The sequence below is a fragment of the Rhinoderma darwinii genome, unplaced genomic scaffold (assembly GCF_050947455.1).
Source record: "Rhinoderma darwinii isolate aRhiDar2 unplaced genomic scaffold, aRhiDar2.hap1 Scaffold_529, whole genome shotgun sequence".
In the NCBI taxonomy this organism is placed as follows: Eukaryota; Metazoa; Chordata; class Amphibia; order Anura; family Rhinodermatidae; genus Rhinoderma; species Rhinoderma darwinii.
Window position 1 is genome coordinate 176,273 of NW_027464078.1, and position 144,179 is coordinate 320,451.

Sequence of the window (144,179 nt, forward strand, 5' to 3'; positions counted from 1 at the left end):
AACAGCCTGGACATGCTGGGAGTTGTAGTTCTCTCCTCTTATACCTCCTCCTGTAATGTCCTCTGATATCCCATAATAACAGCCTGGACATGCTGGGAGTTGTAGTCCTCTCCTCTTATACCTCCTCCCGTAATATCTTCTGATATCCCATAATAACAGCCTGGACATGCTGGCAGTTGTAGTTCTCTCCCCTTATACCTCCCCCTGTAATGTCCTCTGATATCCCATAATAACAGTCTGGACATGCTGAGAGTTGTAGTTCTCTCCTATTGTACCTCCTCATGTACTGTCCTCTGATATCCCATAATAACAGCCTGGACATGCTGAGAGTTGTAGTTCTCTCCTATTGTGCCTCCCCCTGTAATGTCCTCTGATATCCTATAATAACAGCCTGGACATGCTGAGAGTTGTAGTTCTCTCCTCTTATTCCTCCTCATATAATGTCCTCTGATATCCCATAATAACAGCCTGGACATGCTGGGAGTTGTAGTTCTCTCCTCTTATACCTCCTCCTGTAATGTCCTCTGATATCCCAAAGTAACAGACTGGACATGCTGGGAGTTGTAGTTCTCTCCTCTTATACCTTCTCCTGTAATCTCTAATATCCCATAATAACACCCTGGACATGCTAGGAGTTGTAGTTCTCTCCTCTTATACCTCCTCCTGTAATGTCCTCTGATATCCCATAACAACAGCCTGGACATGCTGGGGGTTGTAGTTCTCTCCTCTTATACATTCTCCTGTAATGTCCTCTTATACCCCATAATAACAGCCTGGACATGCTGGGAGTTGTAGTTCTTTCCTCTTATACCTCCTCCTGTAATGTCCTCTGATATCCTATAATAACAGCCTGGACATGCTGAGAGTTGTAGTTCTCTCCTCTTATACCTCCTCCTGTAATGTCCTCTGATATCTCATAATAACAGCCTGGACATGAAGGGAGTTGTAGTTCTTTCCTCTTATACCCCCTCCTGTAATGTCCTCTGATATCCCATAATAACACCCTGGACATGCTGGGAGTTGTAGTTCTCTCCTCATACCCCCTCCTGTAATGCCGTCTGATATCCCATAATAACAGCCTCGACATGCTGAGAGTTGTAGTTCTCTCCTCTTGTACCTCCTCCTGTAATGTCCTCTGATATCCCATAACATCAGCCTGGACATGCTGGGAGTTGTAGTTCTCTCCTCTTATGCCTTCTCCTGTAATCTCTAATATCCCATAAAAACACCCTGGACATGCTGGGAGTTGTAGTTCTCTCCTCTTATACCTCCTCCTGTAATGTCTTCTGATATCCCATAATAACAGCCTGGACATGCTGGGAGTTGTAGTTCTCTCCTCTTATACCTCCTCCTGTAATGTCCTCTGATATCCCAAAGTAACGGACTGGACATGCTGGGAGTTGTAGTTCTCTTCTCTTATACCTTCTCCTGTAATCTCTAATATCCCATAATAACACCCTGGACATGCTGGGAGTTGTAGTTCTCTCCTCTTATACCTCCTCCTGTAATGTCCTCTGATATCCCATAACAACAGCCTGGACATGCTGGGAGTTGTAGTTCTCTCCTCTTATACCCCCTCCTGTAATGCCGTCTGTTATCCTATAATAACAGCCTCGACACGCTGAGAGTTGTAGTTCTCTCCTCTTGTACCTCCTCCTGTAATGTCCTCTGATATCCCATAATAACAGCCTCGACATGCTGAGAGTTGTAGTTCTCTCCTCTTATACCTCCTCCTGTAATGTCCTCTGATATCCCATAATAACAGACTGGACATGCTGGGAGTTGTAGTTATTTTCTCTTATACATTCTCCTGTAATCTCTAATATCCCATAATAACACCCTGGACATGCTGGGAGTTGTAGTTCTCTCCTCTTATACCTCCTCCTGTAATGTCCTCTGATATCCCATAACAACCGCCTGGACATGCTGGGAGTTGTAGTTCTCTCCTCTTGTAACTCCTCCTGTAATGTCCTCTGATATCCCATAATAACACCCTGGACATGCTGGGAGTTGTAGTTCTCTCCTCTTATACCTCCTCCTGTAATGTCCTGTGATATCCCATAATAACAGTCTGGACATGCTGGGAGTTGTAGTTCTCTCCTCTTATACCTCCTCCTGTAATGTCCTCTGATATCCCATAATAACAGCCTGGACATGCTGGGGGTTGTAGTTCTCTCCTCTTATACCTCCTCCTGTAATGTCCTCTGATATCCTATAATAACAGCCTGGACATGCTGGGAGTTGTAGTTCTCTTCTCTATTCCTCCTCCTGTAATGTCCTCTGATATCCCATAATAACAGCCTGGACATGCTGGGAGTTGTAGTTCTCTCCTCTTATACCTCCTCCTGTAATGTCCTCTGATATCCCATAATAACCGGCTGGACATGCTGGGAGTTGTAGTTCTCTCCTCTTATACCTCCTCCTGTAATGTCCGCTGATATCCCATAATAACAGACTGGACATGCTGGGAGTTGTAGTTCTCTCCTCTTATACCTCCTCCTGTAATGTCCTCTGATATCCCATAATAACAGCCTGGACATGCTGGGGGTTGTAATTCTCTCCTCTTATACCTCCTCCTGTAATGTCCGCTGATATCCCATAATAACAGACTGGACATGCTGGGAGTTGTAGTTCTCTCCTCTTATACCTCCTCCTGTAATGTCCTCTGATATCCCATAATAATAACCTGGACATGTTGGGAGTTGTAGTTCTCTCCTCTTATACCTCCTCCTGTAATGTCCTCTGATATCCCATAATAACAGTCTGGACATGCTAAGAGTTGTAGTTCTCTCCTATTGTACCTCCTCCTGTACTGTCCTCTAATATCCCATAATAACAGCATGGACATGCTGAGAGTTGTAGTTCTCTCCTCTTATAACGCCTCCTGTAATGTCCTCTGATATCCCATAATAATAACCTGGACACGCTGAGAGTTGTAGTTCTCTCCTATTGTACCTCCCCCTGTAATGACCTCTGATATCCTATAATAACAGCCTGGACATGCTGAGAGTTGTAGTTCTCTCCTCTTATGCCTCCTCATATAATGTCCTCTGATATCCCATAATAACAGCCTGGACATGCTGGGAGTTGTAGTTCTCTCCTCTTATACCTCCTCCTGTAATGTCTTCTGATATCCCATAACAACAGCCTGGACATGCTGGGAGTTGTAGTTCTCTCCTCTTATACCTCCTCCTGTAATGTCCTCTGATATCCCAAAGTAACAGACTGGACATGCTGGGAGTTGTAGTTCTCTCCTCTTATACCTTCTCCTGTAATCTCTAATATCCCATAATAACACCCTGGACATGCTAGGAGTTGTAGTTCTCTCCTCTTATACCTCCTCCTGTAATGTCCTCTGATATCCCATAACAACAGCCTGGACATGCTGGGAGTTGTAGTTCTCTCCTCTTATACATTCTCCTGTAATGTCCTCTTATATCCCATAATAACAGCCTGGACATGCTGGGAGTTGTAGTTCTTTCCTCTTATACCTCCTCCTGTAATGTCCTCTGATATCCCATAATAACAGCCTGGACATGCTGAGAGTTGTAGTTCTCTCCTCTTATACCTCCTCCTGTAATGTCCTCTGATATCTCATAATAACAGCCTGGACATGAAGGGAGTTGTAGTTCTTTCCTCTTATACCCCCTCCTGTAATGTCCTCTGATATCCCATAATAACACCCTGGACATGCTGGGAGTTGTAGTTCTCTCCTCATACCCCCTCCTGTAATGCCGTCTGATATCCCATAATAACAGCCTCGACATGCTGAGAGTTGTAGTTCTCTCCTCTTGTACCTCCTCCTGTAATGTCCTCTGATATCCCATAACATCAGCCTGGACATGCTGGGAGTTGTAGTTCTCTCCTCTTATACCTCCTCCTGTAATGTCCTCTGATATCCCATAATAACAGACTGGACATGCTGGGAGTTGTAGTTCTCTCCTCTTATGCCTTCTCCTGTAATCTCTAATATCCCATAAAAACACCCTGGACATGCTGGGAGTTGTAGTTCTCTCCTCTTATACCTCCTCCTGTAATGTCCTCTGATATCCCAAAGTAACGGACTGGACATGCTGGGAGTTGTAGTTCTCTTCTCTTATACCTTCTCCTGTAATCTCTAATATCCCATAATAACACCCTGGACATGCTGGGAGTTGTAGTTCTCTCCTCTTATACCTCCTCCTGTAATGTCCTCTGATATCCCATAACAACAGCCTGGACATGCTGGGAGTTGTAGTTCTCTCCTCTTATACCCCCTCCTGTAATGCCGTCTGATATCCCATAATAACAGCCTGGACATGCTGGGAGTTGTAGTTCTCTCCTCTTATACCTCCTCCTGTAATGTCCTCTGATATCCCAAAGAAACGGACTGGACATGCTGGGAGTTGTAGTTCTCTTCTCTTATACCTTCTCCTGTAATCTCTAATATCCCATAATAACACCCTGGACATGCTGGGAGTTGTAGTTCTCTCCTCTTATACCTCCTCCTGTAATGTCCTCTGATATCCCATAACAACAGCCTGGACATGCTGGGAGTTGTAGTTCTCTCCTCTTATACCCCCTCCTGTAATGCCGTCTGATATCCCATAATAACAGCCTTGACACGCTGAGAGTTGTAGTTCTCTCCTCTTGTACCTCCTCCTGTAATGTCCTCTGATATCCCATAATAACAGCCTCGACATGCTGAGAGTTGTAGTTCTCTCCTCTTATACCTCCTCCTGTAATGTCCTCTGATATCCCATAATAACAGACTGGACATGCTGGGAGTTGTAGTTCTTTTCTCTTATACATTCTCCTGTAATCTCTAATATCCCATAATAACACCCTGGACATGCTGGGAGTTGTAGTTCTCTCCTCTTATACCTCCTCCTGTAATGTCCTCTGATATCCCATAACAACCGCCTGGACATGCTGGGAGTTGTAGTTCTCTCCTCTTGTACCTCCTCCTGTAATGTCCTCTGATATCCCATAATAACACCCTGGACATGCTGTGAGTTGTAGTTCTCTCCTCTTATACCTCCTCCTGTAATGTCCTGTGATATCCCATAATAACAGTCTGGACATGCTGGGAGTTGAGGTTCTCTCCTCTTATACCTCCTCCTGTAATGTCCTCTGATATCTCATAATAACAGCCTGGACATTCTGGGGGTTGTAGTTCTCTCCTCTTATACCTCCTCCTGTAATGTCCTCTGATATCCCATAATAACAGCCTGGACATGCTGGGAGTTGTAGTTCTCTTCTCTTATTCCTCCTCCTGTAATGTCCTCTGATATCCCATAATAACAGCCTGGACATGCTGGGAGTTGTAGTTCTCTCCTCTTATTCCTCCTCCTGTAATGTCCTCTGATATCCCATAATAACAGCCTGGACATGCTGGGAGTTGTAGTTCTCTCCTCTTATACCTCCTCCTGTAATGTCCTCTGATATCCCATAATAACCGGCTGGACATGCTGGGAGTTGTAGTTCTCTCCTCTTATACCTCCTCCTGTAATGTCCGCTGATATCCCATAATAACAGACTGGACATGCTGGGAGTTGTAGTTCTCTCCTCTTATACCTCCTCCTGTAATGTCCTCTGATATCCCATAATAACAGCCTGGACATGCTGGGGGTTGTAATTCTCTCCTCTTATACCTCCTCCTGTAATGTCCGCTGATATCCCATAATAACAGACTGGACATGCTGGGAGTTGTAGTTCTCTCCTCTTATACCTCCTCCTGTAATGTCCTCTGATATCCCATAATAATAACCTGGACATGCTGGGAGTTGTAGTTCTCTCCTATTGTACCTCCTCCTGTAATGTCCTCTGATATCCCATAATAACAGTCTGGACATGCTAAGAGTTGTAGTTCTCTCCTATTGTACCTCCCCCTGTAATGTCCTCTGATATCCTATAATAACAGCCTGGACATGCTGAGAGTTGTAGTTCTCTCCTCTTATACCTCCTCCTGTAATGTCCGCTGATATATCATAATAACAGCCTGGACATGCTGAGAGTCGTAGTTCTCTCCTCTTATACCTCCTCCTGTAATGTCCTCAGATATCCCTTAATAACAGACTGGACATGCTGGGAGTTGTAGTTCTCTCCTATTGTACCTCCTCCTGTAATGTCCTCTTATATCCCATAATAAAAGCCTGTACATGCTGGGAGTTGTAGTTCTCTCCTCTTATACCTCCTCCTGTAATATTTTCTGATATCCCATAATAACAGCCTGGACATGCTGGGAGTTGTAGGTCTCTCCTCTTATACCTCCTCCTGTAATATCTTCTGATATCACATAATAACAGCCTGGACATGCTGGCAGTTGTAGTTCTCTCCCCTTATACCTCCTCCTGTAATGTCCTCTGATATCCCATAATAACAGTCTGGACATGCTGAGAGTTGTAGTTCTCTCCTATTGTACCTCCCCCTGTAATGTCCTCTGATATCCTATAATAACAGCCTGGACATGCTGAGAGTTGTAGTTCTCTCCTCTTGTACCTCCTCCTGTAATGTCCTCTGATATCCCATAATAACACCCTGGACATGCTGGGAGTTGTAGTTCTCTCCTCTTATACCTCCTCCTGTAATGTCCTGTGATATCCCATAATAACAGTCTGGACATGCTGGGAGTTGTAGTTCTCTCCTCTTATACCTCCTCCTGTAATGTCCTCTGATATCCTATAATAAGAGCCTGGACATGCTGAGAGTTGTAGTTCTCTCCTCTTATACCTCCTCCTGTAATGTCCTCTGATATCCCATAATAACAGCCTGGACATGCTGGGAGTTGTAGTTCTCTCCTCTTATACCTCCTCCTGTAATGCCCTCTGATATCCCCTAATAACAGCCTGGACATGAAGGGAGTTGTAGTTCTTTCCTCTTATACCACATCCTGTAATGTCCTCTGATATCCCATAATAACAGCCTGGACATGCTGGGAGTTGTAGTTCTCTCCTCTTATACCTCTTCCTGTAATGTCCTCTGATATACCATAATAACAGCCTGGACATGCTGGGAGTTGTAGTCCTCCCCTCTTATACCTACTCCTGTAATGTCCGCTGATATCCCATAATAACAGCCTGGACATGCTGGGAGTTGTAGGTCTCTCCTCTTATACCTCCTCCTGTAATATCTTCTGATATCACATAATAACAGCCTGGACATGCTGGCAGTTGTAGTTCTCTCCCCTTATACCTCCTCCTGTAATGTCCTCTGATATCCCATAATAACAGTCTGGACATGCTGAGAGTTGTAGTTCTCTCCTATTGTACCTCCCCCTGTAATGTCCTCTGATATCCTATAATAACAGCCTGGACATGCTGAGAGTTGTAGTTCTCTCCTCTTGTACCTCCTCCTGTAATGTCCTCTGATATCCCATAATAACACCCTGGACATGCTGGGAGTTGTAGTTCTCTCCTCTTATACCTCCTCCTGTAATGTCCTCTGATATCCTATAATAAGAGCCTGGACATGCTGAGAGTTATAGTTCTCTCCTCTTATACCTCCTCCTGTAATGTCCTCTGATATCCCATAATAACAGCCTGGACATGCTGGGAGTTGTAGTTCTCTCCTCTTATACCTCCTCCTGTAATGCCCTCTGATATCCCCTAATAACAGCCTGGACATGAAGGGAGTTGTAGTTCTTTCCTCTTATACCACATCCTGTAATGTCCTCTGATATCCCATAATAACAGCCTGGACATGCTGGGAGTTGTAGTTCTCTCCTCTTATACCTCTTCCTGTAATGTCCTCTGATATACCATAATAACAGCCTGGACATGCTGGGAGTTGTAGTCCTCCCCTCTTATACCTACTCCTGTAATGTCCGCTGATATCCCATGATAACAGCCTGGACATGCTGGGAGTTGTAGTTCTCTCCTCTTATACCTCTTCCTGTAATGTCTTCTGATATCCCATAATAACAGCCTCGATATGCTGAGAGTTGTAGTTCTCTCCTCTTATACCTCCTCCTGTAATGTCCTCTGATATCCCATAACAACAGCCTGGACATCCTGAGAGTTGTAGTTCTCTCATCTTATACCACCGCCTCCTGTAATGTCCTCTAATATCCCATAATAACAGCCTGGACATGCTGGGAGTTGTAGTTCTTTCCTCTTATACCCTCTCCTGTAATGCCCTCTGATATCCCCTAATAACAGCTTGGCCATGCAGGGAGTTGTAGTTCTCTCCTCTTATACCTCCTCCTGTAATGTCCTCTGATATCCCATAATAACAGCCTGGACATGCTGGGAGTTGTATTTCTCTCCTCTTATACCTCCTCCTGTAATGTCCTCTGATATCCCATAATAACAGCCTGGACATGCTGGGAGTTGTAGTTCTCTCCTCTTATACCGCCTCCTGTAATGTCCTCTGATATCCCATAATAACAGCCTGGACATGCTGGGAGTTGTAGTTCTCTCCTCTTATACCTCCTCCTGTAATGTCCTCTGATATCCCAAAGTAACAGACTGGACATGCTGGGAGTTGTAGTTCTCTCCTCTTATACCTTCTCCTGTAATCTCTAATATCCCATAATAACACCCTGGACATGCTAGGAGTTGTAGTTCTCTCCTCTTATACCTCCTCCTGTAATGTCCTCTGATATCCCATAACAACAGCCTGGACATGCTGGGAGTTGTAGTTCTCTCCTCTTATACATTCTCCTGTAATGTCCTCTTATATCCCATAATAACAGCCTGGACATGCTGGGAGTTGTAGTTCTTTCCTCTTATACCTCCTCCTGTAATGTCCTCTGATATCCCATAATAACAGCCTGGACATGCTGAGAGTTGTAGTTCTCTCCTCTTATACCTCCTCCTGTAATGTCCTCTGATATCTCATAATAACAGCCTGGACATGAAGGGAGTTGTAGTTCTTTCCTCTTATACCCCCTCCTGTAATGTCCTCTGATATCCCATAATAACACCCTGGACATGCTGGGAGTTGTAGTTCTCTCCTCATACCCCCTCCTGTAATGCCGTCTGATATCCCATAATAACAGCCTCGACATGCTGAGAGTTGTAGTTCTCTCCTCTTGTACCTCCTCCTGTAATGTCCTCTGATATCCCATAACATCAGCCTGGACATGCTGGGAGTTGTAGTTCTCTCCTCTTATACCTCCTCCTGTAATGTCCTCTGATATCCCATAATAACAGACTGGACATGCTGGGAGTTGTAGTTCTCTCCTCTTATGCCTTCTCCTGTAATCTCTAATATCCCATAAAAACACCCTGGACATGCTGGGAGTTGTAGTTCTCTCCTCTTATACCTCCTCCTGTAATGTCCTCTGATATCCCAAAGTAACGGACTGGACATGCTGGGAGTTGTAGTTCTCTTCTCTTATACCTTCTCCTGTAATCTCTAATATCCCATAATAACACCCTGGACATGCTGGGAGTTGTAGTTCTCTCCTCTTATACCTCCTCCTGTAATGTCCTCTGATATCCCATAACAACAGCCTGGACATGCTGGGAGTTGTAGTTCTCTCCTCTTATACCCCCTCCTGTAATGCCGTCTGATATCCCATAATAACAGCCTGGACATGCTGGGAGTTGTAGTTCTCTCCTCTTATACCTCCTCCTGTAATGTCCTCTGATATCCCAAAGAAACGGACTGGACATGCTGGGAGTTGTAGTTCTCTTCTCTTATACCTTCTCCTGTAATCTCTAATATCCCATAATAACACCCTGGACATGCTGGGAGTTGTAGTTCTCTCCTCTTATACCTCCTCCTGTAATGTCCTCTGATATCCCATAACAACAGCCTGGACATGCTGGGAGTTGTAGTTCTCTCCTCTTATACCCCCTCCTGTAATGCCGTCTGATATCCCATAATAACAGCCTCGACACGCTGAGAGTTGTAGTTCTCTCCTCTTGTACCTCCTCCTGTAATGTCCTCTGATATCCCATAATAACAGCCTCGACATGCTGAGAGTTGTAGTTCTCTCCTCTTATACCTCCTCCTGTAATGTCCTCTGATATCCCATAATAACAGACTGGACATGCTGGGAGTTGTAGTTCTTTTCTCTTATACATTCTCCTGTAATCTCTAATATCCCATAATAACACCCTGGACATGCTGGGAGTTGTAGTTCTCTCCTCTTATACCTCCTCCTGTAATGTCCTCTGATATCCCATAACAACCGCCTGGACATGCTGGGAGTTGTAGTTCTCTCCTCTTGTACCTCCTCCTGTAATGTCCTCTGATATCCCATAATAACACCCTGGACATGCTGTGAGTTGTAGTTCTCTCCTCTTATACCTCCTCCTGTAATGTCCTGTGATATCCCATAATAACAGTCTGGACATGCTGGGAGTTGAGGTTCTCTCCTCTTATACCTCCTCCTGTAATGTCCTCTGATATCCCATAATAACAGCCTGGACATTCTGGGGGTTGTAGTTCTCTCCTCTTATACCTCCTCCTGTAATGTCCTCTGATATCCCATAATAACAGCCTGGACATGCTGGGAGTTGTAGTTCTCTTCTCTTATTCCTCCTCCTGTAATGTCCTCTGATATCCCATAATAACAGCCTGGACATGCTGGGAGTTGTAGTTCTCTCCTCTTATTCCTCCTCCTGTAATGTCCTCTGATATCCCATAATAACAGCCTGGACATGCTGGGAGTTGTAGTTCTCTCCTCTTATACCTCCTCCTGTAATGTCCTCTGATATCCCATAATAACCGGCTGGACATGCTGGGAGTTGTAGTTCTCTCCTCTTATACCTCCTCCTGTAATGTCCGCTGATATCCCATAATAACAGACTGGACATGCTGGGAGTTGTAGTTCTCTCCTCTTATACCTCCTCCTGTAATGTCCTCTGATATCCCATAATAACAGCCTGGACATGCTGGGGGTTGTAATTCTCTCCTCTTATACCTCCTCCTGTAATGTCCGCTGATATCCCATAATAACAGACTGGACATGCTGGGAGTTGTAGTTCTCTCCTCTTATACCTCCTCCTGTAATGTCCTCTGATATCCCATAATAATAACCTGGACATGCTGGGAGTTGTAGTTCTCTCCTCTTATACCTCCTCCTGTAATATCTTCTGATATCCCATAATAACAGCCTGGACATGCTGGGAGTTGTAGTTCTCTCCCCTTATACCTCCTCCTGTAATGTCCTCTGATATCCCATAATAACAGTCTGGACATGCTAAGAGTTGTAGTTCTCTCCTATTGTACCTCCTCCTGTACTGTCCTCTAATATCCCATAATAACAGCATGGACATGCTGAGAGTTGTAGTTCTCTCCTCTTATACCGCCTTCTGTAATGTCCTCTGATATCCCATAATAATAACCTGGACATGCTGAGAGTTGTAGTTCTCTCCTATTGTACCTCCCCCTGTAATGTCCTCTGATATCCTATAATAACAGCCTGGACATGCTGAGAGTTGTAGTTCTCTCCTCTTATACCTCCTCCTGTAATGTCCGCTGATATATCATAATAACAGCCTGGACATGCTGAGAGTCGTAGTTCTCTCCTCTTATACCTCCTCCTGTAATGTCCTCAGATATCCCTTAATAACAGACTGGACATGCTGGGAGTTGTAGTTCTCTCCTATTGTACCTCCTCCTGTAATGTCCTCTTATATCCCATAATAAAAGCCTGTACATGCTGGGAGTTGTAGTTCTCTCCTCTTATACCTCCTCCTGTAATATTTTCTGATGTCCCATAATAACAGCCTGGACATGCTGGCAGTTGTAGTTCTCTCCCCTTATACCTCCTCCTGTAATGTCCTCTGATATCCCATAATAACAGTCTGGACATGCTGAGAGTTGTAGTTCTCTCCTATTGTACCTCCCCCTGTAATGTCCTCTGATATCCTATAATAACAGCCTGGACATGCTGAGAGTTGTAGTTCTCTCCTCTTGTACCTCCTCTTGTAATGTCCTCTGATATCCCATAATAACACCCTGGACATGCTGGGAGTTGTAGTTCTCTCCTCTTATACCTCCTCCTGTAATGTCCTGTGATATCCCATAATAACAGTCTGGACATGCTGGGAGTTGTAGTTCTCTCCTCTTATACCTCCTCCTGTAATGTCCTCTGATATCCCATAATAACAGCCTGGACATGAAGGGAGTTGTAGTTCTTTCCTCTTATACCACATCCTGTAATGTCCTCTGATATCCCATAATAACAGCCTGGACATGCTGGGAGTTGTAGTTCTCTCCTCTTATACCTCTTCCTGTAATGTCCTCTGATATACCATAATAACAGCCTGGACATGCTGGGAGTTGTAGTCCTCCCCTCTTATACCTACTCCTGTAATGTCCGCTGATATCCCATGATAACAGCCTGGACATGCTGGGAGTTGTAGTTCTCTCCTCTTATACCTCTTCCTGTAATGTCCTCTGATATCCCATAACAACAGCCTGGACATCCTGAGAGTTGTAGTTCTCTCATCTTATACCACAGCCTCCTGTAATGTCCTCTAATATCCCATAATAACAGCCTGGACATGCTGGGAGTTGTAGTTCTTTCCTCTTATACCCTCTCCTGTAATGCCCTCTGATATCCCCTAATAACAGCTTGGCCATGCAGGGAGTTGTAGTTATGTCCTCTTGTACCTCCTCCTGTAATGTCCTCTGATATCCCATAATAACAGCCTGGACATGCTGGGAGTTGTAGTTCTCTCCTCTTATACCGCCTCCTGTAATGTCCTCTGATATCCCATAATAACTGCCTGGAAATGCTGGGAGTTGTAGTTCTCTCCTCTTATACCTCCTCCTGTAATGTCCTCTGATATCCCATAATAACAGCCTGGACATGCTGGGAGTTGTAGTTCTTTCCTCTTATACCCTCTCCTGTAATGCCCTCTGATATCCCATAATAACAGCCTGGACATGCTGGGAGTTGTAGTTCTTTCCTCTTATACTTCCTCCTGTAATGTACTCTGATATCCCATAATAACAGCCTGGACATGCTGGGAGTTGTAGTTCTCTCCTCTTATACCTCTTCCTGTAATGTCCTCTGATATCCCATAATAACAGCCTGGACATGCTGGGAGTTGTAGTTCTCTCCTCTTATACCTCCCCCTGTAATGTCCTCTGATATCCCATAATAACAGACTGGACATGCTGGGAGTTGTAGTTCTCTCCTCTTATACCTCCTCCTGTAGTGTCCTCAGATATACCATAATAACAGCCTGGACATGCTGAGAGTTATAGTTCTCTCCTCTTATACCTCCTCCTGTAATGGCCTCTGATATCCCATAATAACCGCCTGGACATGCTGAGAGTTGTAGTTCTCTCCTCTTATACCTCCTCCTGTAATGTCTTCTGATATCCCATAATAACAGCCTGGACATGCTGGGAGTTGTAGTTCTCTCCTCTTATTCCTCCTCCTCCTGTAATGTCCTCTAATATCCCATAATAACAGCCTGGACATGCTAAGAGTTGTAGTTCTCTCCCCTTATACCTCCTCCTGTAATGTCCTCTGATATCCCATAATAACAGCCTGGACATGCTGGGAGTTGTAGTTCTCTTCCCTTATATCTCCTCCTGTAATGTCCTCTGATATCCCATAATAACAGTCTGGACAAGCTGAGAGTTGTAGTTCTCTCCTATTGTACCTCCTCCTGTACTTTCCTCTGATATCCCATATTAACAGCCTGGACATGCTGAGAGTTGTAGTTCTCTCCTCTTATACCGCCTCCTGTAATGTCCTCTGATATCCCATAGTAATAACCTGGACATGCTGAGAGTTATAGTTCTCTCCTATTGTACCTCCCCCTGTAATGACCTCTGATATCCTATAATAACAGCCTGGATATGCTGAGAGTTGTAGTTCTCTCCTATTGTACCTCCTCCTGTACTTTCCTCTGATATCCCATAATAACAGCCTGGACATGCTGAGAGTTGTAGTTCTCTCATCTTATACCTCCTCCTGTAATGTCTTCTGATATCCCATAATAACAGTCTGGACATGCTGAGAGTTGTAGTTCTCTCCAATTGTACCTCCTCCTGTACTGTCCTCTGATATCCCATAATAACAGCCTGGACATGCTGAGAGTTGTAGTTCTCTCCTCTTATACCGCCTCCTGTAATGTCCTCTGATATCCCATAATAATAACCTGGACATGCTGAGAGTTGTAGTTCTCTCCTCTTATACCTCCTCCTGTAATGTCCTCTGATATCCCAAAGTAACAGACTGGACATGCTGGGAGTTGTAGTTCTCTCCTCTTATACCTTCTCCTGTAATCTCTAATATCCCATAATAACACCCTGGACATGCTGGGAATTGTAGTTCTCTCCTCTTATACCTCCTCCTGTAATGTCCTCTGATATCCCATAACAACAGCCTGGACATGCTGGGAGTTGTAGTTCTCTCCTCTTATACCTCCTCCTGTAATGTCCTCTGATATCCCATAATAACAGCCTGGACATGCTGGGATTTGTAGTTCTCTCCTCTTATACCTCCTCCTGTAATGTCCTCTGATATCCCATAATAACAGCCTGGACATACTGGGAGTTGTAGTTCTCTCCTCTTATACCTCCTCCTGTAATGTCTTCTGATATCCCATAATAACAGCCTGGACATGCTGGGAGTTGTAGTTCTCTCCTCTTATACCGCCTCCTGTAATGTCCTCTGATATCCCATAATAACAGCCTGGACATGCTGGGAGTTGTAGTTCTCTCCTCTTATACCTCCTCCTGTAATGTCCTCTGATATCCCAAAGTAACAGACTGGACATGCTGGGAGTTGTAGTTCTCTCCTCTTATACCTTCTCCTGTAATCTCTAATATCCCATAATAACACCCTGGACATGCTAGGAGTTGTAGTTCTCTCCTCTTATACCTCCTCCTGTAATGTCCTCTGATATCCCATAACAACAGCCTGGACATGCTGGGAGTTGTAGTTCTCTCCTCTTATACATTCTCCTGTAATGTCCTCTTATATCCCATAATAACAGCCTGGACATGCTGGGAGTTGTAGTTCTTTCCTCTTATACCTCCTCCTGTAATGTCCTCTGATATCCCATAATAACAGCCTGGACATGCTGAGAGTTGTAGTTCTCTCCTCTTATACCTCCTCCTGTAATGTCCTCTGATATCTCATAATAACAGCCTGGACATGAAGGGAGTTGTAGTTCTTTCCTCTTATACCCCCTCCTGTAATGTCCTCTGATATCCCATAATAACACCCTGGACATGCTGGGAGTTGTAGTTCTCTCCTCATACCCCCTCCTGTAATGCCGTCTGATATCCCATAATAACAGCCTCGACATGCTGAGAGTTGTAGTTCTCTCCTCTTGTACCTCCTCCTGTAATGTCCTCTGATATCCCATAACATCAGCCTGGACATGCTGGGAGTTGTAGTTCTCTCCTCTTATACCTCCTCCTGTAATGTCCTCTGATATCCCATAATAACAGCCTGGACATGCTGGGAGTTGTAGTTCTCTTCTCTTATTCCTCCTCCTGTAATGTCCTCTGATATCCCATAATAACAGCCTGGACATGCTGGGAGTTGTAGTTCTCTCCTCTTATTCCTCCTCCTGTAATGTCCTCTGATATCCCATAATAACAGCCTGGACATGCTGGGAGTTGTAGTTCTCTCCTCTTATACCTCCTCCTGTAATGTCTTCTGATATCCCATAATAACCGGCTGGACATGCTGGGAGTTGTAGTTCTCTCCTCTTATACCTCCTCCTGTAATGTCCGCTGATATCCCATAATAACAGACTGGACATGCTGGGAGTTGTAGTTCTCTCCTCTTATACCTCCTCCTGTAATGTCCTCTGATATCCCATAATAACAGCCTGGACATGCTGGGGGTTGTAATTCTCTCCTCTTATACCTCCTCCTGTAATGTCCGCTGATATCCCATAATAACAGACTGGACATGCTGGGAGTTGTAGTTCTCTCCTCTTATACCTCCTCCTGTAATGTCCTCTGATATCCCATAATAATAACCTGGACATGCTGGGAGTTGTAGTTCTCTCCTATTGTACCTCCTCCTGTAATGTCCTCTGATATCCCATAATAACAGTCTGGACATGCTAAGAGTTGTATCTTATACCCCCTCCTGTAATGCCGTCTGATATCCCATAATAACAGCCTCGACACGCTGAGAGTTGTAGTTCTCTCCTCTTGTACCTCCTCCTGTAATGTCCTCTGATATCCCATAATAACAGCCTCGACATGCTGAGAGTTGTAGTTCTCTCCTCTTATACCTCCTCCTGTAATGTCCTCTGATATCCCATAATAACAGACTGGACATGCTGGGAGTTGTAGTTCTTTTCTCTTATACATTCTCCTGTAATCTCTAATATCCCATAATAACACCCTGGACATGCTGGGAGTTGTAGTTCTCTCCTCTTATACCTCCTCCTGTAATGTCCTCTGATATCCCATAACAACCGCCTGGACATGCTGGGAGTTGTAGTTCTCTCCTCTTGTACCTCCTCCTGTAATGTCCTCTGATATCCCATAATAACACCCTGGACATGCTGTGAGTTGTAGTTCTCTCCTCTTATACCTCCTCCTGTAATGTCCTGTGATATCCCATAATAACAGTTTGGACATGCTGGGAGTTGAGGTTCTCTCCTCTTATACCTCCTCCTGTAATGTCCTCTGATATCCCATAATAACAGCCTGGACATTCTGGGGGTTGTAGTTCTCTCCTCTTATACCTCCTCCTGTAATGTCCTCTGATATCCCATAATAACAGCCTGGACATGCTGGGAGTTGTAGTTCTCTTCTCTTATTCCTCCTCCTGTAATGTCCTCTGATATCCCATAATAACAGCCTGGACATGCTGGGAGTTGTAGTTCTCTCCTCTTATTCCTCCTCCTGTAATGTCCTCTGATATCCCATAATAACAGCCTGGACATGCTGGGAGTTGTAGTTCTCTCCTCTTATACCTCCTCCTGTAATGTCCTCTGATATCCCATAATAACCGGCTGGACATGCTGGGAGTTGTAGTTCTCTCCTCTTATACCTCCTCCTGTAATGTCCGCTGATATCCCATAATAACAGACTGGACATGCTGGGAGTTGTAGTTCTCTCCTCTTATACCTCCTCCTGTAATGTCCTCTGATATCCCATAATAACAGCCTGGACATGCTGGGGGTTGTAATTCTCTCCTCTTATACCTCCTCCTGTAATGTCCGCTGATATCCCATAATAACAGACTGGACATGCTGGGAGTTGTAGTTCTCTCCTCTTATACCTCCTCCTGTAATGTCCTCTGATATCCCATAATAATAACCTGGACATGCTGGGAGTTGTAGTTCTCTCCTCTTATACCTCCTCCTGTAATATCTTCTGATATCCCATAATAACAGCCTGGACATGCTGGGAGTTGTAGTTCTCTCCCCTTATACCTCCTCCTGTAATGTCCTCTGATATCCCATAATAACAGTCTGGACATGCTAAGAGTTGTAGTTCTCTCCTATTGTACCTCCTCCTGTACTGTCCTCTAATATCCCATAATAACAGCATGGACATGCTGAGAGTTGTAGTTCTCTCCTCTTATACCGCCTTCTGTAATGTCCTCTGATATCCCATAATAATAACCTGGACATGCTGAGAGTTGTAGTTCTCTCCTATTGTACCTCCCCCTGTAATGTCCTCTGATATCCTATAATAACAGCCTGGACATGCTGAGAGTTGTAGTTCTCTCCTCTTATACCTCCTCCTGTAATGTCCGCTGATATATCATAATAACAGCCTGGACATGCTGAGAGTCGTAGTTCTCTCCTCTTATACCTCCTCCTGTAATGTCCTCAGATATCCCTTAATAACAGACTGGACATGCTGGGAGTTGTAGTTCTCTCCTATTGTACCTCCTCCTGTAATGTCCTCTTATATCCCATAATAAAAGCCTGTACATGCTGGGAGTTGTAGTTCTCTCCTCTTATACCTCCTCCTGTAATATTTTCTGATATCCCATAATAACAGCCTGGACATGCTGGCAGTTGTAGTTCTCTCCCCTTATACCTCCTCCTGTAATGTCCTCTGATATCCCATAATAACAGTCTGGACATGCTGAGAGTTGTAGTTCTCTCCTATTGTACCTCCCCCTGTAATGTCCTCTGATATCCTATAATAACAGCCTGGACATGCTGAGAGTTGTAGTTCTCTCCTCTTGTACCTCCTCTTGTAATGTCCTCTGATATCCCATAATAACACCCTGGACATGCTGGGAGTTGTAGTTCTCTCCTCTTATACCTCCTCCTGTAATGTCCTGTGATATCCCATAATAACAGTCTGGACATGCTGGGAGTTGTAGTTCTCTCCTCTTATACCTCCTCCTGTAATGTCCTCTGATATCCCATAATAACAGCCTGGACATGAAGGGAGTTGTAGTTCTTTCCTCTTATACCACATCCTGTAATGTCCTCTGATATCCCATAATAACAGCCTGGACATGCTGGGAGTTGTAGTTCTCTCCTCTTATACCTCTTCCTGTAATGTCCTCTGATATACCATAATAACAGCCTGGACATGCTGGGAGTTGTAGTCCTCCCCTCTTATACCTACTCCTGTAATGTCCGCTGATATCCCATGATAACAGCCTGGACATGCTGGGAGTTGTAGTTCTCTCCTCTTATACCTCTTCCTGTAATGTCCTCTGATATCCCATAACAACAGCCTGGACATCCTGAGAGTTGTAGTTCTCTCATCTTATACCACAGCCTCCTGTAATGTCCTCTAATATCCCATAATAACAGCCTGGACATGCTGGGAGTTGTAGTTCTTTCCTCTTATACCCTCTCCTGTAATGCCCTCTGATATCCCCTAATAACAGCTTGGCCATGCAGGGAGTTGTAGTTATGTCCTCTTGTACCTCCTCCTGTAATGTCCTCTGATATCCCATAATAACAGCCTGGACATGCTGGGAGTTGTAGTTCTCTCCTCTTATACCGCCTCCTGTAATGTCCTCTGATATCCCATAATAACTGCCTGGAAATGCTGGGAGTTGTAGTTCTCTCCTCTTATACCTCCTCCTGTAATGTCCTCTGATATCCCATAATAACAGCCTGGACATGCTGGGAGTTGTAGTTCTTTCCTCTTATACCCTCTCCTGTAATGCCCTCTGATATCCCATAATAACAGCCTGGACATGCTGGGAGTTGTAGTTCTTTCCTCTTATACTTCCTCCTGTAATGTACTCTGATATCCCATAATAACAGCCTGGACATGCTGGGAGTTGTAGTTCTCTCCTCTTATACCTCTTCCTGTAATGTCCTCTGATATCCCATAATAACAGCCTGGACATGCTGGGAGTTGTAGTTCTCTCCTCTTATACCTCCCCCTGTAATGTCCTCTGATATCCCATAATAACAGACTGGACATGCTGGGAGTTGTAGTTCTCTCCTCTTATACCTCCTCCTGTAGTGTCCTCAGATATACCATAATAACAGCCTGGACATGCTGAGAGTTATAGTTCTCTCCTCTTATACCTCCTCCTGTAATGGCCTCTGATATCCCATAATAACAGCCTGGACATGCTGAGAGTTGTAGTTCTCTCCTCTTATACCTCCTCCTGTAATGTCTTCTGATATCCCATAATAACAGCCTGGACATGCTGGGAGTTGTAGTTCTCTCCTCTTATTCCTCCTCCTCCTGTAATGTCCTCTAATATCCCATAATAACAGCCTGGACATGCTAAGAGTTGTAGTTCTCTCCCCTTATACCTCCTCCTGTAATGTCCTCTGATATCCCATAATAACAGCCTGGACATGCTGGGAGTTGTAGTTCTCTTCCCTTATATCTCCTCCTGTAATGTCCTCTGATATCCCATAATAACAGTCTGGACAAGCTGAGAGTTGTAGTTCTCTCCTATTGTACCTCCTCCTGTACTTTCCTCTGATATCCCATATTAACAGCCTGGACATGCTGAGAGTTGTAGTTCTCTCCTCTTATACCGCCTCCTGTAATGTCCTCTGATATCCCATAGTAATAACCTGGACATGCTGAGAGTTATAGTTCTCTCCTATTGTACCTCCCCCTGTAATGACCTCTGATATCCTATAATAACAGCCTGGATATGCTGAGAGTTGTAGTTCTCTCCTATTGTACCTCCTCCTGTACTTTCCTCTGATATCCCATAATAACAGCCTGGACATGCTGAGAGTTGTAGTTCTCTCATCTTATACCTCCTCCTGTAATGTCCTCTGATATCCCATAATAACAGTCTGGACATGCTGAGAGTTGTAGTTCTCTCCAATTGTACCTCCTCCTGTACTGTCCTCTGATATCCCATAATAACAGCCTGGACATGCTGAGAGTTGTAGTTCTCTCCTCTTATACCGCCTCCTGTAATGTCCTCTGATATCCCATAATAATAACCTGGACATGCTGAGAGTTGTAGTTCTCTCCTCTTATACCTCCTCCTGTAATGTCCTCTGATATCCCAAAGTAACAGACTGGAAATGCTGGGAGTTGTAGTTCTCTCCTCTTATACCTTCTCCTGTAATCTCTAATATCCCATAATAACACCCTGGACATGCTGGGAGTTGTAGTTCTCTCCTCTTATACCTCCTCCTGTAATGTCCTCTGATATCCCATAACAACAGCCTGGACATGCTGGGAGTTGTAGTTCTCTCCTCTTATACCTCCTCCTGTAATGTCCTCTGATATCCCATAATAACAGCCTGGACATGCTGGGATTTGTAGTTCTCTCCTCTTATACCTCCTCCTGTAATGTCCTCTGATATCCCATAATAACAGCCTGGACATACTGGGAGTTGTAGTTCTCTCCTCTTATACCTCCTCCTGTAATGTCTTCTGATATCCCATAATAACAGCCTGGACATGCTGGGAGTTGTAGTTCTCTCCTCTTATACCGCCTCCTGTAATGTCCTCTGATATCCCATAATAACAGCCTGGACTTGCTGGGAGTTGTAGTTCTCTCCTCTTATACCTCCTCCTGTAATGTCCTCTGATATCCCAAAGTAACAGACTGGACATGCTGGGAGTTGTAGTTCTCTCCTCTTATACCTTCTCCTGTAATCTCTAATATCCCATAATAACACCCTGGACATGCTAGGAGTTGTAGTTCTCTCCTCTTATACCTCCTCCTGTAATGTCCTCTGATATCCCATAACAACAGCCTGGACATGCTGGGAGTTGTAGTTCTCTCCTCTTATACATTCTCCTGTAATGTCCTCTTATATCCCATAATAACAGCCTGGACATGCTGGGAGTTGTAGTTCTTTCCTCTTATACCTCCTCCTGTAATGTCCTCTGATATCCCATAATAACAGCCTGGACATGCTGAGAGTTGTAGTTCTCTCCTCTTATACCTCCTCCTGTAATGTCCTCTGATATCTCATAATAACAGCCTGGACATGAAGGGAGTTGTAGTTCTTTCCTCTTATACCCCCTCCTGTAATGTCCTCTGATATCCCATAATAACACCCTGGACATGCTGGGAGTTGTAGTTCTCTCCTCATACCCCCTCCTGTAATGCCGTCTGATATCCCATAATAACAGCCTCGACATGCTGAGAGTTGTAGTTCTCTCCTCTTGTACCTCCTCCTGTAATGTCCTCTGATATCCCATAACATCAGCCTGGACATGCTGGGAGTTGTAGTTCTCTCCTCTTATACCTCCTCCTGTAATGTCCTCTGATATCCCATAATAACAGACTGGACATGCTGGGAGTTGTAGTTCTCTCCTCTTATGCCTTCTCCTGTAATCTCTAATATCCCATAAAAACACCCTGGACATGCTGGGAGTTGTAGTTCTCTCCTCTTATACCTCCTCCTGTAATGTCCTCTGATATCCCAAAGTAACGGACTGGACATGCTGGGAGTTGTAGTTCTCTTCTCTTATACCTTCTCCTGTAATCTCTAATATCCCATAATAACACCCTGGACATGCTGGGAGTTGTAGTTCTCTCCTCTTATACCTCCTCCTGTAATGTCCTCTGATATCCCATAACAACAGCCTGGACATGCTGGGAGTTGTAGTTCTCTCCTCTTATACCCCCTCCTGTAATGCCGTCTGATATCCCATAATAACAGCCTGGACATGCTGGGAGTTGTAGTTCTCTCCTCTTATACCTCCTCCTGTAATGTCCTCTGATATCCCAAAGAAACGGACTGGACATGCTGGGAGTTGTAGTTCTCTTCTCTTATACCTTCTCCTGTAATCTCTAATATCCCATAATAACACCCTGGACATGCTGGGAGTTGTAGTTCTCTCCTCTTATACCTCCTCCTGTAATGTCCTCTGATATCCCATAACAACAGCCTGGACATGCTGGGAGTTGTAGTTCTCTCCTCTTATACCCCCTCCTGTAATGCCGTCTGATATCCCATAATAACAGCCTCGACACGCTGAGAGTTGTAGTTCTCTCCTCTTGTACCTCCTCCTGTAATGTCCTCTGATATCCCATAATAACAGCCTCGACATGCTGAGAGTTGTAGTTCTCTCCTCTTATACCTCCTCCTGTAATGTCCTCTGATATCCCATAATAACAGACTGGACATGCTGGGAGTTGTAGTTCTTTTCTCTTATACATTCTCCTGTAATCTCTAATATCCCATAATAACACCCTGGACATGCTGGGAGTTGTAGTTCTCTCCTCTTATACCTCCTCCTGTAATGTCCTCTGATATCCCATAACAACCGCCTGGACATGCTGGGAGTTGTAGTTCTCTCCTCTTGTACCTCCTCCTGTAATGTCCTCTGATATCCCATAATAACACCCTGGACATGCTGTGAGTTGTAGTTCTCTCCTCTTATACCTCCTCCTGTAATGTCCTGTGATATCCCATAATAACAGTCTGGACATGCTGGGAGTTGAGGTTCTCTCCTCTTATACCTCCTCCTGTAATGTCCTCTGATATCCCATAATAACAGCCTGGACATTCTGGGGGTTGTAGTTCTCTCCTCTTATACCTCCTCCTGTAATGTCCTCTGATATCCCATAATAACAGCCTGGACATGCTGGGAGTTGTAGTTCTCTTCTCTTATTCCTCCTCCTGTAATGTCCTCTGATATCCCATAATAACAGCCTGGACATGCTGGGAGTTGTAGTTCTCTCCTCTTATTCCTCCTCCTGTAATGTCCTCTGATATCCCATAATAACAGCCTGGACATGCTGGGAGTTGTAGTTCTCTCCTCTTATACCTCCTCCTGTAATGTCCTCTGATATCCCATAATAACCGGCTGGACATGCTGGGAGTTGTAGTTCTCTCCTCTTATACCTCCTCCTGTAATGTCCGCTGATATCCCATAATAACAGACTGGACATGCTGGGAGTTGTAGTTCTCTCCTCTTATACCTCCTCCTGTAATGTCCTCTGATATCCCATAATAACAGCCTGGACATGCTGGGGGTTGTAATTCTCTCCTCTTATACCTCCTCCTGTAATGTCCGCTGATATCCCATAATAACAGACTGGACATGCTGGGAGTTGTAGTTCTCTCCTCTTATACCTCCTCCTGTAATGTCCTCTGATATCCCATAATAATAACCTGGACATGCTGGGAGTTGTAGTTCTCTCCTCTTATACCTCCTCCTGTAATATCTTCTGATATCCCATAATAACAGCCTGGACATGCTGGGAGTTGTAGTTCTCTCCCCTTATACCTCCTCCTGTAATGTCCTCTGATATCCCATAATAACAGTCTGGACATGCTAAGAGTTGTAGTTCTCTCCTATTGTACCTCCTCCTGTACTGTCCTCTAATATCCCATAATAACAACATGGACATGCTGAGAGTTGTAGTTCTCTCCTCTTATACCGCCTTCTGTAATGTCCTCTGATATCCCATAATAATAACCTGGACATGCTGAGAGTTGTAGTTCTCTCCTATTGTACCTCCCCCTGTAATGTCCTCTGATATCCTATAATAACAGCCTGGACATGCTGAGAGTTGTAGTTCTCTCCTCTTATACCTCCTCCTGTAATGTCCGCTGATATATCATAATAACAGCCTGGACATGCTGAGAGTCGTAGTTCTCTCCTCTTATACCTCCTCCTGTAATGTCCTCAGATATCCCTTAATAACAGACTGGACATGCTGGGAGTTGTAGTTCTCTCCTATTGTACCTCCTCCTGTAATGTCCTCTTATATCCCATAATAAAAGCCTGTACATGCTGGGAGTTGTAGTTCTCTCCTCTTATACCTCCTCCTGTAATATTTTCTGATATCCCATAATAACAGCCTGGACATGCTGGCAGTTGTAGTTCTCTCCCCTTATCCCTCCTCCTGTAATGTCCTCTGATATCCCATAATAACAGTCTGGACATGCTGAGAGTTGTAGTTCTCTCCTATTGTACCTCCCCCTGTAATGTCCTCTGATATCCTATAATAACAGCCTGGACATGCTGAGAGTTGTAGTTCTCTCCTCTTGTAATGTCCTCTGATATCCCATAATAACACCCTGGACATGCTGGGAGTTGTAGTTCTCTCCTCTTATACCTCCTCCTGTAATGTCCTGTGATATCCCATAATAACAGTCTGGACATGCTGGGAGTTGTAGTTCTCTCCTCTTATACCTCCTCCTGTAATGTCCTCTGATATCCCATAATAACAGCCTGGACATGAAGGGAGTTGTAGTTCTTTCCTCTTATACCACATCCTGTAATGTCCTCTGATATCCCATAATAACAGCCTGGACATGCTGGGAGTTGTAGTTCTCTCCTCTTATACCTCTTCCTGTAATGTCCTCTGATATACCATAATAACAGCCTGGACATGCTGGGAGTTGTAGTCCTCCCCTCTTATACCTACTCCTGTAATGTCCGCTGATATCCCATGATAACAGCCTGGACATGCTGGGAGTTGTAGTTCTCTCCTCTTATACCTCTTCCTGTAATGTCCTCTGATATCCCATAACAACAGCCTGGACATCCTGAGAGTTGTAGTTCTCTCATCTTATACCACAGCCTCCTGTAATGTCCTCTAATATCCCATAATAACAGCCTGGACATGCTGGGAGTTGTAGTTCTTTCCTCTTATACCCTCTCCTGTAATGCCCTCTGATATCCCCTAATAACAGCTTGGCCATGCAGGGAGTTGTAGTTATGTCCTCTTGTACCTCCTCCTGTAATGTCCTCTGATATCCCATAATAACAGTCTGGACATGCTGGGAGTTGTAGTTCTCTCCTCTTATACCGCCTCCTGTAATGTCCTCTGATATCCCATAATAACTGCCTGGAAATGCTGGGAGTTGTAGTTCTCTCCTCTTATACCTCCTCCTGTAATGTCCTCTGATATCCCATAATAACAGCCTGGACATGCTGGGAGTTGTAGTTCTTTCCTCTTATACCCTCTCCTGTAATGCCCTCTGATATCCCATAATAACAGCCTGGACATGCTGGGAGTTGTAGTTCTTTCCTCTTATACTTCCTCCTGTAATGTACTCTGATATCCCATAATAACAGCCTGGACATGCTGGGAGTTGTAGTTCTCTCCTCTTATACCTCTTCCTGTAATGTCCTCTGATATCCCATAATAACAGCCTGGACATGCTGGGAGTTGTAGTTCTCTCCTCTTATACCTCCCCCTGTAATGTCCTCTGATATCCCATAATAACAGACTGGACATGCTGGGAGTTGTAGTTCTCTCCTCTTATACCTCCTCCTGTAGTGTCCTCAGATATACCATAATAACAGCCTGGACATGCTGAGAGTTATAGTTCTCTCCTCTTATACCTCCTCCTGTAATGGCCTCTGATATCCCATAATAACAGCCTGGACATGCTGAGAGTTGTAGTTCTCTCCTCTTATACCTCCTCCTGTAATGTCTTCTGATATCCCATAATAACAGCCTGGACATGCTGGGAGTTGTAGTTCTCTCCTCTTATTCCTCCTCCTCCTGTAATGTCCTCTAATATCCCATAATAACAGCCTGGACATGCTAAGAGTTGTAGTTCTCTCCCCTTATACCTCCTCCTGTAATGTCCTCTGATATCCCATAATAACAGCCTGGACATGCTGGGAGTTGTAGTTCTCTTCCCTTATATCTCCTCCTGTAATGTCCTCTGATATCCCATAATAACAGTCTGGACAAGCTGAGAGTTGTAGTTCTCTCCTATTGTACCTCCTCCTGTACTTTCCTCTGATATCCCATATTAACAGCCTGGACATGCTGAGAGTTGTAGTTCTCTCCTCTTATACCGCCTCCTGTAATGTCCTCTGATATCCCATAGTAATAACCTGGACATGCTGAGAGTTATAGTTCTCTCCTATTGTACCTCCCCCTGTAATGACCTCTGATATCCTATAATAACAGCCTGGATATGCTGAGAGTTGTAGTTCTCTCCTATTGTACCTCCTCCTGTACTTTCCTCTGATATCCCATAATAACAGCCTGGACATGCTGAGAGTTGTAGTTCTCTCATCTTATACCTCCTCCTGTAATGTCTTCTGATATCCCATAATAACAGTCTGGACATGCTGAGAGTTGTAGTTCTCTCCAATTGTACCTCCTCCTGTACTGTCCTCTGATATCCCATAATAACAGCCTGGACATGCTGAGAGTTGTAGTTCTCTCCTCTTATACCGCCTCCTGTAATGTCCTCTGATATCCCATAATAATAACCTGGACATGCTGAGAGTTGTAGTTCTCTCCTCTTATACCTCCTCCTGTAATGTCCTCTGATATCCCAAAGTAACAGACTGGACATGCTGGGAGTTGTAGTTCTCTCCTCTTATACCTTCTCCTGTAATCTCTAATATCCCATAATAACACCCTGGACATGCTGGGAGTTGTAGTTCTCTCCTCTTATACCTCCTCCTGTAATGTCCTCTGATATCCCATAACAACAGCCTGGACATGCTGGGAGTTGTAGTTCTCTCCTCTTATACCTCCTCCTGTAATGTCCTCTGATATCCCATAATAACAGCCTGGACATGCTGGGATTTGTAGTTCTCTCCTCTTATACCTCCTCCTGTAATGTCCTCTGATATCCCATAATAACAGCCTGGACATACTGGGAGTTGTAGTTCTCTCCTCTTATACCTCCTCCTGTAATGTCTTCTGATATCCCATAATAACAGCATGGACATGCTGGGAGTTATAGTTCTCTCCTTTTATACCTCCTACTGTAATGTCCTCTGATATCCCAAAATAAATGCCTGGACATGCTGGGGGTTATAGTTCTCTCCTCTTATACCTCCTCCTGTAATGTCTTCTGATATTCCATAATAACAGCCTGGACATCCTGAGAGTTGTAGTTCTCTCATCTTATACCACCTCCTCCTGTAATGTCCTCTATTATCCCATAATAACAGCCTGGACATGCTGGGAGTTGTAGTTCTTTCCTCTTATACCCTCTCCTTTAATGCCCTCTGATATCCCATAATAACAGCCTGGACATGCTGAGAGTTGTAGTTCTCTCCTCTTATACCTCCTCCTGTAATGTCCTCTGATATCACATAATAACAGCCTGGACATGCTGGGAGTTGTAGTTCTCTCCTCTAATACCTTCTCCTGTAATCTCTAATATCCCATAATAACACCCTGGACATGCTGGGAGTTGTAGTTCTCTCCTCTTATACCTCCTCCTGTAATGTCCTCTGATATCCCAAAGTAACAGACTTGACATGCTGGGAGTTGTAGTTCTCTCCTCTTATACCTCCTCCTGTAATGTCCTCTGATATCCCATAACAGCCTGGACATGCTGGGAGTTGTAGTTCTCTCCTCTTATACCTCCTCCTGTAATGTCTTCTGATATCCCATAATAACAGCCTGGACTTGCTGAGAGTTGTAGTTCTCTCCTCTTAAACCTCATCCTGTAATTTCCTCTGATATCCCATAATAATAACCTGGACATGCTGAGAGTTGTAGTTCTGTCCTCTTATACCTCCTCCTGTATTGTCCTGTGATATCCCATAATAACAGCCTGGACATGCTGGGAGTTTTAATTCTCTCCTCTTATACCTCCTCCTGTAATGTCCTCTAATATCCCATAATAACAGCCTGGACATGCTGGGAGTTGTAGTTCTCTCCTCTTATACCTCCTCCTGTAATGTCCTCTGATATCCCATAATAACAGCCTGGACATGCTGGGAGTTGTAGTTCTCTCCTCCTATACCTCCTCCTGTAATGTCCTCTTATATCCCATAATAACAACAACCTGGTCATGCTGAGAGTTGTATTTCTCTCCTCTTAAACCTCCTCCTGTAATCTCCTCTGATATCCCATAATAACAGCCTGGACATGCTGAGAGTTGTAGTTCTCTCCTCTTATACCCCCTCCTGTAATCTCTAATATCCCATAATAACACCCTGGACATGCTGGGAGTTGTAGTTCTCTCCTCTTATACCTCCTCCTGTAATGTCCTCTGATATCCCAAAGTAACAGACTGGACATGCTGAGAGTTGTAGTTCTCTCGACTTATACCTTCTACTGTAATCTCTAATATCCCATAATAACAGCCTGGACATGCTGGGAGTTGTAGTTCTCTCCTCTTATACCTCCTCCTGTAATGTCCTCTGATATCCCATAACAGCCTGGACATGCTGGGAGTTGTAGTTCTCTCCTCTTGTACCTCCTTCTGTGATGTCCTCTGATATCCCATAACAACAGCCTGGACATGCTGGGAGTTGTAGTTCTCTACTCTTGTACCTCCTCCTGTAATGTCGTCTGATTTCCCATAATAACAGCCTGGACATGCTGAGAGTTGTAGTTCTCTCCTCTTAAACCTCCTCCTGTAATTTCCTCTGATATCCCATAATAATAACCTGGACATGCTGAGAGTTGTAGTTCTCTCCTCTTATACCTCCTCCTGTAATGTCCTGTGATACCCCATAATAACAGCCTGGACATGCTGGGAGTTGTAGCTCTCTCCTCTTATACCTCCTCCTGTAATGTCCTCTGATATACCATAATAACAGCCTGGACATGCTGGGAGTTGTAGTTCTCTCCTCTTATACCTCCTCCTGTAATGTCTTCTGATATCCCATAATAACAGCCTGGACATGCTGTGAGTTGTAGTTCTCTCGTCTTGTACCTCCTCCTGTAATGTCCTCTGATATTCCATAATACAGCCTGGACATGCTGAGAGTTGTAGTTCTCTTCTCTTGTACCCCTTCCTGTAATGTCCTCTGATTTCCCATAATAACAGCCTGGACTTGCTGAGAGTTGTAGTTCTCTCCTCTTAAACCTCATCCTGTAATTTCCTCTGATATCCCATAATAATAACCTGGACATGCTGAGAGTTGTAGTTCTGTCCTCTTATACCTCCTCCTGTATTGTCCTGTGATATCCCATAATAACAGCCTGGACATGCTGGGAGTTGTAATTCTTTCCTCTTATACCTCCTCCTGTAATGTCCTCTAATATCCCATAATAACAGCCTGGACATGCTGGGAGTTGTAGTTCTCTCCTCTTATACCTCCTCCTGTAATGTCCTCTGATATCCCATAATAACAGCCTGGACATGCTGGGAGTTGTAGTTCTCTCCTCTTATACCTCCTCCTGTAATGTCTTCTGATATCCCATAATAACAGCCTGGACATCCTGAGAGTTGTAGTTCTCTCCTCTTATACCACCTCCTCCTGTAATGTCCTCTAATATCCCATAATAACAGCCTGGACATGCTGGGAGTTGTAGTTCTCTCCTCTTATACCTCCTCCTGTAATGTCTTCTGATATCCCATAATAACAGCCTGGACATCCTGAGAGTTGTAGTTCTCTCCTCTTATACCACCTCCTCCTGTAATGTCCTCTAATATCCCATAATAACAGCCTGGACATGCTGGGAGTTGTATTTCTCTCCTCTTAAACCTCCTCCTGTAATGTCCTCTGATATCCCATAATAACAGACTGGACATGCTGGGAGTTGTAGTTCTCTCCTCTTATACCTTCTCCTGTAATCTCTAATATCCCATAATAACACCCTGGACATGCTGGGAGTTGTAGTTCTCTCCTCTTATACCTCCTCCTGTAATGTCTTCTGATATCCCATAATAACAGCCTGGACATCCTGAGAGTTGTAGTTCTCTCCTCTTATACCACCTCCTCCTGTAATGTCCTCTAATATCCCATAATAACAGCCTGGACATGCTGGGAGTTGTATTTCTCTCCTCTTATACCTCCTCCTGTAATGTCCTCTGATATCCCATAGTAACAGCCTGGACATGCTGGGAGTTGTAGTTCTCTCCTCTTATACCGCCTCCTGTAATGTCCTCTGATATCCCATAATAACTGCCTGGAAATGCTGGGAGTTGTAGTTCTCTCCTCTTATACCTTCTCCTGTAATCTCTAATATCCCATAATAACACACTGGACATGCTGGGAGTTGTAGTTCTCTCCTCTTATACCTCCTCCTGTAATGTCCTCTGATTTCCCATAATAACAGCCTGGACATGCTGGGAGTTGTAGTTCTCTCCTCTTATACCGCCTCCTGTAATGTCCTCTGATATCCCATAATAACTGCCTGGAAATGCTGGGAGTTGTAGTTCTCTCCTCTTATACCGCCTCCTGTAATGTCCTCTGATATCCCATAATAACTGCCTGGAAATGCTGGGAGTTGTAGTTCTCTCCTCTTATACCTCCTCCTGTAATGTCCTCTGATATCCCATAATAACAGCCTGGACATGCTGGCAGTTGTAGTTCTCTCCCCTTATACCTCCTCCTGTAATGTCCTCTGATATCCCATAATAACTGCCTGGAAATGCTGGGAGTTGTAGTTCTCTCCTCTTATACCGTCTCCTGTAATGTCCTCTGATATCCCATAATAACTGCCTGGAAATGCTGGGAGTTGTAGTTCTCTCCTCTTATACCTCCTCCTGTAATGTCCTCTGATATCCCATAATAACAGCCTGGACATGCTGGGAGTTGTAGTTCTCTCCCCTTATACCTCCTCCTGTAATGTCCTCTGATATCCCATAACAACAGCCTGGACATGCTGGGAGTTGTAGTTCTCTCCTCATACATTCTCCTGTAATGTCCTCTGATATCCCATAATAACAGCCTGGACATGCTGGGAGTTGTAGTTCTTTCCTCTTATACCTCCTCCTGTAATGTCCTCTGATATCCTATAATAACAGCCTGGACATGCTGAGAGTTGTAGTTCTCTCCTCTTATACCTCCTCCTGTAATGCCCTCTGATATCCCCTAATAACAGCCTGGACATGAAGGGAGTTGTAGTTCTTTCCTCATACCTCTTCCTGTAATGTCCTCTGATATCCCATAATAACGGCCTGGACATGCTGGGAGTTGTAGTTCTTTCCTCTTATACCCCCTCCTGTAATGTCCTCTGATATCCCATAATAACACCCTGGACATGCTGGGAGTTGTAGTTCTCTCCTCATACCCCCTCCTGTACTGTCCTCTGATATCCCATAATAACAGCCTCGACATGCTGAGAGTTGTAGTTCTCTCCTCTTGTACCTCCTCCTGTAATGTCCTCTGATATCCCAAAGTAACGGACTGGACATGCTGGGAGTTGTAGTTCTCTCCTCTTATACCTCCTCCTGTAATCTCTAATATCCCATAAAAACACCCTGGACATGCTGGGAGTTGTAGTTCTCTCCTCTTATACCTCCTCCTGTAATGTCCTCTGATATCCCAAAGTAACGGACTGGACATGCTGGGAGTTGTAGTTCTCTCCTCTTATACCTCCTCCTGTACTGTCCTCTGATATCCCATAACAACAGCCTGGACATGCTGGGAGTTGTAGTTCTCTCCTCTTATACCCCCTCCTGTAATGCCGTCTGATATCCCATAATAACAGCCTCGACATGCTGAGAGTTGTAGTTCTCTCCTCTTGTACCTCCTCCTGTAATGTCCTCTGATATCCCATAATAACAGCCTCGACATGCTGAGAGTTGTAGTTCTCTCCTATTATACCTCCTCCTGTAATGTCCTCTGATATCCCATAATAACAGACTGGACATGCTGGGAGTTGTAGTTCTTTTCTCTTATACATTCTCCTGTAATCTCTAATATCCCATAATAACACCCTGAACATGCTGGGAGTTGTAGTTCTCTCCTCTTATACCTCCTCCTGTAATGTCCTCTGATATCCCATAACAACAGCCTGGACATGCTGGGAGTTGTAGTTCTCTCCTCTTATACCTCCTCCTGTAATGTCCTCTGATATCCCATAATAACACCCTGGACATGCTGGGAGTTGTAGTTCTCTCCTCTTATACCTCCTCCTGTAATGTCCTGTGATATCCCATAATAACAGTCTGGACATGCTGGGAGTTGTAGTTCTCTCCTCTTATACCTCCTCCTGTAATGTCCTCTGATATCCTATAATAACAGCCTGGACATGCTGGGAGTTGTAGTTCTCTCCTCTTATACCTCCTCCTGTAATGTCTTCTGATATCCCATAATAACAGCCTGGACATGCTGTGAGTTGTAGTTCTCTCGTCTTGTACCTCCTCCTGTAATGTCCTCTGATATTCCATAATACAGCCTGGACATGCTGAGAGTTGTAGTTCTCTTCTCTTGTACCCCTTCCTGTAATGTCCTCTGATTTCCCATAATAACAGCCTGGACTTGCTGAGAGTTGTAGTTCTCTCCTCTTAAACCTCATCCTGTAATTTCCTCTGATATCCCATAATAATAACAACCTGGACATGCTGAGAGTTGTAGTTCTGTCCTCTTATACCTCCTCCTGTATTGTCCTGTGATATCCCATAATAACAGCCTGGACATGCTGGGAGTTGTAATTCTTTCCTCTTATACCTCCTCCTGTAATGTCCTCTAATATCCCATAATAACAGCCTGGACATGCTGGGAGTTGTAGTTCTCTCCTCTTATACCTCCTCCTGTAATGTCTTCTGATATCCCATAATAACAGCCTGGACATCCTGAGAGTTGTAGTTCTCTCCTCTTATACCACCTCCTCCTGTAATGTCCTCTAATATCCCATAATAACAGCCTGGACATGCTGGGAGTTGTAGTTCTCTCCTCTTATACCTCCTCCTGTAATGTCTTCTGATATCCCATAATAATAGCCTGGACATCCTGAGAGTTGTAGTTCTCTCCTCTTATACCACCTCCTCCTGTAATGTCCTCTAATATCCCATAATAACAGCCAGGACATGCTGGGAGTTGTAGTTCTCTCCTCTTATACCTCCTCCTGTAATGTCCTCTGATATCCCATAATAACAGACTGGACATGCTGGGAGTTGTAGTTCTCTCCTCTTATACCTTCTCCTGTAATCTCTAATATCCCATAATAACACCCTGGACATGCTGGGAGTTGTAGTTCTCTCCTCTTATACCTCCTCCTGTAATGTCCTCTGATATCCCAAAGTAACAGACTGGACATGCTGGGAGTTGTAGTTCTCTCCTCTTATACCTTCTACTGTAATCTCTAATATCCCATAATAACAGCCTGGACATGCTGGGAGTTGTAGTTCTCTCCTCTTATACCTCCTCCTGTAATGTCCTCTGATATCCCATAACAACAGCCTGGACATGCTGGGAGTTGTAGTTCTCTCCTCTTGTACCTCCTCCTGTGATGTCCTCTGATATCCCATAACAGCCTGGACATGCTGGGAGTTGTAGTTCTCTACTCTTGTACCTCCTCCTGTAATGTCGTCTGATTTCCCATAATAACAGCCTGGACATGCTGAGAGTTGTAGTTCTCTCCTCTTAAACCTCCTCCTGTAATTTCCTCTGATATCCCATAATAATAACCTGGACATGCTGAGAGTTGTAGTTCTCTCCTCTTATACCTCCTCCTGTAATGTCCTGTGATATCCCATAATAACAGCCTGGACATGCTGGGAGTTGTAGCTCTCTCCTCTTATACCTCCTCCTGTAATGTCTTCTGATATCCCATAATAACAGCCTGAACATGCTGAGAGTTGTAGTTCTCTCCTTTTATACCTCCTCCTGTAATGTCCTCTGATATCCCATAATAACAGCCTGGACATGCTGGGAGTTATAGATCTCTCCTTTTATACCTCCTCCTGTAATGTCCTCTGATATCCCATAATAACAGCCTGGACTTGCTGAGAGTTGTAGTTCTCTCCTCTTATACTCCCTCTTGTAATGTCCTCTGATATCCCATAATAACAGCTGGGACATGCTGGGGGTTGTAGTTCTCTCCTCTTATACCTCCTCCTGTAATGTCCTCTAATATCCCATAATAGCAGCCTGGACATGCTGGGAGTTGTAGTTCTCTCCTCTTATACCTCCTGCTGTAATGTCTTCTGATATCCCATAATAACAGCCAGGACATGCTGAGAGTTGTAGTCCTCTCCTCTTATACCTCCTCCGGTAATGTCCTCTAATATCCCATAATAACAGTCTGGACATGCTGGGAGTTGTAGTTATCTCCTCTTATACCGCCTCCTGTAATGTCATCTGATATCCCATAATAACAGCCTGTGTATGCTGGGAGTTGTAGTTCTCTCCTCTAATACCTCCTCATATAATGTCCTCTGATATCCCATAATAACAGCCGGGTCATCCTGAGAGTTGTAGTTCTCTCCTCTTAAACCTCCTCCTGTAATGTCCTCTGATATCCCATAATAATAACCTGGACATGCTGAGAGTTGTAGTTCTCTCCTCTTATACCTCCTCCTGTAATGTCCTGGGATATCCCATAATAACAGCCTGGACATGCTGGGAGTTGTAGTTCTCTCCTCTTATACCTCCTCCTGTAATGTCCTCTAATATCCCATAAAAACAGCCTGGACATGCTGGGAGTTGTAGTTATCTCCTCTTATACCTCCTCCTGTAATGTCTTCTGATATCCCATAATAACAGCCTGGACATGCTGGGAGTTATAGTTCTCTCCTTTTATACCTCCTCCTGTAATGTCCTCTGATATCCCATAATAACAGCCTGGACATGCTGGGAGTTGTAGTTCTCTCCTCTTATACCTCCTCCTGTAATGTCCTCTGATATCCCATAACAACAGCCTTTGACATGCTGGGAGTTGTAGTTCTCTCCTCTTATACCTCCTCCTGTAATGTCCTCTGATATCCCATAATAATAACCTGGACATGCTGAGAGTTGTAGTTCTCTCCTCTTATACCTCCTCCTGTAATGTCCTGGGATATCCCATAATAACAGCCTGGACATGCTGGGAGTTGTAGTTCTCTCCTCTTATACCTCCTCCTGTAATGTTTCCTGATATCCCATAATAACAGCCTGGACATGCTGGGAGTTGTATTTATCTCCTCTTATACCTCCTCCTGTAATGTCTTCTGATATCCCATAATAACAGCCTGGACATGCTGGGAGTTATAGTTCTCTCCTTTTATACCTCCTCCTGTAATGTCTTCTGATATTCCATAATAACAGCCAGGACATGCTGGGAGTTGTAGTTCTCTCCTCTTATACCTCCTCATATAATGTCCTCTGATATCCCATAATAACAGCCTGGACATCCTGAGAGTTGTAGTTCTCTCCTCTTAAACCTCCTCCTGTAATGTCCTCTTATATCCCATAATAACAACAACCTGGTCATGCTGAGAGTTGTATTTCTCTCCTCTTAAACCTCCTCCTGTAATGTCCTCTGATATCCCATAATAACAGCCTGGCCATGCAGGGAGTTGTAGTTCTCTCCTCTTATACCCCCTCCTGTAATGTCCTCTGATATCCCATAATAACAGACTGGACATGCTGGGAGTTGTAGTTCTCTCCTCTTATACCTTCTCCTGTAATCTCTAATATCCCATAATAACACCCTAGACATGCTGGGAGTTGTAGTTCTCTCCTCTTATACCTCCTCCTGTAATGTCCTCTGATATCCCAAAGTAACAGACTGGACATGCTGGGAGTTGTAGTTCTCTCCTCTTATACCTTCTACTGTAATCTCTAATATCCCATAATAACAGCCTGGACATGCTGGGAGTTGTAGTTCTCTCCTCTTATATCTCCTCCTGTAATGTCCTCTGATATCCCATAATAACAGCCTAGACATGCTGAGAGTTGTAGTTCTCTACTCTTATACCTCCTCCTGTGATATCTTCTGATATCCCATAATAACAGCCTGGACATGCTGAGAGTTGTAGTTCTCTCCTCTTGTACCTCCTCCTGTAATGTCCTCTGATATCCCATAACAGCCTGGACATGCTGAGAGTTGTAGTTCTCTCCTCTTGTACCTCCTCCTGTAATGTCGTCTGATTTCCCATAATAACAGCCTGGACATGCTGAGAGTTGTAGTTCTATCCCCTTAAACCTCCTCCTGTAATTTCCTCTGATATCCCATAATAATAACCTGGACATGCTGAGAGTTGTAGTTCTCTCCTCTTATACCTCCTCCTGTAATGTCCTCTGATATCCCATAATAACAGCCTGGACATGCTGGGAGTTGTAGTCGTCTCCTCTTATACCTCCTCATGTAATGTCCTCTGATATCCCATAATAACAGCCTGGACATGCTGGGAGTTGTAGTTCTCTCCTCTTATACCTCCTCCTGTAATGTCCTCTGATATCCCATAATAACAGCCTGGACATGCTGGGAGTTGTAGTTCTCTCCTCTTGTACCTCCTCCTGTAATGTCCTCTAATATCCCATAATAAAAGCCTGGACATGCTGGGAGTTGTAGTTCTCTCCTCTTATACCTCCTCCTGTAATGTCCTCTGATATCCCATAATAACAGCCTGGACATGCTGGGAGTTGTAGTTCTCTCCTCTTATACCTCCTCCTGTAATGTCCTCTGATATCCCATAATAACAGCCTGGACATGCTGGGGGTTGTAGTTCTCTCCTCTTATACCTCCTCCTGTAATGTCCTCTGATATCCCATAATAACAGTCTGGACATGCTGGGAGTTGTAGTTCTCTCCTCTTATACCTCCTCCTGTAATGTCTTCTGATATTCCATAATAACAGCCTGGACATGCTGGGAGTTGTAGTTCTCTCCTCTTATACCTCCTCCTGTAATGTCCTCTGATATCCCATAACAGGCTGGACATGCTGGGAGTTGTAGTTCTCTCCTCTTATACCTCCTCCTGTAATGTCCTCTGATATCCCATAATAACAGCCTGGACATGCTGAGAGTTGTAGTTCTCTCCTCTTAAACCTCCTCCTGTAATTTCCTCTGATATCCCATAATAATAACCTGGACATGCTGAGAGTTGTAGTTCTCTCCTCTTATACCTCCTCCTGTAATGTCCTGTGATATCCCATAATAACAGCCTGGACATGCTGGGAGTTGTAGTTCTCTCCTCTTATACCTCCTCCTGTAATGTCATCTAATATCCCATAATAACAGCCTGGACATGCTGGGAGTTGTAGTTCTCTCCTCTTATACCTCCTGCTGTAATGTCTTCTGATATCCCATAATAACAGCCTGGATATGCTGAGAGTTGTAGTTCTCTACTCTTATACCTCCTCCTGTAATGTCCTGTGATATCCCATAATAACAGCCTGGACATGCTGAGAGTTGTAGTTCTCTCCTCTTATACCTCCTCCTGTAATGTCCTCTGATATCCCATAATAACAGCCTGGACATGCTGAGAGTTGTAGTTCTCTCCTCTTATACCTCCTCCTGTAATGTCCTCTGATATCCCATAACAACAGCCTGGACATGCTGGGAGTTGTAGTTCTCTCCTCTTATACCTCCTCCTGTAATGTCTTCTGATATCCCATAATAACAGCCTGAACATGCTGGGAGTTGTAGTTCTCTCCTCTTATACCTCCTCCTGTAATGTCCTCTGATATCCCATAATAACAGCCTGGACATGCTGGGAGTTGTAGTTCTCTTCTTTTATACCTCCTTCTGTAATGTCCTCTGATATCCCATAATAACAGCTGGGACATGCTGGGGGTTGTAGTTCTCTCCTCTTATACCTCCTCCTGTAATGTCCTCTGATATCCCATAATAACAGCCTGGACATGCTGAGAGTTGTAGTTCTCTCCTCTTATACCTCCTCCTGTAATGTCTTCTGATATTCCATAATAACAGCCTGGACATGCTGGGAGTTGTAGTTCTCTCCTCTTATACCTCCTCCTGTAATGTCTTCTGATATCCCATAATAACAGCCTGAACATGCTGGGAGTTGTAGTTCTCTCCTCTTATACCTCCTCCTGTAATGTCCTCTGATATCCCATAATAACAGCCTGGACATGCTGGGAGTTGTAGTTCTCTTCTTTTATACCTCCTTCTGTAATGTCCTCTGATATCCCATAATAACAGCTGGGACATGCTGGGGGTTGTAGTTCTCTCCTCTTATACCTCCTCCTGTAATGTCCTCTGATATCCCATAATAACAGCCTGGACATGCTGAGAGTTGTAGTTCTCTCCTCTTATACCCCCTCCTGTAATGTCCTCTGATATCCCATAATAACAGCCTGGACATGCTGGGAGTTGTAGTTCTCTCCTCTTATACCTCCTCCTGTAATGTCCTCTGATATCCCATAATAACAACAAAACCTATAACTAGGAGTCTGACACACGAGAATTGGGTTAAGAAATATGAAAGTTTATTGAATCAAATTAAAAAAATATACAAATAAACACATGTATAAAATTTATAGAGATGTGAACCACAGAAAACAATGGACAGCCAAAACACATATCTCACAGAACAACGCTGTGCAACCAGACTGAGCACACCTGTGTTAAATAACAGTCATAATGGTGTACAAACAGCCAACCATGGGTCACTTAATAGGTGCTGGGAGACAAATGCAACAAAAGTATATAGATGTTGGTAATTAATCTGCACAGTATGTCTAAGGCAGTGATACATCACAGTTACAAGGAGAACAGATGCAGCGAGTGACCGAAGATAAAAATACATTATAATGAACTGTGCAAGATGTGCACATGTCTCTTACCCATGACAGGATGCAAATGCAAATGACTGGCGTCCACCCCGACGCGCGTTTCGGCCCGGAAGCCTTCGTCTGGGGGTGGTGTCATAGCCCACTCTCCAGCCTTTTAAAGTAGTCCCCCTCCAATCACCAAGTTTGAATAAACACGTCAAACCCATCAAAATCAGCTGTGAGCACAGCAACGCGGGCCGGCCTGTCAACATCCGGATCACGGACCCGGAAACAGAAGGTGCAGACAACACCTATCCCACATCAGAGTCCGAGACAGGACGCCGAGGGCCGGGCCGCGGTGCCGCGCATGCGCACAGCACAGAGAAGATCCGTGTAAAGAGGTCTATAAGCAGTGTGCACTGCCGCCACCGGGGGCGCATTTAACATTAAACAGAAAAGGTACAAAGAGGATGCCCATAAGAGGATGAGGTATCTGTCCCTAACCTTTCCCTACATATTATGATAACACGAAAGGGGACCAACAATGAACCAAAATAGGGTATACATGATGTTGTATTTTAAATAAATGAATAAGAAAGAGTAAGAGAAACAGCAAGATGAATGAATAGATGAGTACCACCCCACCGCGATTGTGATAGTACAGCACTGCGCATCGTTGATGCATACATCACCAGCATTACAAACAAATACATATATGCAAACACGCCAGCATACACAATTGTTTACTGAGTAACGGGTCTATTCAACACGTATGTATATATAAAAAAGCAAGTGCAAGATCCTTAAATAACAATGTAGCAATAAATCGATTCAATGTGAGAAACAACACACTCTATACAAGGATATATATATGATCGATTAAATTAATGTGTATTGTATATAGATAAAAAATTGTTATTGATCTATACGATTCTATGCATATAACCATATATTCAAAAATATGCATATCAATACAAATACATCCCTATAAAAATGTGTTGGTATACACTTCTATATCCATTATCCACATTTTGCTTGTGAGTGTAACCAGCATTATAAAACAGGTGATGTGTGCAATAAAAATAGCAATAAATACATGTGCCCAACTATACAAAAATAAATATGCAATACTATACACATGTTTATATGTGCTGCATAAATAACCATTGTTAAAAATAATTGTTGAAAATAAACAGTACTCCATGGTGCAAGAAGAACCAATATTATCAACTGTAAAATGCCAATGTATAGTAGCACCAGACAAATGGTGAAAAATATATATAAAAATTCAATTAATAATGTATATACACCTATATCCATCAAACAATGTCAATGCACCTACATGTGTAAATACGTCGAACATAGATAGTCTTTATTAAACATGATCCGTATTAGATTACAACATAAATTACAGAAATAAATAAATATATATATATGTTGTAAATTATAAAACAAAAGTATAATAAAATGAACAATGCAGTGTATATGTGTTACAATACTATCCTGGTGCCAGTGAAGAAGATAGAAAAACAACAAAACAAAATGTACAAGTGAATTACGGCGACCACAATGATCACAAGGACCGTGCAGGTGAAACAAGAAAAGAAACACCTAGGTTATAAGTGATAAAAGAATCAGTGTGACCATAAATAGTGTCAGTGTGTGTGTAAAAACTAATTGGGTGAGAGTGAAGAAGGTGAATGATGTGCATGAATAAAAAATATATTTTTTATATATTATATATATGTATATAGGAGATTGTGTAACAAATACATGAAACCGTAAATGGTGAATGAATCTATAAATAGGTGTGAGTAATGGATGCATAAAAGCATGAATGATGAATCAATATGTTAATACGTGAATGCAGATGACTATTAAAGAGGTGACGTGTACATTACATGTCAGCTAAACAGTAAGTATATGTTTATGTGTTTCGTCACAGGTAATAAAGTGTTGTATTAAAAGCAACAACAGCACATACATAGGTCCATGCCAAACCCCCTGTATCAAAGTGCAATATCACACTACTCAAGATGTATGGTACAATCTATAACCGCTATTGGACGTGTCACTGAGGTGGTGAGGGGGGAAGAAGTTGTCACAGGCTCTGGAGGTCAATCAGATGTTAGATTACAGCAACTACACCATATAGAAATGGCAAACTAGAAGAACTGAAAAACAAACATATGTTAAAAAGCGTTAAAAAATGGCTATTGCTGTACACAAAACACATTGATTAAAAGCAACAACACCATGAGAGATCCTAACACCCTTACAGGAACGCTGCAAACCCCAGGGTTTCATTCAAGCCCATTGGTTGGATAGTTTTGAGTTTCCAAATCCACTTAGATTCTACTCGCAGTAATTTTTGCATAAGAGAGCCTCCTCTCAAAACCAGCTCTACGGGATCAATGCCTTTAATTTTAAGCTCTTTAGATGCACAATTATGGTGAAGAAAAAAGTGCCGTGGCAGGGTTTTCAGAAGCTCAATGTTGTCAAGGGCCGTGCCCCTCGCTGCCTCAATGCTGTTGACATGTTCTCTTGTTCTTATTTTAAGTTCCCTAGTGGTAAGACCAATGTAAATTTTTGGACAAGGACAACATGCATAATAGATTACCCCCTTCGTATTGCAATCAATGGGCCAGGTAATCTTATATGTTGTCTCTCCCTTTGAATCTACAAAGTCATCACCCCTGACAATGTTTGGACAAGCTATACATCGACCACATGGGCGGCAGCCCCATCGTGGTTTTGGCGCACCAAAGATAGGTTTAGCCATTTGTGGTCGATGATAGCTTTGAACAAGTGTGTGCCGAAGATTCCTGGCTCTCCTTGATGCCACTGCCGGTTTAGTGGGCAAAATTTCGGCTAAAATGCCATCCGTTTGTAGAACGGACCAGTGCTTAGACAAACACTTACGCATTTCCCCCCATTTGTTGTGATAGGTAGTAACATACCTTATTTTAAACTCATCTGGTTTCTTAATGGCCGGGTGGAGTAGTTGAGTTCGTGTAGATCTGCGTGCCCTCTCATATGCTCTATTGATAAATCTCTTGGTGTAGCCTCGATCCAAGAAGCGTTGTTTAAGATCAAATGCCTGTTTCTCAAAGTCCTCACTGGTTGAGCATAATCTTCTTATTCTTAGGAACTGACCAATTGGAATAGATTCAATCATGTGTCTGGGGTGTGAAGAGGAAGCATGTAAATATGCATTAACTGATGTATCTTTACGATGCACGTCAGTCTGGACAGAGCCCACATCATCCCGTTTGATTAGTATATCTAAAAAGTCAATGGCCATGCGGTTGACTTTCCATGTCAATCGAATGTTAAAATCATTGACATTCAGTTCACCCATGAAGAGATCGAATTCATCTTGTGTGCCCTGCCAGATGATGAAAATGTCGTCAATGAATCTGGTCCATAGGACCACTTGACTCACCGACGACAATCGGTCCGACAGGAAAAGGTCCCTCTCCCACAGCCCCAGGAATAGGTTGGCATATGAGGGTGCGCAAGCTGCCCCCATCGCCGTGCCCTGGAGCTGTAGGTAGAAGGAACCGTTAAAGGTGAAAAAATTGTGTGTAAGCACAAATTCCATAAGGGTGAGAATGAACTGGGCCATGATCGGCTCAATATCAGTCATCCCCAGAAAATATGACACCGCCTGTAATCCATCCTGATGTCTGATGTTCGTGTACAACGATTCTACATCACAAGTGGCAAAAAACATGTTGGGTTCGAGTTGAACCCCCTCCAGTTTTTTGAGAAGGTCCGCCGAATCTCTCAGATACGATGGCAATGTCTCCACTATTGGTTTCAGGGTTGCATCAATATACTTACTGACATTGTCGCAGATGTTCTTCCTCCCAGAGATAATGGGGCGACCTGGTGGTAGTTTGGGATTTTTGTGTATCTTCGGCAGAAGATATAAGTTTGCTGCCACCGGATCCTGTACCATGAGACATCCTGCAAGAGCGGTAGATATAGTGCCAGCATTGACAGCCACACTCAAGATGTTGGAGAGTGAGGTACTGAATGAGGAGAGAGGGTTAAAGGTCAGTTTCTTATAACAAGTGGTGTTCCTTAACTGCCGATACGCCTCCTTTTCATACATGTCTCTCGGCCATATGACAATATTGCCCCCCTTGTCGGCTGGCTTGTACACAATATCTTTAATGGCTCGTAATCTTTTCAGGCTACTTCGTTCAACCCCAGTCAGATTGTCATGACTAATGCAAGGGGAAATCTTCTCTAGATCTTTAGAGACCAGTTTGACAAATAAGTCAACTGCCGGGCATATAGTAAATGGGGGAAATTTACTAGATCGTTTCCTAATAGCCTGCGGAATCATACCTGGAGTGGGGTTCTCTTGTTCATTGAGTAGTTGTTGTAAAGCCTGAAGTGCCTCTCTTTCCTCTGGTGTGTTGAACATATTGTCATCCTTCTTATGGAACCATCTCTTGAAAATCAGGCCCCTGGCAAAGAGGTGCAAATCCTTCACTGCTGTGTAAGCATCAAAATGAGATGAGGGCGCGAATGTCAACCCCCTTGACAATATTCCAATGTCAACAGGCGACAAATGATGGCTAGACAAATTGATTACCTTCATGCGTTGATTGTTGAAGGCCTGATTACGCCAAATGTCGCCTCTTTGTCTGGTCATAGGATCAAAATCATGATGTTGCATGCGTCGCTCATCTGTACGAAACCTCTGCCGTCCCCTTTTATTGGACGTATGTTGTCTGCTATAATCCATGCCACTTCTTGTTCTACCTCTCAACGTGTCTTCCTCGGGTTCTGACATAGAACTCGCAGAGGAAGCTGATGGAGATCTACTAATAACACCCCGGGCCTGTTTGGCATATTGCCACTTATACATTCGATTTGTTAATTTGTCATTAAGATCACGCTGGAACTTGCGACTCTTAATTTCTGTTATGTTTTTCTCCCATTTGTCCATTTCTGAGTCAAGATGTTGAATAGTGGTTTTCCACTCATCATCACTCAATTTGGATTGAAACGCGCGTCGGGGTGGACGCCAGTCATTTGCATTTGCATCCTGTCATGGGTAAGAGACATGTGCACATCTTGCACAGTTCATTATAATGTATTTTTATCTTCGGTCACTCGCTGCATCTGTTCTCCTTGTAACTGTGATGTATCACTGCCTTAGACATACTGTGCAGATTAATTACCAACATCTATATACTTTTGTTGCATTTGTCTCCCAGCACCTATTAAGTGACCCATGGTTGGCTGTTTGTACACCATTATGACTGTTATTTAACACAGGTGTGCTCAGTCTGGTTGCACAGCGTTGTTCTGTGAGATATGTGTTTTGGCTGTCCATTGTTTTCTGTGGTTCACATCTCTATAAATTTTATACATGTGTTTATTTGTATATTTTTTAATTTGATTCAATAAACTTTCATATTTCTTAACCCAATTCTCGTGTGTCAGACTCCTAGTTATAGGTTTTGTTGTATATCCAGCGGGTCCACTGTTACCGCCATGCTTAGTTTGGGAGTGAGGCTCGGTTCCCGACAGTGTCCGCACATTATTGTGATGGGCCATTAACCATGAATTTTCTAGGGAATTGCTTGGTGTCCTCCATTTAGGTATAGTATCCCATAATAACAGCCTGGACATGCTGGGAGTTCTAGTTCTCTCCTCTTATACCTCCTCCTGTAATGTCCTCAGATATCCCATAATAGCAGCCTGGACATGCTGGGAGTTGTAGTTCTCTCCTCTTATACCTCCTCCTGTAATGTCCTCTGATATCCCATAATAACACCCTGGACATGCTGGGAGTTGTAGTTCTCTCCTCTTATACCTCCTCCTGTAATGTCCTCTGATATCCCATAACAACAGCCTTTGACATGCTGGGAGTTGTAGTTCTCTCCTCTTATACCTCCTCCTGTAATGTCCTCTGATATCCCATAATAACAGCCTGGACATGCTGGGGGTTGTAATTCTCTCCTCTTATACCTCCTCCTGTAATGTCCTCTAATATCCCATAATAGCAGCCTGGACATGCTGGGAGTTATAGTTCTCTCCTCTTATACCTCCTCCTGTAATGTCCTCTGATATCCCATAATAACAGCCTGGACATGCTGGGGGTTGTAGTTCTCTCCTCTTATACCTCCTCCTGTAATGTCTTCTGATATTCCATAAAAACAGCCAGGACATGCTGGGAGTTGTAGTTCTCTCCTCTTATACCTCCTCCTGTAATGTCCTCTGATATCCCATAACAGTATGGACATGCTGGGAGTTGTAGTTCTCTCCTCTCATACCTCCTCCTGTAATGTCCTCTGATATCCCATAATAACAGCCTTGACATGCTAGGAGTTGTAGTTCTCTCCTCTTATACCGCCTCCTGTAATGTCATCTGATATCCCATAATAACAGCCTGTGTATGCTGGGAGTTGTAGTTCTCTCCTCTAATACCTCCTCATATAATGTCCTCTGATATCCCATAATAACAGCCGGGACATCCTGAGAGTTGTAGTTCTCTCATCTTATAACACCTCCTCCTGTAATGTCCTCTAATATCCCATAACAGCCTGGACATGCTGGGAGTTGTAGTTCTTTCCTCTTATACCCTCTCCTGTAATGCCCTCTGATATCCCATAATAACAGCCTGGACATGCTGAGAGTTGTAGTTCTCTCCTCTTAAACCTCCTCCTGTAATGTCCTCTGATATCCCATAATAATAACCTGGACATGCTGAGAGTTGTAGTTCTCTCCTCTTATACCTCCTCCTGTAATGTCCTGTGATATCCCATAATAACAGCCTGGACATGCTGGGAGTTGTAGTTCTCTCCTCTTATACCTCCTCCTGTAATGTCCTCTAATATCCCATAATAACAGCTTGGACATGCTGGGAGTTGTAGTTATCTCCTCTTATACCTCCTCCTGTAATGTCTTCTGATATCCCATAATAACAGCCTGGACATGCTGAGAGTTGTAGTTCTCTCCTCTTATACCTCCTCCTGTAATGTCCTCTGATATCCCATAATAACAGCCTGGACATGCTGGGAGTTGTAGTTCTCTCCTCTTATACCTCCTCCTGTAATGTCCTCTGATATCCCATAACAACAGCCTTTGACATGCTGGGAGTTGTAGTTCTCTCCTCTTATACCTCCTCCTGTAATGTCCTCTGATATTCCATAATAACAGCCTGGACATGCTGGGAGTTTTAGTTCTCTCCTCTTATACCTCCTCCTGTAATGTCCTCTAATATCCCATAATAGCAGCCTGGACATGCTGGGAGTTGTAGTTCTCTCCTCTTATACCTCCTCCTGTAATGTCCTCTGATATCCCATAATAACAGCCTGGACATGCTGGGGGTTGTAGTTCTCTCCTCTTATACCTCCTCCTGTAATGTCTTCTGATATTCCATAAAAACAGCCAGGACATGCTGGGAGTTGTAGTTCTCTCCTCTTATACCTCCTCCTGTAATGTCCTCTGATATCCCATAATAACAGTCTGGACATGCTGGGAGTTTTAGTTCTCTCCTCTCATACCTCCTCCTGTAATGTCCTCTGATATCCCATAATAACAGCCTTGACATGCTAGGAGTTGTAGTTCTCTCCTCTTATACCGCCTCCTGTAATGTCATCTGATATCCCATAATAACAGCTTGTGTATGCTGGGAGTTGTAGTTATCTCCTCTAATACCTCCTCATATAATGTCCTCTGATATCCCATAATAACAGCCGGGACATCCTGAGAGTTGTAGTTCTCTCATCTTATAACACCTCCTCCTGTAATGTCCTCTAATATCCCATAACAGCCTGGAATGCTGGGAGTTGTAGTTCTTTCCTCTTATACCCTCTCCTGTAATGCCCTCTGATATCCCATAATAACAGCCTATACATGCTGAGAGTTGTAGTTCTCTCCTCTTAAACCTCCTCCTGTAATTTCCTCTGATATCCCATAATAATAACCTGGACATGCTGAGAGTTGTAGTTCTCTCCTCTTATACCTCCTCCTGTAATGTCCTCTAATATCCCATAATAACAGCTTGGACATGCTGGGAGTTGTAGTTATCTCCTCTTATACCTCCTCCTGTAATGTCTTCTGATATCCCATAATAACAGCCTGGACATGCTGGGAGTTATAGTTCTCTCCTTTTATACCTCCTCCTGTAATGTCCTCTGATATCTCATAATAACAGCCTGGACATGCTGGGGGTTGTAGTTCTCTCCTCTTATACCTCCTCCTGTAATGTCCACTAATATCCCATAATAACAGCCTGGACATGCTGGCAGTTGTAGTTCTCTCCTCTTATACGTCCTCCTGTAATGCCCTCTGATATCCCATAACAACAGCCTGGACATGCTGGGAGTTGTAGTTCTCTCCTCTTATACCTCCTCCTGTATTGTCCTCTGATATCACATAATAACAGCCTGGACATGAAGGGAGTTGTAGTTCTTTCCATTTACACCTCTTCCTGTAATGTCCTCTGATATCCCATAATAACAGCCTGGACATGCTGGGAGTTGTAGTTCTCTCCTCTTAAACCTCCTCCTGTAATGTCCTCTGATATCCCATAATAACAGCCTGGACATGCTGGGAGTTGTAGTTATGTCCTCTTGTACCTCCTCCTGTAATGTCCTCTGATATCCCATAATAACAGACTGGACATGTTGGGAGTTGTAGTTTTCTCCTCTTATACCTTTTCCTGTAATCGCTAATATCCCATAATAACAGCCTGGACATGCTGAGAGTTGTAGTTCTCTCCTCTTATACCTCCTCCTTTAATGTCCTCTGATATCCCATAATAACAGCCTGGACATGCTGAGAGTTGTAGTTCTCTCCTCTTATACCTCCTCCTGTAATGTCCTCTGATATCCCATAATAACAGCCTGCACATGCTGGGAGTTGTAGTTCTCTCCTCATACCTCCTTCTATATTGTCCTCTGATATCCCATAATAACAGCCTGGACATGTTGGTAGTTGTAGTTCTCTTCTCTTATACCTCTTCCTGTAATGTCATCTGATATCACATAATAACAGGCTGGACATGCTGGCAGTTGTAGTTCTCTCCTCTTATACCGCCTCCTGTAATGTCCTCTGATATCCCATAATAACAGCCTGGACATGCTGGGAGTTGTAGTTCTCTCCTCTTATACTCCTCTGTGTAGAACTATATACAAGGGGGGGGGGGCGCTGTGTAGCGCTATCCACAGCGGTATGTGTGTGGCGCTCTTTATAGGGGGGTCTTTTTGGCGCTATTTACAAGAGGGGGAGGGCTATGTAGCGCTCTCTACAGGGTGGCTGTATGGCACTATCTATAGGGGGCTGTGTGTAACGCTCTCTATGGGGGGGATGTGTGATATCTACAGGGGGCTGTGTGTGGCGCTATCTATTGGGGTGATGGGTGTAATATCTACAGGGGCTGTGTGTGGCATTATATACAGTGGGCTGTGTGTATGCAGTGTTTTATAGTGTATGGTATTATTATATTTAGGCGCGCAGTGTTTGGTGCTATTATATTTAGGGGCACAGTATGTGGCACCATAACGACGTTATTTTCGTTTATAGGTGTGGAAATATTGGAAAATTGAGGAGCCGCAGACATCTGAGTGGCAAATTCTGGAGAAATCAGTCATGGCCGGGAGAAGTCGTCATGAGCTCTGGACCGGATGGAGAAGAAAATAAAAAAAATTACTAGAATCTGAGTCGTCGTCACCTGTGAGTTACTAGATTTATAGAGAATCTGTCATCTCTCCTGACATGTTTATTATAGGAAATCCTTGTATTTCACAAAAAGTCTTTCTGCAGTCCTGGACTGATAGACAATTCCCCTTGTCGGGAGGATGTGTTCCAGCACAGTGTGATACTGTCAGTATGTAGGGACACAGCCCTGTGACCAGGGGAATCGTAACACCCATTTGTTAATGCTTGCCCAAAAAGGTAGTGTTAAAAATAGTTACAGGGCGGCAGGGCAACGGTTCGGCAGTGCGGAAGGGGGTCCCAAGTTTGGGTAACATCCAAGGGCCCATGGTCTACTTCTGCCGGTTTTATCGTGACAGCCGAGGATAGAACATCAGAAATGTCATTTGGGGCTTATTGTTATTTGCGGCAGTTTCATCTGCACCTCATTTATCTCCAGGAGACTCAATTAACGTCCGATACGTAGAGCGGTTAAAGAAGCCACGGACGCCGGGGGATAAACGTGCGACGAGTCTCCCGGTACATACATTAGATCTGTGCGATGGGCTCCTATCCAGGTCTCTGGCTGCCGGAGGACGATATATGTTCCTATATGTACGTGTTAGCTGTATACCCTTATACTGTATATTTCTCCTCCGGCCTCACCAGAGGTTTGTTATTAACTAGCCGCCATATTTGCCTCCCGATTTCCTATTACTAACCTACTTTGTCTTTGGGTCTGATTTAATGTAATCCCCCCTCTGGATAGATTGCAGGCGGAAGGGGGAACTCTGCCTGAAAATACCAACCGGCAAGGATTCGCAGCTGAATTGGGGTGGACTGATTTATGGAGACATCGTCACCCCCTCGATCAGATCTTCTCCTGCTATAACCAGATGTCTCTCCCGTATAGATTATGCATTTGGATATCAAGCACTTTTATAACATGCGCCAGACGCTCTTAAAGGGCCAGCGCAAACGCAATTCAAAATCAAAAACTTATCTGCTAATCCCTGTTTGCTCCTGGACTATTTAAGGCACCTCCACTATTCACCTCATGCAATGAAACTTTGGTGCAATCTAGTTGTGTCCTGCAAAGGTTCCTGTTTGTATCGGAGTCCAGTCCACACTTGCTATCTATTATCGGCCAATCTGCCATTGCCTGTACCCTCGGTGTGTTATACCGTTGTATCCTGGTCTGCTGGGCCGGCCGCTACTCCCACCAGGACCACCTCAAGAGGCAGCGACCTTGTAGCCCAAAGCGAAGTCTAGATCCCTGTACGGGGGTTTAAGGGTGAAAAGGAAGGATACGTAAATAGCGCCGTCAGGAGGTGGCCCAAAACCAAACCGGTGGAATAGCCCAGTGAGTCCACAACCCACTGGTGGTAACAGAGGTATTTCTGAACACTCTTAGTTACACCTTGAATTGGCCACTGCAGACCACCGTACTAGGACTGCAAATTTTCTCAAGGCCCGAATCCAGAGAGTTGTGGTCAATGATTCCTACTGTGAATGGTCCCCGGTTATAAGTGGTGCTGCGACCACTATTATTCAACTTATTTATTAGAATCCAAAAATCAGGCAGCACTCCAAGGTATAAGCAAGGTAGAAAAAGGTGCTTTATTGGTCCATATACACACGACGTTTCAGCTCAACACAGGAGCCTTTCTCAAGTCACTTGAGAAAGGCTCCTGTGTTGAGCTGAAACGTCGTGTGTATATGGACCAACAAAGCACCTTTTTCTACCTTGCTTATACCTTGGAGTGCTGCCTTATTTTTGGATTCTACTACAGCAGGTCTGTTAGCCCTGACCTGGGCAGGTCGGCACCCACCTACGATTTACAAGGCTGTGCGGCTGACATTGTATTTCAACTTATTTATTAGTGATATAGAGGATGGGAGTAGTAGCGCTGGTTCTGGTACACGTAGTATAGTTCCGTCTATGGAAGATGTTCATATATTACAAGCCGATTTGGACACACTGGGTGTTTGGGCCTCCACTTGGCAAATGAGGTTTAATGAGATGAATTTGAAGTTATGGATCTGGGAGTAATAATCTGCAGCATCATATTTGCTTTGTTTGTTTTTTATTTTAATGGATATGGAATGGACGCTACAAGTGCCACACATGCAACCCTTATAGACAGTGCCATACACCCTCTTGTAAAAAGTGCCTCACCCCCTTTATAAATAATGACCCCCCCAAAAACAAAAAAATCTTATACTCACCTAGCCCCATTTCCACATCGAAAAGAGTCTCCTCAGTACTGCAGCCTATGAGATGTAGAGATGGGAACCTTGCATAGGCCGGTGCGATCTAGTCACGTCATCACGCCGGCCTGTGCAGGGATCATGTCAGGCGTCTTATAGGCTGCAGGCCTAACGCGGCCTGTACCCTCTTGAATGGCGAAGCTGGCAACTGATTGCTCCCTGCTTCGACATTGTATTCAATTTTTTTTTTTTAAGAGCGGCGAGAGAACAGTTTTTCACTCTGACCTCCTTTGCTGTTTCAAAATTAAAGATATGTAACCCCCGGAAGCCCTCTGGTTGTCTGCCACCTACGAAGGACCAGGAAAACACTAGAGAGAGTGAAATGAGAGATTAACAAATCGGTGTTTTTCTGACCCAATACAGTACATCTCCATGCAATCTTAGGTAGACGGTCATTGAGATGACTAGGAAATTTCATATTAAACATGAAATATAAATTGACAAAACTTAATTGACCAAGCGCTCTTAGTATAGTGGAATAAGGTTAATTGAATGCGAGATGAAAATACTTTTATATATTCTTAAAAAAATCAGCAAAAATATATTACATGGGAGGATGATAGGAGATCAGTGCAGGGGACACATCACAAAAAGTAAGGGCACTTCCTACACATATGTAATGGATTTTTTATCTGTAAAGTAAAACTCCATAACTGAAAATTTAGTTTTAGGCTGTGTTCACACGTTTAGGATTTGCCTATGGCAAATCGTGATGAGTATTTTACAAAGAAGTTGTGGCAGAAATTCAAAGCTGACACTCGGATTTCTGCCACGGATGCTACGAAGGAATTACATGATAAATAGCCCCATTTTCGTTCAATTAGGATAACCTGTGGCTTTTCCGTGTGGAATCCGTGATAATAATGAACATTGCTCATTCTTGCAGATTCTTTTTAATCACTCATTTCTCCTGTAATGTGGGTAGTATTATAACTACAGTGATATGAAGCGGGGTTGATGGTGACTACTCAGCTTCAGTGATTCAAAACAAAGTCTCTTCTTTTGCCTCCTTGGATTCCAGCCGAGGATTTGTCAGATCCAGGTTAATTCCACGAAAAGTGAACACAGTTATTCGCGGTTAAACATTTGTTATGATCATGAATTTGGCTTCTCTCCTGTGTGACTTTTCTGATGATAAATAAGATATGCTTTCCTGGTAAAACATTTTCCACATTCTGAACATAAATATGGCTTCTCTCCCGTGTGAGTTCTCTGATGTTGAACAAGATTTGTTTTTTGGGCAAAGCATTTCCCACATTCTGAACATGAATATGGCTTCTCCCCGGTGTGAGTTCTCCGATGTTTATTGAAATCTGATTTCTGGGTAAAACATTTCCCACATTCAGTACAGGAAAACGACTTTTCCCCTGAGTGAATTCTCTGATGTTCAGTAAGAACTGATTTCTGGATAAAACGTTTCCCACAAGCCAAACATGGAAATGGCCTCTCCCCCGTGTGAGTTCTCTGATGATAATGGAATTTGGCTTTTGTATTAAAACATTTTCCACAATCTGGACATGAATATGGTTTCTCACCTGTGTGAATTCTCTGATGTTCAGCAAAACCTGATTTTTGGGTAAACTTTTTCCCACATTCTGCACATGAATATGGCTTTTCCCCGGTGTGAGTTCTCTGGTGATCAACAAGAACGGATTTTTGAGAAAACTGTTTCCCACATTCTGCACATGAAAATGGTTTTTCTCCTGTGTGAATTCTCTGATGATTAAGAAGACCTGATTTCTGGATAAACGGTTTCCCACATTCTGCACATGAAAATGGTTTTTCTCCTGTGTGAATTCTCTGATGGTCAATAAGAACTGATTTCTGGGAAAATCGTTTCCCACATTCAGAACAAGCAAATGGTTTATCCCCCGTGTGAATTCTTAGATGATGCCTGAGGTTGTCTTTAGTAGCAAAATATTTCCAACATTCACAACATGGAAATGGCTTCTTCCCTGTGTGAATCATTTTATGTTTAGAAAGAATTGATTTCCTGTGAAATTCTTTCCCACATTCTGAACAGGAGTATGGCTTCTCCCCTGTGTGAGTTCTACGGTGTATAAAAAGATTTGAGTTTTTTGTAAACTGTTTCCCACATTCACCACATTGAAACATTTTACTCCCTGTGTGGTCTTTACTTGTGGTGACAATCTGTGATTGATCAGTAGAAAGTTCCATGTGATGAAGAATATTAGATGACAGATCTGTACTGTGACGTACTGGATGTACATTAAGTGTAATGACGTTTTCTACTGAAGAATGTTTCATGATTTCTTTATCTTCTGTTTTGTAATTTGGTGATATAAGGAAGTTTCCCCCTGAGCTCTTACTGGGATGATCTGTTAGGATTAAAAAGCATTTCATAATTTTTACTTGCGTTAAGCCACAAAGCAGACACATTTATAACATTCCTATTAACTTTTGTATAACATTTAAAAATACACGTCAAGAAAAATTTCCCATTGAAATTTCTAAATAATATTTGTATAAAACATTAAATTTGGATTTCAGATTCTGATGCTGCAAAGCACCTGTCTCTTTCACACCTCATCTGCATCAGACCTTCTTTATAGAAAGCATTTGGGTGCTTTTTAGTAATCAATTAATAAATAGTGGACAGGAAGTTCACTTTCCTCTCTATAAAGAGGTTTTGCAGCAGACGGGGTGTGTATTATAAGGAATAATGTGACTCCTACTATAAAATATAAAGAATATTCAGAGTCACTTCTCCAAAAGAATATATAACCTGGCTTCAATATGGTTCTTACTCACCTGTGCTCATATTTCCTGGAATTTCATCCTCCTTACACTGCTGATCGCCCATCACATACGTCTCCTCTTCTTCTGATTTAACCTCCAATTTATTATTAATCAGATCTTCCCCCTGATATGACAGATGTACAGATTTCATACAATTCAGCAGACAGTTGGAGAAGTCTACTAGATCATTGTAAGAAACCCCCAACAGACTATGATCACATTTATGATTATGAGAGATCACAGTGGTCTACACAACCCCTATATAGAGTTGGTACAGGGCTCAGTTCTATCTACCTTATAATCCTGGGGGACATTGGGATTTTCCTTTGGACAATCCTGGAAATTCAGAGGACCAGGACATCTCTCTGGTGGATAGCTTCTACTGGATCCATCTGTAGAAGACACACACCCTAATTTAGCAAAACGCCTTGGCGGACCTCATTTTATAGGGTCATGGTCATTCCGAAACATAAAAGTGAGCGTTGCCACAAAATTTGGAAGCACCCAGTCCTCTAGAATATGTTCTTGTTGCATGCTACAACATTTGACATAGAGGATACCCCGAGGTTAGAAGGTCTGTTTACAAGCAAAGAAAACAGGATAGAAGTGGGACCATGGTAATGTACGGAGGGTATTCAGCCATGAAGTGCAAGATAAGGATATTATAGTTCATGTGAACTTGCCCTCCAATGTGGTTGTGTGTGAACGAATCGGCTTGGCTAGTGACATGGAGAAATTTACGGAAAGAATAAAAATAAGGCAGAGTATGGCCTTTGCATGAAGATCTCAAACGCGTGTGTTTTGCTGCTATGAAATGAAAACCCCAATCTGTGAAGCTCCCAACAAAGAGTTCTGATATTACCTCAAGATGCAATTTGGGAGCCAGTAATGAGTTATATTAGACAACTAGATTTACACAATTAATTTGATTTCTACTAGAAACACAGTAAGAAAATATGGTCTGCCACCCCAAAGACACAAATCAATTATCAATGTTCTATTTCATCAAGAGGAAATTAAAAATAAAATCATAGGGTTGAAAAGGCACTGGCAGAACTTTCCCACTAAAAGTTACGTATGCCCTAAGGAAACATTTAGGACATCTCTGAAGAAGATATATGGAAACGACGGAGTAGCTGCCTTACAAATCTGATCCCGAGAAGATTTTGCCTTTTTTGCCAAAAAGCCACATATTACCCTAGAGGAGTGAACCCTAAATCGGAGGAGGAGGAGAAAGAGGAGAAGGAGATAGAGGAGGAGAAGGAAGAGATCTATTCATGGAGCTACAAGAAAATGGTTTGTCTGATTCATCTGCTAATCAAATCTTCACTTGTCAAGACACTATAACCTTATATAGTACTTGTATGTAAAAAAAATAAAAATAAATAAATTCCAGGTCAAACAAAAAGAGTAGAAGGAGTGTCCACATACACGTATTAATAAATGATTATGCACAGGGGCTGACCACAAACGTGCAATGATGTCAACCAGCAGAACACGGCCAGAATATCCTAAGTAAAGGCTATCAAGATAACTTAAAAAAACCAAACAAAAAAAAACCCACATCTCTTAGCCTGTGATGTGCGGTTCCGGTGGTCCTCTAGCACGACGTCCTTGTAGAGATCCCTCTTACCTGGAGGTGTGTGGTTCCCGTGGTCCTCCATCATGACGTCCTCGTACAGATCCTTGTGTTCTTCTATATACTCCCACTCCTCCATGGAGAAATAGACGGCGACATCCTGACATCTTATAGGAACCTGACACACAATGAGACAGTCATCACCCAGACACATTATACCTGGTGTTATTATATAATGTCCCAGCATTCCCGACAGTGTCACCTCTCCAGTCAGCAGCTCGATGATCTTGTGGGTGAGGTCCAGGATCTTCTCGTTGTTTCTCTCATGTATCAGTGAGTGAGGTGGAGGCTCCATGATGGGGCTCGGGGTCCTGCACCATCCTCCGGACACACAAGGACGGCTGCTGGGGGTCCCACAGTCACCAGATGTCTTCTTCACCATTATGTAATCCTATGTATTAAGATAGAGACACTGATAAATATAACTTTATGAATTCTCAAAATATCTCACCTCTTTTGAATATGAGTGACATAATTCCCACAATCCCCCACTTCGCGTTTTTATTATTAAAGTTGAGGGTGAGGTCACATGCTGTTTACGATGGAATTATGCTCTGTCCCACCTCACAACTTCTCTTATTCTACGTACTAGGAAAATATTAATGCTAAATCTACCAACCCCGTGGACGCATTCTGCCACTGTTTTGTTGAATTTTACTCTGATTCTCCCTCAGAGCTTAACATTTTCTGTACCATGCAATGCCTGAGGAATCTAAGCCACCTGCAAAGCTTACATCTGTGATCTACTCTGTAAGGCTTCGTTCACATCTGTGTCAGGACTCTGTTCATGGGTTCCGTCTGAGCTTTCCGTCAGGGGTCCCCCATGAACGGAACCCAAACGGAAACAAACAGAAACCATAGGTTTCCGTTTGCATCACCACTGATTTCAATATCGACGGATCCGGTGCAAATGGTTTCCGCTTGTCACCGTTGTGTAAGGGTTCTGTTGTATTGACGGTATCAATACCGTAGTCGACTGCGCTATTCACTCAGTCAAAACCCTTACACAACGGCAACAAATGGAAACCATTTGCACAGGATCCGTCACAATTTAAATCAATAGTGATGCAAACGGAAACCTATGGTTTCTGCTTGTTTCAGTTTGGGCTCCGTTCATGGGATCTCCTGACAGAATGCTCCGACGGAACCCATGAACGGAGTCCCGACGCAGATGTGAATGAAGTCTTACCAGTAAAAAAAGTTGTCATACGTCTACAATACTTTTCTCCATTACAACACGACAACTATCCTCAGAAAGTGGTCACACTCCAACAAAGCCCCATAAAACTGACGGCTACACTGGGCTTTATGTTAAAAGAAAGTGGCAGCTATTCAACACCCCCAACAACTCTATTTAAAATCACTTACCAAATTGGATGGGATCCAAATATACCAAAACGAATACTGGATGGACTTTGGGTGCAGGATCCAATTAGTCCAAATCTATATATACTCCTAAAAGTACAAGAACCCCAGGTAACCTGAGAATATCAGGCACTGGCGGTCTGTATTATCCTGTATGTTGGTTCTTGGACTATTTGAGACTGAGTGTTGAAACACGATCCACAGAAGGGACTTCTGCTGACTCAATGACATCTGGTTTGGTCATTAATTTTTCTAGCAATAAGAAATTAGATTATTGTTGATTTTGAAGCGGTTTTGTGTTGACGTATATTTTTTTTTCCTTTACGAAGACAGATAAACCATAATGACAAAAGTATTAAGACACACCTCCTAATCGTTGTATTCCGGTGTTTCCTTCAGTCCCATTACCACAGGTGTATAACATCCGGCACTCGCCCTGCAGTCACGTTACAGACATTAGTGATAGAACGGGTCGTTATAAAGAGATCAGTGACCTCCACCGCGGTCCTGTAATAGGACGTCTCCGGTGTAACTGGTCAGTTCCGGAAATGTCTTCCCTCCCAGATATTCCACCATCAGGTGTGACTGATATTATTGTAAAGTGGAAGGAACTGCCGCAACTCAGCCACGAAGTGCAGACCACGTAAAGTTACAGAGCAGGGGCCGAGTGCTGAGGTGCAAATTGCAGAAAAGTCACCAACACTCCGCTGACTCCATAACTGCAGAGTATAAATCTCCTTAAAATCCACACAAAAAATGTGCCGGGAACTTCATGGCATGGAGAACGAGCAGCAGCATGCCAGCCTTACATCACTAACCGCAATGCCAAGCGTCAGATGGAGGGGTGTAAAAAGCCGCCGCTACTAGACTCTGGAGCAGGGGAATCGTGTTCTGTGGAGCGACGCTTCTCTATCTGGGGTCTGACGGATGAGTCTCGGTTTGGTGAATGCCAGGAGAACGTTACCTGCCTGACTGCATTGTGCCAACAGTAAAGTTTGGAGGAGGAAAGATAATGCTATAGGGTTGTTTTTCAGGGGTCGGCTCCTTAGTTCCAATGAAGGGAAATCTTAATTCTTCAGCATACAGGATATTTTGAACAATTGTAGCTTCCAACTTTGTGGGAACAGTTTGGGGTTCGGCCCTTTTCTGTTCCAACATGACTGTGCCCCAGTGCACAAGGTCCATAAAGACATGTTTGGTTGGCCGGTCGGTTGGTTGGTTGGTTGGTTTGGGGAGTTTGTTGTGGAAGAACTTGACTGGTCTGCACAGAGCCCTGACTTTAACCCCAACCAACACCTTTGGGATGAACTAGAACAGAGATTGTGAGCCAGGCCCTCTCCTCTAACATCAGTATTTGACCTCTTCTGGATAAATGGGCCAAAATTCCCACAGACACCGCAAAATCTTATAGAAAGACCCCATATGAGTGGAATATGTTTAAGCTGCAAAGGGAGGACCAACTCCATATTAAAGTCTATGGATTTAGAATGGGACATCATAAAAGCTCCTGTAGGTAGAATGTGGAGGTGTCCCAAAGGTGTGTGACAGACCGTGTACGTTTTATAATTCCCCAAGTTTTATGGCTTCTTCTATCGAAAGCAACTGGGGAGTAGGTTCAGCAGGGAAAAGTTTTCCTTTGCAGCATTAGGTAGGTTTTGTTTAAAACCTGGTAATGTGGCCTGGTTTTTGGAATGGGGAGAGAAGATTAGCCCCCAGTCTATCCTCACCAACCTGGTTTTGGGATGTCTTATTTAATCGATCAGGTGTGATGTTTTTTTTTTTAATAGTCTTCAGATCAGTTAGACCGGTCTCTCAGCCTGGGGAAAGGAGCCGTTGCTATAAGTGCCTTGCATCTATCTACAGATCAGGTCGTATGGACCGCATTGTTTATGTTTGTATACTGTGCCAGGTATTAAGCCTGCCCTGTGTTAGTTCGGAAAAATTCATGTGGAGTTAGAGCAGGAGCAGCATCGTTTTTTCTTTTGCTTGTTTTTTGGTTTATTCCAGTTTCTACCTTTTAAAAAAAATAATAATAATTGCCGACGCTCGTGGTACCACAATCCTGCTGTGTGGACAGCAATTTTTTTGTGTGCCTGTTGCAGAGATCCCGTCTACCCCAGAAGACGACTGTACTGCTACTCAATCCCTTACAGGTGGATGAATAAGGTAAAAAACAATAAAGAACAAGATCATGGAAACAATGGAGCAATGTATAGCAGCAAAGAGTTTAAAGGGGTTGTCTTAGCACGGACAACTGATGACCTATCCACAGGATAGGTCATCAGTATATGATTGGCAGGGTCCAACACCCGGACCCATCAGCTGCTCTGGCTGCCGGATGTTTTGAAGGGTATGTAGTAGTTGGAGCCGGAAGCAGTTGGCTCCGTACACTGTATAGTGGCCGTGCTGCAAAACTGCACCTCTGCTCCCATTCACTTGAACTGCAGTACTGCATCGGCCGCTATTCTGTGACCGGAGCCATCTGCTTCTGGCAAGGACATCTGGTGCTGGAAGGCAGACTGGAGAAGCTGATCGGTGCAGGTCCAAATGTCGGACCCCCACGATCATATACTGATGACCTATCCTGTGGATAGATCATCAGTATATGATCGTGGGGGTCCAACATTTGGACCTGTGGATAGGTCATCGGCTGTCCATGCCTGAAAAACCCCTTTAACCGACCTCTACCACCGGAAGCAAATATTAATCTACAACAAAGTTGTTCATGTTCTACCACAATAAATGTATATTAATAACTAACATATGTTTACACACGAACCTGGGCAAGGACAAACAGGGTATGATTTTGGAACATTGCGAACTGACCGCTCCAGCACTGGTTCTGGGAGAGATGGCCCTTTCTTCTAAAAATTCAGGCCTCCAAATATCAGAAAGTCGGTAATCTTGAGTACTCCCATGCCTTTTTGTCAAGAATTGACCTTGCTACAGGTAACTCTACTAATATTTCTCTGGTGTTTCGGGTTGGCTATCTTCCACATATCCTTTCTGACCATCCTCCTCCCTGAATCTTGTACCAATTGTTTCCAAAATTAATGTATTATGGAAATTAAATCTTTATTGGTTATCTGTTTTGAGAAATAAGGCCAATTCTCAGAATCGGTGGGGGTCCCAGAGGTCAGACCCCCACCGCTCATAAAGTGATGGTATATATTACTGATTTATAAAAATAAATACATTTTAACCGCATCCTGACGTATCCATTTGCATCCCCGCATTTCAAGAGCCGTAACTTTATTATTTTTCTTTAAACATGGCCTTATGAGAGCTTGTTTTTTGCGGGACATGTTTTAATGGCACCACTTAATGTACTGAATTATTTTTCCACATTTCATTCTGTAAAATATAACAGCAATTCCTCAATGGGTTTTGATTTTACGGCGTTCATTGTGCAGTAAAAATTGCGTAAAACGTCATTATGTGGGTCATTCAAATTACGGTGATACCAAATTTCTATAGTTATGTTTTACTCCAAAATAAAAAAGCGTTAAAAAAAAAAAAAGTTTTGTGTTGTCATATTCTAATACCCAAAAGATTTTTATTTTTCTGTCGCTAGAGCCATTTTTTTTGCGAAGCGAGCTACAGTATTTATTGGAATAAAATATGATCAAAAAGTCATATGTACCCAAAAATTGTACCAAAGACCAAAAACAGCGATTCTGGCGTTTCCTATATATAATTTATAGATTTGTTTTTGTTTTTTTAAGGCATTCACCGATAAATAACATAAATGATATATTAACCCCTTAGTGTCTAAGCCTGTTTTGGCCTTGTGGACACAGCCGATTTTTGCAAATCTGACATGTGTTAATTTATGTAACACAGAAGGTTTTACGAGAGAAACGCAACTCAATACTTATTGCCCAGATTCTGCAGTTTTTAGAAATATCCCACATGTCGCCCTAGTGTGATAATCGACTGAAGCACCAGCCTCCGAAGCAAAGGAGCACCTGGTGGATTTTGGGGCATCTATTTTATTAGAATATATTTTAGGGGGGGCGTGGCTTGGACATGGCGCTGACCAGACGTGCTGCTTGAGAGCTCCGTTCCTGCACTTCCATAACCCGCTCATAAGCATACTATAAAGACACACTTGAACTTACCTAATGGTCAGGAAATCTAAGGCAACCACGGGGACTCCATACTGTACGAGGCAGATGTCTTCAGCCGGCTCCATTCAAAGATTCCTCACTGACGCTGCTGCCGGGCCGTCTCCCAAGATGGCGCCGCTGGAGGGGAGACGAACTGGAACAGGATTCCCGCTTGCAGAGGAGTCTTCTTCGGGGGTTGCCGCTGCAGCATCAGGTACCGACAGTACCCCCTCTTCGGTCTCTGGGTCCCTGGGTCCGTTTCCTTCCCTGCAGGCGGGGGTGGAGATGGGTCCTTCTGGAACTGTCATGGCGCTTCCCGCTCCGTCCTGCTCGCCACGTGGTGTTAGTCATGGCACCCGGGTCTCTCCTTCCTCATCCTCTGGCAGGCTGGGGTCTGCATCGATGCCTGCTTCTCCTCGGGATTTGGATCTACATTCCTCTCCCCACAGTGTCGGCTCTGCTAGCATGGGAGATGATTTACAGGGCCTGAGACACCAGCTCGCCACATTGCCCACTAAACAGGACATGGAGCGTTATGTGAATCGTCTTGAGATGACCTATAAATCTGAGATACAGGCTCTTACGACTAATGTCTCTCAATTGTCCGATCAAGTTCAGAGCATAGAAGGCGACGTTTCCACTGTTACACAGCAGCAAGTCTCTCATGCAGAATGGCTGGATCATCACTCCCAGCAGACTCATGCTCTTTTTACCTGGTTGAAGATCATGAGAATCGGAATCGCCGTAACAATACTCGGCTCCGGGGTATTCCTGAGGATATATCTTCGGGGCAACTCATACCTGTCTTACAGTCCTTGTTTAACTCCCTGCTGGAGCGTCCTGCTGATGATCCATTGGAGCTGGATAGGGCTCACAGGACTCTTGGCCCTCGTAACCCGGATCCTGATAGGCCTAGAGATGTGCTATGCCGTGTCCATTTTTTCTCTCTAAAGGAGCAGATCATGAGGAAGGCCCGAGATCAGTGGCGGATTAAGAAGACCATGGGCCCTGGGCTGTTACCCAAACTTGGGCCCCCCTTCTCCACCACCACCCTGCCGCGCCGTAACTATTGCTAACACTACCTAAACACTAGTACACAAAGTAGGCACATTATGCACAAAGTACACACCGTACACAAAGTACGCACATTATGCACAAAGTACGCACATTATGCACAAAGTAGGCACATTATGCACAAAGTACACAAAGTAGGCACATTATGCACAAAGTAGGCACATTATGCACAAAGTAGGCACATTATGCACAAAGTACGCACATTATGCACATTATGCACAAAGTACGCACAGTACACAAAGTACCACATTATGCACAAAGTACACAAAGTAGGCACATTATGCACAAAGTACGCACAGTACACAAAGTACGCACATTATGCACAAAGTACGCACATTATGCACAAAGTACGCACATTATGCACAAAGTACGCACATTATGCACAAAGTACGCACATTATGCACAAAGTAGGCACATTATGCACAAAGTACACAAAGTAGGCACATTATGCACAAAGTACGCACATTATGCACAAAGTACACACATTATGCACAAAGTACACAAAGTAGGCACATTATGCACAAAGTACGCACATTATGCACAAAGTACACAAAGTAGGCACATTATGCACAAAGTAGGCACATTATGCACAAAGTACGCACATTATGCACAAAGTACACACAGTACACAAAGTACGCACATTATGCACAAAGTACGCACATTATGCACATTATGCACAAAGTATGCACATTATGCACAAAGTACGCACATTATGCACAAAGTACACAAAGTACGCACATTATGCACAAAGTAGGCACATTATGCACAAAGTACGCACATTATGCACAAAGTACGCACATTATGCACAAAGTACACAAAGTAGGCACATTATGCACAAAGTACGCACATTATGCACAAAGTACACACAGTACACAAAGTACGCACATTATGCACAAAGTACGCACATTATGCACAAAGTATGCACATTATGCACAAAGTACGCACATTATGCACAAAGTACACAAAGTACGCACATTATGCACAAAGTAGGCACATTATGCACAAAGTACGCACATTATGCACAAAGTACGCACATTATGCACAAAGTACACAAAGTAGGCACATTATGCACAAAGTACGCACATTATGCACAAAGTACACACAGTACACAAAGTACGCACATTATGCACAAAGTACGCACATTATGCACATTATGCACAAAGTACGCACATTATGCACAAAGTATGCACATTATGCACAAAGTACGCACATTATGCACAAAGTACGCACAAAGTACGCACATTATGCACAAAGTACGCACAGTACAAAGTAGGCACATTATGCACAAAGTACGCACAGTACACAAAGTACCACATTATGCACAAAGTACGCACAGTACACACATTATGCACAAAGTACGCACATTATGCACAAAGTACGCACAGTACACAAAGTACACACATTATGCACAAAGTACACAAAGTAGGCACATTATACACAAAGTATGCATAGTACACAAAGTACACACGAGTATGCACATTATACACTAAGTAGGCACATTACACACGAGTATGCACATTATACACAAAGTACACCTTGTAAACACATGAATATGGACATTAAACATACATGAATATGGACATTAAACATACATGAATATGGACATTAAACATACATGAATATGGACATTAAACATACATTAATATGGACATTAAACACACATGAATATGGATATTAAACACACATGCACTTACCTTTTATGTCTTCACTGCAGCTCTTCTCCTGCTCACAGCACAGAGCCCGCCGACAGTCTCCCCTCCCCCATGTCCCGACAGCTAGCAGCAGAGATGTTTAGAGCAGGGAAGGGGGGCTGGAGGGGGAGCTTCTAAAGCAGCACAGACCACGGCTGCTAAGTAGAAGCAAAGCTCCCCTCGCCTGACAGGTGCGGTCCTGGCACCGGGGCTCCCTCCGGTGCTAGCGACGCCACTGGGCATGAGGGGGTTCGGGCGGTCATAGGCTCGCTGGGAGCCTTGGGCCCCCTGGCAGTCTTGGGCCCCGGGCGACCGCCCGAAACGCCCTAATGATAATCCGCCACTGCCCGAGATAAAGGAGAAGTCTTATTACAAGGGGTCAAGATCCAGTTGTTATCCGATTTGTCCAAGATGACCCTGGACAAACGCAGAGTGCTTCGTCCTTTACTGGATGTGCTGAGAGAGCATGAGATCTCCTATTCCTGGGGTCACCCCTCCAGCTACAGTTTCGCAGGGACGGGACATTGCTGAGTGTTCGAGACCCAGGAGATGTCCCGGACTTCTGTGCTGCCCTCCAGGTGCCGAGAGTTTCCTTGCCTGATTGGCCGTATGTACCTCTACCACCACAGCGTCCAAGGCCACGCCGGCGTGGTCGTTCTCCCGCTTCTCCTATGGGTCGTCCTGGTGGGCGACGTGCTGATCCGCTGTGATTTCGTCTGGATGTTTTTTTTTTAGGCCAGCAGTCAGCTTAGGCCTGTTAAGTTCAATTGTTACTGCTTATATCTTGGGAGGCGAAAGTCTGATGTGTTCATGTGATACTCTGTTATACTGGTTCTTTCGCTCTGGGCAGGGGCTGCAGGTGATCAGATAGGCCATTTGCCCGTGATTAATTAATGTTCCTCAGCCGCCAGTCCTACTGCACTATGTATGTTATGTGATTATCTACGTTTTTACTAATTACATGCCTGTATACTCGTGCGGTAACTGTGTAAATTTCCGGGAATGTATTGTTATGCTGGCATCTCTGTTGGATCCTGACCTAATATCGGCCATTACTTCATTTTCTCGTGATATTGAGCTAATTGCCTTGATCTTCTTTCCATTCATGTTTTGGTTCTAAGATGTGTGATATTTGCACTGGGTTGGGGGGAGCGGGGCGCTGGCTAGACCTTGTCCTGACACTTCTCCTCTTAGGGACTCACTGGTTATATCCGGTGTATATTGGATTGTTTCTCCTTGAGTAGCTCAAGGAGTGGGTGATTATTTCACCTGTCTGTTTCTCTTTGTTGTCGGGTCTCCCTCCTTGTTTGTCCTGTTGCTGTTCGTCTCGCCTCTGCTTAGTGCATTGCTCTGCGAGTTCCTTCAGTGAGAGGTGGCGATGGCACAATTGAAGGTTTGTACCTTTAATGCTAGGGGGCTTAATGTCCCAGAAAAACCGCACAAATTTTATATAACATGCATAAAGAGCGGGTACATATTTTGTTCCTACAAGAGACCCACTTTCAGGCGGGCCATACGCCACAGTTCACGAACCGATATTTTCCGGCCTGGTTCCACAGTACCAACCCGGAATCCAAGTCCAAGGGTGCCAGTATATGTATTCATAAGGTCACGCTCTTATAAAATTCTTGATGTTCTGGTTGACCCGGATGGTCGATATGTTTTTCTCAAGCTATCCATACGTAATAAGATCTTTACTCTGGCTAATATGTACCTCCCCAATAAGGACCAGGCACGAGTGGGCCGATTGTATTTAAGGAAATTGGAGGAGTTCACTGAGGGCGTTTTAATTGTTGGAGGTGATTTTAATCTGACTTTCGATTCCAGACTTGACACCTCCTCGGGCAGGTCTGTTGTCCCTAAGTCGCATTTTGGGGCACTGAAAACTGTGATGCATTCCATGCAGTCGATTGACGTGTGGAGGATTCTACACCCTCAGGTAAGAGAATACACTTATTTCTCCCCACTGCATAACATGTACAGTAGGATAGACTCTTTTTTGATTAGCCACCACTTGCTTACCTGGCATCCTACCTCTGACGTGGGCCCTATGGTTTGGTCGGATCATGCCCCTGTGTTTCTGAATCTCACATTTCCTAACTCGTTGCCTAATTTCCAATCCTGGAAACGTAATGACAATTTGTTGCGGGATGCAGTATGCGTGGCGGCCATTAAAGATTCACTTACCGGTTTCTTTGAGGTTCATGAACATGAAGCTACTCCCTTGCCACTCCAGTGGGAGGCACTGAAGTGTGTCATTCGAGGGGTACTAATACAAAATGGGGCACGATTGAAGCGCGAAAAGGGGTTTGCTATTGCACGTCTCTTGATTCAGATACGGGATCTGGAATCCTGTCATAAACAGGTCCCATCCTCACAGATTTTTGCGGAGCTCACTACAGCGAGAGAATCCTTGCGTTCTTTGATAGATCAGTCACACGCTCGGTTCAGGGATCGGATGCGTAAGCACTCCTACGAACATGCGGATAAATGCGGTAGGTCTCTGGCACGGATACTGCATCCCCGCACACAAGCGTCATATATTCCTAAAGTTTCATCTCCCTCGGGCGGTGAGGTTCATGACTGCTTTAAACACTATTACTCGGCGCTATGCAATATTAAAGGCCAATTTCATGATATGCAGGCGGAGGCGTTACAGGATAAAATCGACCGTTATGTTCATGATACTGCGTTGCCGACCTTGGTAGAGGGGGTGGCTTTGGAGCCTGAGGAGGATTTTTTGGAAGCCGAAGTGGAGCGTGCTATTGGAGAGTCACCCTTGGGCAAGAGCCCGGGGCCCGATGGGTTTAATAATAAATTTTATAAGGCATTTAAAGATCAATTGGCTCCTTTTCTGACGAAAGTTTTTAATTCGGTGTCCTCCTCGTGTCCCTTTGCGCCTCAATCCCTCGAGGCTCATATAACTCTCCTACCAAAACCAGTCAAGGATCCAACAGTGTGCGCAAACTTCAGGCCCATATCGCTAATCAATGTAGATGTGAAGCTTTTCGCAAAGTTGCTTGCCTCTCGTTTATCGCCATTGTTGCCTGGCTTGATCGTGGATGATCAGGTGGGGTTTGTGTGTGGTCGGGAAGCACGGGATAACACGAACAAAACTCTCCTTTTGACGTCATACTGCCAAACCCGTAAGATACCGATGTGCTTACTCTCGATAGATGCCGAAAAGGCTTTTGATAGAGTGCACTGGGTGTTCCTCCGCAGTGTCCTGACGCAGGTTGGCCTTGGCACCACCATGGTGGATAGGATAATGGCCTTGTACCAAAGGCCTACTGCTCGAGTTTGTTTCAACGGACTATTATCTGATCCTCTGTCTATTGCTAATGGCACGAGACAGCGGTGCCCACTTTCGCATCTTTTGTATGTTCTGGTCATGGAACACCTGGCCGTGGCACTGCGGAACAACCCTAATATTAATGGTATACGTGTTGGCTCACAGCATCATAAATTGGCGTTATACGCAGATGACCTTCTGGTATACATCACAACTCCCATGATTTCTTTGCCATCTTTGACGGAGGAGTTTGAGTGCTTTGGTCATTTAAGTAACTTTAAAGTCAATTACTCTAAATCGGAGGCCTTGAATATCTCTTTGGATCACCCTCTAGCTGCCCATCTCGCTCAGGTGGCAACCTACATCTTTAAAATACCTAGGGGTACATGTCCCCACACAACAGTCGGATTTGTATGCTCTGAATTATACGCCCATTCTACAGCGTACCATGAAGGACTTGGCGGAATACGGCGGGAACCTAATGTCGTGGTTTGGGCGTATTAATGCGGTTAAAATGGATATCTTGCCCAAATTTCTATATATCTTCCAGACCGTCCCTATTGCTGTACCATCCAGTTTTTTCCAGGTTTTACATAGGGCCATAACCAAGTTTGTGTGGGGCTCCTCTAAGCCTCGTATCCGGTTTGCTGTCCTTAGCCGGCCAAAAATAGACGGGGGCGCGGGTCTCCCAGACTTTAAACGATACCATCAAGCAGCGATAATTATGAGAGTAGTGGATTGGTTCCGTTCGGAAACAGGTAAGCAATGGGTGCGCATTGAAAAGGCTATGTCTCCTCTTGCATTGTCCTCTCTGCCGTGGCTATCAGTCCTTCAGAGACAAACTCTCTCTCTACCTTTCCTCACACGTCAGTTTCTCATGGTATGGGAACGGATCCTGGGTACTACGGGCCTTGTCCATCGCCCGGGTCCCTTGACTCCTCTATTTGATAATCCTTCTTTCCCTCCGGCGGAGGGTGTTGATACATTCCTCTGTTGGGAGAGAGGAAATGGTGGATGTTTGTCTGAGACCCTTACTCCAGACGGTGCCATATTGCCAATGACTGATGTATCTGCTGCCTGTCCGGGGAGGCGGTCAACCTGGTGGTCCTATTTGCAGTTGCGGTCCTATCTCTCCTCCATGGGTGACTGTTTGGTATTACTACAGGATAAGACTCCTCTGGAACTCTACTTGTCCTTGCCTACAGCCCCTTCTCATGTGTTGTCCCACCTACATGGGATCCTCCTGCCAAAATTTTCTTTTTCTCAATTATCCTTCACTGCCGCATGGGACGAGGAAATGGGGGTTAGACACTCTGAAGAGGAATGGGGCACCGCCTTCTTTCTAGCCCATAAATTACCGATGTCTTGTTTTGCCCATGAAAAGACATACAAAATACTTACCAGGTGGTACCGTTGTCCGACCTTGTTACATAGGCTATACCCTGATGTGTCGGCTGATTGTTGGAGGTGTGGGGGGGCTCCTGGAACTATGTTGCATATTTGGTGGGACTGTCCCATGCTACGTCCCTTTTGGGGAAAGATTTTTGATCTAGGCAACAAGCTTTTCCATACTGAGGTTCCAACCTCGGCTTCCATAGGCTTGCTTTCTATGGTTCCTGGATCACTCCCACACCTCAAAAAGGGGATCTTTCGACATTTCTTGACCGCAGCGAGAACGGTGATACCTCGTCACTGGAAGTCGCATACTGTACCGTCCCTGGCAGAATGGGTAACAGAGGTGAACGGGATTATGAGGATGGAGGAGTTGCTGTCCGCTGATAGGGACAAATCAGGGCTCTTCGTCCAAACTTGGATGGTGTGGTCCGGATTCCGGGATGGTGCTGATTTGCCTCTCTGGCTGGATGGAATGTTCTGAACAAATTATATTTCCTACCGGAGGCGCTTTGTCTGTATGTGTTTTCCCTTTGTTGTCTGGTGTTATGTGTTGTGTGTCCGTATATTCACAAGTGCTCTTATATGTGTCACTTTTCACTTTACTGGGGGGGGGGGGGGGCGGTCTCCCTGACTATTGCACTGATTTGACACGAACATGGTACAGTTATTGCCGTTATATCTCTCTTATCACTCAATTCTGATAGGTGGGAGGCTACCTTTTACTGTTGTTCTTATACATGTATATATATGCATACTGTTGTTACACTATGATACTTCATTTAAATGTATTGCACTGCGTGCAAATTTCCTTTTTTTGCACAAACCGTGAAATGTTTCTGTACTTTTATATTTTCAAAATAAAAATCTTTGATAAAGAAAAAAAAAAAAGAATATATTTTAGGCACCATGTCAGGTTTGAAGAGGTCTTGTGGTGCCAAAACAGTGGAAAGCGCCAAAAGTGACCCCATTTTTGGAAAATACACCCCTCAAGGAATTTTTCAAGAGGTATAGTGAGCATTTTTAGCCCACAGGTTTTTTGCTAAATTTATTGGAACTGGTCTGTGAAAATGAAAATCTACTTTTTTTCTGAAAAAACATACGATGTTTTCGTTTTTACAAGGAATAAACGAGAAAAAGCACCCCAACATTTGTAAAGCAATTTCTCCCGATTACGGCAATATCCCATATGTGGTAATAAACTGCTGTTTGGACCCACGGCAGGGCTCAGAAGGGAACGAGGGCCATTTGGATTTTGGAGCGCAGATTTTGCTGCAATGGTTTTCGGTGCCATGTCGTGTTTGCAAAGCCCTGGAGGGACCAGAACAGTGGAAACTCCCCAAAAGTGACCCCATTTTGGAAACTACACCCCTCAAGGAATTTTTCTATGGGTATAGTTAGCATTTTGACCCTACACGGTTTTTGCTGAATTTATGGGAATTATGCCGGGAAATTGAAAATCTAAATTTTTTCTAATAAAATGTAGTTTTAGCTCAGATTTTTTCATTTTTACAATAGATAAAGGAGAAAAAACACCCCAATATTTGTACAGCAAACTCTTCTGAGCACAGCAATACCCCATATGTGGTAATAAACTGCTGTTTGGACACATGGCGGAAGTTAGAAAGGACAGAGCGCCATTTGACTTTTGGAGCTACAGTTTTGCTGGAATGGTTTGCGGCCCCATGTCACATTTGCAAAGCCACTGAGGGGCCAAAATAGTACAAACCCAGCAAAAGTGACCCCATTTGGGAAACTATACCCCTCGTGAAATTTATCTAGCGGTATAGTGAGCATTTTGACCCCACAGTTTTTTTGCTGAATTATTGGAATTATGCAGTGAAAATGAAAATCTACATTCTTTCCACTAAAATGTTACATAGTTTGTACGGTTGAAAAAAGACACATGTCCATCAAGTTCAACCAAGGGAAGGGAAAAGGGAAGTAAAAAATTTCTACACATAGGAGGTGATATTTTTTTGTTCTAGGAAATGATCTAACCCTTTTTTGCAGCATCTACTGTCCCTGCTGTGACGGCTCATGTGGTAGGCTATTCCATAAATTCACAGTTCTCACAGTAAAGAAGACTTGTCGCCTCTGCAGGTTGAACCTTTCTTTTTCCAGACGGAGGGAGTGCCCCCTTGTTTTTTGAGGGGGTTTTACATGGAACAGGATTTCACCATATTTTTTGTATGTGCCATTCATATATTTATATAAGTTAATCATGTCCCCCCTTAGTCGTCTTTTCTCAAGGCTAAATAGGTTTAGTTCTTTTAATCTTTCCTCATAACTTAGATTCTCCGCGCCCCTTATTAGCTTCGTTGCTCATCTTTGTATTTTTTCCAACTCCAGGGCATCCTTTCTATGAACTGGAGCCCAGAACTGGACTGCATATTCTAGATGAGGCCTCAATAATGCTTTGTAAAGTGGTAATATTACATCCCTGTCTCGCGAGTCCATGCCTCTTTTGATACACGACAATATTTTGCTGGCCTTTGAAGCAGCTGATTGACACTGCATGCTGTTACTTAGTTTATGATTTACAAGTACACCCAGATCCTTCTCAACAAGTGACTCCCCCAGTGTAGCTCCCCCTAGGACATATAATGCTGCAGATTATTACACCCAGATCCTTCTCCACAAGTGACTCCCCCAGTGTAGCTCCCCCTAGGACATATGATGCATGCAGATTATTACCCCCAGTGTAGCTCCCCCTAGGACATATGATGCTGCAGATTATTACTCCCAGTGTAGCTCCCCCTAGGACATATGATGCATGCAGGTTGTTGGTACCCAGATGCATAACTTTACATTTATCTACATTAAACTTCATCTGCCAAGTGGACGCCCAAACACTTAGTTTGTTTAAATCTGCCTGTAATTCATGAACATCTTCCATAGTCTGAACTATATTACATAGCTTGGTGTCATCTGCAAAAATAGAAATAGTGCTATTAATCCCATCCTCTATATCATTAATAAATAAGTTGAATAATAGTGGTCCCAGCACTGAACCCCGGGGTACACCACTTATAACCGGGGACCACTCAGAGTAGGAATCATTGACCACAACTCTCTGGATACGGTCCTTGAGCCAATTCTCAATCCAATTACAAACTATATTTTCTAAACCTATAGTCCTTAATTTACCCATTAGACGTCTATGGGGGACAGTGTCAAATGCCTTTGCAAAGTCCAAAAACACTAAATCCACAGCGGCCCCTCTGTCTAGGCTTCTGCTCACCTCTTCATATAAACACTATATCCACAGCGGCCCCTCTGTCTAGGCTTCTGCTCACCTCTTCATATAAACACTATATCCACAGCGGCCCCTCTGTCTAGACTTCTGCTCACCTCTTCATATAAACACTATATCCACAGCGGCCCCTCTGTCTAGACTTCTGCTCACCTCTTCATATAAACACTATATCCACAGCGGCCCCTCTGTCTAGGCTTCTGCTCACCTCTTCATAAAAACGAATCAGTTTGGTTTGACAACTTCTGTCCTTTGTAAAACCGTGCTGGCTGTCACTTATAATACTATTTATTGTCACATAATTCTGTATATAGTCCCTCAATAGCCCCTGTTGAATTTTTTTCATTTTCACAAAGAATAAAGAAGAAAAAGCGCCCCAACAATTGTAAACCAATTTCTCCCGAGTACGATAATACCCCACATGTGGTTATAAACTGCTGCTTGGATAGACCACAGGGCTCAGAATGGCAGGAGTGCTACTTGGCATGTAGATTTTGGTTGATTGTTTTTTGGGCGCCATGTCGCATTTGCAGAGCCCCTGAGGTACCCGTACAGTAGAAACCCCTGAGAAGTGACTCCATTTTGGAAACTATACCCCTCAGGGTAATCATCTAGGGGTGCATTTTGATCCCAAAGGTGTTTCATAGATTGTATTAGAATGAGGCAGTGAAAATGAAATATTATTTTTTTTTTCCCAAAAATATGTCGTTTTGCACCCAATTTTTTTTCCACAAGGGGTAATAGGAGAAAAAACAAACACATAATTTGTTACCTAATTTCTCCCGAGTACGGCAATACCCCATGTGTGGCCCTAAACTGCTGTTTGGGCACATGGCAGAGCTCAAAATGGAAGGAGTGCCATGTGGCTTTTAGAGCACAGATTTTGCTGGACTGGTGTATGGGCGCCATGTCACATTTGCAGAGCTCCCTTAGGTACCAAAGTAGAGTGTAAAACCCTGAGAAGTGACCCCATTTTGTAAACTACACCCCTCAAGGCATTTATCATCATTTGCCTGGATGTATAACAGGGCTTAGGAGTGAAAGGCGCATTTGAGACCTATTTTGGTGATTTTCACAGCATTAGCCCACAATGGCAGGGCTCTGGGGTCAAATAGTAAAACAAACCCCCAAGTAGTGACCCCCATTTTGGAAACGGCACCCCTTATTAACGGGTAAAGTGAGCATTTTGACCACACAGGTTTTTTTTTTCTATAATAAATGAATGCTCAGTGGATGGTGCAAAGTGAAAATTGCAAATTTCCACAGGTATATGCCATTTTAGTGCACAATATTTTGTGCCCAGTTCATGCCACTGAAGACAAATACCTCAAACTGTTAAGCGTGCTCTCCCGGGTATGGCGATGCCATATATGTGGACATAAACTGCCCGTTGGGCACGCTGCAGGGCTCGGAAGGGAGGGAGCGCCATTTGGCTTTTGGAGCGCAGATTTTGCTTAGTGGTAGTTTTGTTTGGGGTTTTGCTGGTATTTCAGTTTATGATGTGGGGGCGTATGTAATCTGTGCGGAGTGCATCAGGGGCATAATAAGAGGGTATAATAATGGGGTAAATAAATAATAATTCATAGATATGTGGCCGGTGTCGCACTGATAAATGGCGCCCGATCTTATCCGCTTTTGGAACACTCTGCACATTTTGCATCGCCATATTCTGACAGCCAGAACTTTTTTTTTTCTCCACCGGAGCCGTGTGAGGGCTTATATGTTGTGGGACAATCTGTAGTTTTCATTGGTACCATTTTGGGGTACGTGCGATTTTTTTTGATCACTTTGTATTTAATTTTTTTGTGCAAACAAGGTGACCAAAAACCTGCAATTCTGATGTTTTTTATAATTTTTTTTACGGAGTTCGCCATGTGCTATGAATGACAATTTTACGTTATTCTGCGGGTCGGTACGATTACGGCGATACCAGATGTATATCGTTTCTCTTATGCTTTGCAGCGTCTGCACAATAAAATCACTTTTGTTTCAAATAATTTATTTTTTGTCACCATATTCTGAGAGCCATAACTTTTTTATATTTCCGTCAAAAAAGCTGCGGGAGGGCTTGTTTTTTGCGGAACGGGCTTCAGTTTTTAATGGTATAATTTTGGGGTACATGCAAATTTTAGATCCCTTTTTTTATTCTGTTTTGCGAGGGGTAGTGACTAACAAACAGCGATTCTGGAATCGTTTTTAATAAAAAAAAATTACGGTGTTCACCGTACGGGTAAAATAGCGTGATATTTTTATAGTTTGGGTCATTACGGACGCGGGGATACCACATATGTGTACTTTTTATGTATTTTTGTTTTTCTTATAATAAAAGACTTATTATAGGAAAAAAGGCTGTTAAACTTATTTTTTTCATGAAACTTATTTTTTTTAAACTTTTTTACAAAATTTTTATTAACTTGTTTTTGTGTCCCACTAGGGAACTTGAAGGCATGAAGCCCTGATCGCTATTCTAATACACTGAACTACCTACATAGTGCAGTGTATTAGAGCTGTCAGCTATTCACTGACAGCAAGCCTATTAGGCTTCGCCTCCCGGCGGGGCCTAATAGGCTTCCGTACTAGGAAGCGATTGTTAGGCTACGGTTGCCATAGCAACCATCGGAACACCCGCGGGTGCTGATGGTTGTCATTAGCAACCATAGCGTGCGATCTAATCACTTATGATGGCCGTTAGAGCACGATGTCAGCTGTGACAAACAGCTGACACCCGCGCCCGTTTCAACCATCGTGGTTGCCGACAGGCTACAAGACACTTCGATGCATCGATCGCGTTCATCGATGGAGTTAATTGGCCGGATCGGAGCCTAGCTCCGGTCCTGGCTGTTGCAGACGGGTGCCGGACAGCTGATTACCGGTGGTGATAGCACTGGCTCAAGCTGAGCCAGCGCCATCACATACACCACGTCATGGAGCTGTAATTGGTCAGTCTGCTTTGACTGACCAATCACAGCGATCGCCGGCAGGAGACCGCTGTGAATGGTCCACTGCCGTCTTACTGTGCCGATCAACTGTCATAAACAGTTGACTGCACAGTTCTGTCACCTTGTCCTTTGACAGGGTGACAGTTTTTAGCCAGGACGCACCGGTACGTCCCTGTGGCTTAAAGCACTTCAATACAGGACGTACCGGTGCGTCCTGGTGCGCTAAGGGGTTAACACTTTAAAGCGCGACTATACCAATTGTGTTTCTGTTTTTATGGAATAATTTTTAAAAACTTTAAAATCTTACTGCATTTTTTTCAGTTCCACTAGGGGACTTGAATGTGCGATCGTTCGATCGCTTATACAATACACTGCAATACTTATGTATTTCATTATTTTTATGGCTTATGATTGATATATTCCATAATTCCATGAATCCCTCACCTCTCCGGTCAGCAGGTACAGGATCTCCAGGGTGAAGTTTAATATCCGCTTGGTAATCTCATTCCTGTCCTTGTCCATCCTCGGTGGGTCATTCAGTAAAAAAGACTGTTTTACATGGGAACATGAGATGCCGGGATGAACGGGAGGGTTCCTGCGCTGCAGACACCTTAATGATAAGAGAAGTGCTAAAATCATAAAGGGGCAACATCATTTCCGAAATATAAAATGTTTTTGGAAAAGATTAAAACATGTTCTCAGAGCCTTCGCCGCACGTCTTTCGCTATAGTGTAACTAAGCTTATAAATTGTCATATTGACATGTCAGCAGTTTTGATAGGTGGAGGTCTGTGCACGGAGACCCTCACCAATCACTAAAACAAAGCGCCAGAAGCATTTTTGAGTGAGCGCTGTGCTGCTTCGGTAATGAATGGTTTTCCTAGGAAAGCCGAGCAGGAACTAAGTAGCACAGCGCTCACACAAGAGCTTCTGCCGCTTTGTTTTAGCAATCGGTCGGGGTCTTAGTGCTCGGACTTACACTGATCAAAACTTCTGACATGTCACCCCGGATAAGGAGTGATGTATGTCCCCTCCATACATCTCTGCCCTAATATCCCGAAACCTCTTCACACAGAATCTCCGGTCCTCACAAGACCTCCTGCTTTGTTCTCCTCGTATCTTCTCTTCACATCATTGTCTCAAAGATTTCTCCTGTGCATGTCCCAGATACTGGAACTCTCTACCCCAACATGTCAGCCTCCCTCCCACCATCCAAACCTTCAAAAGCTCACTGAAAACCCACCTCTTCAGAAAATCATAGAACCTGCAGTAACCCTGCCGCCACTACTCTACCGGATGAACAGCTTCTACCCTCACCTTCTGTCTCCTTTCCCCCTTCCTTGTAGCTGGACAGCCCTCGCGGGCAGGATCCTCTCTCCTTCTGTACCAGTCTGTCATTCATTAAAGGGGTTTTCCAATACTTTTTTTTATTTTTTAAATCAATGCAATGTTCCTCTATTAAGATATTAGTGCACTCTGTCTAGCTTTTTCTTGATAATAAATGGTTTTAGTAACATTACTCCCTATTGTTTACCTGGAGAGGTTTGTTTTGCTCAGTAAGTTCATTCCTCTTCTCTTCCTGTGTTTCTCCTCCCTGCATGCACTGCTCTAGTCCCAGCATGCAATGTGCATGCAGCAGTGCACTTGCTCCGCCTACTACACCCAGCTCTACTAACTTCTGCAATCCCAGTCTTCATTTTGGTGCTCTCATTCTATTACTGCTAGCACAAGCTGAAATCACTGGATATCTGCGTTTTTAAACAACACTGACCCTATATGATGATACGTAAAGTTTGGTCTTTATAATTATAAGTTTTCTAAATGTATATTAACTGTTTATACAGTCTTAGTTTTAAATACTGTATTTTATATATATATATATATATATATATATATATATATATATATAAAATAAAAAAAATTGAATTCTAACATGTGAATTGGGATAAAAGGAGCAATACCTGTGGATCGCCGCTGCATCCTGTGTCGGAGATTCACAGTGAGCAAGAAAAAACTAAAGGGAAGCAGCGCTCCTAACTAGCCATCGATGAAAAATAATTCCCCTTCATGTAACTCTGCTACCTGTCAACTGAAAAGTCATCCACCACAGGGAAAAATGTTAGTCCATCATGTCTGATTCCCAGGTGTTTCTTTGCGGTACTCCTCTGTGTGGAAACATTTTTCACTCTGCTACCTGTCAATGGAAAAATCAGCTGCCAGAGTTACACAACAGGAAAACAAATTCCCCATCATGTAACTCTGCTACCTGTGAACTGAAAAGTCATCGGCTGTTTGAAGGGGGTGCACCGCTCGTATAAGCGCTGCTTCCCCTTACTTCATCACACTGTGAATCGCTAACTAGTTCGTATAGAAGCGAAGTATTGCCTAATTATTTTTTTTGGGCTTCCAGTTCAGTTCTGAAGTGGCTTTGAGGGGCCTATATATTAGACACCCCTATGAAACACGACATTTTAGAAACTAGACCCCTCAAAGTATTCACAACAGCATTTAGAAAGTTTATGCACAAAATGTTTTACCAGAGAAACGCAACTCAATACGTATTGTCCAGATTCTGCAGTAGAAATATCCCCCATGTGGCCCTCGGGCGGTAATGGACTGAAGCACCGGCCTCCGAAGCAAAGGAGCACCTAGTGGATTTTGAGGCCGCCTTTTTATTAGGCACCATGTCCGGTTTGAAGAGGTCTTGTGGTACCAAAATAGTGGAAACCCCCAAAAGGTGATCCCATTTTGGAAACTAGACCACTTGAGGAATACATTGTAGTTTTCTTGGGGTGCATGCAGCTTTTTGATCAGTTTTTATTCTATTTTTAAGTGGCGTGGTGACTAATAAACAGCAATTCTATTGTTTTTTAATTCTATTTTTGTTACAGCGTTCACCGTGCGCTATAAATGACACATTCACTTTATTCTGCGGGGCGATACGATTACGGCGATACCAGATGTTTATAGTTTCTGCAGCGTTCACCGTGCGCTATAAATGACATATTCACTTTATTCTGCGGGGCGATACGATTACGGCGATACCAGATGTTTATAGTTTCTGCAGCGTTCACCGTGCGCTATAAATGACACATTCACTTTATTCTGCGGGGCGATATGATTACGGCGATACCAGATGTTTATAGTTTCTGCAGCGTTCACCGTGCGCTATAAATGACATATTCACTTTATTCTGCGCGGCGATACGATTACGGCGATACCAGATGTTTATAGTTTCTGCAGCGTTCACCGTGCGCTATAAATGACATATTCACTTTATTCTGCGGGGCGATACGATTACGGCGATACCAGATGTTTATAGTTTCTGCAGCGTTCACCGTGCGCTATAAATGACATATTCACTTTATTCTGCGGGGCGATACGATTACGGCGATACCAGATGTTTATAGTTTCTGCAGCGTTCACCGTGCGCTATAAATGACATATTCACTTTATTCTGCGGGGCGATACGATTACGGCGATACCAGATGTTTATAGTTATTACAGCGTTCACCGTGCGCTATAAATGACATATTCACTTTATTCTGCGGGGCGATATGATTACGGCGATACCAGATGTTTATAGTTTCTGCAGCGTTCACCGTGCGCTATAAATGACATATTCACTTTATTCTGCGGGGCGATACGATTACAGCGATACCAGATGTTTATAGTTTCTGCAGCGTTCACCGTGCGCTATAAATGACATATTCACTTTATTCTGCGGGGCGATACGATTACGGCGATACCAGATGTTTATAGTTTCTGCAGCGTTCACCGTGCGCTATAAATGATATATTAACTTTATTCTGCGGGGCGATACGATTACGGCGATACCAGATGTTTATAGTTTCTGCAGCGTTCACCGTGCGCTATAAATGACACATTCACTTTATTCTGCGGGGCGATACGATTACGGCGATACCAGATGTTTATAGTTTCTGCAGCGTTCACCGTGCGCTATAAATGACATATTCACTTTATTCTGCGGGGCGATACGATTACGGCGATACTAGATGTTTATAGTTTCTGCAGCGTTCACCGTGCGCTATAAATGACATATTCACTTTATTCTGCGGGGCGATACGATTACGGCGATACCAGATGTTTATAGTTTCTGCAGCGTTCACCGTGCGCTATAAATGACATATTCACTTTATTCTGCGGGGCGATACGATTACGGCGATACCAGATGTTTATAGTTTCTGCAGCGTTCACCGTGCGCTATAAATGACACATTCACTTTATTCTGCGTGGCGATACGATTACGGCGATACCAGATGTTTATAGTTTCTGCAGCGTTCACCGTGCGCTATAAATGACACATTCACTTTATTCTGCGGGGCGATACGATTACAGCGATACCAGATGTTTATAGTTTCTGCAGCGTTCACCGTGCGCTATAAATGACATATTCACTTTATTCTGCGGGGCGATACGATTACGGCGATACCAGATGTTTATAGTTTCTGCAGCGTTCACCGTGCGCTATAAATGACATATTCACTTTATTCTGCGGGGCGATACGATTACGGCGATACCAGATGTTTATAGTTTCTGCAGCGTTCACCGTGCGCTATAAATGACACATTCACTTTATTCTGCGTGGCGATACGATTACGGCGATACCAGATGTTTATAGTTTCTGCAGCGTTCACCGTGCGCTATAAATGACACATTCACTTTATTCTGCGGGGCGATACGATTACAGCGATACCAGATGTTTATAGTTTCTGCAGCGTTCACCGTGCACTATAAATGACATATTCACTTTATTCTGCGGGGCGATACGATTACGGCGATACCAGATGTTTATAGTTTCTGCAGCGTTCACCGTGCGCTATAAATGACATATTCACTTTATTCTGCGTGGCGATACGATTACGGCGATACCAGATGTTTATAGTTTCTGCAGCGTTCACCGTGCGCTATAAATGACATATTCACTTTATTCTGCGGGGCGATACGATTACGGCGATACCAGATGTGTATAGTTTCTGCAGCGTTCACCGTGCGCTATAAATGACATATTCACTTTATTCTGCGTGGCGATACGATTACGGCGATACCAGATGTTTATAGTTTCTGCAGCGTTCACCGTGCGCTATAAATGACATATTCACTTTATTCTGCGGGGCGATACGATTACGGCGATACCAGATGTTTATAGTTTCTGCAGCGTTCACCGTGCGCTATAAATGACATATTCACTTTATTCTGCGTGGCGATACGATTACGGCGATACCAGATGTTTATAGTTTCTGCAGCGTTCACCGTGCGCTATAAATGACATATTCACTTTATTCTGCGGGGCGATACGATTACGGCGATACCAGATGTTTATAGTTTCTGCAGCGTTCACCGTGCGCTATAAATGACACATTCACTTTATTCTGCGTGGCGATACGATTACGGCGATACCAGATGTTTATAGTTTCTGCAGCGTTCACCGTGCGCTATAAATGACATATTCACTTTATTCTGCGGGGCGATACGATTACGGCGATACCAGATGTTTATAGTTTCTGCAGCGTTCACCGTGCGCTATAAATGACATATTCACTTTATTCTGCGGGGCGATACGATTACGGCGATACCAGATGTTTATAGTTTCTGCAGCGTTCACCGTGCGCTATAAATGACACATTCACTTTATTCTGCGGGGCGATATGATTACGGCGATACCAGATGTTTATAGTTTCTGCAGCGTTCACCGTGCGCTATAAATGACATATTCACTTTATTCTGCGCGGCGATACGATTACGGCGATACCAGATGTTTATAGTTTCTGCAGCGTTCACCGTGCGCTATAAATGACATATTCACTTTATTCTGCGGGGCGATACGATTACGGCGATACCAGATGTTTATAGTTTCTGCAGCGTTCACCGTGCGCTATAAATGACACATTCACTTTATTCTGCGGGGCGATACGATTACGGCGATACCAGATGTTTATAGTTTCTGCAGCGTTCACCGTGCGCTATAAATGACATATTCACTTTATTCTGCGGGGCGATACGATTACGGCGATACCAGATGTTTATAGTTATTACAGCGTTCACCGTGCGCTATAAATGACATATTCACTTTATTCTGCGGGGCGATATGATTACGGCGATACCAGATGTTTATAGTTTCTGCAGCGTTCACCGTGCGCTATAAATGACATATTCACTTTATTCTGCGGGGCGATACGATTACAGCGATACCAGATGTTTATAGTTTCTGCAGCGTTCACCGTGCGCTATAAATGACACATTCACTTTATTCTGCGGGGCGATACGATTACGGCGATACCAGATGTTTATAGTTTCTGCAGCGTTCACCGTGCGCTATAAATGACATATTCACTTTATTCTGCGGGGCGATACGATTACGGCGATACTAGATGTTTATAGTTTCTGCAGCGTTCACCGTGCGCTATAAATGACATATTCACTTTATTCTGCGGGGCGATACGATTACGGCGATACCAGATGTTTATAGTTTCTGCAGCGTTCACCGTGCGCTATAAATGACATATTCACTTTATTCTGCGGGGCGATACGATTACGGCGATACCAGATGTTTATAGTTTCTGCAGCGTTCACCGTGCGCTATAAATGACACATTCACTTTATTCTGCGTGGCGATACGATTACGGCGATACCAGATGTTTATAGTTTCTGCAGCGTTCACCGTGCGCTATAAATGACACATTCACTTTATTCTGCGGGGCGATACGATTACGGCGATACCAGATGTTTATAGTTTCTGCAGCGTTCACCGTGCTCTATAAATGACATATTCACTTTATTCTGCGGGGCGATACGATTACGGCGATACCAGATGTTTATAGTTTCTGCAGCGTTCACCGTGCGCTATAAATGACATATTCACTTTATTCTGCGGGGCGATACGATTACGGCGATACCAGATGTTTATAGTTTCTGCAGCGTTCACCGTGCGCTATAAATGACATATTCACTTTATTCTGCGTGGCGATACGATTACAGCGATACCAGATGTTTATAGTTTCTGCAGCGTTCACCGTGCGCTATAAATGACATATTCACTTTATTCTGCGGGGCGATACGATTACGGCGATACCAGATGTTTATAGTTTCTGCAGCGTTCACCGTGCGCTATAAATGACATATTCACTTTATTCTGCGGGGCGATACGATTACGGCGATACCAGATGTTTATAGTTTCTGCAGCGTTCACCGTGCGCTATAAATGACACATTCACTTTATTCTGCGTGGCGATACGATTACGGCGATACCAGATGTTTATAGTTTCTGCAGCGTTCACCGTGCGCTATAAATGACACATTCACTTTATTCTGCGGGGCGATACGATTACAGCGATACCAGATGTTTATAGTTTCTGCAGCGTTCACCGTGCACTATAAATGACATATTCACTTTATTCTGCGGGGCGATACGATTACGGCGATACCAGATGTTTATAGTTTCTGCAGCGTTCACCGTGCGCTATAAATGACATATTCACTTTATTCTGCGTGGCGATACGATTACGGCGATACCAGATGTTTATAGTTTCTGCAGCGTTCACCGTGCGCTATAAATGACATATTCACTTTATTCTGCGGGGCGATACGATTACGGCGATACCAGATGTGTATAGTTTCTGCAGCGTTCACCGTGCGCTATAAATGACATATTCACTTTATTCTGCGTGGCGATACGATTACGGCGATACCAGATGTTTATAGTTTCTGCAGCGTTCACCGTGCGCTATAAATGACATATTCACTTTATTCTGCGGGGCGATACGATTACGGCGATACCAGATGTTTATAGTTTCTGCAGCGTTCACCGTGCGCTATAAATGACATATTCACTTTATTCTGCGTGGCGATACGATTACGGCGATACCAGATGTTTATAGTTTCTGCAGCGTTCACCGTGCGCTATAAATGACACATTCACTTTATTCTGCGTGGCGATACGATTACGGCGATACCAGATGTTTATAGTTTCTGCAGCGTTCACCGTGCGCTATAAATGACATATTCACTTTATTCTGCGGGGCGATACGATTACGGCGATACCAGATGTTTATAGTTTCTGCAGCGTTCACCGTGCGCTATAAATGACATATTCACTTTATTCTGCGGGGCGATACGATTACGGCGATACCAGATGTTTATAGTTTCTGCAGCGTTCACCGTGCGCTATAAATGACACATTCACTTTATTCTGCGGGGCGATACGATTACGGCGATACCAGATGTTTATAGTTTCTGCAGCGTTCACCGTGCGCTATAAATGACATATTCACTTTATTCTGCGGGGCGATACGATTACGGCGATACCAGATGTTTATAGTTTCTGCAGCGTTCACCGTGCGCTATAAATGACACATTCACTTTATTCTGCGGGGCGATACGATTACGGCGATACCAGATGTTTATAGTTTCTGCAGCGTTCACCGTGCGCTATAAATGACATATTCACTTTATTCTGCGTGGCGATACGATTACGTCGATACCAGATGTTTATAGTTTCTGCAGCGTTCACCGTGCGCTATAAATGACACATTCACTTTATTCTGCGGGGCGATACGATTACGGCGATACCAGATGTTTATAGTTTCTGCAGCGTTCACCGTGCGCTATAAATGACATATTCACTTTATTCTGCGGGGCGATACGATTACGGCGATACCAGATGTTTATAGTTTCTGCAGCGTTCACCGTGCGCTATAAATGACATATTCACTTTATTCTGCGTGGCGATACGATTACGGCGATACCAGATGTTTATAGTTTCTGCAGTGTTCACCGTGCTCTATAAATGACATATTCACTTTATTCTGCGTGGCGATACGATTACGGCGATACCAGATGTTTATAGTTATTACAGCGTTCACCGTGCGCTATAAATGACACATTCACTTTATTCTGCGGGGCGATACGATTACGGCGATACCAGATGTTTATAGTTTCTGCAGCGTTCACCGTGCACTATAAATGACATATTCACTTTATTCTGCGGGGCGATACGATTACGGCGATACCAGATGTTTATAGTTTCTGCAGCGTTCACCGTGCGCTATAAATGACATATTCACTTTATTCTGCGGGGCGATACGATTACGGCGATACCAGATGTTTATAGTTTCTGCAGTGTTCACCGTGCTCTATAAATGACATATTCACTTTATTCTGCGTGGCGATACGATTACGGCGATACCAGATGTTTATAGTTTCTGCAGCGTTCACCGTGCGCTATAAATGACATATTCACTTTATTCTGCGGGGCGATACGATTACGGCGATACCAGATGTGTATAGTTTCTGCAGCGTTCACCGTGCGCTATAAATGACATATTCACTTTATTCTGCGTGGCGATACGATTACGGCGATACCAGATGTTTATAGTTTCTGCAGCGTTCACCGTGCGCTATAAATGACATATTCACTTTATTCTGCGTGGCGATACGATTACGGCGATACCAGATGTTTATAGTTTCTGCAGCGTTCACCGTGCGCTATAAATGACATATTCACTTTATTCTGCGGGGCGATACGATTACAGCGATACCAGATGTTTATAGTTTCTGCAGCGTTCACCGTGCGCTATAAATGACATATTCACTTTATTCTGCGGGGCGATACGATTACGGCGATACCAGATGTTTATAGTTATTACAGCGTTCACCGTGCGCTATAAATGACATATTCACTTTATTCTGCGGGGCGATACGATTACGGCGATACCAGATGTTTATAGTTTCTGCAGCGTTCACCGTGCGCTATAAATGACATATTCACTTTATTCTGCGGGGCGATACGATTACGGCGATACCAGATGTTTATAGTTTCTGCAGCGTTCACCGTGCGCTATAAATGACATATTCACTTTATTCTGCGGGGCGATACGATTACAGCGATACCAGATGTTTATAGTTTCTGCAGCGTTCACCGTGCGCTATAAATGACATATTCACTTTATTCTGCGGGGCGATACGATTACGGCGATACCAGATGTTTATAGTTTCTGCAGCGTTCACCGTGCGCTATAAATGACACATTCACTTTATTCTGCGGGGCGATACGATTACGGCGATACCAGATGTTTATAGTTTCTGCAGCGTTCACCGTGCGCTATAAATGACACATTCACTTTATTCTGCGGGGCGATACGATTACGGCGATACCAGATGTTTATAGTTTCTGCAGCGTTCACCGTGCGCTATAAATGACACATTCACTTTATTCTGCGGGGCGATACGATTACGGCGATACCAGATGTTTATAGTTTCTGCAGCGTTCACCGTGCGCTATAAATGACACATTCACTTTATTCTGCGGGGCGATACGATTACGGCGATACCAGATGTTTATAGTTTCTGCAGCGTTCACCGTGCGCTATAAATGACATATTCCCTTTATTCTGCGGGGCGATACGATTACGGCGATACCAGATGTTTATAGTTTCTGCAGCGTTCACCGTGCGCTATAAATGACATATTCCCTTTATTCTGCGGGGCGATACGATTACGGCGATACCAGATGTTTATAGTTTCTGCAGCGTTCACCGTGCGCTATAAATGACATATTCACTTTATTCTGCGGGGCGATACGATTACGGCGATACCAGATGTTTATAGTTTCTGCAGCGTTCACTGTGCGCTATAAATGACATATTCACTTTATTCTGCGCGGCGATACGATTACGGCGATACCAGATGTTTATAGTTTCTGCAGCGTTCACCGTGCGCTATAAATGACATATTCACTTTATTCTGCGTGGCGATACGATTACGGCGATACCAGATGTTTATAGTTTCTGCAGCGTTCACCGTGCGCTATAAATGACACATTCACTTTATTCTGCGGGGCGATACGATTACGGCGATACCAGATGTTTATAGTTTCTGCAGCGTTCACCGTGCACTATAAATGACACATTCACTTTATTCTGCGGGGCGATACGATTACGGCGATACCAGATGTTTATAGTTTCTGCAGCGTTCACCGTGCGCTATAAATGACACATTCAGTTTATTCTGCGGGGCGATACGATTACGGCGATACCAGATGTTTATAGTTTCTGCAGCGTTCACCGTGCGCTATAAATGACATATTCACTTTATTCTGCGGGGCGATACGATTACGGCGATACCAGATGTTTATAGTTTCTGCAGCGTTCACCGTGCGCTATAAATGACACATTCACTTTATTCTGCGGGGCGATACGATTACGGCGATACCAGATGTTTATAGTTTCTGCAGCGTTCACCGTGCTCTATAAATGACATATTCACTTTATTCTGCGGGGCGATACGATTACGGCGATACCAGATGTTTATAGTTTTTACAGCGTTCACCGTGCGCTATAAATGACATATTCACTTTATTCTGCGGGGCGATACGATTACGGCGATACCAGATGTTTATAGTTTCTGCAGCGTTCACCGTGCTCTATAAATGACATATTCACTTTATTCTGCGGGGCGATACGATTACGGCGATACCAGATGTTTATAGTTTCTGCAGCGTTCACCGTGCGCTATAAATGACATATTCACTTTATTCTGCGGGGCGATACGATTACGGCGATACCAGATGTTTATAGTTTTTACAGCGTTCACCGTGCGCTATAAATGACACATTCACTTTATTCTGCGGGGCGATACGATTACAGCGATACCAGATGTTTATAGTTTCTGCAGCGTTCACCGTGCGCTATAAATGACACATTCACTTTATTCTGCGGGGCGATACGATTACAGCGATACCAGATGTTTATAGTTTCTGCAGCGTTCACCGTGCGCTATAAATGACATATTCACTTTATTCTGCGGGGCGATACGATTACGGCGATACCAGATGTTTATAGTTTCTGCAGCGTTCACCGTGCGCTATAAATGACATATTCACTTTATTCTGCGGGGCGATACGATTACGGCGATACCAGATGTTTATAGTTTCTGCAGCGTTCACCGTGCGCTATAAATGACACATTCACTTTATTCTGCGGGGCGATACGATTACGGCGATACCAGATGTTTATAGTTTCTGCAGCGTTCACCGTGCGCTATAAATGACACATTCACTTTATTCTGCGGGGCGATACGATTACGGCGATACCAGATGTTTATAGTTTCTGCAGCGTTCACCGTGCTCTATAAATGACATATTCACTTTATTCTGCGGGGCGATACGATTACGGCGATACCAGATGTTTATAGTTTCTGCAGCGTTCACCGTGCTCTATAAATGACATATTCACTTTATTCTGCGGGGCGATACGATTACGGCGATACCAGATGTTTATAGTTTCTGCAGCGTTCACTGTGCGCTATAAATGACACATTCACTTTATTCTGCGGGGCGATACGATTACGGCGATACCAGATGTTTATAGTTTCTGCAGCGTTCACCGTGCTCTATAAATGACACATTCACTTTATTCTGCGGGGCGATACGATTACGGCGATACCAGATGTTTATAGTTTCTGCAGCGTTCACCATGCGCTATAAATGACATATTCACTTTATTCTGCGCGGCGATACGATTACGGCGATACCAGATGTTTATAGTTTCTGCAGCGTTCACCGTGCGCTATAAATGACACATTCACTTTATTCTGCGGGGCGATACGATTACGGCGATACCAGATGTTTATAGTTTCTGCAGCGTTCACCGTGCGCTATAAATGACATATTCACTTTATTCTGCGGGGCGATACGATTACGGCGATACCAGATGTTTATAGTTTCTGCAGCGTTCACCGTGCGCTATAAATGACATATTCACTTTATTCTGCGGGGCGATACGATTACGGCGATACCAGATGTTTATAGTTTTTACAGCGTTCACCGTGCGCTATAAATGACATATTCACTTTATTCTGCGGGGCGATACGATTACGGCGATACCAGATGTTTATAGTTTCTGCAGCGTTCACCGTGCGCTATAAATGACATATTCACTTTATTCTGCGTGGCGATACGATTACGGCGATACCAGATGTTTATAGTTTCTGCAGCGTTCACCGTGCACTATAAATGACATATTCACTTTATTCTGCGGGGCGATACGATTACGGCGATACCAGATGTTTACAGTTTTTACAGCGTTCACCGTGCGCTATAAATGACATATTCACTTTATTCTGCGGAGCGATACGATTACGGCGATACCAGATGTTTATAGTTTCTGCAGCGTTCACCGTGCGCTATAAATGACACATTCACTTTATTCTGCGTGGCGATACGATTACGGCGATACCAGATGTTTATAGTTTCTGCAGCGTTCACCGTGCGCTATAAATGACATATTCACTTTATTCTGCGGGGCGATACGATTACGGCGATACCAGATGTTTATAGTTTCTGCAGCGTTCACCGTGCGCTATAAATGACATATTCACTTTATTCTGCGGGGCGATACGATTACGGCGATACCAGATGTTTATAGTTTTTACAGCGTTCACCGTGCGCTATAAATGACATATTCACTTTATTCTGCGGGGCGATACGATTACGGCGATACCAGATGTTTATAGTTTCTGCAGCGTTCACCGTGTGCTATAAATGACATATTCACTTTATTCTGCGGGGCGATACGATTACAGCGATACCAGATGTTTATAGTTTCTGCAGCGTTCACCGTGCGCTATAAATGACATATTCACTTTATTCTGCGGGGCGATACGATTACGGCGATACCAGATGTTTATAGTTTCTGCAGCGTTCACCGTGCGCTATAAATGACACATTCACTTTATTCTGCGGGGCGATACGATTACGGCGATACCAGATGTTTATAGTTTCTGCAGCGTTCACCGTGCGCTATAAATGACACATTCACTTTATTCTGCGGGGCGATACGATTACGGCGATACCAGATGTTTATAGTTTCTGCAGCGTTCACCGTGCGCTATAAATGACACATTCACTTTATTCTGCGTGGCGATACGATTACGGCGATACCAGATGTTTATAGTTTCTGCAGCGTTCACCGTGCGCTATAAATGACATATTCACTTTATTCTGCGGGGCGATACGATTACGGCGATACCAGATGTTTATAGTTTCTGCAGTGTTCACCGTGCTCTATAAATGACACATTCACTTTATTCTGCGGGGCGATACGATTACGGCGATACCAGATGTTTATAGTTTCTGCAGCGTTCACCGTGCGCTATAAATGACACATTCACTTTATTCTGCGGGGCGATACGATTACAGCGATACCAGATGTTTATAGTTTCTGCAGCGTTCACCGTGCTCTATAAATGACACATTCACTTTATTCTGCGGGGCGATACGATTACGGCGATACCAGATGTTTATAGTTTCTGCAGCGTTCACCGTGCGCTATAAATGACACATTCACTTTATTCTGCGGGGCGATACGATTACGGCGATACCAGATGTTTATAGTTTCTGCAGCGTTCACTGTGCGCTATAAATGACATATTCACTTTATTCTGCGCGGCGATACGATTACGGCGATACCAGATGTTTATAGTTTCTGCAGCGTTCACCGTGCGCTATAAATGACACATTCACTTTATTCTGCGGGGCGATACGATTACGGCGATACCAGATGTTTATAGTTATTACAGCGTTCACCGTGCGCTATAAATGACACATTCAGTTTATTCTGCGGGGCGATACGATTACGGCGATACCAGATGTTTATAGTTTCTGCAGCGTTCACCGTGCGCTATAAATGACATATTCACTTTATTCTGCGTGGCGATACGATTACGGCGATACCAGATGTTTATAGTTTTTACAGCGTGCACCGTGCGCTATAAATGACACATTCACTTTATTCTGCGGGGCGATACGATTACGGCGATACCAGATGTTTATAGTTTCTGCAGCGTTCACTGTGCGCTATAAATGACACATTCACTTTATTCTGCGGGGCGATACGATTACGGCGATACCAGATGTTTATAGTTTTTACAGCGTGCACCGTGCGCTATAAATGACACATTCACTTTATTCTGCGGGGCGATACGATTACGGCGATACCAGATGTTTATAGTTTCTGCAGCGTTCACTGTGCGCTATAAATGACACATTCACTTTATTCTGCGGGGCGATACGATTACGGCGATACCAGATGTTTACAGTTTTTACAGCGTTCACCGTGCGCTATAAATGACACATTCACTTTATTCTGCGGGGCGATACGATTACGGCGATACCAGATGTTTATAGTTTCTGCAGCGTTCACCGTGCGCTATAAATGACATATTCACTTTATTCTGCGGGGCGATACGATTACGGCGATACCAGATGTTTATAGTTTCTGCAGCGTTCACCGTGCGCTATAAATGACATATTCACTTTATTCTGCGCGGCGATACGATTACGGCGATACCAGATGTTTATAGTTTTTACAGCGTTCACCGTGCGCTATAAATGACATATTCACTTTATTCTGCGGGGCGATACGATTACGGCGATACCAGATGTTTATAGTTTCTGCAGCGTTCACCGTGCGCTATAAATGACATATTCACTTTATTCTGCGGGGCGATACGATTACAGCGATACCAGATGTTTATAGTTTCTGCAGCGTTCACCGTGCGCTATAAATGACACATTCACTTTATTCTGCGGGGCGATACGATTACGGCGATACCAGATGTTTATAGTTTCTGCAGCGTTCACCGTGCGCTATAAATGACATATTCACTTTATTCTGCGGGGCGATACGATTACAGCGATACCAGATGTTTATAGTTTCTGCAGCGTTCACCGTGCGCTATAAATGACACATTCACTTTATTCTGCGGGGCGATACGATTACGGCGATACCAGATGTTTATAGTTTCTGCAGCGTTCACTGTGCGCTATAAATGACATATTCACTTTATTCTGCGGGGCGATACGATTACGGCGATACCAGATGTTTATAGTTTCTGCAGCGTTCACCGTGCGCTATAAATGACATATTCACTTTATTCTGCGGGGCGATACGATTACAGCGATACCAGATGTTTATAGTTTCTGCAGCGTTCACCGTGCGCTATAAATGACACATTCACTTTATTCTGCGGGGCGATACGATTACGGCGATACCAGATGTTTATAGTTATTACAGCGTTCACCGTGCTCTATAAATGACATATTCACTTTATTCTGCGGGGCGATACGATTACGGCGATACCAGATGTTTATAGTTTCTGCAGCGTTCACCGTGCGCTATAAATGACATATTCACTTTATTCTGCGGGGCGATACGATTACGGCGATACCAGATGTTTATAGTTTCTGCAGCGTTCACCGTGCGCTATAAATGACACATTCACTTTATTCTGCGGGGCGATACGATTACGGCGATACCAGATGTTTATAGTTTCTGCAGCGTTCACCGTGCGCTATAAATGACATATTCACTTTATTCTGCGGGGCGATACGATTACGGCGATACCAGATGTTTATAGTTATTACAGCGTTCACCGTGTGCTATAAATGACATATTCACTTTATTCTGCGGGGCGATACGATTACGGCGATACCAGATGTTTATAGTTTCTGCAGCGTTCACCGTGCGCTATAAATGACATATTCACTTTATTCTGCGGGGCGATACGATTACGGCGATACCAGATGTTTATAGTTTCTGCAGCGTTCACCGTGCGCTATAAATGACATATTCACTTTATTCTGCGGGGCGATACGATTACGGCGATACCAGATGTTTATAGTTTCTGCAGCGTTCACCGTGCGCTATAAATGACATATTCACTTTATTCTGCGGGGCGATACGATTACGGCGATACCAGATGTTTATAGTTTCTGCAGCGTTCACCGTGCGCTATAAATGACATATTCACTTTATTCTGCGTGGCGATACGATTACGGCGATACCAGATGTTTATAGTTTCTGCAGCGTTCACCGTGCGCTATAAATGACATATTCACTTTATTCTGCGGGGCGATACGATTACGGCGATACCAGATGTTTATAGTTTTTACAGCGTTCACCGTGCGCTATAAATGACACATTCACTTTATTCTGCGGGGCGATACGATTACGGCGATACCAGATGTTTATAGTTTCTGCAGCGTTCACCGTGCGCTATAAATGACATATTCACTTTATTCTGCGGGGCGATACGATTACGGCGATACCAGATGTTTATAGTTTCTGCAGCGTTCACCGTGCGCTATAAATGACATATTCACTTTATTCTGCGGGGCGATACGATTACGGCGATACCAGATGTTTATAGTTTCTGCAGCGTTCACCGTGCGCTATAAATGACACATTCACTTTATTCTGCGGGGCGATACGATTACGGCGATACCAGATGTTTATAGTTTCTGCAGCGTTCACCGTGCGCTATAAATGACATATTCACTTTATTCTGCGGGGCGATACGATTACGGCGATACCAGATGTTTATAGTTTCTGCAGCGTTCACCGTGCGCTATAAATGACACATTCACTTTATTCTGCGGGGCGATACGATTACGGCGATACCAGATGTTTATAGTTTCTGCAGCGTTCACCGTGCGCTATAAATGACATATTCACTTTATTCTGCGGGGCGATACGATTATGGCGATACCAGATGTTTATAGTTTCTGCAGCGTTCACCGTGCGCTATAAATGACATATTCACTTTATTCTGCGGGGCGATACGATTACGGCGATACCAGATGTTTATAGTTTCTGCAGCGTTCACCGTGCGCTATAAATGACATATTCACTTTATTCTGCGGGGCGATACGATTACGGCGATACCAGATGTTTATAGTTTCTGCAGCGTTCACCGTGCGCTATAAATGACATATTCACTTTATTCTGCGGGGCGATACGATTACGGCGATACCAGATGTTTATAGTTTCTGCAGCGTTCACCGTGCGCTATAAATGACACATTCACTTTATTCTGCGGGGCGATACGATTACGGCGATACCAGATGTTTATAGTTTCTGCAGCGTTCACCGTGCGCTATAAATGGCATATTCACTTTATTCTGCGGAGCGATACGATTACGGCGATACCAGATGTTTATAGTTTCTGCAGCGTTCACCGTGCGCTATAAATGACATATTCACTTTATTCTGCGGGGCGATACGATTACGGCGATACCAGATGTTTATAGTTTCTGCAGCGTTCACCGTGCGCTATAAATGACATATTCACTTTATTCTGCGGGGCGATACGATTACGGCGATACCAGATGTTTATAGTTTCTGCAGCGTTCACCGTGCGCTATAAATGACATATTCACTTTATTCTGCGGGGCGATACGATTACGGCGATACCAGATGTTTATAGTTTCTGCAGCGTTCACCGTGCGCTATAAATGACATATTCACTTTATTCTGCGGAGCGATACGATTACGGCGATACCAGATGTTTATAGTTTCTGCAGCGTTCACCGTGCGCTATAAATGACACATTCACTTTATTCTGCGGGGCGATACGATTACGGCGATACCAGATGTTTATAGTTTCTGCAGCGTTCACCGTGCACTATAAATGACATATTCACTTTATTCTGCGGGGCGATACGATTACGGCGATACCAGATGTTTATAGTTTCTGCAGCGTTCACCGTGCGCTATAAATGACATATTCACTTTATTCTGCGGGGCGATACGATTACGGCGATACCAGATGTTTATAGTTTCTGCAGCGTGCACCGTGCGCTATAAATGACATATTCACTTTATTCTGCGGGGCGATACGATTACGGCGATACCAGATGTTTATAGTTTCTGCAGCGTGCACCGTGCGCTATAAATGACATATTCACTTTATTCTGCGGGGCGATACGATTACGGCGATACCAGATGTTTATAGTTTCTGCAGCGTTCACCGTGCGCTATAAATGACACATTCACTTTATTCTGCGGGGCGATACGATTACGGCGATACCAGATGTTTATAGTTTCTGCAGCGTTCACCGTGCTCTATAAATGACATATTCACTTTATTCTGCGGGGCGATACGATTACGGCGATACCAGATGTTTATAGTTATTACAGCGTTCACCGTGCGCTATAAATGACACATTCACTTTATTCTGCGGGGCGATACGATTACGGCGATACCAGATGTTTATAGTTTCTGCAGCGTTCACCGTGCGCTATAAATGACATATTCACTTTATTCTGCGGGGCGATACGATTACGGCGATACCAGATGTTTATAGTTTCTGCAGCGTTCACCGTGCGCTATAAATGACATATTCACTTTATTCTGCGTGGCGATACGATTACGGCGATACCAGATGTTTATAGTTTCTGCAGCGTTCACCGTGCGCTATAAATGACATATTCACTTTATTCTGCGGGGCGATACGATTACGGCGATACCAGATGTTTATAGTTTCTGCAGCGTTCACCGTGCGCTATAAATGACACATTCACTTTATTCTGCGGGGCGATACGATTACGGCGATACCAGATGTTTATAGTTATTACAGCGTTCACCGTGCGCTATAAATGACACATTCACTTTATTCTGCGGGGCGATACGATTACGGCGATACCAGATGTTTATAGTTTCTGCAGCGTTCACCGTGCGCTATAAATGACACATTCACTTTATTCTGCGGGGCGATACGATTACGGCGATACCAGATGTTTATAGTTTCTGCAGCGTTCACCGTGCGCTATAAATGACACATTCACTTTATTCTGCGGGGCGATACGATTACGGCGATACCAGATGTTTATAGTTTCTGCAGCGTTCACCGTGCGCTATAAATGACACATTCACTTTATTCTGCGTGGCGATACGATTACGGCGATACCAGATGTTTATAGTTTCTGCAGCGTTCACCGTGCGCTATAAATGACATATTCACTTTATTCTGCGGGGCGATACGATTACGGCGATACCAGATGTTTATAGTTTCTGCAGCGTTCACCGTGCGCTATAAATGACATATTCACTTTATTCTGCGGGGCGATACGATTACGGCGATACCAGATGTTTATAGTTTCTGCAGCGTGCACCGTGCGCTATAAATGACATATTCACTTTATTCTGCGGGGCGATACGATTACGGCGATACCAGATGTTTATAGTTTCTGCAGCGTTCACCGTGCGCTATAAATGACATATTCACTTTATTCTGCGTGGCGATACGATTACGGCGATACCAGATGTTTATAGTTTCTGCAGCGTTCACCGTGCGCTATAAATGACATATTCACTTTATTCTGCGGGGCGATACGATTACGGCGATACCAGATGTTTATAGTTTCTGCAGCGTTCACCGTGCGCTATAAATGACACATTCACTTTATTCTGCGGGGCGATACGATTACGGCGATACCAGATGTTTATAGTTTCTGCAGCGTTCACCGTGCGCTATAAATGACACATTCACTTTATTCTGCGGGGCGATACGATTACGGCGATACCAGATGTTTATAGTTTCTGCAGCGTTCACCGTGCGCTATAAATGACATATTCACTTTATTCTGCGGGGCGATACGATTACGGCGATACCAGATGTTTATAGTTTCTGCAGCGTTCACCGTGCGCTATAAATGGCATATTCACTTTATTCTGCGGGGCGATACGATTACGGCGATACCAGATGTTTATAGTTTCTGCAGCGTTCACCGTGCGCTATAAATGGCATATTCACTTTATTCTGCGGGGCGATACGATTACGGCGATACCAGATGTTTATAGTTTCTGCAGCGTTCACCGTGCGCTATAAATGACATATTCACTTTATTCTGCGTGGCGATACGATTACGGCGATACCAGATGTTTATAGTTTCTGCAGTGTTCACCGTGCGCTATAAATGACATATTCACTTTATTCTGTGGGGCGATACGATTACGGCGATACCAGATGTTTATAGTTTCTGCAGCGTTCACCGTGCGCTATAAATGACATATTCACTTTATTCTGCGGGGCGATACGATTACGGCGATACCAGATGTTTATAGTTTCTGCAGCGTTCACCGTGCGCTATAAATGACATATTCACTTTATTCTGCGGGGCGATACGATTACGGCGATACCAGATGTTTATAGTTTCTGCAGCGTTCACCGTGCGCTATAAATGACATATTCACTTTATTCTGCGGGGCGATACGATTACGGCGATACCAGATGTTTATAGTTTCTGCAGCGTTCACCGTGCGCTATAAATGACATATTCACTTTATTCTGCGTGGCGATACGATTACGGCGATACCAGATGTTTATAGTTTCTGCAGCGTTCACCGTGCGCTATAAATGACATATTCACTTTATTCTGCGGGGCGATACGATTACGGCGATACCAGATGTTTATAGTTTCTGCAGCGTTCACCGTGCACTATAAATGACATATTCTCTTTATTCTGCGGGGCGATACGATTACGGCGATACCAGATGTTTATAGTTTCTGCAGCGTTCACCGTGCGCTATAAATGACATATTCACTTTATTCTGCGGGGCGATACGATTACGGCGATACCAGATGTTTATAGTTATTACAGCGTTCACCGTGCGCTATAAATGACACATTCACTTTATTCTGCGGGGCGATACGATTACGGCGATACCAGATGTTTATAGTTTCTGCAGCGTTCACCGTGCGCTATAAATGACATATTCACTTTATTCTGCGCGGCGATACGATTACGGTGATACCAGATGTTTATAGTTTCTGCAGCGTTCACCGTGTGCTATAAATGACATATTCACTTTATTCTGCGGGGCGATACGATTACGGCGATACCAGATGTTTATAGTTTCTGCAGCGTTCACCGTGCGCTATAAATGACACATTCACTTTATTCTGCGGGGCGATACGATTACGGCGATACCAGATGTTTATAGTTATTACAGCGTTCACCGTGCGCTATAAATGACATATTCACTTTATTCTGCGGGGCGATACGATTACAGCGATACCAGATGTTTATAGTTTCTGCAGCGTTCACCGTGCGCTATAAATGACACATTCACTTTATTCTGCGGGGCGATACGATTACAGCGATACCAGATGTTTATAGTTTCTGCAGCGTTCACCGTGCGCTATAAATGACACATTCACTTTATTCTGCGGGGCGATACGATTACGGCGATACCAGATGTTTATAGTTTTTACAGCGTTCACCGTGCGCTATAAATGACACATTCACTTTATTCTGCGGGGCGATACGATTACGGCGATACCAGATGTTTATAGTTTCTGCAGCGTTCACCGTGCGCTATAAATGACATATTCACTTTATTCTGCGGGGCGATACGATTACGGCGATACCAGATGTTTATAGTTTCTGCAGCGTTCACCGTGCGCTATAAATGACATATTCACTTTATTCTGCGTGGCGATACGATTACGGCGATACCAGATGTTTATAGTTTCTGCAGCGTTCACCGTGCGCTATAAATGACATATTCACTTTATTCTGCGGGGCGATACGATTACGGCGATACCAGATGTTTATAGTTTCTGCAGCGTTCACCGTGCGCTATAAATGACATATTCACTTTATTCTGCGGGGCGATACGATTACGGCGATACCAGATGTTTATAGTTTCTGCAGCGTTCACCGTGCGCTATAAATGACACATTCACTTTATTCTGCGGGGCGATACGATTACGGCGATACCAGATGTTTATAGTTATTACAGCGTTCACCGTGCACTATAAATGACATATTCACTTTATTCTGCGGGGCGATACGATTACGGCGATACCAGATGTTTATAGTTTCTGCAGCGTTCACCGTGCTCTATAAATGACATATTCACTTTATTCTGCGGGGCGATACGATTACGGCGATACCAGATGTTTATAGTTTCTGCAGCGTTCACCGTGCTCTATAAATGACATATTCACTTTATTCTGCGGGGCGATACGATTACGGCGATACCAGATGTTTATAGTTTCTGCAGCGTTCACCGTGCGCTATAAATGACATATTCACTTTATTCTGCGGGGCGATACGATTACGGCGATACCAGATGTTTATAGTTTCTGCAGCGTTCACCGTGCGCTATAAATGACATATTCACTTTATTCTGCGTGGCGATACGATTACGGCGATACCAGATGTTTATAGTTTCTGCAGCGTTCACCGTGCACTATAAATGACACATTCACTTTATTCTGCGGGCGATACGATTACGGCGATACCAGATGTTTATAGTTTCTGCAGCGTTCACCGTGCGCTATAAATGACATATTCACTTTATTCTGCGGGGCGATACGATTACGGCGATACCAGATGTTTATAGTTATTACAGCGTTCACCGTGCGCTATAAATGACACATTCACTTTATTCTGCGGGGCGATACGATTACGGCGATACCAGATGTTTATAGTTTCTGCAGCGTTCACCGTGCGCTATAAATGACATATTCACTTTATTCTGCGGGGCGATACGATTACGGCGATACCAGATGTTTATAGTTTCTGCAGCGTTCACCGTGCGCTATAAATGACATATTCACTTTATTCTGCGGGGCGATACGATTACGGCGATACCAGATGTTTATAGTTTCTGCAGCGTTCACCGTGCGCTATAAATGACACATTCACTTTATTCTGCGGGGCGATACGATTACGGCGATACCAGATGTTTATAGTTTCTGCAGCGTTCACCGTGCGCTATAAATGACATATTCACTTTATTCTGCGGGGCGATACGATTACGGCGATACCAGATGTTTATAGTTTCTGCAGCGTTCACCGTGCGCTATAAATGACATATTCACTTTATTCTGCGGGGCGATACGATTACGGCGATACCAGATGTTTATAGTTTCTGCAGCGTTCACCGTGCGCTATAAATGACACATTCACTTTATTCTGCGTGGCGATACGATTACGGCGATACCAGATGTTTATAGTTTCTGCAGCGTTCACCGTGCGCTATAAATGACACATTCACTTTATTCTGCGGGGCGATACGATTACGGCGATACCAGATGTTTATAGTTTCTGCAGCGTTCACCGTGCGCTATAAATGACATATTCACTTTATTCTGCGGGGCGATACGATTACGGCGATACCAGATGTTTATAGTTTCTGCAGCGTTCACCGTGCGCTATAAATGACATATTCACTTTATTCTGCGGGGCGATACGATTACGGCGATACCAGATGTTTATAGTTTCTGCAGCGTTCACCGTGCGCTATAAATGACATATTCACTTTATTCTGCGGGGCGATACGATTACGGCGATACCAGATGTTTATAGTTTCTGCAGCGTTCACCGTGCTCTATAAATGACATATTCACTTTATTCTGCGGGGCGATACGATTACGGCGATACCAGATGTTTATAGTTTCTGCAGCGTTCACCGTGCGCTATAAATGACATATTCACTTTATTCTGCGGGGCGATACGATTACGGCGATACCAGATGTTTATAGTTTCTGCAGCGTTCACCGTGCGCTATAAATGACATATTCACTTTATTCTGCGGGGCGATACGATTACGGCGATACCAGATGTTTATAGTTTCTGCAGCGTTCACTGTGCGCTATAAATGACATATTCACTTTATTCTGCGGGGCGATACGATTACGGCGATACCAGATGTTTATAGTTTCTGCAGCGTTCACCGTGCGCTATAAATGACACATTCACTTTATTCTGCGGGGCGATACGATTACGGCGATACCAGATGTTTATAGTTTCTGCAGCGTTCACCGTGCGCTATAAATGACACATTCACTTTATTCTGCGGGGCGATACGATTACGGCGATACCAGATGTTTATAGTTTCTGCAGCGTTCACCGTGCGCTATAAATGACATATTCACTTTATTCTGCGGGGCGATACGATTACGGCGATACCAGATGTTTATAGTTTCTGCAGCGTTCACCGTGCGCTATAAATGACATATTCACTTTATTCTGCGGGGCGATACGATTATGGCGATACCAGATGTTTATAGTTTCTGCAGCGTTCACCGTGCTCTATAAATGACATATTCACTTTATTCTGCGGGGCGATACGATTACGGCGATACCAGATGTTTATAGTTTCTGCAGCGTTCACCGTGCGCTATAAATGACATATTCACTTTATTCTGCGGGGCGATACGATTACGGCGATACCAGATGTTTATAGTTTTTACAGCGTTCACCGTGCGCTATAAATGACATATTCACTTTATTCTGCGGGGCGATACGATTACGGCGATACCAGATGTTTATAGTTTCTGCAGCGTTCACCGTGCGCTATAAATGACATATTCACTTTATTCTGCGGGGCGATACGATTACGGCGATACCAGATGTTTATAGTTTCTGCAGCGTTCACCGTGCGCTATAAATGACACATTCACTTTATTCTGCGGGGCGATACGATTACGGCGATACCAGATGTTTATAGTTTCTGCAGCGTTCACCGTGCGCTATAAATGACATATTCACTTTATTCTGCGGGGCGATACGATTACGGCGATACCAGATGTTTATAGTTTCTGCAGCGTTCACCGTGCGCTATAAATGACATATTCACTTTATTCTGCGGGGCGATACGATTACGGCGATACCAGATGTTTATAGTTTCTGCAGCGTTCACCGTGCGCTATAAATGACATATTCACTTTATTCTGCGGGGCGATACGATTACGGCGATACCAGATGTTTATAGTTATTACAGCGTTCACCGTGCGCTATAAATGAGATATTCACTTTATTCTGCGGGGCGATACGATTACGGCGATACCAGATGTTTATAGTTTCTGCAGCGTTCACCGTGCGCTATAAATGACATATTCACTTTATTCTGCGGGGATACGATTACAGCGATACCAGATGTTTATAGTTTCTGCAGCGTTCACCGTGCGCTATAAATGACATATTCTCTTTATTCTGCGGGGCGATACGATTACGGCGATACCAGATGTTTATAGTTTCTGCAGCGTTCACCGTGCGCTATAAATGACATATTCACTTTATTCTGCGGGGCGATACGATTACGGCGATACCAGATGTTTATAGTTTTTACAGCGTTCACCGTGCGCTATAAATGACATATTCACTTTATTCTGCGGGGCGATACGATTACGGCGATACCAGATGTTTATAGTTTCTGCAGCGTTCACCGTGCGCTATAAATGACATATTCACTTTATTCTGCGGGGCGATACGATTACGGCGATACCAGATGTTTATAGTTTCTGCAGCGTTCACCGTGCGCTATAAATGACATATTCACTTTATTCTGCGGGGCGATACGATTACGGCGATACCAGATGTTTATAGTTTCTGCAGCGTTCACCGTGCGCTATAAATGACATATTCACTTTATTCTGCGGGGCGATACGATTACGGCGATACCAGATGTTTATAGTTATTACAGCGTTCACCGTGCGCTATAAATGAGATATTCACTTTATTCTGCGGGGCGATACGATTACGGCGATACCAGATGTTTATAGTTTCTGCAGCGTTCACCGTGCGCTATAAATGACATATTCACTTTATTCTGCGGGGATACGATTACAGCGATACCAGATGTTTATAGTTTCTGCAGCGTTCACCGTGCGCTATAAATGACATATTCTCTTTATTCTGCGGGGCGATACGATTACGGCGATACCAGATGTTTATAGTTTCTGCAGCGTTCACCGTGCGCTATAAATGACATATTCACTTTATTCTGCGGGGCGATACGATTACGGCGATACCAGATGTTTATAGTTTTTACAGCGTTCACCGTGCGCTATAAATGATATATTAACTTTATTCTGCGGGGCGATACGATTACGGCGATACCAGATGTTTATAGTTTCTGCAGCGTTCACCGTGCGCTATAAATGACATATTCACTTTATTCTGCGGGGCGATACGATTACGGCGATACCAGATGTTTATAGTTTCTGCAGCGTTCACCGTGCGCTATAAATGACATATTCACTTTATTCTGCGGGGCGATACGATTACGGCGATACCAGATGTTTATAGTTTCTGCAGCGTTCACCGTGCGCTATAAATGACATATTCACTTTATTCTGCGGGGCGATACGATTACGGCGATACCAGATGTTTATAGTTATTACAGCGTTCACCGTGCGCTATAAATGACATATTCACTTTATTCTGCGGCGATACGATTACGGCGATACCAGATGTTTATAGTTTCTGCAGCGTTCACCGTGCGCTATAAATGACATACTCACTTTATTCTGCGGGGCGATACGATTACGGCGATACCAGATGTTTATAGTTTCTGCAGCGTTCACCGTGCTCTATAAATGACATATTCACTTTATTCTGCGGCGATACGATTACGGCGATACCAGATGTTTATAGTTTCTGCAGCGTTCACCGTGCGCTATAAATGACACATTCACTTTATTCTGCGGGGCGATACGATTACGGCGATACCAGATGTTTATAGTTTCTGCAGCGTTCACCGTGCGCTATAAATGATATATTAACTTTATTCTGCGGGGCGATACGATTACGGCGATACCAGATGTTTATAGGTTTTTTTTATGTCTTATGGCGTTTGCACAATAAAATACGTTTTGTAAACAATCATTCACTTTTGGTGTTACCTTATTCTAAGAGCCAGAACTTTTTTATTTTTCCATCAATAAAGCCGTGCGAGGACTTATTTTTTGCGTAACGAACTGTAGTTTCGATCAGGACCATTTTTCGGTACATGCGACTTTTTGATCTCTTTTTATTCCATTTTTTGGGAGGTGAAGTGACCAAACAATTGTGATTGTGGTTCGGTTTATTATTATTTTCTTTTACGGCGTTCACCGTGCGGGATAAATAACGAAATAATTTTGTAGTTCAGGCCGTTATGGACGCGGCGATACCAATTATGTATAGTTTATTTGTTTGTTTATATATTTTTATTAATAATAAATGACTGATAAGGGAAAAGGGGGGATTTTTACTTTTAAAACTTTTATTTTCTTATTTTTACACATCTTTTTTTTACTTTATTACTTTGTCCCACTAGGGGACATGAGGGCAGGAGGCCCTGATCGCTATTCTAATACACTGCACTACATGCGTAGTGCAGTGTATTAGAACTGTCAGCTACTCACTGACAGCAAGCAGGAACCACTAGGCTTCCGTCGATGGCAGAGCCGGACGCCATTGTTTGGTGTCCGGTTGCCATAGCCACCATCGCCAGCCGCTATCGCGTAGCAGGCTGGCGATTGTAGCTTAACCCCTAAAAAGCCGTGATCACTATTGAACACAGCTTTTAAGGGGTTAATCAGCGGGGACACAGCGATCGGTCCCCGCTGTAGGAGCTGTGACAGCTGCTGTACGAGACAGCAGATGTCACAGCTCCTGTATGTGTCGGGAAGACGGCCGAAATGGCCGTTATCCCCGCGACGTAATAATCCGTCGCTGAGCGCTAACGATGCAGTTAGCGCGACGGATTATTACGTCGCTGAGCGTGAAGGGGTTAACCAATTCTACTAAACCGGTGATAATAATCATTTTTATATGTAGGTCGAAACACAGTCATTACCTGCAACAGAAACCGCTGTGTAGGAGGCTTCAAACTGGGTGAGGAACAGACAAAGTCATTTTTCAATTGTCGAACAACAAAATGCCCGATCCTCATGGTTTATTTGCGGATAATATAGAATTTGGCTCAAGTCTACAATGCCGTATGTTCTGTATATAGACAACACACGTCCCTAACTTCCATGACGTGCACTTCCTTGCAAAAGGAAGGCACCCTAAAAAAACGTATTATTATAAATATATACATTCGGGAAATGCTTGCTAATATTAAAGTTCTCTAAAAGAATGTTTAAAGGGGACCCGTCACCTCTCCGGACACGTCTGTTTTAGTAAATACTTGTATTCCCCATGAAATACCAATTCTTGGGCACATTTTCTAAGAACTCTGCATTGTGCCGATCCTCTGTTATTCCGCCTCGAAATTTATAAATAGACAACTGGGTCAAATTCTTAGTAAATATTCAGGAGGAATTATAGGAGAACGGCACAACACAGAATTATGAGAGAAGATGGTATCTCCTGGAGACTACAAGTATTTACTAATACAGACATGTCCGGAGAGGTGACCGCTCCTCTTTAACCCCTTCCCGACATTTGACGTATCCATACGCCAAAGTCGGGTAGGGGAATTATGGAGCGGGCTCAAGGAATTAACTCGGTCCATACGATGCCGGTGTTGGCTGTTTGTTACAGCCGACACTTCAGAGTAACGAGCGGCATCGTGCTCGAGCGCGATCCCGCTCGTTTAACTCGTTATATGCCTGTCAGAATCAGGATATACTGCAATGCATTAGTATTGCAGTATATCGTGAAAGCGATCTAACGATCGCTGGTTGAAGTCCCCTAGGGGGACTAATAAAAAAAAGTAAAAATGAGTTAAATAAGGTTGTTTTTTTTGCGTAAAAAAAAAAATTATATATATTAAAAGTTCAAAAAAAAAAAACTTTTCCCATTTTCCCCCTATATACTAGGAGTAATACCAGACCCAAATGTATACCATTCGTACATACGTACCACCCTTGTGCGTATAGGGTTCACCATATAATTAGAAAGCACTGGCCACTGCTTAAAGAAGCATACCCTAAGGTTACAGAATTCAAAACCCCTTTTCTCCTATGTTCAAAGAGACCACATAACCTCAGGGATAAGTTAGTCAAAGCAGATGTTGGCTCAGCCAAAAGACCCTTAAGGCAAACCTTCCTGAACACCCCTAAATAAGGGACCTTCCCATGCCGATCTTGCATGCAATGCTCCAATGTGATCAAGGGTAATACGTTACAACACCCCCAGACAGGTGAACGTATACCGGTGAAGGAGTATTTCACTTGTAACACTAATTTTGTCATCTACATGATAAAATGCCCATGTGGGTTAGCATATGTTGGCGAAAGTACACAGCGCATACGGGACAGAATCGGTCAGCATAAGAGTACTATACGCTGCAACAAGACCTTACTACCGATACCAGCACATTTTTTATCAAGATCACATAACGTTTCACAATTAAAATTCCAGGTGATAGAACACATACCGGCAACTAGGAGAGGCGGGGATAGAATTAGGACACTAAAACGCAGGGAGGCCTATTGGATCCACAGATTGCAGACGTTGGAACCTCGAGGTTTAAATAGGGAATACGAAGTCAGTAGCTTCCTATAGCATCCAATGTACCGTTGATCCGAATATGATATCCATAATAACTAATGCCTTTTTTACTCCATAACAGACACGCTGATTTGTCATATGGTATACCACACACCTCCATCCGGTCCTTCCAGACTACGGTATCCTTGAAAATACTGAGTTTAGGATTAAGTATTCTAGACAACTGTGTAATACGTAGTGGTAATACATTTTTTCAGCAATATATTGATTATACAGATTTGTAATATCGTACACTATACCCCAGCTGCATCTACACTAATACATCCAGCGCCACTACCCATATACAGACTAGTTATATCCACCTTCACGTTACTCTATCTGCCCCTCTATGTCCATGTTAACTGGCGTTATTAACCAGAGAGCCAGAACTATGAGAGCGCATTGCCTATAGCTAGACACACCCCCAACAACGGCGTTATACGTTGTGATAGTAACATACAGTAAACATGGTCAGCTATCAGTAACATATCCTTAATATCAGACGCACTAATGGTGCCCATTCAAGATCAAGAGACACACATCTTGTAATACCGCTCAAACATATGTTATCACTGCTAGATCCGATAGCCTTAACTACATGTGAGCGGCGATGCAGATCTAACATGGGAGCGAGATGCATGGGAACACACTGAGTTCGACCAGGCACGCCCCTGACAACGGCGTCACACGACACACCCGTTAGTCATGGTAATTCCCTCTGAGTAGCGTGCAGCCAATCACGCACTCAGAAACGCCCACTAAGTTACGAGCGGCCAATCACGTTCATGGGGAACCTCCCACGGCCCGCCCCAGGCACAGGACATTTAAACTGCAAGAGTAATCACTGCAGTTAGCGCCAAAAACGAGCGGTAAGCCGCGATATGAACAGCAGCGCTCATCAGCAGGATACATCCACGCCAACAGGGTTCTAAGGATATTATAATCCCTTCACCCTTTACAGCCTCTCTCCTGCCACCACTATGCATCAGATACAACGTGCACACTGACCGGGGCAGCCATTATATAATAAGGGTAACTAGTGTTTATGTTAAGTACACATATGCAACATCTGACTGAGTAGCACGGATGGGACAGTCTCCTCGAGCCACATAGGCTCTCTATGGTATGAGGATACTGTCAGTACATTAACAGCACAACTACTTTACATTATGTGGTGCATCATGTTTATACTGTTTATATTATTTCCCACGCTACGATATTGAAGTAATTTTTCTGAATATGGGAACCAGATTGAGGGAGCATCTACAGGATCACTGGATTTCTTGCACTATACACGTGTCACTGTGTACTCCACAATACGGTTTCCAGTCATAGAATGTGTTGACATTGTTTGGATTACTGCTGTTACACTACAAGTATACCCAGATGTATTTCTTTATACGATTTATGCCTGTACTATACCTCTAGCCTTGGAGACGGTGCCACGGATGTGATGTCTTCCGTTTGGCATACACACGCACATGCTTTTGATTGTTTATATCTTTTCTGCATCAAATGTAATGCCCAGTATACATAGATATTGATGAAGTATGAACCATGTATGTGTTTTGCATATAAATTCTGTTCTTGTCTTAATTTTAATTTTATTTTATTTTAACTCTTATTATTTTCTCTTTTCGATAAAGTGCTATTTTTTCATTTTGTGTTATGAGAGATGATATAGATATTGTGCCAAAATGATGCCTAGATATTTACGTGTAAAATTTTGTACACCATCTCTTGCCTGACGAAGGTCTTCTTGGACCGAAACGTTGCTCGCACTCCGCCCATGGCATTTGAATGCAATACAAATAAAACGAAAGAAGTTTTGAATCATATTTGTCTGTGTGCCGGATACTTCTCTACATACGATTGGGTTGGGACCCTATTCGTGCACCTCCTATAGGTCTAGTGCACTCTGAACCAATACCGAATAATTTTTTTCCCGTTTCCTAGTACACTATATTGCAAAATAAATGGCACTACGAAAAACTACAACTCGTCCCGCAAAAATCAAGCCCTCATAGGACTATATCGACGGAAAAATAAAGACGTTACGGCTTCTGGAATGTGGAGAGGAAAAAACGAAAATGAAAATCTGAAAAAGGACTGCGGCGTGAAGGGGTTAATGTGGCTCCAGGTGGAGCGTCACCTGAAGAAACCTCTCAGATGTTTATCACTCACCTGTGCCAATAACTTCTGGTATTTCCTCCTCCTTACGCGGCTGATCACCCCACACCGTCTCCTCTTCTTGGGCTTCAGCTTCCACTTTAATCGGAGTCAGATCTTCTCCCTGATGTAACAAATATACAGTTCAGCTGGAGAAGTCCAAGAGATCATTATAGAAACCACATCAATGACTGAGCTATAAAGAGGTCCACACAACCTCCATACAGATATGGTGAGAGCTCAGCGCCATCTACCTGGTGATCTTCTTCCGGACAGTCCTGGGAATACGGAGGACGGGGACTTCTCTCTGGTGGATTTCTACTACTGGATCCATCTGTAGGAAACACACAGTGACTACATTGTCTATATGTGATGACGAGATGATGGGGTATCTATGTAATCCCCCCCCCTCCGCTTACGCTGCTGTCCAGCCCTCGTGTACGTCTCCTCCTCTTTTTCATCTACAACTTCAACTTTAATATGGAGCAGATCTTCAGCCTAAACAGACAACAAAGAAATAAACAAAGCGTTAGAAAAAAACCTTGGCGCAGCGCTGATGCAGAAGTGGAGCCGGACGCCATGATTTCAGCCTTGTGTCCTTTACATTTTTTACTACAAGTTTTTTCATTCCTTATGGCGGCTTTCTAGGCCATCTTCCCCCTATAACATAAATATGAATAATAGAAGAATCAGATATGTAGAATAAAATAAGGACTCACCACCCGCAGCGCGTCTTCCCGCAGGTCCCATGCGTGGGTTAGGCAGGGGAGTATCGGTTCCCGCTTGCTTCCATCTTCAGTCTGGTTGGGAACGCTGAAGCTGCGGCTGCCTGATTAAAACGACGATCAGCTGACCAGGTCCCTAATAGAGGCAATGGTCGCTCCTCCACGCCGCTAATCATAGAGCCCTCCCCGGAAACACCTTGTGAACCACATGGGGTATTGTGCGTCACATACGGTGCACTCTCAACCTCAATTCTGGTGATGCTGCAACGCAAGGCTGAACTTCCGTCCCCAACCTCCTATACTCGGGGTTCCAATGTCAGTGGAGGATCGCCAGCCCCCGGAGCCCTGGACTTAACCGTAAACTCACAGCAACGCGGTTCCCTAGGTAGGTGAGTAACCCCAGCTGCTCAGGCATGGGGAACCCAAAGCCCTCGCTTGACTGAAAACGACAGCCCCCTCCAGGTCTCCCACCAGGTACAGGAAACAACTGAGGCAACGTAGAAGAGCCTCTTCTTTTATCTCCCGTTTCCTGTCCCTTTCTCCGATGGGTGATGTCATGGTGAGGAGCAATAACAATCACAGAACATCTTTTCTAAGAACTCTACGTCGTGCCGCTCCTCTGTTGTACCTCCTAGAAATGTATGAATAAATTGACAACCGGGTGTTACCAGTTGTCAATTTGTCCCTATAGAGACTGACAATGTCCAATCAGAGCGTACAGAGTGAGTAGGGACTCCCCACTTTGGCAAGGGGAATAGTAACACCCAGTTGTCAATTTATTTATACATTTCTAGGAGGAATAACAGAGGAACGATGCAAAGAATATGTTCCAGAATTGTTATTTCATGAGGAACACAAGACAGACATGTCCGGAGGGGTGAGAGCTTCTTTTTAAATGACACATGGCTAAAATCAGCGTGTCTGTCACGACTTCATGTGGCTCTTAGAGGGGGCAGCGTGAAGTAGGTGACAAATTAGTTTTTTAAAAAATAACTTTGTTCTAATGACTTGAAGTTAATGATATAATGACATTTGGGGAGACATTAGCGCCGTCTACCTGATCATCCTGACGGATATTATGGTTTTCCTCTCGACAATACGGAGAAGCGGGACATCGATCTGGAGGATTTACCTTACTGGACCCATCTGTAGGAAACACACACAGCGACTGAATACATTGTTATAGGTGCTGGTAAATAAACCTTTAACATTATAGAGACTTATAGCGCAAAAAAAGTTGCAAAAAAGAGGAACATAATAAAACTAAAAATGATATTTTACCGCACTTAAAATATTCCTCCAATTTTGAACACGGTTTAATTTTTAGCTCCAAAGTTCAATGCTGATTAAGATCTTATGTCGCCACTTAGAGGATCTGTTTTTGGATTTATATAGCTCCCAACTAACCCAATGACTCCTTAGCTCCACCTAGTGGCACACGCAGGTAGGCAGAATTTTATCATCTAACTTGTTTCGGAGAACTACATCATAAAAACAAAGCTCCAACCCCAATAAAGATATAGGCAAAAATGTAATCAGCACTGAATCAAGACAGTGAAAGTGGGCAGATGTTCCCTTGGATGGTGGCAAAATAATAAATAAACCTCGTCCCGCAAAGTAATCATACAGATACGTGGACAGAAAACACATAAAGATTGGGATGTGGTAAAACAAATTTTTTTTTCCATGTTATGATACATATGTAGTATAATTGTAATGAGCTGTAAAATGAAGTTAACAGAATTGCTGTTTTTTTTTCCATTTCCCCCTCCAAAAAAATAAAATAAAAGTTAATCAATAAATTATATGAACCCCAAAATGTTAACAATGAAAACTACAAAACATCTCGCAAAAAATAACCCATCATACAGCAACATTGAGGTGACAAGAAAGAAGAAACCCTCCCCTGAATGTGAACCACACTGCGGGTCTGGTCAGCACTTTCCTGTAAGAACGACTTGTATAACTTCCCCTCTACTTGAAGACATGTTATTGCTCATTGATACAGAAGAATAAATTAATCAGAGAAAGACAAGAGTGCCCGTTCTTCATATAAAGACGTCCCGGAGATGTAGCCGCGAACACGTGGACACACTACACACAGGTGTCTGATGGCTTCAACAAGGCCACCAGAATCCACAGCTGACCACGAACCTGTAATTATGTCACCTGCAGAAAACCCACAGTAAGGGGCAACAGGACTCCTTAACAAATGTCTTCTCTTACCCGGTGATGTGCAGTCCCGGTGGTCCTCCACCATGACGTCCTTGTACAGATCCCTCTTACCCGGTGGTGTGTGGGGCTGGTGGTCCTCCATCATGACATCCTTGTACAGATCCCTCTTACCCGGAGGTGTACGGTTCCGGTGGTCCTCCATTATGACGTCCTTGTGCAGATCCTTCTTAGCCTGTGATGTGCGGTCCCGGTGGTCCTCCATCATGACGTCCTTGTACAGATCCCTCTTACCCGGGGGTGTGCAGTTCCAGTGGTCCTCCATTATGACCTCTTTGTAGAGATACTTGTGGTCTTCTAGATACTCCCACTCCTCCATGGAGAAATAGACGGCGACATCCTGACATCTTATAGGAACCTGACACACAATGATACGGTCATCACCCTGACACATTATACCTTGTGTTATTATATAATGTCCCAGCATTGCCGGCAGTGTCACCTCTCCAGTCAGCAGCTCGATGATGTTGTGGGTGAGGTCCAGGATCTTCTCGTTGTTTCTCTCATGGATCAGTGAGTGAGGTGGAGGCTCCGTGATAGGGGTCTTGGTTCTGCTCCATCCTCCGGTCTCAAGCGTCACACACTCTCCAGACGTTATCTTCACTATTGTGTAATCCTGTGTATAAAGCAAAACCCCAATTATATCACAATATACACTCCCAGAATCACTCACCTCTCCCAGCATGTCCCTGTGTTATTAATAGACAAGAGTGATGTCATGTGACATATTTCCCAGAATCCTCACCTTTCCAATCATGTCCCTGTGTTATTAATAGAGAAGAGTGATGTCATGTGACATATTTCCCAGAATCCTCACCTCTCCCAGCATGTCCCTGTGTTATTAATAGAGAAGAGTGATGTCATGTGACATATTCCCCAGAATCCTCACCTCTCCAGTCATGTCCCTGTGTTATTAATAGACAAGAGTGATGTCATGTGACATATTTCCCAGAATCCTCACCTTTCCAATCATGTCCCTGTGTTATTAATAGAGAAGAGTGATGTCATGTGACATATTTCCCAGAATCCTCACCTCTCCCAGCATGTCCCTGTGTTATTAATAGAGAAGAGTGATGTCATGTGACATATTCCCCAGAATCCTCACCTCTCCAGTCATGTCCCTGTATTATTAATAGAGAAGAGTGATGTCATGTGACATCATTCCCAGAATCCTCACCTCTCCAGTCATGTCCCTGTGTTATTAATAGAGAAGAGTGATGTCATGTGACATCATTCCCAGAATCCTCTCCTCTCCAGTCATGTCCTGTGTTATTAATAGACAAGAGTGACGTCATGTGACATATTTCCCAGAATCCTCTCCGGTCATGTCCCTGTGTTATTAATAGAGAAGAGTGATGTCATGTGACATATTTCCCAGAATCCTCACCTCTCCAGTCATGTCCCTGTGTTATTAATAGAGAAGAGTGATGTCATGTGACATATTTCCCAGAATCCTCTCCTCTCGTCATGTCCTGTGTTATTAATAGAGAAGAGTGATGTCATGCGACATATTTCCCAGAATCCTCACCTCTCCAGTCATGTCCCTGTGTTATTAATAGAGAAAAGTGATGTCATGTGACATATTCCCCAGAATCCTCACCTCTCCGGTCATGTCCCTGTGTTATTAATAGAGAAGAGTGATGTCATGTGACATCATTCCCAGAATCCTCACCTCTCCAGTCATGTCCCTGTGTTATTAATAGAGAAGAGTGATGTCATGTGACATCATTCCCAGAATCCTCTCCTCTCCAGTCATGTCCCTGTGTTATTAATAGAGAAGAGTGATGTCATGTGACATATTTCCCAGAATCCTCTCCTCTCGTCATGTCCTGTGTTATTAATAGAGAAGAGTGATGTCATGCGACATATTTCCCAGAATCCTCACCTCTCCAGTCATGTCCCTGTGTTATTAATAGAGAAAAGTGATGTCATGTGACATATTTCCCAGAATCCTCACCTCTCCAGTCATGTCCCTGTCTTATTAATAGAGAAGAGTGATGTCATGTGACACCATTCCCAGAATCCTCACCTCTCCAGTCATGTCCCTGTGTTATTAATAGAGAAGAGTGATGTCATGTGACATATTTCCCAGAATCCTCTCCTCTCCGGTCATGTCCCTGTGTTATTAATAGAGAAGAGTGATGTCATGTGACATATTTCCCAGAATCCTCACCTCTCCAGTTATGTCCCTGTGTTATTAATAGAGAAGTGTTGTCATGTGACATATTTCCCAGAATCCTCACCTCTCCGGTCATGTACCTGTGTTATTAATAGAGAAGAGTGATGTCATGTGATATATTTCCCAGAATCCTCATCTCTCCGGTCATGTCCCTGTGTTATTAATAGAGAAGAGTGATGTCATGTGACATATTTCCCAGAATCCTCACCTCTCCGGTCATGTCCCTTTGTTATTAATAGAGAAGAGTGATGTCATGTGACATATTTCCCAGAATCCTCACCTCTCCAGTCATTCCCCTGTGTGATTAATAGAGAAGATTGATGTCATGTGACATATTTCCCAGAATCCTCACCTCTCCGGTCATGTCCCTGTGTTATTAATAGAGAAGAGTGATGTCATGTGACATATTTCCCAGAATCCTCACCTCTCCAGTCATATCCCTGTTATTAATAGAGAAGAGTGATGTCATGTGACATATTTCCCAGAATCCTCACCTCTCCAGTTATGTCCCTGTGTTATTAATAGAGAAGTGTTGTCATGTGACATATTTCCCAGAATCCTCACCTCTCCAGTCATGTCCCTGTGTTATTAATAGACAAGAGTGATGTCATGTGACATATTTCCCCAGAATTCTCACCTCTCCGGTCATGTCCCTGTGTTATTAATAGAGAAGAGTGATGTCATGTGACATATTTCCCAGAATCCTCACCTCTCCGGTCATGTCCCTGTGTTATTAATAGAGAAGTGTTGTCATGTGACATATTTCCCAGAATCCTCACCTCTCCAGTCATGTCCCTGTGTTATTAATAGAGAAGAGTGATGTCATGTGACATATTTCCCAGAATCCTCACCTCTCCAGTCATGTCCCTGTGTTATTAATACAGAAGAGTGATGTCATGTGATATATTTCCCAGAATCCTCATCTCTCCGGTCATGTCCCTGTGTTATTAATAGAGAAGAGTGATGTCATGTGACATATTTCCCAGAATCCTCACCTCTCCAGTCATTCCCGTGTTATTAATAGAGAAGAGTGATGTCATGTGACATATTTCCCAGAATCCTCACCTCTCCAGTCATATCCCTGTTATTAATAGAGAAGAGTGATGTCATGTGACATATTTCCCAGAATCCTCACCTCTCCAGTCATGTCCCTGTGTTATTAATAGAGATGAGTGATGTCATGTGACATATTTCCCAGAATCCTCATCTCCCCAGTCATGTCCTGTGTTATTAATAGAGAAGAGTGATGTCATGTGACATCATTCCCAGAATCCTCACCTCTCCGGTCATGTCCCTGTGTTATTAATAGAGAAGAGTGATGTCATGTGACATATTTCCCAGAATCCTCTCCTCTCCGGTCATGTTCCTGTCTTACTAATAGAGAAGAGTGATGTCATGTGACATATTTCCCAGAATCCTCTCCTCTCCAGTCATGTCCTGTCTTATTAATAGAGAAGAGTGATGTCATGTGACATCATTCCCAGAATTCTCACCTCTCCGGTCATGTCCCTGTGTTATTAATAGAGAAGAGTGATGTCATGTGACATATTTCCCAGAATCCTCTCCTCTCCGGTCATGTCCCTGTGTTATTAATAGAGAAGAGTGATGTCATGTGACATATTTCCCAGAATCCTCACCTCTCCGGTCATGTCCCTGTGTTATTAATAGAGAAGTGTTGTCATGTGACATATTTCCCAGAATCCTCATCTCTCCAGTCATGTCCCTGTGTTATTAATAGAGAAGAGTGATGTCATGTGACATATTTCCCAGAATCCTCTCCTCTCCAGTCATGTCCTGTCTTATTAATAGAGAAGAGTGATGTCATGTGACATCATTCCCAGAATCCTCACCTCTCCGGTCATGTCCCTGTGTTATTAATAGAGAAGAGTGATGTCATGTGACATCATTCCCAGAATCCTCACCTCTCCAGTCATGTCCCTGTGTTATTAATAGAGAAGAGTGATGTCATGTGACATATTTCCCAGAATCCTCACCTCTCCAGTCATGTCCCTGTGTTATTAATAGAGAAGAGTGATGTCATGTGACATATTTCCCAGAATCCTCACCTCTCCAGTCATGTCCCTGTGTTATTAATAGAGAAGAGTGATGTCATGTGACATCATTCCCAGAATCCTCACCTCTCCAGTCATGTCCCTGTGTTATTAATAGAGAAGAGTGATGTCATGTGACATATTTCCCAGAATCCTCACCTCTCCAGTCATGTCCCTGTGTTATTAATAGAGAAGAGTGATGTCATGTGACATAATTCCCAGAATCCTCACCTCTCCAGTCATGTCCCTGTGTTATTAATAGAGAAGAGTGATGTCATGTGACATATTTCCCAGAATCCTCACCTCTCCGGTCATGTCCCTGTGTTATTAATAGAGAAGTGTTGTCATGTGACATATTTCCCAGAATCCTCATCTCTCCAGTCATGTCCCTGTACTATTAATAGAGAAGAGTGATGTCATGTGACATATTTCCCAGAATCCTCACCTCTCCAGTCATGTCCCTGTGTTATTAATAGAGAAGAGTGATGTCATGTGATATATTTCCCAGAATCCTCATCTCTCCGGTCATGTCCCTGTGTTATTAATAGAGAAGAGTGATGTCATGTGACATATTTCCCAGAATCCTCACCTCTCCAGTCATTCCCCTGTGTGATTAATAGAGAAGATTGATGTCATGTGACATCATTCCCTGAATCCTTACCTCTCCGGTCATGTCCCTGTGTTATTAATAGAGAAGAGTGATGTCATGTGACATATTTCCCAGAATCCTCACCTCTCCAGTCATGTCCCTGTGTTATTAATAGAGAAGAGTGATGTCATGTGACATATTTCCCAGAATCCTCACCTCTCCAGTCATGTCCCTGTGTTATTAATAGAGAAGAGTGATGTCATGTGACATATTTCCCAGAATCCTCACCTCTCCAGTCATGTCCCTGTGTTATTAATAGAGAAGAGTGATGTCATGTGACATATTTCCCAGAATCCTCTCCTCTCCGGTCATGTCCCTGTGTTATTAATAGAGAAGAGTGATGTCATGTGACATATTTCCCAGAATCCTCTCCTCTCCGGTCATGTCCCTGTGTTATTAATAGAGAAGAGTGATGTCATGTGACATATTTCCCAGAATCCTCTCCTCTCCAGTCATGTCCCTGTGTTGTTAATAGAGAAGAGTAGTGTCATGTGACATCATTCCCAGAATCCTCATCTCTCCAGTCATGTCCCTGTACTATTAATAGAGAAGAGTGATGTCATGTGACATATTTCCCAGAATCCTCACCTCTCCAGTCATGTCCCTGTGTTATTAATAGAGAAGAGTGATGTCATGTGATATATTTCCCAGAATCCTCATCTCTCCGGTCATGTCCCTGTGTTATTAATAGAGAAGAGTGATGTCATGTGACATATTTCCCAGAATCCTCACCTCTCCAGTCATTCCCCTGTGTGATTAATAGAGAAGATTGATGTCATGTGACATATTTCCCAGAATCCTCACCTCTCCGGTCATGTCCCTGTGTTATTAATAGAGAAGAGTGATGTCATGTGACATATTTCCCAGAATCCTCACCTCTCCAGTCATATCCCTGTTATTAATAGAGAAGAGTGATGTCATGTGACATATTTCCCAGAATCCTCACCTCTCCAGTCATGTCCCTGTGTTATTAATAGAGAAGAGTGATGTCATGTGACATATTTCCCAGAATCCTCATCTCCCCAGTCATGTCCTGTGTTATTAATAGAGAAGAGTGATGTCATGTGACATCATTCCCAGAATCATCACCTCTCCGGTCATGTCCCTGTGTTATTAATAGAGAAGAGTGATGTCATGTGACATATTTCCCAGAATCCTCTCCTCTCCGGTCATGCTCCTGTCTTATTAATAGAGAAGAGTGATGTCATATGACATATTTCCCAGAATCCTCTCCTCTCCAGTCATGTCCTGTCTTATTAATAGAGAAGAGTGATGTCATGTGACATCATTCCCTGAATCCTTACCTCTCCGGTCATGTCCCTGTGTTATTAATAGAGAATAGTGATGTCATGTGACATATTTCCCAGAATCCTCACCTCTCCAGTCATGTCCCTGTGTTATTAATAGAGAAGAGTGATGTCATGTGACATATTTCCCAGAATCCTCACCTCTCCAGTTATGTCCCTGTGTTATTAATAGAGAAGAGTGATGTCATGTGACATATTTCCCAGAATTCTCACCTCTCCAGTCATGTCCCTGTGTTATTAATAGAGAAGAGTGATGTCATGTGACATATTTCCCAGAATCCTCACCTCTCCGGTCATGTCCCTGTGTTATTAATAGAGAAGAGTGATGTCATGTGACATATTTCCCAGAATCCTCATCTCTCCGGTCATGTCCCTGTGTTATTAATAGAGAAGAGTGATGTCATGTGACATATTCCCCAGAATCCTCTCCTCTCCAGTCATGTCCCTGTGTTATTAATAGAGAAGAGTGATGTCATGTGACATATTTCCCAGAATCCTCACCTCTCCAGTCATGTCCCTGTGTTATTAATAGAGAAGAGTGATGTCATGTGACATATTTCCCAGAATCCTCATCTCTCCGGTCATGTCCCTGTGTTATTAATAGAGAAGAGTGATGTCATGTGACATATTTCCCAGAATCCTCACCTTTCCAATCATGTCCCTGTGTTATTAATAGAGAAGAGTGATGTCATGTGACATATTTCCCAGAATCCTCACCTCTCCCAGCATGTCCCTGTGTTATTAATAGAGAAGAGTGATGTCATGTGACATATTTCCCAGAATCCTCACCTCTCCGGTCATGTCCGTGTCATTAATAGAGAAGAGTGATGTCATGTGACATATTTCCCAGAATCCTCACCTCTCCAGTCATATCCCTGTTATTAATAGAGAAGAGTGACGTCATGTGACATATTTCCCAGAATCCTCCCCTCTCCAGTCATGTCCCTGTGTTATTAATAGAGAAGAGTGATGTCATGTGACATATTTCCCAGAATCCTCACCTCTCCGGTCAGCAGGTACAGGATCTCCAGGGTGCGGTCTATTATCCTGTTGGATATCGTGTCTGTCTTCAGCGGTTCCGTTGGATAAATCAGCATTTTAGATGAGAATATGAGGAAACTGGAGGCGCCTTAATACAGAAGAATAAGTGGTAACATGACGCGGGGGATAATATTATCGGTACTGCACCTCATATGTGGCTGCTCAATACTGACTGCAGGACCTGTGGTGACATCACGTGATCAGTCACATGGGGGGCGGAGCTAAACATTGTGTATACTACTGACTGCAGGACCTGTGGTGACATCACGTGATCAGTCACATGGGGGCGGAGCTCAAGAGGAGAGGCTATAATACCTAGTGACTGCAAGACCGTGATAATTTCATGGTTTGGGGCGGGGCTCAGCAGTAAGAAGCTGCTCTGTGAGGGGGCGGGGCTCTTGTGCTGTGCAGTTTATATGGAGGAGAAATGATGGAGTCAGCGTATTATCTTCTTCTATAGTCAGCAGTTGTGCGAGAGCTGGGAGGCCTGGACATGCTGGGAGTTGTAGCTCTCTGATATCCCATAATAACAGCATGGACATGCTGGGAGTTGTAGTCCTCTCCTCTTATACCTCCTCCTGTAATGTCCTCTGATATCCCATAATAACAGCCTGGCCATGCTGGGAGTTGTAGTTCTCTCCTCTTATACCTCTTCCTGTAATGTCCTCTGATATCCCATAATAACAGACTGGACATGCTGGGAGTTGTAGATCTCTCCTCTTATACCTCCTCCTGTATTGTCCTCTGATATCCCATAATAACAGCCTGGACATGCTGGGAGTTGTAGTTCTCTCCTCTTATACCTTCTCCTGTAATCTCTAATATCCCATAATAACAGCCTGAACATGCTGGGAGTTGTAGTCCTCGCCACTTATACCTCCTCCTGTAATGTCCTCTGATATCCCATAATAACAGTCTGGAGATGCTGGGAGTTGTAGTCCTCGCCACTTATACCTCCTCCCTGTAATGTCCTCTGATATCCCATAATAACAGCCTGGACATGCTGGGAGTTGTAGTTCTCTCATCTTATACCACCTCCTCCTGTAATGTCCTCTAATATCCCATAATAACAGACTGAACATGCTGTGAGTTGTAGTCCTCTCCTCTTATACCTCCTCCTGTAATGTCTTCTGATATCCCATAATAACAGTCTGGACATGCTGAGAGTTGTAGTTCTCTCCTCTTATACCTCCTTATGTAATGTCCTCTGATATCCCATAATAACAGCCTGGACATGCTGGGAGTTGTAGTCCTCTCCTCTTATACCTCCTCCTGTAATGTCCTCTGATTTCCCATAATAACAGCCTGGACATGCTGGGAGTTGTAGTTTTCTGCTCTTATATCTCTTCCTGTAATGTCCTCTGATATCCCATAATAACAGCCTGGACATGCTGGGAGTTGTAGTCCTCTCCTCTTATTCCCCCTACTGTAATGTCCTCTGATATCCCATAATAACAGCCTGGACATGCTGGGAGTTGTAGTTCTCTCCTCTTATACCTCCTCCTGTAATGTCCTCTGATATCCCATAATAACAGCCTGGACATGCTGGGAGTTGTAGTTCTCTCCTCTTATACCTCCTCCTGTAATGTCCTCTGATATCCCATAATAACAGCCTGGACATGCTGGGAGTTGTAGTTCTCTACTCTTATACCTCCTCCTGTAATGTCCTCTGATATCCCATAATAACAGCCTGGACATGCTGAGAGTTGTAGTTCTCTCCTCTTATATCTCCTCCCTGTAATGTCCTCTGATATCCCATAATAACAGTCTGGACATGCTGAGAGTTGTAGTTCTCTCCCCTTATACCTCCTCATGTAATGTCCTCTGATATCCCATAATAACAGCCTGGACATGCTGATAGTTGTAGTTCTCTCCTCTTACTCCTCCTCCTGTAATGTCCTCTGATATCCCATAATAACAGCCTGGACATGCTGAGAGTTGTAGTTCTCTCCTCTTATACCTCTTCCTGTAATGTCCTCTGATATCCCATAATAACAGCCTGGACATGCTGGGAGTTGTAGTTCTCTCCTCTTATACCTCCTCCTGTAATGCCCTCTGATATCCCATAATAACAGCCTGGACATGCTGAGAGTTGTAGTTCTCTCCTCTTATACCTCCTCCTGTAATGCCCTCTGATATCCCATAATAACAGCCTGGACATGCTGGGAGTTGTAGTTCTCTCCTCTTATACCTCATCCTGTAATGTCCTCTGATATCCCATAATAACAGCCTGGACATGCTGGGAGTTGTAGTTATTTCCTCTTATACCTCCTCCTGTAATGTCCTCTGATATCCCATAATAACAGGCTGGACATGCTGGGAGTTGTAGTTCTCTCCTCTTATACCTCCTTCTGTAATGTCCTCTGATATCCCATACGAACAGCCTGGACATGCTGGGAGTTGTAGTTCTCTCCTCTTATACCTCCTCCTTTAATGTCCTCTGATATCCCATAATAACAGACTGGACATGCTGGGAGTTGTAGTTCTCTCCTCTTATATCTCCTCTCTGTAATGTCCTCTGATATCCCATAATAACAGTTAGGACATGCTGAGAGTTGTAGTTCTCTCCTAATACATCTTCCTGTAATGTCCTATGATATCCCATAATAACAGCCTGGACATGCTGGGAGTTGTAGTTCTCTCCTCTTATACCTCCTCCTGTAATGTCCTCTGATATCCCATAATAACAGCCTGGACATGCTGGGAGTTGTAGTTCTCTCCTCTTATACCTCCTCCTGTAATGTCCTCTGATATCCCATAATAACAGCCTGGACATGCTGAGAGTTGTAGTTCCCTCCTCTTATACCTCCTCCTGTAATGTCCTCTGATATCCCATAATAACAGCCTGGACATGCTGAGAGTTGTAGTTCTCTTCTCTTATACCTCCTCCTGTAATGTCCTCTGATATCACATAATAACAGCCTGGAGATGCTGGGAGTTGTAGTTATTTCCTCTTATACCTCCTCCTCCTGTAATGTCCTCTGATATCCCATAATAACAGTCAGGACATGCTGAGAGTTGTAGTTCTCTCCTAATACCTCCTCCTGTAATTTCCTCTGATATCCCATAATAACCGGCTGGACATGCTGGGAGTTGTAGTTCTCTCCTCTTATACCTCCTCCTGTATTGTCCTCTGATATCCCATAATAACAGTCTGGACATGCTGAGAGTTGTAGTTCTCTCCTCTTATACCTCCTCCTGTAATGTCCTCTGATATCCCATAATAACAGTCTGGACATGCTGGGAGTTGTAGTTCTCTCCTCTTATACCTCCTCCTGTATTGTCCTCTGATATCCCATAATAACAGCCTGGACATGCTGAGAGTTGTAGTTCTCTCCTGTTGTACATCCTTTTGTAATGTTGTCCGATATCCCATGATAACAGCCTGAATATGCTGAGAGTTGTAGTTTTCTCCTCTTATACCTCCTCCTGTAATGACCTCTTATATCCCATAATAACAGCCTGGACATGCTGGGAGTTGTAGTTCTCTCTTATACCTCCTCCTGTGATGTCCTCTGATATCCTATAATAACAGCCTGGACATGCTGGGAGTTGTAGTCCTCTCCTCTCATACCTCCTCATTTAATGTCCTCTGATATCCCATAATAACAGCCTGGACATGCTGAGAGTTGTAGTTCTCTCCTGTTGTACATCCTTTTGTAATGTTGTCCGATATCCCATGATAACAGCCTGAATATGCTGAGAGTTGTAGTTTTCTCCTCTTATACCTCCTCCTGTAGTGGCCTCTTATATCCCATAATAACAGCCTGGACATGCTGGGAGTTGTAGTTCTCTCTTATACCTCCTCCTGTGATGTCCTCTGATATCCTATAATAACAGCATGGACATGCTGGGAGTTGTAGTCCTTGCCACTTATACCTCCCCCTGTAATGTCCTCTGATATCCCATAATACAAGCCTGGACATGCTGAGAGTTGTAGTGCTCTCCTCTTATACCTCCTCCTGTAATGGCCTCTGATATCCCATAATAATAACCTGGACATGCTGAGAGTTGTAGTTCTCTCCTCTTATACCTCCTCCTGTAATGTCCTCTGATATCCCATAATAACAGTCAGGACATGCTGAGAGTTGTAGTTCTCTCCTCTTATACCTCCTCCTGTAATGTCCTCTGATATCCTATAATAACAGTGTGGTCATGCTGAGAGTTGTAGTTCTCTCCTCTTATACCTCCTCCTGTAATGTCCTCTGACATCCCATAATAACAGCCTGGACATGCTGGGAGTTGTAGTCCTCTCCTCTTATACTTCCTTCTGTAATGTCGTCTGATATCCTATAATAACAGCATGGTCATGCTGGGAGTTGTAGTTCTTTCCTCTTATACCTCCTCCTGTAATGTCCTCTGATATCCCATAATAACAGCCTGGACATGCTGAGTGTTGTAGTTGTCACCTCTTATACCTCCTCCTGTAATGTCCTCTGATATCCCATAATAACAGCCTGGACATGCTGGGAGTTGTAGTTCTCTCCTCTTATACCTCCTCCTGTAATGTCCTCTGATATCCCATAATAACAGGCTGGACATGCTGGGAGTTGTAGTTTTCTCCTATTGTACCTCCTCATGTACTGTCCTCTGATATCCCATAATAACAGCCTGGACATGCTGGGAGTTGTAGTTCTCTCCTCTTATACCTCCTCGTGTAATGTCCTCTGATATCCCATAACAACAGCCTGGACATGCTGGGAGTTGTAGTCCTCTCCTCTTATACCTCCTCCTGTAATGTCCTCTGATATCCCATAATAACAGCCTGAACATGCTGGGAGTTGTAGTTCTCTCCTCTTATACCTCCTCCTGATATCCCATAATAACAGCCTGGATATGCTGAGAGTTGTAGTTCTCTCCTCTTATACCTCCTCCTGTAATGTCCTCTGACATCCTATAATAACAGCCTGGACATGCTGGGAGTTGTAGTCCTCTCCTCTTATCCTTCCTTCTGTAATGTCGTCTGATATCCTATAATAACAGCATGTTCATGCTGGGAGTTGTAGTTCTTTCCTCTTATACCTCCTCCTGTAATGTCCTCTGATATCCCATAATAACAGCATGGATATGCTGAGAGTTGTAGTTCTCTACTCTTATACCTCCTCCTGTAATATCCCCTGATATCACATAATAACAGCCTGGACATGCTGGGAGTTGTAGTTCTCTCCTCTTATACCTCCTCCTGTAATGTCCTCTGATATCCCATAATAACAGGCTGGACATGCTGGGAGTTGTAGTTCTCTCCTATTGTACCACCTCATGTACTGTCCTCTGATATCCCATAATAACAGCCTGGACATGCTGGGAGTTGTAGTTCTCTCCTCTTATACCTCCTCGTGTAATGTCCTCTGATATCCCATAATAACAGCATGGATATGCTGAGAGTTGTAGTTCTCTCCTCTTATACCTCCTCCTGTAATATCCCCTGATATCTCATAATAACAGCCTGGACATGCTGGGAGTTGTAGTTCTCTCCTCTTATACCTCCTCCTGATATCCCATAATAACAGCCTGGATATGCTGAGAGTTGTAGTTCTCTCCTCTTATACCTCCTCCTGTAATGTCCTCTGACATCCTATAATAACAGCCTGGACATGCTGGGAGTTGTAGTCCTCTCCTCTTATACTTCCTTCTGTAATGTCGTCTGATATCCTATAATAACAGCATGGTCATGCTGGGAGTTGTAGTTCTTTCCTCTTATACCTCCTCCTGTAATGTCCTCTGATATCCAATAATAACAGCATGGATATGCTGAGAGTTGTAGTTCTCTCCTCTTATACCTCCTCCTGTAATATCCCCTGATATCACATAATAACAGCCTGGACATGCTGGGAGTTGTAGTTCTCTCCTCTTATACCTCCTCCTGTAATGTCTTCTGATATCCCATAATAACAGTCTGGACATGCTGAGAGTTGTAGTTCTCTCATCTTATACCTCCTCCTGTAATGTCCTCTGATATCCCATAATAACAGCCTGAACATGCTGGGAGTTGTAGTTCTCTCCGTTTATACCTCCTCCTGTAATGTCCTCTGATATCCCATAATAACAGCCTGGACATGCTGGGAGTTGTAGTCCTCTCCTCTTATACCTCCTCCTGTAATGTCCTCTGATTTCCCATAATAACAGCCTGGACATGCTGGGAGTTGTAGTTTTCTCCTCTTATATCTCTTCCTGTAATGTCCTCTGATATCCCATAATAACAGCCTGGACATGCTGGGAGTTGTAGTTCTCTCCTCTTATTCCCCCTACTGTAATGTCCTCTGATATCCCATAATAACAGCCTGGACATGCTGGGAGTTGTATTTCTCTCCTCTTATACCTCCTCCTGTAATGTCCTCTGATATCCCATAATAACAGCCTGGACATGCTGGGAGTTGTAGTTCTCTCCTCTTATACCTCCTCCTGTAATGTCCTCTGATATCCCATAATAACAGCCTGACATGCTGGGAGTTGTAGTTCTCTACTCTTATACCTCCTCCTGTAATGTCCTCTGATATCCCATAATAACAGCCTGGACATGCTGAGAGTTGTAGTTCTCTCCTCTTATATCTCCTCCCTGTAATGTCCTCTGATATCCCATAATAACAGTCTGGACATGCTGAGAGGTTGTAGTTCTCTCCCCTTATACCTCCTCCTGTAATGTCCTCTGATATCCCATAATAACAGCCTGGACATGCTGATAGTTGTAGTTCTCTCCTCTTACTCCTCCTCCTGTAATGTCCTCTGATATCCCATAATAACAGCCTGGACATGCTGAGAGTTGTAGTTCTCTCCTCTTATACCTCTTCCTGTAATGTCCTCTGATATCCCATAATAACAGCCTGGACATGCTGGGAGTTGTAGTTCTTTCATCTTATACCTCCTCCTGTAATGCCCTCTGATATCCCATAATAACAGCCTGGACATGCTGAGAGTTGTAGTTCTCTCCTCTTATACCTCCTCCTGTAATGCCCTCTGATATCCCATAATAACAGCCTGGACATGCTGGGAGTTGTAGTTCTCTCCTCTTATACCTCATCCTGTAATGTCCTCTGATATCCCATAATAACAGTTAGGACATGCTGAGAGTTGTAGTTCTCTCCTAATACATCTTCCTGTAATGTCCTATGATATCCCATAATAACAGCCTGGACATGCTGGGAGTTGTAGTTCTCTCCTCTTATACCTCCTCATGTAATGTCCTCTGATATCCCATAATAACAGCCTGGACATGCTGAGAGTTGTAGTTCTCTCCTCTTATACTCCCTCCTGTAATGTCATCTGATATCCCATAATAACAGCCTGGACATGCTGGGAGTTGTAGTTCTCTCCTCTTATACCTCCTCCTGTAATGTCCTCTGATATCCCATAATAACAGCCTGGACATGCTGAGAGTTGTAGTTCCCTCCTCTTATACCTCCTCCTGTAATGTCCTCTGATATCCCATAATAACAGCCTGGACATGCTGAGAGTTGTAGTTCTCTTCTCTTATACCTCCTCCTGTAATGTCCTCTGATATCCCATAATAACAGCATGGATATGCTGAGAGTTGTAGTTCTCTCTGATACCTCCTCCTGTAATATCCCCTGATATCTCATAATAACAGCCTGGACATGCTGGGAGTTGTAGTTCTCTCCTCTTATACCTCCTCCTGATATCCCATAATAACAGCCTGGATATGCTGAGAGTTGTAGTTCTCTCCTCTTATACCTCCTCCTGTAATGTCCTCTGACATCCTATAATAACAGCCTGGACATGCTGGGAGTTGTAGTCCTCTCCTCTTATACTTCCTTCTGTAATGTCGTCTGATATCCTATAATAACAGCATGGTCATGCTGGGAGTTGTAGTTCTTTCCTCTTATACCTCCTCCTGTAATGTCCTCTGATATCCAATAATAACAGCATGGATATGCTGAGAGTTGTAGTTCTCTCCTCTTATACCTCCTCTTGTAATATCCCTGATATCACATAATAACAGCCTGGACATGCTGGGAGTTGTAGTTCTCTCCTGTTGTACATCCTTTTGTAATGTTGTCCGATATCCCATGATAACAGCCTGAATATGCTGAGAGTTGTAGTTTTCTCCTCTTATACCTCCTCCTGTAATGGCCTCTTATATCCCATAATAACATCCTGGACATGCTGGGAGTTGTAGTTCTCTCTTATACCTCCTCCTGTGATGTCCTCTGATATCCTATAATAACAGCCTGGACATGCTGGGAGTTGTAGTCCTTGCCACTTATACCTCCCCCTGTAATGTCCTCTGATATCCCATAATAAAAGCCTGGACATGCTGAGAGTTGTAGTTCTCTCCTCTTATACCTCCTCCTGTAATGGCCTCTGATATCCCATAATAATAACCTGGACATGCTGAGAACTGTAGTTCTCTCCTCTTATACCTCCTCCTGTAATGTCCTCTGATATCCCATAATAACAGTCAGGACATGCTGAGAGTTGTAGTTCTCTCCTCTTATACCTCCTCCTGTAATGTCCTCTGATATCCTATAATAACAGTGTGGTCATGCTGGGAGTTGTAGTTCTTTCCTCTTATACCCCCTCCTGTAATGTCCTCTGATATCCCATAATAACAGCCTGGACATGCTGGGAGTTGTAGTCCTCTCCTCTTATACCTCCTCCTGTAATGTCCTCTGATATCCCATAATAACAGCCTGAACATGCTGGGAGTTGTAGTTCTCTCCTCTTATACCTCCTCCTGATATCCCATAATAACAGCCTGGATATGCTGAGAGTTGTAGTTCTCTCCTCTTATACCTCCTCCTGTAATGTCCTCTGACATCCTATAATAACAGCCTGGACATGCTGGGAGTTGTAGTCCTCTCCTCTTATACTTCCTTCTGTAATGTCGTCTGATATCCTATAATAACAGCATGTTCATGCTGGGAGTTGTAGTTCTTTCCTCTTATACTCCCTCCTGTAATGACCTCTGATATCACATAATAACAGGCTGGACATGCTGGGAGTTGTAGTTCTCTCCTCTTATACCTCCTCCTGTAATGTCCTCTGATATCCCATAATAACAGGCTGGACATGCTGGGAGTTGTAGTTCTCTCCTATTGTACCTCCTCATGTACTGTCCTCTGATATCCCATAATAACAGCCTGGACATGCTGGGAGTTGTAGTTCTCTCCTCTAATATCTCCTCCTGTGATGTCCTCTGATATCCCATAATAACAGCATGGATATGCTGAGAGTTGTAGTTCTCTCCTCTTATACCTCCTCCTGTAATATCCCCTGATATCTCATAATAACAGCCTGGACATGCTGGGAGTTGTAGTTCTCTCCTCTTATACCTCCTCCTGATATCCCATAATAACAGCCTGGATATGCTGAGTGTTGTAGTTCTCTCCTCTTATACCTCCTCCTGTAATGTCCTCTGACATCCTATAATAACAGCCTGGACATGCTGGGAGTTGTAGTCCTCTCCTCTTATACTTCCTTCTGTAATGTCGTCTGATATCCTATAATAACAGCATGGTCATGCTGGGAGTTGTAGTTCTTTCCTCTTATACCTCCTCCTGTAATGTCCTCTGATATCCAATAATAACAGCATGGATATGCTGAGAGTTGTAGTTCTCTCCTCTTATACCTCCTCTTGTAATATCCCCTGATATCACATAATAACAGCCTGGACATGCTGGGAGTTGTAGTTCTCTCCTCTTATACCTCCTCCTGTAATGTCCTCTGATATCCCATAATAACAGGCTGGACATGCTGGGAGTTGTAGTTCTCTCCTATTGTACCTCCTCATGTACTGTCCTCTGATATCCCATAATAACAGCCTGGACATGCTGGGAGTTGTAGTTCTCTACTCTTATACCTCCTCGTGTAATGTCCTCCGATATCCCATAATAACAGCCTGGACATGCTGAGTGTTGTAGTTCTCTCCTCTTATACCTCCTCCTGTAATGTCCTCTGATATCCCATAATAACATCCTGGACATGCTGAGAGTTGTAGTTCTCTCCTCTTATACCTCCTCCTGTAATGTCCTCTTATATCCCATAATAACAGCCTGGACATGCTGGGAGTTGTAGTCCTTGCCACTTATACCTCCCCCTGTAATGTCCTCTGATATCCCATAATAACAGCCTGGACATGCTGAGAGTTGTAGTTCTCTCCTCTTATACCTCCTCCTGTAATGTCATCTGATATCCCATAATAACAGCCTGGACATGTTGGGAATAGTAGTCCTCTCCTCTTATACCTCCTCCTGTAATGTCCTCTGATTTCCCATAATAACAGCCTGGACATGCTGGGAGTTGTAGTTCTCTCATCTTATACCTCTTCCTGTAATGTCCTCTGATATCCCATAATAACAGCCTGGACATGCTGAGAGTTGTAGTTCTCTCCTCTTATACCTCCTCCTGTAATGTCATCTGATATCCCATAATGACAGCCTGGACATGTTGGGAATAGTAGTCCTCTCCTCTTATACCTCCTCCTGTAATGTCCTCTGATTTCCCATAATAACAGCCTGGACATGCTGGGAGTTGTAGTTCTCTCCTCTTATACCTCTTCCTGTAATGTCCTCTGATATCCCATAATAACAGCCTGGACATGCTGAGAGTTGTAGTTCTCTCCTCTTATACCTCCAGCTGTAATGTTCTCTGACATCCCATAATAACAGCCTGGACATGCTGGGAGTTGTAGTTCTCTACTCTTATACCTCCTCCTGTAATGTCTTCTGATATCCCATAATAACAGACTGAACATGCTGGGAGTTGTAGTTCTCTCCTCTCATACCTCCTCCTGTAATGTCCTCTGACATCCCATAATAACAGCCTGGACATGCTGGGAGTTGTAGTTCTCTACTCTTATACCTCCTCCTGTAATGTCTTCTGATATCCCATAATAACAGCCTGGACATGCTGGGAGTTGTAGTTCTCTCCTCTTATACCTCCTCCTGTAATGTCCTCTAATATTCCATAATAACAGCCTGGACATGCTGGGAGTTGTAGTTCTCTCCTCTTATACCCCCTCCTGTAATGTCCTCTGATATCCCATAATAACAGCCTGGACATGCTGGGAGTTGTAGTTCTCTACACTTATACCTCCTCATGTAATGTCATCTGATATCCCATAATAACAGCCTGGACATGCTGGGAGTTGTAGTTCTCTCCTCTTATACCTCCTCCTGTAATGTCCTCTGATATCCCATAATAACAGCCTGGACATGCTGGGAGTTGTAGTTCTCTACTCTTATACCTCCTCCTGTAATGTCCTCTGATATCCCATAATAACAGCCTGGACATGCTGGGAGTTGTAGTTCTCTCCTCTTATATCTCCTCTCTGTAATGTCCTCTGATATCCCATAATAACAGTTAGGACATGCTGAGAGTTGTAGTTCTCTCCTAATACATCTTCCTGTAATGTCCTATGATATCCCATAATAACAGCCTGGACATGCTGAGTGTTGTAGTTCTCTCCTCTTATACCTCCTCCTGTAATGTCCTCTGACATCCCATAATAACAGCCTGGGCATGCTGGGAGTTGTAGTCCTCTCCTCTTATACTTCCTCCTGTAATGTCCTCTGATATCCTATAATAACAGCATGGTCATGCTGGGAGTTTTAGTTCTTTCCTCTTATACCTCCTCCTGTAATGTCCTCTGATATCCCATAATAACAGCATGGATATGCTGAGAGTTGTAGTTCTCTCCTCTTATACCTCCTCCTGTATTGTCCTCTGATATCCCATAATAACAGCCTGGACATGCTGGGAGTTGTAGTTCTCTCCTCTTATACCTCCTCCTGTATTGTCCTCTGATATCCCATAATAACAGCCTGGACATGCTGAGAGTTGTAGTTCTCTCCTCTTATACCTCCTCCTGTAATGTCCTCTGATATTCCATAATAACAGCCTGGACATGCAGGGAGTTGTAGTTCTCTCCTCTTATACCTCCTCCTGTAATGTCCTCTGATATCCCATAATAACAGCCTGGACACGCTGAGAGTTGTAGTTCTCTCCTCTTATACCTCCTCCTGTAATGTCCTCTAATATTCCATAATAACAGCCTGGACATGCTGGGAGTTGTAGTTCTCTCCTCTTATACCCCCTCCTGTAATGTCCTCTGATATCCCATAATAACAGCCTGGACATGCTGGGAGTTGTAGTTCTCTCCTCTTATACCACCTCCTGTAATGTCCTCTGATGTCCCATAATAACAGTCTGGACATGCTGGGAGTTACATAGTTACATAGTTACATAGTTAGTACGGCTGAAAAAAGACACATGTCCATCAAGTTCAACCAAGGGAAGGGAAAAGGGAAGGAAAAATTTCTACACATAGGAGCTAATATTTTTTGTTCTAGGAAATTATCTAAGCCTTTTTTAAAGCCATCTCCTGTCCCTGCTGTGACCAGCTCCTGCGGTAGGCTATTCCATAAATTCACAGTTCTCACTGTAAAGAAGCCTTGTCGCCTCTGCAGCTTGAACCTTTTTTTCTCCAGACGGAGGGAGTGCCCCCTTGTTTTTTGAGGGGGTTTTACAAGGAACAGGATTTCACCATATTTTTTGTATGTGCCATTAATATATTTATATAAGTTAATCATGTCCCCCCTTAGTCTTCTTTTTTCAAGGCTAAATAGGTTTAATTCTTTCAATCTTTCCTCATAACTTAAATTCTCCATGCCCCTTATTAGCTTCGTTGCTCTTCTTTGTATTTTTTCCAACTCCAGGGCATCCTTTCTATGAACTGGAGCCCAGAACTGAACTGCATATTCTAGATGAGGCCTCACTAATGCTTTGTAAAGTGGCAATATTACATCCCTGTCCCGTGAGTCCATGCCTCTTTTAATACACGACAATATCCTGCTGGCCTTTGAAGCAGCTGATTGACACTGCATGCTGTTATTGAGTTTATGATTTACAAGTACACCCAGATCCTTCTCAACAAGTGAATCCCCCAGTGTAGCTCCCCCTAGGACATATGATGCATGCAGGTTTTTCGTACCCAGATGCATAACTTTACATTTATCTACATTAAACTTCATTTGCCAAGTGGACGCCCAAACACTTAGTTTGTTTAAATCTGCCTGTAATTCATGAACATCTTCCATAGTCTGAACTATATTACATAGCTTGGTGTCATCTGCAAAAATAGAAATAGTGCTATTAATCCCTTCCTCTATATCATTAATAAATAAGTTGAATAATAGTGGTCCCAGCACTGAACCCTGGGGTACACCACTTATAACCGGGGACCATTCAGAGAAGGAATCATTGACCACAACCCTCTGGATACGGTCCTTGAGCCAATTCTCAATCCAATTACAAACTATATTTTCTAAACCTATAGTCCTTAATTTACCCATTAGGCGTCTATGGGGGACAGTGTCAAATGCCTTTGCAAAGTCTAAAAACACTAAATCCACAGCGGCCCCTCTGTCTAGACTTCTGCTCACCTCTTCATAAAAACAGATTAGGTTAGTTTGACAACTTCTGTCCTTAGTAAAACCGTGCTGGCTGTCACTTATAATGCTATTTATTGTCACATAATCCTGTATATAGTCCCTCAATAGCCCCTCAAACATTTTCCCCACGATGGATGTTAAGCTTACTGGTCTATAATTACCCGGGGAAGACCTAGAGCCCTTTTTGAAAATAGGCACCACATTTGCCCTGCGCCAGTCCCTTGGCACTATACCAGTCACTAGAGATTCTCTGAATATTATGAAAAGGGGGACAGAAATAACTGAACTAAGCTCTTTAAGAATTCTAGGGTGTAACCCATCTGGTCCCGGAGCCTTGTGCACATTTATTTTATTTAATTTAGCTTGGACCATCTCTACATTCATCCAATTCAGTATATCAACTGATAGATTAACAGCACTGGCACCGGCTACATCAGCTGCTCCTTCTTCTGTTGTATATACAGAGCTAAAGAACCCATTTAGTAACTCTGCCTTCTCTTGATCCCCTGTGACCAACTCCCCATTACCATTATCTAGGGGTCCTACATGTTCAGACCTTGGCTTTTTTGCATTTATATGCTTGAAGAATTTTTTAGGATTTGTTTTACTATCCTTGGCCACCTGCCTTTCATTTTGTATTTTTGCTAATTTTATTACATTTTTACAGATTTTATTAAGCTCTTTATATTTTACAAAGGCTTCAGATGTGCCCTCAGATTTGTATTTTTTAAATGCCCTTTTTTTGTCGTGTATTGCCCCTTTCACAGAATGTGTAAGCCATGTGGGGTTTAATTTGAGTCGTTTATACTTGTTACCTACAGGAATAAATTTTGCACTATAATAACTCAAAGTAGATTTGAAAATCTCCCATTTATCATTTGTTCCATTATTTGACATTAGTTCTTCCCAGTCTATATCCTGAATTGCCGCCCTCATCCTGGGGAAATTGGCTTTCTTAAAATTAAATGTTTTTGCCCTCCCAGCCTGCGTTTGTTTTTTACAGTATAGGTAAAATGTAACTATATTATGATCACTGTTACCGAGGTTTTCACGAACATTGACATTCCCAACAAGATCTGCATTATTAGAAATGACCAGATCCAACAGAGCTTCACCTCTAGTCGGGTTTTCCACAAACTGGCCCATAAAATTTTCCTGCAACAGGTTGAGGAAATGTCTCCCCTTTGCAGTTGAAGCCGAACCATGACACCAATTAATATACCGGAAATTAAAATCTCCCATTATCACTACAGTACCCGCCTGTGCAGCCCGCTCCATCTGTTTATATAGCTGACCTTCCATCTCCTCAGTTATATTGGGGGGTCTATAGATTACACCAAAAGTAATTTTTTCAGTGTTTACCTCTTTTTCTAGTTCCACCCACAAGGTTTCAACCTCCTCACAGTATTCACCCACTATTGTCTCTTTCACACTCGCCTTCATATCACTTCTCACATACAGACATACACCACCACCTTTCCTATTTGTCCTGTCTTTACGAAAAAGTGTAAAACCCTGTAGATTTACAGCCCAGTCATGTGAAGAGTCCAGCCATGTTTCAGCAACACCAACTATATCTATATTTTCTTCCAGTATCAAGGCCTCCAGCTCCCCCATTTTGCTTGCTAGACTTCTGGCATTTGTGAACATACACTTTAACTTGCCTGTCAGTTTTTCACTTTTATTATCAGAAATGTGATTTGACATTAATCGGTCCTTTTTATTTACACTGATGTTTTGTAACGAAAGGATCTCCTTATCTTGTTGTCTAGTCCTCTCCCCACATTCTGTTTCTCCCCCCACCAATATAGTCTGACCCCTCTCTAACCTGGCTACCCCTTTTTTTTCTACATTGACCTCCCTCCTCAGCCCTAGTTTAAATACTCCGCCACCCCAGCTAGAATTCTCTCCCCCAGCACAGCGGACCCCCTTCCATTTAGGTGCAAATCATCTGCAGAATACAGTTTGTACCCCAATGAAAAGTCAGCCCAGTGCTCTAGGAACCCAAATCCTTCTCCTCTACACCAAGACTTCAGCCATGCATTTAACTCCCTGAGCTCCCGCTGTCTTTCCTGTGATGCGCATGGCACAGGCAGTATTCCTGAGAATACTACTTTGGAGGTCCTTCCCTTCAGCTTGTAGCCTAGTTCTTTAAAATTATTCTTAAGGCTCCTCCACCTACCATTTATTCTGTCGTTGGTACCGACATGGACCACGACAGCTGGATCATCACCAGCCCCTCCCAGCAATTTGTCCACCCGTTCCACCACATGCCGAACCCTGGCACCAGGGAGACAGCAAACCATTCGGTTGAGGCGGTCTTGGCGACAAATTATTCTATCCGTCTTCCTGATTATAGAATCCCCTACAACTATCAATTGTCTTGGCTTGCCTGCATTACCATCCCGCCGACTACTAGCTGGGCTGTTCTCCCGGCTGTTAGGGAGATCAGTATCCACTAGGGCTGCCTTTTCTGAGACTGACACCCTCGCATCATCACCCAACCTGGCAATTTTGCTTGGAATGCCAGAAACCGGATCGGCCTTCCTTGTCTTTGACCCCTTTCTACTGCCCCTAACTACATTAACCCAGCTACTTACCTGATCCTGCTCACCCATGTCTTCACCCTCCAGTTGTAACCCACTAACTGCATGCTCTGTGAGCAGCAAGCTCCGCTCAAAATTGTCTATCCTCCTCAGTGTTGCATTCTGCTCCTCCAGATCTCTAATACGAGCTTCCAGGTGAACAACATGCTCACATCTGCCTCAGAGATATTCACCCTGGAACTCCGGCTCCAGTCGTGTATACATATGACAAACTGTGCACTGAAGAAAACCTCCAATCTTGCTATCCATTATCCAAGTTACACCAAAACAGCGAACAATTGTCAAAGAAAAAGAAGAGTACTTACTGGGGCTTCAACTCCTCTTTTCAACTCCGGTTTTAGAACTCCACTTAGTTCACAAGCCACTTAAACCACCAAGCTCAGAAAGAGCAAACTCAAAATGAGGTCTGCTGACTAATTTATACCACCTGTGTCCAGTTAACCCCTTCCCCCTCGTCAGCTGTTCAGCTGGAACGAATCTGCAAGGGAAAAAAAAAAAAAAAAAAATTTACAAATTTTTTTTTTTTAAATTGTGTGAGTTTTTGCTATCTTCTATTTGCTAGCAATCAAAACAGATTCACAAACACAGAAATACAGCAACACAATACAGAAGTACAGCAACACAATCCGGTTTTAGAACTCCACTTAGTTCACAAGCCACTTAAACCACCAAGCTCAGAAAGAGTTGTAGTTCTCTCCTCTTATACCCCCTCCTGTAATGTCCTCTGATATCTCATAATAACAGCCTGGACATGCTGAGAGTTGTAGTTCTCTCCTGTTGTACATCCTTTTGTAATGTCGTCCGATATCCCATGATAACAGCCTGGACATGCTGGTAAATAGTCCTTGCCACTTATACCTCCCCCTGTAATGTCCTCTGATATCCCATAATAACAGCCTGGACATGCTGAGAGTTGTAGTTCTCTCCTCTTATACCTCCTCCTGTATTGTCCTCTGATATCCCATAATTACAGCCTGGACATGCTGAGAGTTTTAGTTCTCTCCACTTATACCTCCTCCTGTAATGTCATCTGATATCCCATAATAACAGCCTGGACATGTTGGGAATAGTAGTCCTCTCCTCTTATACCTCCTCCTGTAATGTCCTCTGATTTCCCATAATAACAGCCTGGACATGTTGGGAATAGTAGTCCTCTCCTCTTATACCTCCTCCTGTAATGTCCTCTGATTTCCCATAATAACAGCCTGGACATGCTGGGAGTTGTAGTTCTCTCATCTTATACCTCTTCCTGTAATGTCCTCTAATATTCCATAATAACAGCCTGGACATGCTGGGAGTTGTAGTTCTCTCCTCTTATACCCCCTCCTGTAATGTCCTCTGATATCCCATAATAACAGCCTGGACATGCTGGGAGTTGTAGTTCTCTCCTCTTATATCTCCTCTCTGTAATGTCCTCTGATATCCCATAATAACAGCCTGCACATGCTGGTAGTTGTAGTACTCTCCTCTTATACCTCCTCCTGTAATGTCCTCTGATATCCCATAATAACAGCCTGGACATGCTGGGAGTTGTAGTTCTCTCCTCTTATACCTCCTCCTGTAATGTCCTCTGACATCCCATAATAACAGCCTGGACATGCTGGGAGTTGTAGTTCTTTCCTCTTATACCTCCTCCTGTAATGTCCTCTGATATCCCATAATAACAGCATGGACATGCTGAGAGTTGTAGTTGTCGTCTGTTATACCCCCTCCTGTAATAAACCCTGATATCCCATAATAACAGCCTGGACATGCTGGGAGTTGTAGTTCTCTCCTCTTTAATCTCCTCCTGTAATGTCCTCTGATATCCCATAATAACAGCCTGGATATGCTGAGAGTTGTAGTTCTCTCCTCTTATACCTCCTCCTGTAATGTCCTCTGACATCCCATAATAACAGCCTGGACATGCTGGAAGTTGTAGTCCTCTCCTCTTATACCTCCTCCTGTAATGTCCTCTGATGTCCCATAATAACAGTCTGGACATGTTGGGAGTTGTAGTTCTCTCCTCTTATACCCCCTCCTGTAATGCCCTCTGATATCTCATAATAACAGCCTGGACATGCTGAGAGTTGTAGTTCTCTCCTGTTGTACATCCTTTTGTAATGTCGTCCGATATCCCATGATAACAGCCTGAAAATGCTGAGAGTTGTAGTTCTCTCCTCTTATACCTCCTCCTGTGATGTCCTCTTATATCCCATAATAACAGCCTGGACATGCTGGGAGTTATAGTCCTCACCACTTATACCTCCCCCTGTAATGTCCTCTGAAATCCCATAATAACAGCCTGGACATGCTGAGAGTTGTAGTACTCTCCTCTTATACCTCCTCCTGTATTGTCCTCTGATATACCATAATAACAGCCTGGACATGCTGGGAGTTGTAGTCCTCGCCACTTATACCTCCCCCTGTAATGTCCTCTGATATCCTATAATAACAGCCTGGACATGCTGAGAGTTGTAGTCCTTGCCACTTATGCCTCCTCCTGTATTGTCCTCTGATATCCCATAATAACAGCCTGGACATGCTGAGAGTTGTAGTTCTCTCCTCTTATACCTCCTCCTGTATTGTCCTCTGATATCCCATAATAACAGCCTGGACATGCTGAGAGTTGTAGTTCTCTCCTCTTATATCTCCTCCTGTAATGTCCTCTGATATCCCATAATAACAGCCTGGACATGCTGAGAGTTTTAGTTCTCTCCTCTTATACCTCCTCCTGTAATGTCCTCTGATATCCCATAATTTTAACCTGGACATGCTGAGAGTTGTAGTTCTCTCCTCTTATACCTCCTCGTGTAATGTCCTCTGATATCCCATAATAACAGCCTGGACATGCTGAGAGTTGTAGTTCTCTCCTCATACCTCCTCCTGTAATGTCCTCTGATATCCCATAATAACAGCCTGGACATGCTGAGAGTTGTAGTTCTCTCCTCTTATACCTCCTCCTGTAATGTCCTCTGATATCCCATAATAATAACCTGGACATGCTGAGAGTTGTAGTTCTCTCCTCTTATACCTCCTCGTGTAATGTCCTCTGATATCCCATAATAACAGCCTGGACATGCTGAGAGTTGTAGTTCTCTCCTCATACCTCCTCCTGTAATGTCCTCTGATATCCCATAATAACAGCCTGGACATGCTGAGAGTTGTAGTTCTCTCCTCATACCTCCTCCTGTAATGTCCTCTGATATCCCATAATAACAGCCTGGACATGCTGAGAGTTGTAGTTCTCTCCTCTTATACCTCCTCCTGTAATGTCCTCTGATATCCCATAATAATAACCTGGACATGCTGAGAGTTGTAGTTCTCTCCTCTTATACCTCCTCGTGTAATGTCCTCTGATATCCCATAATAACAGCCTGGACATGCTGAGAGTTGTAGTTCTCTCCTCATACCTCCTCCTGTAATGTCCTCTGATATCCCATAATAACAGCCTGGACATGCTGAGAGTTGTAGTTCTCTCTTATACTCCCTCCTCTAATGTCCTCTGATATCCCATAATAACAGCCTGGACATGCTGAGAGTTGTAGTTCTCTCTTATACTCCCTCCTGTAATGTCCTCTGATATCCCATAATAACAGCCTGGACATGCTGAGAGTTGTAGTTCTCTCCTCTAATACTTCCTCCTGTAATGTCCTCTGATATCCCAAAATAACTGCCTGGACATGCTGAGAGTTGTAGTTCTTTCTTGTTATACGTCCCAAAAAACTGCTGAAAAATCGGAAGCAGAACACCTACAAACATCTGCCCATTGATTTCAATGGGAATACGGCGTCCTGTTCCGACACGGCGTTTTTTTACGCCTCGTTTTCCATAAACGGCACGCAAAAAGACGCCCACGAAAAAGAAGTGCATGTCACTACTTCGGACGTTTTTGGAGCCGTTTATTATTGACTCTATAGAAAAACAGCTCCAAAAACGGCCGTAAAAAAGGGCTGAAAATCAGGAGCTGTTTTCGGTATTGTCAGACGTTTTTGATTGTGTGCGCGCAGACCCTTAGAATCTGCTGAATGCCGTCTAAAAGGAGAAAATGTGTTCCGTTCTACATCAAAAAGACAAGCACAACCCAATAAAACCAATAATTTTCTTTTTTATTTATTGATCAAAATGATCCGCCATGAGACGCCTTTGATAAGTATCTGAACCACTATAATCAGGCGTGTCAATCAATAATGTAACAATGAAGGGTACGCTTAGGTGGCCCTTGGGTCTCTCTTCAAGATAAAAAATATACATTCTATTTGCGTTCTATCACATTTTACCAGTCTTAACCCCTTAATGACCGGGCCATTTTGCACGTTAATGACCAAGGATTATTTTTTGTTTTTTCACGGTCGCATTCCAAGAGTCGTAACTTTTTTTTTATTCTGTCGACATAGCCGTATAAGGGCTTGTTTTTTGTTGGACGAGTTGTATTTTGTAATTGTACAATTTTTAGATGCTTATAATATATTGATTAACTTTTATTAACTTTATTTTAGGAGAGAATTGAAAATAAGCAGCTATTCCAGCATTGATTTTCACGTTATAAATTTACGCCGTTTACTATGCAGCGTAAATAACATGTTACCTTTATTCTATGGGTCGGCACGATTACGGGGATACCAAATATGTAAAGGTTTTATATGTTTTTTCTACGTTTGCACAATAAAAAGCCTTTTAGAAAAAAATTACTTGTTTTTGCATCGCCGCATTCCAAGAGACGTAATTATTTTTTTTCCCGTCGATGTGGCTGTATGTGGGCTTGATTTTTGCGGCCCAATGTGTCGTTTTCATTAGTACTATTTTGGGGTACATAGGACTTATAGATTAACTTTTATTAAATTTTTTATGGGGGGAATGGGAGAAAAGCGAGAATTTTGGCGTCGTTTTTTGCGTTTTTTTTGGACGCCGTTCATCTGGTGGTTTAATTAATGTGTTCATTTTATTGTTCAAGTCGTTACGATCGCAGGGATACCATATATGTGTATGTGTGATTTGTTTTGACACTTTAAGTAAATAAAACCACTTTTTGGGCAAAAAAAGTAGTTTTATTTGATTTTGACTGTAATTTTTTTTATTTTTTTTCACAAACTTTATTTAACTGATTGACATTTTTTTTTAAGTCCCACCAGGGGACGTCACTATGTGATCTACTGATCGCGTATATAATGCTTTGGTATACTTAGTATACCAAAGCATTATTGCCTGTCAGTGTAAAACTGACTGGCAATCTATTAGGCCATGCCTCCGGCATGGTCTAACAGGCATTTGCTGAAGACAGACCTGGGGGTCTTTGTTAGGCCCCCGGCTGTCATGTCATTTGATTTCCCTATTTTTTAATTTAAGGGGTATTCTAGTTATAACAAATTGTCATCGATTCACTGGAATGTTAGATCGGTGGGTGTTCGACTTCTGTGCTCGACAGTTTCCGTCAGTGCTATAAACTTTGAATGGAGCCTCGGAGCTCATGGACAACCGCCACTCCATTTAACTACTCCTGGTATCCGTCTTGCAGCTGGGGGGGACACAGGAACCCTGTTCTGTCCAGTAGTCAGACCCTCCCCCCCACCGATCTAGCAGTTAGCACCTATCTAACGCTATGTGAATTCTCGGATGGTTGACCAGCAATGATTTCAGAGTAGAATATTGCTACAGTCCAAACACAAAAACAGCTTCTCCCGTGTGAAACTTCTGATGTTTCATAAGATAAGATTTTTTAAGGAAAATTTTTCCACATTCCGAACATGAAAACCGCTTCTCTCCCGTGTGAATTCTCTGATGCTGCATAAGACCTGTTTTCCTGGTAAACCTCTTCATACATTCAGAACATGAAAAGGGTTTCTCTCCCGTGTGACTTCTCTGATGTTGAACAAGATTTGATTTTTTGATAAAACACTTCCCACATTCCGAACATGAAAATGGTTTCTTCCCTGTGTGAATTCGCTGGTATTTAACAAGACTTAATTTATTTGAAACGTTTTTCCCACATTCGGGACAGGAAAAAGGCCTCTCACCCGTATGAAATCTCTGATGTTTAACAAGATCTGATTTCTTGGTGAAGCATTTCTCACATTCCGAACATGAAAACGGCCTCTCCCCCGTGTGAGTTCTCCGATGTCTACTAAGGTTCGATTTGTTCGTAAAACATTTCCCACATTCCGAACATGAAAACGGCTCCTCCCCCTTGTGACTTCTCTGATGATCACCAAGATTTGATAGAAAAACACTTTCCACACTCCGAGTATGAAAACGGTCTTTCCCCTGTGTGAAATCTCTGATGTTTAACAAGAAAGGATTTCACGGCAAAGCATTTACCACATTCGGAACATGTAAATGGTTTCTCCCCTGTATGAATTCTCTGAGATTTGATTTGTTTGCAAAAAAATTTCCGCACTCCAAACATAAAAGTGGCTTCTCCCCTGTGTGAATTTTTAGATGTTCAACAAGACTTGACCTTTTGGTAAAACATTTCCCACATTCCGAACAAGAGTATGGCTTCTCTCCCGTGTAAGTTTTCTGATGAACAAGATACGATTTCCGTGTTAACCATCTCCCACATTCCAAACCAAACTGCTGCAAGCCTTTTTGTATGTTCAAACGATTACCAAGACGGCCTTTAACCCCTTCCCGACATATATATACGGTGCTGCCGGGAAGGTGTTCCCGCAAAGCGCAGTACAGTTACGCCGCGATGATGGTGCGGGCTCAGAAGCAGAGCCGGCACCATCACCGCGGGGTGACAGCTGTATTATACAGCTGGCACCCTCCTGTAACTGCCAGGACTGGAGCTATTCTCTGATCCGGCAGATTAACCCCTCAGATGCTGCGCTCAATATAGTGAATAACTGACAGCGCTAATACACTGCACTACGTATGTAATTTATTAGAGTAGCGATTGGGGCATCAGGCCCTTATGTCCCCTAGTGGGACAAGTCAGAAAAGTAAAAAAAAGATAATAAAAATGTGGTAAAAACAATAAAAACACACACATTTCAAATAAAAATAAAGCTAAACTGACTTTTTTCCCATAGTAAGTCTTTTATTATGGGAAAAACCGTAAAAATTAAAGAAACTATACATAATTGGTATCGCCGCGTCCGTAACGACCCAAACTACAAAACTATTATGTAATTTATCCCGCACGGTGAACGCGGTAAAAAAAAAAAACATGAAAAACAGCACCAGAATCTTTGTTTTTAGGTCACATCTCCTTCCAAAAAATGCTATAAAAAGTGATCAGAAAGTCACATTTACTCCAAAATAGTACTAATAAAAACGGCAATCCGTCCCGCAAAAAATAATCCCTGACACCGCTTTGTGCACGCAAAAATAAAAAAGTTCTGGGTCTTAGAATATGGCGAGACAGAAAACAAATGATTTTATAAAAAGTGATTTTATTGTGCAAAAGCCGCAATACATAAAAAAAACTATACATAATTGGTATCGCCGCGTACGTAATGACCCGCAGAATAAAGCTAACATGTAATTTAGGGTGCACTGTGGATGCCGAAAAAAACCCCAATAAAAAACGATTACAGAATTTCTTTTTTTGGTAATTTCCTTTATCAAAAAATGAAATAAAAAGTGATCAAAAAGTCGTATGTGTTCTAAAATGGTACCAATAAAATCTACAGTCCGTCTCACAAAAAACAAGCCCGCACACCGCTCAATCAACTGAAAAATAAAAAAGTTATGGCACTAGTAATGCGGTGATGAAAAAACATCTCAATGCGCAGGCCGGAGGGGATCATTACTTCAGTTTCAGGGCCCCAGGATTTAGGAACTAGGAAAGGGAAGGGACATCCGCTGGAAGCGAGGGCGCCCGTATTATACCAGCGCAAAACTTTCCCAGCAATATTTCCCAAACTAAGAAGGAGAAAAAGTCCCCAAAAGGTGCAGAGTGTTACAAAAGGGGGATAAGAAAGAAAACCATTTATCAGTGTGACACCGGCCTGTGCATAACGGATCGCTTCACAGCGTACCACACATCTATGGATAATTGTATTATTTACCCCATTATTATACCCTCTTATTATGCCCTGATGTACTCCGCACATATTACATATATCCTGATGTACTCCGCACAGTTTACATATATCCTGATGTACTCCTCACATATTACATATACCCTGATGTACTCCTCACATATTACATATACCCTGATGTACTCCTCACATATTACATATACCCTGATGTACTCCTCACATATTACATATACCCTGATGTACTCCGCACAGATTACATATATCCTGATGTACTCCTCACATATTACATATATCCTGATGTACTCCTCACATATTACATATATCCTGATGTACTCCTCACATATTACATATACCCTGATGTACTCCTCACATATTACATATATCCTGATGTATTCCGCCCAGCCTACATATACCATGATGTACTCCTCACATATTACATATACCCTGATGTACTCCTCACATATTACATATACCCTGATGTACTCCTCACATATTACATATACCCTGATGTACTCCTCACATATTACATATATCCTGATGTACTCCTCACATATTACATATACCCTGATGTACTCCTCACATATTACATATACCCTGATGTACTCCTCACATATTACATATACCCTGATGTACTCCTCACATATTACATATATCCTGATGTACTCCTCACAGATTACATATACCCTGATGTACTCCTCACATATTACATATACCCTGATGTACTCCTCACATATTACATACAGCCTGATGTACTCCTCACATATTACATATACCCTGATGTACTCCTCACATATTACATATATCCTGATGTACTCCTCACAGATTACATATACCCTGATGTACCCCTCACATATTACATATACCCTGATGTACTCCTCACATATTACATATACCCTGATGTACTCCTCACAGATTACATATACCCTGATGTACTCCTCACATATTACATATATCCTGATGTACTCCTCACATATTACATATACCCTGATGTACTCCTCACATATTACATATACCCTGATGTGCTCCTCACATATTACATATATCCTGATGTACTCCTCACATATTACATATATCCTGATGTACTCCTCACATATTACATATATCCTGATGTACTCCTCATATATTACATATATCCTGATGTACTCCTCACATATTACATATACCCTGATGCAGGGGCGTAACTAGGAAAGACTGGGCCCCATAGCAAACTTTTGACTGGGGCCCCCCCTCTGCTGGGTATCACACAACCCCCCCCCCTTGTAGATAGTTCCTCCCTATAGATTCCACCACACAGCGCCCCCTATAGATAGCACCATACACAGCCCCCTGTAGATAACGCCATACAGACCCCTGTAGATAACACCATACAGCCCCCTTTGTAGATAACACCATATAAGCCCCCCCCCAAAAAAAAAAACGGCCTATAGTTTGTCCTACAAAAGACATGCATCCCCTATCCACAGGATAGGGGATACATGTGCGATCGCTGGCATTGATAAGGAGAACGGGGGACCGAAAGTCCCCCGAAGTTCTCCATGACTAACCTCGGACTTCTGGCGTCTGCGCAGTTCAATAAAAATGAAAGGAGCGCTGGTCACGCATGCGCACAAGCGCGACCGGCGCTCCATTCATTTCTACGGAGCTGCCGACACAGACCCCGGAAGTCCGAGGTTTGTCATGGAGAACTTAGGGGGGACTTTCGGTCCCCCGTTCTCCTCATCGCTGGGCGTCCCTGTGGATAGGGGATGCATGTCTTTTGTAGGAACAACCCCTTCAGTTGCGTCGCGCTGTAGCAGCCATAGCGGCTGCTAGCGGAGCTTGCGGCCATGGGAGGGGGCCGTGCCGACAGGTGCCACGGGCCCCCTCATGCTGCAGGCCCCGTAGAAGTCGCTACGGCTGCTATAGCGGTAGTTACGCCACTGCGTATAGGTTTGTACGGTGTAAAACTACAGCTCCCAGCATGGCCGGAACAATGGTAAGGATATGCTGGGAGATGCGGTTTCACAAAAAAAAATCATACCACCATCATCTCGCTGCAGATCATACAGTGACTACAGTGCTGATTAGAGGCAGAATAAACATTTACATTAAGTGACTCACCGGTGACATCTCAGATTCTAGTTCTTTTCTTCTCCCTCCGGTTCAGACATCTATGATGGATTTCTCCCGGCCATGACCCATTTCTGCAGTTTTCCGTTTAGATGTCTTCAGCTTCTCAGTTTTAAAACATTTCTGCACCTATAAACAAAGTTAAAATTCTCAACACATCTAAATATAACTGTCTCACACACACACACACACACACACACACACACACACACACACACACACACACACCGTGCCCCCTGTAGATAGTGCAAACATATGGACTCCAGAGCTGCAAGGCAATAGCGCTAACCACTGAGCCACCGTGCTGCCCTACATATAGCTTCCCCTATAGTTAGTGCTCCACGTATAGCCCACCTCTGTAGATAGTGTCTCACATATAGCCACCCTGTTGCTAGTGCCCCACAGGTATCCCACCCCTGTATATAGTGTCCCACACATAGCCCACCCCTATAGAAAGTACCCTAAAAAATAGCTCCCCTATAGATAGTGCTCTACATATAGCCCACCCTTGTATAGTGTCTCACATATACTGCCCCACATATAAACCCCCCTGTAGATAGTGGCCCACATCCAGACCTCCCCTGTAGCTAGTGCCCCACATATAGACCCCCCCTGTATATAGTGGCCCACATATAGACCCCCCTGTATATAATGGCCCACATATAGAGCCCCCTGTATATAATGGCCCACATATAGAGCCCCCGGTATATAGTGGCCCACACCCCCACATATAGACCCCCCTGTAGCTACTGCCCACATATAGACCCCCCTATATATAATAGCCCACATAAAGACGACCACCCCCCCCATTATACATAATGCCATTCACATTTTTGAAGAAAAAAATAAATAAATTGCCATACTCACATGATCCCGTTCCCACGCTGTTCACTGGCGATGCAGACATGCTCTCTTCTGAGCATGTCTGCAGGAGTTGAACGAGCGTCCTCCAATGACGCTGATTGGCGGGGCAGAATGACTTGCCCCGCCAATAAGCACCTTCCAAGCATGGAAGTGGCGCGATGATGTCATCGCGCCGCTAGCCAATCAGTGTCATTGTAAGGCACTGGATGGTCAGGCACGGAACATGCCCGACCATTCAGTGCTAACACATGTATTTGGCTGCCGCTAGCACTGGGGCCCCCTCCGGTGCTAGCGACACCTACAGGCATGATGAGAGGGCCTGTGTAAGGCTCGGCCGCGCGGGCCCCACAGTAGCGGCGCTACCGCTGTAGCAGCCATAACGGCTGCTAGCGGCGCCACCGGGCATTTGGGTGGGCGTGTCGGCTGGCGGCACGGGCCCCCTCAAGCCCTGGGCCCCGTAGCAGCCGCTACTGCTGCTACCGCGGTAGTTACGCCACTGCCCTAATGTACTCCTCACATATTACATATACCCTGATGTACTCCTCACATATTACATATACCCTGATGTACTCCTCACATATTACATATACCCTGATGTACTCCTCACATATTACATATACCCTGATGTACTCCTCACATATTACATATATCCTGATGTAATCCTCACATATTACACATACCCTGATGTACTCCTCACATATTACATATATCCTGATGTACCCTGCACAGCTTACATATACCCTGATGTACTCCTCACATATT

General features: G+C 43.6%; 1 protein-coding gene across 1 annotated transcript; it reads right to left on the reverse strand.

Moving 5' to 3' along the window:
• Positions 1-51,011: 51,011 nt before the first annotated feature.
• On the reverse strand, positions 51,012-116,666 carry LOC142721924 (uncharacterized). The gene is made up of 13 exons (XM_075848869.1): positions 116,426-116,666; positions 109,681-109,854; positions 109,233-109,596; positions 108,064-108,152; positions 106,701-106,779; positions 106,536-106,615; positions 106,297-106,405; positions 74,480-74,664; positions 55,120-55,308; positions 54,912-55,035; positions 53,573-53,670; positions 53,291-53,402; positions 51,012-52,857 (listed from the first exon to the last, which is right to left on the reverse strand). The coding sequence occupies exons 1-13, from the start codon at positions 116,519-116,521 to the stop codon at positions 51,614-51,616; spliced, it is 2,943 nt and encodes a 980-aa protein (XP_075704984.1). The 5' UTR covers positions 116,522-116,666; the 3' UTR covers positions 51,012-51,613.
• Positions 116,667-144,179: the final 27,513 nt, after the last annotated feature.

Excerpts from the sequence above, each read along its gene's own strand:
- LOC142721924 (XM_075848869.1), bottom strand. The coding sequence starts at position 116,521 with ATGCTGATTTATCCAACGGAACCGCTGAAGACAGACACGATATCCAAC. Across the intron at positions 106,616-106,700 it reads CACGAGGGCTGGACAGCAGC|ATGGATCCAGTAGTAGAAAT; the intron begins GTAAGCGGAGGG and ends TGTTTCCTACAG. Across the intron at positions 53,403-53,572 it reads ATGTCCCCCAGGATTATAAG|GGGGAAGATCTGATTAATAA; the intron begins GTAGATAGAACT and ends CTGTCATATCAG.